This window comes from Monodelphis domestica, chromosome 8 (genome assembly GCF_027887165.1).
Source record: "Monodelphis domestica isolate mMonDom1 chromosome 8, mMonDom1.pri, whole genome shotgun sequence".
NCBI classification, from domain to species: domain Eukaryota; kingdom Metazoa; phylum Chordata; class Mammalia; order Didelphimorphia; family Didelphidae; genus Monodelphis; species Monodelphis domestica.
In genome coordinates, this window is record NC_077234.1 from 56474848 (window position 1) to 56593639 (window position 118792).

General features: G+C 38.0%; 1 protein-coding gene across 1 annotated transcript; it reads left to right on the top strand.

The window, feature by feature from the left end:
• The first annotated feature begins 15603 nt into the window (after positions 1 to 15603).
• On the top strand, positions 15604 to 112935 carry PCOLCE2 (procollagen C-endopeptidase enhancer 2). The gene is made up of 9 exons (XM_001372286.3): positions 15604 to 15953; positions 18149 to 18257; positions 66118 to 66373; positions 68761 to 68885; positions 87038 to 87174; positions 97551 to 97705; positions 107483 to 107566; positions 109338 to 109505; positions 112375 to 112935. The coding sequence occupies exons 1-9, from the start codon at positions 15868 to 15870 to the stop codon at positions 112503 to 112505; spliced, it is 1251 nt and encodes a 416-aa protein (XP_001372323.1). The 5' UTR covers positions 15604 to 15867; the 3' UTR covers positions 112506 to 112935.
• The last annotated feature ends 5857 nt before the right edge of the window (positions 112936 to 118792 follow it).

Below are 118792 nucleotides of genomic sequence, written 5' to 3' on the forward strand. Positions count from 1 at the left end.
ATCTTCCTCTGTATCATTTACTCTTTGTTCATTGCCTAGATAGAAACCGTCAATTGTAATTTCTTTTTTCTTTTTTCTGTTGCTTGCTCGTGTTTTTCCCTTCTTTCCCTCCCTGTAGTTACCTGTAGTTTTGTTCCTCTCATTATGTGCTGGATCTGTGGGGTTGGGCTATTCTGTCATGAAGGGGGATTCTTCTCTTCTCTGCTGATTGGTCAGGTTAAGCCCTGATGCCAGATCTTTCCCAGCTGTCAGCAGAAGCTGAAAAGGAGCTGGGCTTCCCACCTTGTTATTAAGATGTTCTATAATAACTGCAGCCTTCGCCCTTGGAGTTTAGTCAGCAGGTTCTCAGTGGAGTCAGTGAGGGAGGGGCATTGGAGCTTGAGATTCCCTATGGGCGGAGTTCATCTAGAAGAGCTGGATGTGCCCTGAGGTCAAAACTTCCTCAGGTAAGGGGGATGCAAGATGGAGTATCTTGGTTCAGTTGGGCTGCCTTCTCTGAGTTTCTCCTCCAACTGCCTTTCTGCAATTTGTGTTCAAAGCCCTGAGCCAGGCACAACTGTGCCCTCATGGTACTCCCTTGCTGGACCAGAGAATCCAGCCACTGGTGGAGGCTCAGTACTGTAGGTGGGGGAGGGGTCCTGTGACCTTCCTTCTTCCTTCCCATTAAACCTGAGCGTTCTAGAATTCAGACTTTTGGGGAGCATATGTTTTAAGTTGAGTCCAGCAGGAGGGTTCCTTAGCTCTACCCTGGTGTTAGAATTGGTTTCAGTCCCCTAGAAGCATTTTGTTTTTAATCAGTAAGGAAGAGTTTTCAGAGGTCTGAACTTTCACTGCCTCTATGCCACCATCTTGACTCAACCTCCTGTATTGCTTTTAGTAAGGGTCAATCACATTTGATCATCCCACAATGCTTCAGTTACTGTGTATGATGTCCTCTTGATTTGGCTTACTTTACTCCACATCAGTTCACATAGGTCTTTCCAATTCTTATAGAAATCAAGCAGTTCACCATTCCTCATAGCATAATGGTATTCCATCACCATCCTATACCACAATTTGTTCAGTCATTTTCCAATTGATGGGTAACCCCCTCATTTTCCAATTTTTGCCACCACAAAAAGCACAGCTATAAATATTTTGTACAAACAGAACTTTTCCCATTTTTTTATCTCTTTGGGATACAAACCTAGTAGTGCTATTGCCAAATCAAAGGATATGCATTCTTCTGAGGCCCTTTGAGCATAATCCCAAATTGCCTTCCAGAAAGGTTGGATCAATTCACAACTCCACCAGCAATGCATTAGTGGCTAAGAATTTTTAACATAGGTATTCATGTGATATGATTTTATCTGGCTATCTCATCTTTCTAATACCAATTAAATGTTATATTCTAACTAGGTTTCATAGCTATTAATCCAATTCTCTCTGATAGAATGATGACATTGGGGCACCCTACTGAAAACCAATCTAGTTTTAGGATTATGGGACTAAGATCTAGTAGATACCTTCAAAGACTGTTTAGTTCATTTCCATCTCTTTTCTAGATAATGAAATTGAGGCCCACAGAAATTAAATGTGATTTGCCAAACATCAAACAAATGCAAAAGCTTAAAATGGTGAACTCTCATCTTGCAATTCTAAATCCAATCCAGTGTGCTTTTGGCTACATCACAGTTTTTTAAACAAAATGTTTTATTTTTCCTAATTACATGTAAAAAGACAACTTTTAACACTCATTTTCTAAAATTTTGATTTCCAAATTCTCTGCATCCCTCTCTTCCCTTTGTTGTCCCTGAGTCGTAAGCAATTTGATATATGTGCAGTCATGGAGATATTTTCATATTGGAAATACTGTGGAAGAAGACATATATTAAAAAAAAAACATGAAGAAAATTAAGTGAAAAATAGTATGCTTCAATCTCCATTCAGGTTCCATAGTTCTTTCTCTGGAGATTGATGGCATTTTTTGCATTGAATCCTTTGAAATTGTCTTGGTTGCTGAGAATAGTGGTCACTCACAGTTGATCATCCTACAACATTGCTATTACTGTATACAATGTTCTCCTGGTTCTGCTCACTTTACTCTGTATCAGTTCATGTAAGTCTTCCTAAGTTTTTCTGAAATCATTCTCTCATCATTTCTTAAAGCACAATATTTCTGTTACCATTAAATGACACAACCTGGTCAACCATTCCCTAATTGATAGATACCACTTTCAATTTCCAATTCTTTGTCACCCCAAAAAGGTTAGTTATAAATTTTTTGTATAAGTAATCCCTTTTCCCCTTTTCAAAAAATCTATTTGAAATACATATCTAGTGGTAGGATTACTGAATAAAAGGGTATGAACAGTTTTATAGCCCTTTGGGCATAGTTCCAAATTGCTCTCCAGAATATTTGAATCAGTTTTCCACTACCCCAACAGAATGCTGGTATCCCAATATTCCCATTTCCCCTCCAACATTTATCATTTTCCTTTTCTGTTATATTAGCCAATTTGATAGTATGCCATGCTATCTTAATAAATCAAGTAAATTCTATCTATCATACAATCCCTTTGGTTCATTCTCTTTTCATGTTCTTCTGCCTTTTGGCCATCTCCACTCTACAAGAGGAAAGATAGAAATAGAGAAAGAAAGCAAATTCTAAATAGGTCAGTTTTGCTAAATCTATTCACGATGCTGTGAAAAGGACACATTGAAGAAGAGACCAAAGTTGTCATTTATCCATTTATTCACCACTGGTGATCTGAAATGAATTATTTCAATGCTGTTAGGATGATTTTTAAAACTTTAATTTCCTTTTTACTAATTCTTGTTATTCAGGGCTCAGGGCCATTCCTTCTACACTTTGTGGTTAGCTGAAAGTCTCTCTTCTGTTAATATTAACCAGATCTAACTAAGACTTGACTTATGAAATAATACTTTTAAGAGAAGATTTTTAACATTCCTGAGATTAAAAAAACCAAATGAGAAAAAGAAAGGCATACAGCATCTTTAAAACCTCCCCAAAAGAGTTTATCTGTGGAAGAATTTCCTAGAGGCCAAGTAAATCCCTTCTTCTCAATTAGCCCATTGTGACTTCTTTAAAATGTAGCCTTGTAGCTTTGTAAGTGTAGGATTTTGCAAACTCAGTGTTTAATCTGTAACCTGATTTATAACCCAATACAGTCTATGTAAGTAGGCTTGTTTTCTCAAAGGATGTATGAGATTATGATTCTACTTAATTAAGTTTGTTCAGCTTTGAAAGAAGCATGAGATTACAATTCTATCTTTAAAAACAACAACAACGTTTTATGGCCGAAAATCATGTCCGAGATTTCAATATGTCAAAGAATTAGTTTGTTGATATTCTGACATAACTTTATCTATATAGGTTTTGTTTGAATACATTCAGGTTTATTTTTTACTTTTATTTTTGTCTGACAACTGAACCTATATTTAAGCAAAATAAAATGTAGGGGTTTTTAAACCCCTATAATTTCTTTGTTGTGGTAGATATATTCAGCAATAGCTAGCTACCACACGAACTCTAAAAGGAGATATTTCTGCCATAGAGGTCTCTTTTGGTGGTATTCTGTGTTGGGACTCCAGGAAAAGCAAAATTAAAAAAAAAAACAACTCTTGAAACCCTTCAATTAAAGCAGCCTTCCAAATAACCACATACCTATTCTTAAAAAGTGGACCTTCTAGCCATTTGCTATAACTACATAGATTGGTAGCCTCCTCTGATAAAGTTGGGAAGAGCAGCAGGCAATTGAGATCTCTATCAATGGATCAACAAGTATGTATCAAGTGTTTACTGTGTGCCAAACTCCTAAGTCATGAATTGGTGAGATCACGGGGTGCCTCTATTGGAAACCGAAAGACTAGGGGTTGTAGTAAGGAAAAATGATGGATGAAAGCACTATGCAAAGGGTGGCAGAGATTTTTCCTTTAGGGTTAATGAACTGATACATTTTGTCATGGATTAGTAAATTCTTGGTGCCTATTTACAAGGATAAATAATAATGGAATGAATGTTAGTTACTTTTCCCATTTTGTTTGAGAAGAGAACACTTGGGCAGGATCCAGGAAAATCTGAGTTCAAATCCAGTCTCAGAAACATACTAGTTATGTGAGCCTTAGCAAGTCTCCTAACTTCCTTTTGTCTCAGTTTCCTCAACCGTAAAATGGGGATAATAAAGGCACCTTTCAGGGTTGTTGTGAGGATCAAATAAGATAATTGTAAAGCACTTAACATAGTGCCGATAAATGCTTGGTCCTTTCCTCTTCTCCCTGAAATAAAAAAAAAATACATAGGAAATGTCAACTCTCAAATGGCAGGAACAGTTTCATTTTTGCTTTCATTGCTCAGGTAGCTAGCAGAGGATCTTCCCTCTGATAGGTGTATAGTGAAAATGTACAGAATTGAATTGAATGAATGTATGTTGAAATGCCTCAAAATAAAGGAAGGACTCACCTTGTGTTTCTTTGCTTTCTTGACAGAATTAAATTTGCTTCCTTGTGAGAAACTTTGGGGGTTTTTGGGGGGGGGTGGGGTTGAGAGGATTAGCATTATACATTGTAAACATTTGGCAATTTTGATGTCAGGTTATAAAATACAACTAAATATCCATGAGAGTTCTAAGAATTATTCACACAGTTATTTTGATCACAGAATTGTATAAACTATCTGAATGTAAATATGTGTGTGGTTGGGTTTTTTTTTTTTGTCAATTTCAAACATTATTCCTTGGTTACAAGAATCATATTCTATTCCTCCTCCCCTTCCCCTGCCCTTCCCATAACCAACATGCAATTCCACTGGGTATTACGTGTGTCCTTGATCAGCATCTATTTCCATGTTGTTGATATTTGCACTAGGATGTTCATTCAGAGTCTACATCCCCAATCATATCCCCCTCGACCCTTGTGATCGAGCAGCTGTTTTTCTTTGGTGTTTTTGCTCCCACAGTTTTTCCTCTGAATGTGGATAGTGTTCTTTCTCATAGATCCCTCCAGGTTGTTCAGGATCACTGCATTGCCACTATGGAGAAGTCCATTACATTTGATTATACCACTGTGTATTGTCTCTGTGTAAAGTGTTCTCCTGGTTCTGCTCCTTTCACTCTGCTTCACTTCCTGGAAGTCGTTCCAGTTCCCATGGAGTTCCTCCATTTGGTGAATATATTTAGTATAATTTGTTGTCTATGGTAACTTTAGCAAGATATAGTTTCTGTGATTATTTCATTTAATTAGGTTTATTTTTGCCTTTGGCTTGTCAGATATCATATTTGCCACCTCTACCTTTTTTACTCCAGCTGAACAAAGTATAATAGATTCTGTTCCAGTTCCTTATTTTAATTCTCTATCTTCCTGACTTCTGATCTGGTACTCTATCTACTGCACTACCTACCTACCTACCTGCTCACAGTTATGACTACTTACTATATATATATTTCCCTCTATCCTCTTTCTTCTTTTTATCTTTCTTCTCTCTTTTTTAACTGTTTCTCCTCAAACACATTTTATGCCTCTGACTACTACCTCATTTATCCCACCCTCCCTCTACCACTGCACTTTCCTTTCTCTTATCCCTTTCCCCTCCTCAGTAAGTGTTACAGATAAAAGAGTGGTTGCCTTAAACTGTGACAGCAAAAATATGGTTTCAAATAAAAAATATAGTGGTCACCATGGGAAAATTCCCAAATATTAAATATACCCAAGTCAGCTGGGTTTTATAGAGGTTTTAATTAATACAAATTAAGGAATTAATGAAAGGGAGAGAAATAGAGTAAGAGGAAGTAATAGGAAAAAGCCTAGGCCAGCCTAGGCTTTAAGCCTTAAGAGAGACCAGTCAGTCTTTGATCCACTCACCACAAGATTTGTCCCAAGCAAGATTCTAGTGTTCAGAGAGACCCACTAGTTCACCTCCTCAACTCAACTAAGTTCAGCCACCGAGTCCTCTAATTCAGCTTTGGCAAGCTGACCTTCATCAGAGGCCTAAACCTCTTCCTTTTAAAGAAAATTTTCTCCTATGTCACCTCCCCTAAGTTTCTACATCTACCAATCAAGTAGACGTTTTCCAAAGGACTGGCCATTCTTAAATCACACCTTTTTTAGTTCTCAACTTCTCTGGGTAGACGAAAACTTCTGAGTAAGTTCACACCTCTTTGCCCCTTGCAAGTTTGCAAGTTGCCTGACCTTTATAGGTACTTAGCACCTTTTTGTATTAGATCTAAAAATAGACTTAGCTTAAGGCTTTTGCCTCACTATAAGTATGAGTCAAGTACTTTTTCATTGTTCAGTAAGGAGTTTTACAACTTTATCTTCCCCTAAAGTATGCTTAAGTATGGGTGGAGTAATGTTAGAGTTCTCACATTCCTGATCAAGTACCTTCATGGTTTAAAATGGAGAATGGTCTTAACCAAATGTTCTAAGGTAGAGTCTGAGAATTTTTAACATTCACAAGTCTGAGAAATTTTAAGATTCACATAAGTAAGATTAAGATTTTGGAAAAATAGTTTTTCTATGAACAAGATAGATTTTTATACCCAACTTAGTTCATATGTTCATTCTTCCCTCCTTGAACTAATTCAGATGATAATGAAAGTTCAAGCATTCCTCATTCACTCCCATTACCTCATCACTACTAAAAGTTCTTCCTAATATGCCTCTTTTATGTGAGATGATTTTTCTCCAGTCTACTTCATCCATATCCCTTTCACAGTGTATCCCTCTTTCATACACCTCCATTATTTGGAGATAATTCCAACATAATCAACATATACCTATACTTTCTGTCTGTGTAGACTCCTTCCACCTACCCTAATAATAATAAAGTTCTTAGAAGTCACATGTATCATCTTCCCACATAACAACATAAAAAGTTTAACTTTTTAAAGTCCTTTATAATTTCTCTTTCCTGTTTACATTTTTTTAACCCTTACCTTCTGCCTTGGAACCATGTGTTGGTTCCAAGGCAAAAGAGTGGTAAGAACTAGGCAATGGGGATTAAGTGACTTGCCCAAGGTCACTCATGTTTACATTTTTATGCCTTCTTTGAATCTAGTTCAGTTTTGCTAGATGGACTATTCTGGGTTTTAAGCTTAGCTCCTTTGCCTTCAAGAATATCATATAAAAAGTCTTCTGCCCCTTTAATATGGTAGCTACTAAATCTTATGTGATCCTGACTCTAGGTCCATGGTTGTCTCTTTCTGACTGCTTACAGTATTTTCTCCTTGACCTGGAAACACTGGAACTTGGCTATAATGTTGCTTGGAGTTTTCATCTGGGAATCTGAGGTGATCAGTCATTTCCTTCAGTTTCTTTTTTGCTGCCTGGTTCTAAGATATTAAGGGAGTTTTCCTTTATAATTTCTTGAAATGTAAGGTTTAGGCTCTTTTTTAAAGTCATGGATTTCCAATAATTCTTAAATTATCTATCCTAGATCTATTTTCCAATGTTTTTCCAATTAGACATTTGACATTGCTTCAATTTTTTCATTTTGTTGATTTTGTTTTATTGTTTCTTGATGTCTCGTGGAGTCAATAGGTTTTACTAGCTCAATTCTAATTTGTCTTTAGTATTTTTTCCCTCTTACCAAACTGTTAATTCTTTCTTCATAATTTACTTGTATCACTCTGATCCCCCCCCCATTTTTTCTCCTTTGCTATAAAGGATAATTTTAGCATTGTGACCTAAATTATATTAATTATTGGTTGCCATGGATATCCCAAATAATAAAATAAAAATACCCAAATCAGTCTGAAATTTTATGGTGATTTAATTAATATAGTGGAAAGAAATTAAGAAGAAAGGAAAAGGAAAAAGTGTAAGATTTTCTCCTGCCTGGCTTGTGGGGGTTTGGAGTATGAAGAAGGAAGGAATCAGCCTGAACTCCAAGAGGGCTCAACCAAGATGCCTGAACCTGAATTAGTTCAAGGGCAAACTCATCGCCAAAACCCAGACAGATAGCTGCCACCACTCCAAGATCTCAGAATACTTAGCATGCTGCCCACCAGAGCCACCTCTCTGGGGAAAGAGACCAAGAGAGGAAGTGATGTGCCCTATATAGATGGTTTTACATCACTTTCCTACATCTCATTTGTTTTTTTTTTTTTCAGAACCCTTACCTTCCGTCTTGGAGTCAATACTGTGTATTGGCTCCAAGGCAGAAGAGTGGTAAGGGCTAGGCAATGGGGGTCAAGTGATTTGCCCAGGGTAACATATCTAGGAAGTGGCTGAGGCCGGATTTGAACCTAGGACCTCCCGTCTCTAGGCCTGGTTCTCAATCCACTGAGCTACCCAGCTGCCCCCTCTACATCTCATTTGTACCAATGTTAGCTTAGCTTGATTTAGGACAGCCCAGGGGTCTGTCTGCTGTTTTTGCACATGTCTGTTGAAGGCCATTTCCTCAAATAATTAAATCTGTGAGTATGGTGCAGGCATTCTGGCCTTGTTAAACTGAGTAGGGTGGAGAAATGTATAGTTCCCAAGACTTGATTCTGTTAAACCAAATATCTCCATTGTTACTAATCAGGAGATAGCTAAATCAGATCTTCTAAAGTATGGTTTGAGTAGGGTGGAATAGTTTTAAAATTCACATTGCCCTCTTGTTTAATATATGAAATAATTTTTTTGCTCATTCTTTAGTTCTTCCAGAAATTTTTGCTGAACTTGGGTCCAATATGAATTTTTCTTTGAGGCTTTGCTTATAGCTATTTTCACATTGCCTTCTGAATTTGTATCTTGATCTTCCCCATTATTGCAGTAGCTTTTTATCGCCAGTCAATCTTTTTTTTTTCTGCTTGTTCATCTTATTCAGCCCATTTCTTGACTTTGAACTTTATGGTAAAGTTGGGCTATCCTCACTTTGGGGAGTTCAGGGAACAGGACATTGTCCCAAACTTTACACTTTTGGGCAATGCTGTTTTCACAGATAGTTCTTGTTTGTAAGTTTTTTGTGCTTCCAAAGTGGTGTGATCTGGGGAGAGGTGGAGTCTCTGATCTCCTGCTATGTGCTCTGATCCTTACTCTTGGAGGTCCCCTGATCCCTTGCAGCCACAGGTGCTATTGCTCCTTCTTTGCTAGTGCTTTTTAAGTGCTAGTGCTCTTCTTTGTCCTAGAGTTGTGACATGGACATGGAGATGGAAAATTCAATTTATAAAAACTTTTTTTTAATTCTTGTTTTTATCTTTTTCATGAATTCTAGTTAAATCTGTGTCCAATCTATGCTCTTCTTTGATACTTTTATTGTGAATTTTTTATAGTTATAGTCTTCTTTTGGGTTTGTGTCTTGGGTATCTCTGTTTGTTGTTTGTTGATTCTTTTAACTTACTTCCTGACTTCAGACTTGCCATTTTTGCCAATGATTTAGAAAAATGCTTTGCACAGTTATAGAGGGAATGTTTGGGCTGATTGGATAGTTATCTAGGGGATGCAGTATTGAGTGTTATGTTATTCTAGGATCTCAGAGACAGCTTACATTTGGGATCTACAAGCTTTTAATATTCCCAAAATGGTTTTTTATCTAGGACAAATTTTGATCAATGGCCCCCTGGTTTGAGTTTTGTAAACTTCTGACTTGGCTTAGGGTCTGAGCAACAATAGGTTGTTATTGGACTTAGTCACCATCAGTCAGCTAGGACATTCTGTTAATTCAGAGTATAGAACTATAGTCTCCCCCTTTGTTCTGGAATTCTTGCCCTGGTTATTCCTCTAAAGAGTTTAGACCAAGCTAGAAGATAGAAATGAGACTTTGTTCCATTCCTAGGGTTTGAGTCACACTGCCACTGCTAGGCTCTTAACTTGCTCCTCTCTCATTATATGGCTTAGGTTTATGATCACCCATTACCCCAGAACCTCGCCCCTGAGCACAGATTCCTCTCTTCAGTCTGCCTTGGATCTGGAAGCCAGAACTGGATCATACGTGACAAAGTTGTCAGATAGTACTTCTTCCCAGAAAAGCATCCAGTTATGAAACTAGGACTTCTTCTTGACCTACTGCCCAGTCTCTTCCTGTAATGCTCCTCAAGGCCACTCCTGTCCCCTAGGGTTTACAGATCTGTCTCCTTAGGCTGACATGACTTGGGAAAATAACATATGTTTTCTTGGATTTCCATATCAGGATTCAATCTATTTATTTCATAGGACTGTTTGAAGATGATTTTAAAAATTTAAAAATAAAACCTTTTACCTTCCATCTTAGAATTAATACTGTGTATTGATTCCAAGACAGAAGAGCATTAAAGGATAGGTGATGGAGGTTAAGTGACTTGCCCAGGCTCACACAGCTAGGAAGGATCTGAGGTCAGATTTGAATCCAGGACCTCCCATCTCCAAGTCTGACACTCAATCCACTGAACCACCTATCTTCCCCCTGTTTGGGGAAGATTTTGAAGGGCACTTGTACTGCTCTTACTATTCCACCATCTTGGCTCTACCCTTCAGGGCTGCAGTTTAGGAAAATCATTTTGTCAGTCAAGTAGAAGAGGGATTGGAATGTTAGGTGGGTAGGCAATTAGGTAGCTATTGTAATGGTCCAGACAAGGGCTTAAGACAATAAGGGTTTAAATGTGGGTGTGTCTATATGAGCAGAAAGGAGATATATAGTTATGAGTGATGCTATAAAGGCAGAAACAAGATTTTATAATACATTTGCTATATGGGATAAGGGAGAGTGAGCCCAAAAACCTAGGTGCCTTGAGAATAATAGAGGTCTGACAAAAGAAGAATGGGGACAGGCAGGAATTAGACGATAAGTTCTGTTTAGAATATGCTAAATTTGAGATGTTTTTGGAATTTCTTTTTCAAAATGTTCAACAGGAGGTTAGCGACATGAAGAAAGATTCGTCTCTCAGGAGCAAAATTGGAGCTAGATAAATAGATACAGGAATTATCTATACAGACATAATAATTGAGCCCTTGGGAGGTGATGAGATATGGTGAGAAAATAAAGAGGAAAAAACCTGAAGAAGGTCTAGGCCAGAGCCTTAGGGATAATCACAGTGAATGAAGAACCACCAAAAGAGTGGATAGAAGAAACAGTCAGACATGTTGGAAGAGAACCAAAAGAGAGGATTTTCAAGAAAACTCGGAAAAGAAAGTGTCCTGAAGAATAAAGTGGTATCAAATTTTTGCAGAGAAATCAAATATTTCAGAGAAAAAGAAGGATAAATACTGAAAGGAGTGCATTAGCAGAGATCACTGGTAACTTTGGAGAGAGCAAGGGTTTGGGGGAGAATTTTGGAATAAGTTTTTCTGTTGAATCACATTGGAATTGGTAAACAGTCTGCAGAAAGTTCAGAAAGACAGTGAGATGAGAAAGTGGAGGCAAGCAGAGAAGGATAGCTGGAGGGCATAGTAGTCTCTAATTAGTAGACTTGGATGTGCTTGTAAACATCATGGAAAGAACCATTAGATAGGAAAAGATAGAAGATCAGAGAAAGGGTAGGAATGATGGTGGAGATAATCTGCCAGAGAAGACAAGAGGGAAGATGCAGAACAAGGTTTGGCCTGGCCAAGTAGAAAAGCTATCTCATTATCAGAATGGAGTGAAGGTAGAAATAATAGGAGATGGTTTCAGAGAGATGTGAGATGAGGAAGAGGGGGAAAAGGAAGCTCTTGGCAAATGTACTCAGTTTTTTTTTCATTAAAGGATGAGATGTCATCCTCAATAAAAAGGGTAAGATGAAGGAGGGCAATGAGAGACTAAAGGAGAAAAGAAAAAGTTTGAGACAACTGATGAGCTGAGTGGGAAAGGGAATTGATTATGGAGGAATAGTAGGATTCTCTTGCTACAGTGAGGCCCCAGTTGAAGTTAGAGAGTATAAATATATACTAGACTTATTTATCATAGTTTCATTATCTCATCCAATCCTGTTCAGAAGAAGTTGCATAGAAGAGAAGTAAGACAGATGGCAAATTTAATACAGGGCTCCAGGTTAACTAGATGAGAATTTGAACGGATAAGGGAACAAGGGATTTGTTCCCAAAAACAGAATTACACTAATTCTCTCAGAAGGGCAGCTCAGTGGTATAATGGTATATAACACTAGAACTGGATTCAGGAAGACTGCTCTTCCTAAATTCAAATCCGGACTCAGATACTAGCTGTGGGACCTTGGACAAGTCACTTAACCCTGTTTGCTACAGTGGTTCCTCATCTGTAAAATGAACTGGAGAAGGGGGCAGCTGGGTAGCTCAGTGGATTTTAGATCTAGGCCTATAAGATGGAAGGTCCTAGGTTCAAATCTGGCCTTAGACACTTCCCAGCTGTGTGACCCTGGGCAAGTCACTTGACCCCCATTGCCTAACCCTTACCACTCTTCTGCCTTGGAGTCAATTGACTCCAAGATGGAAGGTAAGGGTTAAAAAAATAAAAAAAAAATTTTAAATGAGCTGGAGAAGAAATGGCAAACCACTTTAGTATCTTTGCCAAGTTAACCTCAAATGGGGTCAGAAAGAGTCAGATATAATTGAACAACAACAATATACAGTTATCTCAGAGCTTCCACAGGAATTCTTTTCCATATATGATTCATTCCCTTTTTTATTTATCCCCAGGACATGCTATTGTATAATACAAAAATTCCTTGGTATTCCTGATAACTGTAATAGAACCAGTTGTGCATATCCACGGACAGGAGTCTTTAAGTACATTCATGTTGGCCTCAGTTATGCTTCAGGAAAAGAAGTAGAAGCTCAGTAATAAATTCACTCCTCTACGGGATAAATGCTCAGCTTGCTGACAAGATCTCTGGCATACTATTTTAGAGATTGACAACTCAGAGCTGCCACTGATGCTACAGTCCCCTGAGTTTCTTCCTAGAATCTCTCCATTATAAGATTAAAGAAATTGCTGCAGAAGAGATCAGGAAGTTGACCAAAACATGCATCCTTTGAGGGCAGGAATGATGCCAGATAGTTGGAACTTAATTGGAATCAGAGTACTTAGTACAGAGTACCAACAAACATAGTGTATTGTCCCTACTTTTTTTTCCTTTCCAGAAAACTATGAAACCTCCAGGCTTGGAAGAGATGCCGGCCCTTCCAGTTCTCTTCTCTGATGCACTTTGAACTATAGCTGTAACTCATTTTCTTTTTTTTGTCTGTGTACCTGCCCAATCTAATGTAAGTGGACAAAAGACCATTCATTAAGCTGATGAAGCATCCTTTGATTTTCTTTTGTGCATTAAAAGTTTCACAGATTCCACTGCATGTTAAACATTATTTCATTTATTCACATTCCAGTTTTAACTGCATCATTTTAAAGACAGGGTTTTACAAGATATTTAGGGTTTATAATTTTGGTCAGAGTTGAGAGTCCAAGTAAAATATGTGTAACTAATAGCTAATAATATGGGTTTTAGCAAACTGCTCTTAAAAATATGTAGTGCATTTGGGGGTTTTCTTATGTCCCTTAATAGCAACAAAATGAGTAGTGTTGAGGACACTGTAAGACTAGGTATATTTTTTTTTAAATCATGTCTCATAACCTAATCTTGTAAATTAGTATATATGGAAATGTTTACTGTTATGTGATATTTATCCTAACTACATTTTTTCAATATTTTTTCTTGAATCTAAACTTGTCCTGAAACATTCATTCCAAATGAAATAAATTAGTATTTTTACTGGAAAAATAAATAGAACAATATCTTCAGTTTCTGACTTTAAGCCCTTTCACTGTTGTTATCTAAAATGATATAATCTCTCTTGATGTGTTGTACAAGATAAACAACCATGAATTTCTCCATTAAAAAAATATTTTTTGAGTTGGTCAAGGGAGTAAGTTTCAAAATGTAATTTGCCAAAGTTTGTAATACATTTTTTTAAAATGTCATGCGGGGTGTGGTTCTTTCAGAGGACTGAATAATTAGCCTTGTTTTTGCATTTACTTGTTCCTTTCTCTTTTATTTTTTAAAAAAAGTTAATATAAGCTAAATTCCATTGGGAAAATCTGCGACTTATTAGAAGCCCCTGCATATCCATGCCATTATAAATCATAATTTTTAGTCTCTAGAGCCAGTTGTCTATTTCCTTCCTTGCCAGGAGTCTCATTTATAACTTTAACATTGAGGCTTTAGTATTGAAAATAAATTTTTGATCAAGTATGATTTAAAAACTTAAGAAATAGCTTTAAAATGCGAAAATAAAGTTGTAAGAGTAATGTAAAGAATATTATTTCTCCAAATTTGGGGTGGTGATGGTGGTAAACAATTATTTATTGCACCAAGTCAGTATGTCATGAATGACAAACATTGGTATATAACTTTTCCAATAATCTATTTGAATGTTGATCCATTAAAAAAAGATTGTGAAGAAAAAAGCAAATTATGATAATGAGTCTCTGGTAGATTGTTCTTTACAACAGCAGTAGGGCAAAGCCAGGAATCTATATTAGCTACAACTTTTTATCACCCTTTCACCTAGTAAAAGACCCTTTTAACAGCAGAGGGCTCGATTTTAAAGTAAAAATGTGACCCCTCAAGCAAAGGAACATTATATTAGAAATGCCATATGAATGTCATAAGCAGTGGGGTGCTAGAGTCAGTGATAACCAACTTGGAAGAACCAGATTGTAAAATTTTAAGTTTGACTATTTAAACCTCAGAAATTTTCAGTCTTTACAAATCAGGACTTATTTGGTTGTTTTGCTAAGTGTCTAGGCTTAAGAAAGCATTCATGATTCAGACTAAGTTTCCCTTTTCCCCAACAACCTGGTTGTTAAACATTTACAGGCAAACTCTAATATGTTATCAATATTACTTGATCTCAGCAGGATTACAATAGAAAGTTTAGGGAATAAAGTCATCATCAGACTACAGGCCTGATGACAGAAGACTAATAATTAATGATGATCATAACAATAGCAACAACAACTGGTTTTTACAAAGCATTTTACATTTTGCAAAATGTTTACATCCATTATCTTATTTGAGCCTGATAACGAATCTTAAGGTTTGATGATTCTGATTTTGTCTTATTTGCTCCAAAGGCCTGCTTCTTCAGAACAGAATTCACTAAGAAACTAGATGCTTGAAAATGCAATTACAAATCCCCACCCAGAAATCATGTCTCCTCCTTAGTCACCCTCACACCCATTTAAAAAAAAAATAGGACTATTGAAATGAAACATTGGCTTAAAGTAACAAACTGGGCAGGATTCAAGTAAACTGGAACTGGAATCTCCCCCCTCCTCCCAGTAGGTGGATGACAGATAGTGATGGAAAACTGAGCCTTCAGTTGGGCAAAGTCAGGAGGTCCAAATACCTTCCTTTAATAAAATAGCATAAAAATACCCCTCCCCAAGAAAAACCCACCTAATTAAATTCCCACATATAAATACGCTGTTATGTGGTTTGCTGCCAGGCCCATCCTCTAGTCCCATTCAGTGGGATTTTCTTTTCCACACCCTATTCGGAAGTTTGAAATTCAGAATTGGAGAAGAGTTTTGAGTCACCAACATGGTGAGAGGAGGAGGAGGAGGAAGACGCCAACGAGGAGGAGGATCTGGTGAGGAAAGTCTCCTCCTCCTCCTCCTCCTCCTCCTTCTGCTTCAGCTGCTGTTGCTGCTGCTGCCCTGAGAACAAATGGTATATTCATCAGTAGCTTCTTGCTGCCAGAGAAAGTCCTCGAGGGAAATTCGGTGTACAGTCAGACTTCACGCCAACCCTCCCTTTAAAAGCCCTCCCCGCCAGCCCGAGACTCGTCTGCTCTATGTACACTTAGTGGCCTCCAGGGTGTGAGTGTGAGGAAGCGTGTGCGTGCGCGTGTGTGAGTGTTAGGTGAGTGTGTGCGTGCGTGTGTGTGTGTGTGTGTGTGTGTGTGTGTGTGTGTGTGTGTGTGTGTGTGTGTGTCCGCCTTGCGTCTCCAACAACCATGAGAGACGCCTCCTGCATCCGCTCCTGGCTCTGGCTGCTGCTGGCTGCCTCAGCTCAGGTCTCCGGGCAGCAACCACAGGAGAGGTAATGAGCCTGGGGCACAGGAGGCGCGTGGGGCGCAGCGGGAGGATGGGGCTGCTAGCTGCCACCACGGCCGCGGCTGCCGCTGTAGCTTCGTACTTGGGCTCAAGGGCGCACAGCTATCCCCCCACCTCCGGGATCCTGGCGCACCCACCCCATTCGAACTCTCTCCTCTTAGACGGTTTCCCTAGAGTCCCGCTGCAGGGACAGGCTCTCCCAGAGACAGCTCAGCTCTCAGCCTACCGCGTCCCTCCTCACCTCCCGCTGGTCCTCCACCTCTGGTTCCAGAGCCTCTTACTTAAGGCTAAGTTGCCTTTCTCTGCCAGTTTACCTGACCCTCGGCATGCTGGCAAATTCCCTCGTGCCTCAACTTCCCTGGCTGTCAGTTGCTCGGCCCTACATTCTCCCCCTTTCCCTTCCCATCCCCCTCCAGCCCCTATGAGCGCCGAGCTCTCTCTCACTGAGGAGCCCCTCTCCCTCCTTTCCATTCTAGACTAACTAATGCAGGGCAGGAGCTAGACACGCTCCTTCTCCGCCCCATTTCTTCTGGGGAGAGCCGCTGGTGATGTTATCTTGACTAGGGTCGTTAAACTTAATCCCCTCACCACTCTCGCCTTCCTCCCCTTTCTCCCTCCTCCAAGGTAAAAAAATCAGCAGGAATTCCCAGACCCATGAGGCCACTCTCTCTCTTTCATTTCCTTCTCTTCTGGGAACCTTCGCACAGTGAGTGGTTTAAGCCCAGGGAAACAACTGGAAGTCAGAAATCCTGGACACCATGCTGGGAGGTGAATGCATTTATCCCACCATCTCAATCGCATCTGCTCCCTTTAGCTAGCGCTGAGAGTCATGGTTTTGTCAAGTTTTACCTTCATCCCACTTCCACCTCCACCACTTTCCTCCTTTCCTCAGTGGAAACTCTGTTAATAGGCAAACCTGGGACGACGGGGTGGGGGTGGGGTGATGGAGAGACAGAGACAGAGAGAGACAGACGGAGAGAGAGACAGAGAGACAGAGAGCTTCTGTCAGTTACTAAGCAACTCAGTCTTTAAGTAACTGCTTGCTTTCCTATTCTAAAACCAAACTACTTTTCAGTCCCATCTTTTCGTCAGTATAAGTGAGGAGAGTTATTTTCTACCTCTGTGGAAATTAATTTCTCATTCTGAACTACTCCTTTGGGAGGGTTTATTACTCAGTTGTTTTTTTCTAGCTTTGCTTTATCATGATTATGGTTGAACTGAGTGTCCAGGAGTCAACCAAGGGCAGCTAGATGATTCAGTGGATAGAAAACCAGGACTGGTGTCAGGCGGTCAGAGGTTCAATTCTGGCCTCAGACATTTTCTAGCTGGGTGACCCTGGGCAAGTCACTTAACCCCAATTGCCTAAGCCCTTACCAAACCAATACTTGGTAACAATTTTAAGACAGAGGGTAAAGGGAAAGGAAAAAGGAAAGAAGGAAGGAAGGAAGGAAGGAAGGAAGGAAGGAAGGAAGGAAGGAAGGAAGGAAGGAAGGAAGGAAGGAAGGAAGGAAGGAAGGAAGGAAGGAAGGAAGGAAGGAAGGAAGGAAGGAAGGAAGGAAAGGAGGAAGGAAGGAAGGAAGGAAAGGAGGAAGGAAGGAAGGAAGGAAAGGAGGAAGGAAGGAAGGAAGGAAAGGAGGAAGGAAGGAAGGAAGGAAAGGAGGAAGGAAGGAAGGAAGGAAGGAAGGAAGGAAGGAAGGAAGGAAGGAAGGAAGGAAGGAAGGAAGGAAGGAAGGAAGGAAGGAAGGAAGGAAAGAAGGAAGGAAGGAAGGAAGGAAGGAAGGAAGGAAGGAAGGAAGGAAGGAAGGAAGGAAGGAAGGAAAGAAGGAAAGAAAGGAGGAAGGAAGGAAGAAAGGAAGGAAGGAAGAAAGGAAGGAAGGAAGGAAGGAAGGAAGGAAGGAAGGAAGGAAGGAAGGAAGGAAGGAAGGAAGGAAGGAAGGAAGGAAGGAAGGAAGGAAGGAAGGAAGGAAGGAAGGAAGGAAGGAAGGAAGGAAGGAAGGAAGGAAGGAAGAAAGGAAGGAAGGAAGGAAGGAAGGAAAATATTTGTGCATTCTCTAAACTTCCTTGTGTTGTTTGCATTTGCAGACTGGGAATAGCTACTGAATACTAGTAAAAAGACAATGTTGCAGGTTGTATTTCCAAGTGAACCTGTATGACTTTTTGCCATTGTTTTGATCTTCTCAGGCCTGTTTTCACATGCGGTGGCATTCTATCTGGAGAATCTGGACTTATTGGCAGTGAAGGGTTCCCTGGAGTCTACCCTCCAAACAGCAAATGTACTTGGAAAATCACAGTAAGCATTTTAAATACAGTATTTTCTGATACTGGGGTGTTTAAAACACTGAAGAGCTGTTTCATCTTTCCTCCATTGCCAGGATGTGTGCTAGAGTAGGGGGGTGGAGTGGGGAGCAGATACCTGGAATAGAAAATGGCTAAATTTGCCTCAACTCTTTGGAAGATTATTAATAGAAGTCCTGGCTTTCTCTTATCTTAGGAACTAAAGTGCTTTGATAAAATGTAGGTGATAGTGCTTGAGAATTACAGGATAAATCTTTAAAACTGAGGTGTGTCTCAAAACCTACCTCACATCCCTCAGTTTTCTGAGATACAAATTTAGAAAATGAGAACATTCAATTATTTGAAAACTAACAACACTGCTGGGTTTTCTATGTACAATAACCACTCAAATTCATTGTATTGACTTTGCTCTAAATAGATATAGAAGTGGGAAATAATAATAACTAATATTTTTATAGTACGTTTTACATAGATGATCTCATTTTATCCTTCTGGTTTAGTGAAAAGAACACTTTAGAGTCAAAGGATTCATGTTCAAATCCTTATTCTACCATTTACTATCTAGGTGATTTTAGGCAAGTCATTGCACTTCGTAGAGCCTTCATTTCCTCATTTAAAGAATAAGGGATGGGACTAGGTGGCCTCAGAGACCCCTTCCAGCTCTAGATCTATGAACTCATGACCATGGGCAAGGCATATGACCCTCCCTGGGCCTCAGCTGACTCATCTGTAAAATGAAGAAGTTGAACTAGTTGGCCTCCAGAATCCTTTAAAGCACTAAATCCTTTGATTAATCCCATGAGGCAGGTGCTATTATTATTCCCATTTTGTAGCTGAGGAAACTGAGCCTGACAGAGGTTAAGAGATTTATCCAAACTCATATAGATAACAAATATCTGAGGCAGGGTTTGAACCCAGTCAGTCAGTCAACAAGCGCTTATTAAGTTCCTACTAAGTACCAGACATTGTGATAAGCTATGGGAATACAAAGAAAATAAAAAGCAAAATACTCTGTGCCTTCAAGGAATGGGGATCTTCCTGATGCCACACTGAACATTCTGTCCACTATGCCACATGCTTCTGTATTAAGGAGAGAGGATAGTTCCTCACCTTAGCATCAATGAAAAGAATTTAAAATGTACTATTGAAATCACCAGAAAAGGCATGCTGCCAGAAAAAAGAAATTGGAAGGAGAAACAACCCCAGCCTGACACATTCATTTTTTAAAAATTAGGCATTGGTTGCCAGTGCCAAGGAAGCACAATGAATATAATGTTGAGTCATGGTCTGATTCTGAGAAAATAGAGACTGAGGCAATGTAAGAATGTCTCATCTTTAATATCAGACAAATAACAGGGATTTTTAGTCATTTCCCATTTGCTATGACAGTCACTGTCTGTGTGTTGTTGTTTTTTTTTAATCACAGAGATCCAGTCTAAGAGTTGTGCAATACAGCTTTACTGACGGTTTTCTTCATCCAGTGTGATTTTACCCACTAAGACAGGCTGGATCCTCCCTGAATTCAGGAATGTCCATAAGATAGACAGATTCGAGAACTCTTAACTCTTATAGAGTCCATAGCATGAAAAGAGGCTTCCCCACTGAAAAGGCTCCCTGGGCAAGCACCCTCCTATAAATAAACTTGTCTCTCATCTATATTGGGAAAGTTTTGCTAAGCCTAGGTAAATGTTCCTCTGTGGTTAAATCCTCAGCCTGACGGACTGGAAGAGAGTCCACAAGCTAGAAATATAAAATTTGAAGAAAGGACAATGGTTTCCTGGTATCAGAATGCCAGAAAATAACTTGGAAATAAACATGAACTAGAAATGTGATTCCGAGGTAGGCTTAAATGATGTAAGGTTTATCTTTGCCTTCTATTGTTAATAAATGTATTATATGTGAAGAAGTAACATTAAAAAGGCATCAAATGGTTAGGAGAAATTAAGTTGTGCTTTGAAGCTTTAGTGTGGTTAATAAAAGAACTCTTTTTTGGAATAATTATAGATATTAGTTATCTTAAAATTTGCAAAGTACCTTACAAACATTTAATTCCCATAGCAACGCAAGATAAGTATTACCATCTCTATGTCTCAGATGAGAAAACTGAGGCTCAAAAATATTCAAGTGATTTGCCTACAATCATAGAGCAAGCAAGTGTTAGAAAGATTTAAATATAGATCTCTTCTGACTCCAAGAAGAGACCTTTCCATTACACCACTGGTTCTTTTCTAGAGAAAGGAACTAGAATTCAATGTTGCATCAACATTTGAACATGCAAAATTCTGCTGGAAAAGGTTCTTCTTTGGGGGTGGGAGAGATAGAGGCTCTTTACTTTGTGAAGATGGTTTATTGCTTCACAGTCAGTGGGTGAGGTGGCATGGTGCTCTCCCCTCACAGTATGCTTCAGCCTCTGTAACTTGTTTGAAATGTTTTTAAAATATTTCCATTTGCTACTAAAACATTCATTGTAACTATGTCTGTACTTCTATATAAATTACTTGGATCATAGGGCAAATGGAAGAAAAAAGAAAGGGAAAGAAGGAAAAAAGGAAGGGAGGGAAGGAGGAAGGAAAGGAAATCTTTCTCATTATTGCCTTTCTTAACACTTAACACATTTAATAATAATGCAAGGCAAATATAAAACTTTCATCATTTAAGCCTGTCTCAGAATCATATTTCCAATTTATGCTTTTCAAAAAAACATTTTCTGGAAGAAGGAGGGAAGGAAAGAAAGAAGGGAGGGAAGAAGGAAGAAGGGAGAGAGGGAGGGAGGGAGGTTAATTAAGCACTTGCTATGTGCTGATAACTCTGAATATAAATCCAAAAGTAAAGACCATGCCTGCCCTGGTGGAATTTACCTTCTAATAGGGAAGCATTCTAAATGGCTGGGAGAGACTTGCCCAAGGTCACCCAGTGAGTTATTCGGGAAAGCCAGGATATGAATCCAGATTTTCTGAGTCTGAATCCAACATTCTTTCCACTTCATCTCACTATCACTCTGAAAAAATACAGTTGTGGTTGCCACAGTTCAGCCAAGGTCAGACCCACTTAGACTGACATTAGTTAAGGACACGAGGGAAACTGCCAAACAGGAATCCTCTTTCAAAGACAGCCGTTTTAGAATGCATGGGCCGGGCCGTGTAGTACAAATAACTACACCAACTACTTTTCAGAAGACAAAAAAGGGGCTTAGAAGTGAGTGCTTGATTTTAGCCAATGAAGTCCATGCTCTTTCGAGAGGTCGTCACTTTGATTTCTTGCTATAAAAACAGCTGCTCTATTCTGAGAACTTCAAGGAGAGTTCAGTGGCTGCTCTTGGTTACTGTTACAGCCTTGGCAAGACTGAGTCACGGGGGTCCTCACTAACACTGGCTCCCTTGGCTGCACTAGAGGACTCAGCTGAGCAGCTTTAATGTTCAGGATCACTCTTAATGTATTCGTAACCCTTGAGTTCAATTCAGCAGACATTTGTTAAGCCCCTCATCCAGGCAAGGCACTGTCCTTGGTGCTGTGGCTACAAACCCAAACCTAACCAAATGGGCAACAACAAATAATCTCTGCCCTTAAGGAACTCACATCCCACTGGAGGGTTACAGTGTGTACACAGAGAAGTAAACACAAGATAATTGGAGGAAGGACAATGTACTCTGGACTAGGTGGATTAGGAAAGATTTCTTGTAGGAGGAGGGCACCTGAGCTGAGCCTTGAAGGCAGTTAAGGCATCTGTGAGGGGGAGGTGAGAAGAGAGGGCATGCATGGTCCCTGTGCTCAGATGGGCAATGAACCACTGAGTTTAGGAATAAATCTGGTCATTTGGGCTGGGCCACAGAGTAGATGAAGGGGAACGCTATGAAAGAAGCCTGGAAAGGTAGAATAGAGGAAGAATGTGAAGCACTTTAAGTGGCAAGAGGACAAGCTTTTGTTTTATCCTAGAAGTCATCGAGAGCTCCTGAAGAATTTGGAGCAGTAGAATTATGTGGTTGGACCTGTGCCTTAGAAAGAGCGTTTTGAAGGATGATTGGATTGGAGAGAGAATTATTAGGAGACTAATTAGGAACTATTGCAGTATCCAAAAGAAAGGTAATAAGGGCTAGAGAGAAGGAGGTGACCCCCTAAGTGGAGGTAACGAGACAAATACACAGTATGCTGAGGAGGTAGAAGTAGCTAGACTTGACATTTGATTAGCTATTGAAGGGGAGACGAGGAAGAGAGAAGAGCCAAGGCTGACTCCATGATTGCAAATATGGGGATGTGAAGGAGAATAAAGTTCCATGAGTCTGGAAGTGGAGGCTAAGGTCATATGGGTATCTATCTAGTTCTCCCCTTCCAGCTCCTCAAGGTGTGTCTACATGTTCTCTAGTGCAGCAAAGGGAAAAAACTTTCTCTTTGTAGCTCCTCTAGATTCTGGGAGAATAAACTGGGCAGTAGATCCAGGTATAGCTTCTAACCCACAGGGACGTGGGCTAATTTTGTTTTCTTAGCATCTAGGAATGCAGCAAAAAATCTGTAGCACTAACTTGGAGACCTAGAAGATACTGGTATTTGTTCCCAGCAGTGGTCATGCCTTGAAACATGGCCAAATGCCCCTGTTGGCTGCCATACAAGTGATGTCGCTGTAGAGCAGGGTGGAGCATTAGGCTGCTCTTTCAGTTATGGTGATAATAATAACTCAATTACATAATGCTTAAAGGTTTACAAAATGTTTCCCTTAAAAAACATACACAATGACTACAACAGTGTGAGGACAACAAATAGAACTTAATGTTCTGTAATTATGAAGACAAAACTCAAACCCAAAGAAGCAAAGAGAAAGTGTACCTCCCTCCCTTCTTTGCAAAGATGGGCATTAAATACCTCTTCTACTGTCAGACTCAGTTGACATGTTGGTTAGTTTTGCTGAACTGCTTCCTTCCTGCCTACCTTTCTCTTTTAATTCTTTGTTACATGGCACAGTTCTCTGGAGATTAAGGGAAGGATTGGAAACAAAGATGGCACAAAAACAAAATATCAATATAATTTCTTAAATGAGAAAAAAATCACACAAAATATTTTCTTCATAACATCCATGTAAAGTGAAGTAGCATTTTATCACCCATTTTTATAGATCAGTAAACAGAGATTCAAAAGGCCACACAAAATAGAGAGAGAGTGAGCTGACCTTAGAGTCAAGGAGACACTAGTTGAAGTTTTGTCTCTGACACATACTAGTTGCATGACCAAGAGCAAACCAATTTTCCTCTCAGATCCCTAGATAATTGCCCAAGGAGTTGCTCCCTATCCTGATGCAATGAAAGGGCCAGACCAAAATAAACAAACAAAAAGACTTGAGCCTCAAGAGATGATCATATTTCATTTACATAGCAGGGTTGTTGTGTTGTTGTTTTAAATAAATTCTAGAGGTTTTACATCCTACAAAATCCTTTAGGTTTCCTTGGGATCTTGGTAGCCAGCATCAGTATCATTTAATGTTTTGTGCTTAGTTTGTGATGCTTACAGAGAAATGAATTGCACAGGGACAGGACTGGATCAGGAAATGGCACTCAGACTTGATGAATTGCCCAATGAACGCATCATTCTATCCTCTGGACTTGGATGGCCCTGGCTATCCTTAGCTATTACAGAATTATTATGCCAAATCTTTTTCAAAAAAGGATTGTTAGAGGCAAAAGACTGATCTTCAGGGTCAGGAAATATTCCATTGGTAGAACCATTATTAATTTATTGCAGATCTTGGGCAAATCCTTTCAGAGTTCTATGCATTGACTTTCCCACCTCTAAATTATTCATTTCCTGAGCATGTTGCTAAAATGGGTAGCATAATATTTGCTCCCTTTATATAAGAGGAACAATATGGTTTCTTTTTTAACAGAACCACAGAACACCGAGTAAACTAAAATCTGGCTGCTCCATGCTTGTCCAGTCACCTCTCTTCAAATAGACTTGCATGATAGTCAGGTCAGCTGAATCTTGTTTATAGCAACTGTGCAAATTAGATTGATACAGAGGCCTCTAGACTTCCTATTAATATGGCAACAGGCAAATAAGAATTTTAATAAAATAGATTATACAAGCTACAACTGAATCAAGTGGGGATCCTTGAACAGCTGTTGTTTTCAATGTCATTGGTGTGACTATGGCAATGATGGGCAAGACTAGTAAGATTATAGGATCATAAATTTAGAACTAGAAGGGAACCTTAGAGATTTTATTCATTCATTCTATTTTTTTAAACTTTTACCTTTTCTCTTAGAAGCTATACAAAGTATCATTTCTAAGGCAGAAGAGCAGCAAGGGCAAGGCAATTGGGGGCAAGTGACTTACACTAATGCTAGGAAGTTTCTTAGGTCAGATTTGAAACCAAGACCTCCCATCTCCAAACCTGGCTCTCTACCCATTGAACCACCAAGCTGCCCCTTATTCATTCTTTCTACAAATGTTTATTAAGTACTTATCAGAGGGGAGATATCCTGCTAGATGTTGGGGACACAAAGACAACATTTTAAAAAACTTTCCTCAAGGATCTTACTAAAGATATTATATACATATATACATTATGAGTCAAATGTATTTTATTGTATGAATTTTAAAAATATTCTGAGAAGGGATCCATAGGCTTCATCGGACTGCCAATGTGGTCAGTGAAAAAAAGAAAAGGCTAATGGGGTGTGAGGAAAGAATTCCTATAGGAAGTGGCTTCAGAGTTGAACTTTAGAGGAAGGAATATATGCCAGGCATCCTAGACAACCAAGGAAAATGCATGGTGGCCTGGACTATCTATTCCAACTGATGTTACAGATAAGGAAAATGGAATGAATTATTAAGCGACTCTCCCAAAGTACCCGTGGTAGTGAGTGGTAGAACCAAGATTTGAACCAAGATCCTCTGACTCCAAATCCAATGTTAATTCTACTTTTCCTACCTTTGGTAGCTGTTGATCTATGAGTAACTTATAAGTCAGTTTTAAAAATTAAGTACAGAGTTGGCTAGGTGGCACAGTGGATAGAGAACCAAGGGTAAGTCACTTAACCCCAAATTCCCTAGCCCTTGCTGCTCTTCAACCTTAGAAATGACACTTAGTATAACTTCTAAGAGAGAAAATAAGGGTTAAAAAATACTGGTTAGAGTTTCATCTCTGGCCTCAGATACTTCCTAGCTGAATGACTTTGGGCAAGTCACTTAACCTCCATTGCCTAGCCCTTACAGCTTTTCTGTCTTAGATTTAATACTAAGACAGAAGGTAGAAGTTGAAAAAAAATAACTCAGGTGATATCCCATCTAGCTCTTGCCCTTCTGTCTTAAGACAGTGTTTAAAAAAAAAGAAAGAGAAGGGAGGGATATACCCCCCAAAGGGAGGCTTGGGCTTTTGGTATGGAGAGAGAGGGGGAGAGAAGAAACCCCCCTTCCTCAAAAGCGGGGTTCAGAAAAGACAGCAGATGCAACAAGTTGGCTCAGAGAGAAGAGAGGGGGTTTGAAGATTTTCCCCCCTTCTGCCTTCCCTCCTTAGCTAAAGCTGCACTCTTGTCCCTCTTATCCCCCCTCCACTACTCGAGACCCAAAGGTCTCCCCTAGATCTGTTCACTCACACTCAGCTTGGGGAACAGATAACTTTTAATGTTAACTCAATCAGATAATACAAAGGGAATAGCAGACAGGGAAGAACTGGAAAAGGAAAGTGGGAAAAGGGGGTCCCTGTCCCTATCTAAACCCTTTTCCTCCCTCCTCAAGTTTGGGGGGAATTTAGGCCTTGGCAGCCTGAGCCCCCTGAGAGGGCAACAGGAGCTGAGTTAAAGTCTGTTCAAGTTTCTCTTCAGAAAGTCTCTTCAAATGGGAAGTGTTGGGGGAAAAGATTTCCAGTCACCAGCAGGGAAAATGGGTAACCCTCAGGAGAAAGTCTTTATCCACCTTCTCTCTTTGAAGTCTCAAGATGGAGAGACCCTCACTGCTCTCCTCACCAGAATCTTCTCTCTCAGGATTCCAGCCCTCGGGCCCTGTCCCCATTGAGGTGATCAATTTCACATATTCTTCAGTCTGGCACTTTTTCTCTAGTGCCAGCCTCTATCACAACAGAAAGGAAGAGTTTTTTTAATTAAAGATAAAAATGAAGTGTATCTGATAAATCTGGTGATGATAAGTGTTGTAATCAAATATTTGAAATTGCTCAGCAGCATTTGCTTATGAGTTCATTTAGTGTTTTCAGCTCCAGTATAGTTTGAGAAAGATTTGTAAGTAAACTATAAACATTTACTTGGTCTAAAACTTGGCATACAAGAGTTCTTCCCCTCAGCAACTCCTACCCCACCCTACAAACTTCAAAGTCAATAGTGTAGGAGGGCCAGAGTCACAGAATTGTTTTCTTTTCATCAGAAAGGGAAGGGAAGGCATACAGAAAATTTGTCTAGCTCAAAATACTCTATGAAGGAAAACTAGCAAAGGAAACAAGATGAATGTCTTTAAAATAAAATATAAATGAAATACTTGGGATTTAAATGGCAAGTAATCAGCAGGCACATAAAATAATGGGGAGGTCTAAGGTTTGATCCTCAGGTTGGTAGCTGAGGGAGGAGGGTTGAAGGTCATAGGAGCTATTGAGGATGGTGAACTGAGAAGCCTAGATGATAAATAGGAACCTAATAACATGGTAATGTCACCTCACCAAGAATAGAAACAGTAAGGGATTATATAGAAAGATGGCACCTTAAAGTTGGAGCCAGGGGAGATGTGGGCTTCCATCTTGCTTCTGATATTCACTAGCTGTGTGGCCCTGGGCAAACCATTTCCTCTCTGTGAGTATGCCTGTCCTTATCGATAAAATGAGGATTAGAATGACTCTAATATTTCCCACACAGGATTGGGATATTAAACTAAATATTATGTGTGAAGGGCTTTGGAAAAAATGGCAGGCTTTATGATTATTCCAATGTCACACTGATTTCCCTGGAATTCATCTTTCTAAAGATGCTTCATTAAACAGCTGTCCATTTGAGGTGTTTCTAATAACTTTTACTTTGGATGGTCTGGAGCTCTTGTCTGTTCAAATCCTCATTCTGATTCAGAAAGGCAGCTTGGGGCTCAAGTGGATCAGATGCAGTCCTGAGGGCTTCTCAGCAGCCATATTCCTGGGCTTCTGTCTGCCCAAGGTTTTCCCAGAGCATCACAATCAGACTTATGTTTCACTAAGTACCCTTACCCCCCACAAAACCACACAGACTAATACAATATTAAATCGGCAACTAGGGAGCATGGTGACTGAAGTGCTAGACCTGGAATCAAGAAGGCTTTGAGTTCAAATCCTGACTCAGACACTTACCAACTATGCCATTTCATCTAGCCATATGCTTCATTTTATTGTTTAGTCATTTCATTCATGTCACCTTTTTTGTCCTCTTATGTACTCTTTTTTATTCAAAGATATTTTGCTTTCCCAATTATATGTAATAATACTTTTCAACATATATTGTCCAAAATTATAAGATCCAAATCATCTCCCTTCCTCCCTTTCCTCCCCCAACTCAGAGATGGTAAGCAATTTGCTCTGGGCTATACATGTCAGACTCTTCATGACCCTATTTGGGGTTTTCTTGGCAAAGCTATTAGAGTGGCTTCCCATTTCCTTCTCCAGCTCTTTTTACACATGAGGAAACTGAGGCAAACAGGGTTAAGTGAAGTGACTAGCCTAGGGTCACCAAGCTAGTAAATGTCTGAGAGTAGATTTGACTTCCTGACTCCAAGCCAGGTGCTCTATCCACTACACCATCTAGCTGCCTACTATATACACCTTATTTGGTAAAAAGAGAGGGAAACAAATATCTGATCAAATAAGATGCAACCTTCTGCAGAATGTCTGGAATATAGGAGGTGCCCAATAAATGATTGTCTGGAAATAAGATCAGCTCTATATGCATATGGCAAAAGAAGACACAGTGAATTTAGCAGAAACTTGGCACTTAAGTCATTTGATTATACCTAAGGGCATAGTAATTGGGTCCAAGCTCTCATTGGTTATTCTTCCTTGCTTTCTGTGACCACAACAGAGGAGATAGAGAGGAGGAATGTTGGCCTTCATCACAGATTTCCTGGCCGCAATTGTGCTGGAGAATTTAGAACTATACAAAGATTGGAATTTCAGTCTTGACTGAGGGTTTTTGTTGTTGTTTTGTAACATGCATCTATTTTCATTATAAGAGGTAGAACTACTTTAGAAAATTAAATGGGACTTCACACTGCTTATCCCAATGTTATTAATTAATACCTGATTTGAAAACAAATAATCTAATTAGCAGAGAAATTCCGACTCTTTGATCCTGGAGATTGTTTACAGAAAAGGAACTGGGTGATCCCTGCTTCTCTTTTTTGAAAAACAGCATAAGTCAGAGATTTGATTGTGATGTATAGACAATCCTTAATTGACATTCATTGTATAGTCTGGGCAGATTAAGAGATGAGTTAAAGGCTGAAAAATAAGCTAGAAAGAAATGGAAGGTTTTTCTACCAAGAATCCAATCTTCATGTGTGCATGGACTTGTGCCTGCTGGCTTCTAAGAAGAGCCTGGTGGATTTTTTAAAAATCCAGTAAAGAATGGAAGGAATGAAGGAAAGAAATAAGCATTATTATGCAACTACTTTATGCCAGGCACTGTGTAAATGCTTTACAATCATTAACTTATTTGATGCTTGAAACTACCTCTAGGAGGTAGGTGCTACCTAGGAGATAGGTGTTTTTATTATCCCCATTTTACAGAGTAGGGAACCAAGGCAGACAGATTTGTCTGAAATTACACAGTTACTAAGTGTCTGAGGCCAGATTTGAACTCAGGGCTTCCTGACTCCAGCCCTGGCACTCAATCCATTGCATTAATTAATTGCCTCCAATTTTTTTAAAAAGTAGAAAAATAAAACCACAAATCTTTTTTTTTTTTAACTGAAGAGCACACTCCTTTGTTTATGCCACTTGTATATTCAATACTCTACTCAGGCAGATGTTCAGAAAATGATTCAATGGGCAGACAGACAGAAAGAATTGACCATAAAGTCTTCAATGGGTTTCTTTAAGTGAGAGTCTCTTTCTTTTTTTAATTTTTATTTAGAATATTTTTTCCATGATTATAGGATTCATGAGCCCCTTCCCCCACCACTTTCTCCTCCCCCCTCCCAAAGCCAACAAGCAGTTCCACTGGGTTATACATGTATCATTGTTCAAAACCTATTTCCATGTTATTCATATTTGCAGTAGAGCGATTCTTTAACATCCAAACCCTAATCACATCCCCATTGTACTACGTGGTCAATCATATATTTTTCTAATGCATTTCTGGTTCCACAGTTCTTTCTCTGGATGTGGAGAGCATTCTTTCTTCTAAGTTCCTCTGGATTGTTCTGGGTCATTGCTTTGCTGCTAGTAAAAAAAGTCCATTACATTTGATTGTGCCACAGTATCAGTCTCTATGTACAATGTTCTCCTGGTTCTGCTCCTTTCACTCTGCATCAGTTCCTGGAGGTTGTTCCAGTTCACATGGAATTCCTCCGCTTTATTATTCCTTTCAGTGCAATAATATTCCATCACCAACAGATACCACAATTTATTGAGCCATTTCCCAATCAATGGGTGAGTGTCTCTTTCTACACTTAATGAAACTAATCTCTTATCAAGAAAAGCAGCCTGAGCCAGGCTTTGGGTTTGAATCTTTCTCAGGCTCACTAGCTATATGATTATCCAAGGAATGAATCTCTCTGAGCTACAGATATTTGGAGATTATATTACCTGTGGGGTTGACTTCTCAGATTTGTGGTCGAGGATCACAGAACAGAACACACATTATCAAGAGGTTCAGTAGAAAGGGCAAAGGATTTGGAGTGAAGGAATGTGGATTCAAATCTCACCTCTGCCACTTACATACCTGAGTGATCTCAGGCAAGTCAGTTAACTTTGGCATCCCAGCAAGCATTCCTGATTCATTTCTTCCACTTGGTCCATCCTTAACTTCCTTATCTATAAAGCAACAGGAGTTTCATTCACTCGAGGACTATTTTACTTGGTCTTCTTAGCTTTAGTCTCTACCCACTCCATCCATCCTCCATGTGAGTATCCACTAAAGTGACTTTGTCAAAGCACAGGGCTGACCATGTCACCCCCTACTCTTTGCAGCATCAAGTATAAAATCCTCTGTTTGGCATTTGAAGCTCTCATAACCTGCCTCCTTTCTACCTTTCCGTTTTTCTCACCCTTGACTCCTCCCTTCAAACCTTCTGATCCAGCTACACAGACCTACCTATTGTTTGAATACCACCACCACAACCCCCTCCTGTCTTTGGACATAGTTGGGGAATCCCTCATGCTTATCAGTGCTCTCTCTCCTCACTTCTGCCCAATAATTAGTTTATCTGGTTCCTTCAAGACTCAGCCAAAGATGCAGCTCTGTAACACAAAGGATAGAGTGCCAGGCCTGTGATTGGAAGGACATGGGTTCAAATCTGACCTCGGACACTTTCTAGTTGTAAGGCCCTGGGCAAGTCATTTAACACTGATTGCCTTCCCCTTACTGATTTTCTGCCTTTGACTTAATACTAAGACAGAAGGTAAAGGTTAACACAAAAAGACAGCTGAAATCCTACTTATTCTGGAAGGCTCTTCTTTCCCAGTTCTCCCATATAGAAGTGCCTTCCCTCTATGATTACTTTTCATCTTCCCTGAATATTGCTTCTGTGTACCTTGTTATTTACAGCTTGTCTCTCCCATTAGTATATGAGCTCCCAGAGGGCAGGAATGTCTCCAATGCTTAGCATCGACTTGCCCAGGGTTGCACAGCTAGGAAGTGCCTGAAGCCAAGTTGGAACCAAAGACCACTTGACTCCAGGCTTGACTCTCTATCCACTGAGCAACCTAGTTGCTCCCAATAAGTAATTTATTCATGTTTATTGATGATTAAAGTTCCTGTCCAGTTCAGAAAATAGTCATTATTGTTGTCAATAGTACTGTAGTGGGTCAGTACAAAGAGAGCATCTTTTAAGCTCAATATGAAAGGCAATAGAAATGAACAAGCATTTAACAGACATTAAAATGCAATCAATCAATATTTAAATGCCTCAGGCATGTAGATCATTGTGCTAGGCACCCTGCAAAGTTTATATAAGATCCATTGTCTGCCTACACAGAACTTTCAGTCTAGAAATGGGAAGAGACAGACATAGGTAGGGAAATACACAAGATCAATTCAGATGAGGGTTAGAGGTAAGAGGTGAGGGAGATTTTCAAGAGTACACAATTAAAGGAGCATTCTAATTAATCCCTCTTTACATAGCAAGTCCCAAATGTTAAATTTATGATTGGTATGCCCATGACTAAATTTAAATGGCACCAGGGATTTGGACATGAGCCATGGTGCCTGGCCTGATGCTATATTAATATGTATTCCCTTCAAAGAGGTAGGGACTGGATCTTCATTTGTGTAAGAAGTTTCCAGAAGAGAAAACTCCCTTTATTGATGCAGGTTGGCACCTTCTCTGCAGCTTAAGAGGTTTAGAGAGTTTCCTAGAGTACCGAGCACATTGACTTGTCCTGGATCACACAGCAGTATGTGTCAAAGGCGAAACTTGAACTGAAAGTCTTCTTATCTTTAGGCTTAGCCTTTGTGTACCAGATTCTTCTTCCTCTTTCCTTCAGAACAATCAATTGTTAAAAATAAAAACACAGATATTTCCTTCGTTAATTTATGTAAATCCAAATCTAAGAGTTCTTCTCTCACCTCCTCTCCAAGAGTTTTGTGGAATCCCATATTGATGATCCTTCCATTCCATATTGCCCACTTTGGGAATTAGGGTCATGCTATGGTAGAAAGTAATTGAATAAGTGATCAATTCTTTACACAATGGTATTTTTCCTGCTTCCACTGAGATCATTTTTGTTGTCAATCAGTTGTATCTGACTTCATGACTCATGGACCATAGCATTCCAGGTCCTTCTGCCCTCCGCTATCTGAAAGTCTATCCATGTTCATGTTTGTTGATTCCATGACTTTATCTATCCATCACATCCTCTGCTGCCCCCTTTTACTTTTGCCTTCAATCTTTCCCAATATCAGAGTATTTTTAATAGGTCCTGTCTTTTTATTATGTGGCCAGAGTATTTAAGCTTCAGCTTCAAATCAATTCAGTTAAATTTAACAAGCATTTCTTAAATATTTATTATATATGAAGAACTGAACTAGGCTCTGGGAATACAAAGACAAGAACAAAACTTTCCTAGCCTTCAAGAAGTTTACATTCTACTGGAGGATATAGCATGATATTCATCAGTATGAAGATACAAGGATTATGTAAAGTCATACTTAATAATCTCAGGAGAGAGAAAAGGTAGTAATAACTAGAAGGATCAGAAAAGGTTTCATGGAGAAGGTGATATCTAAAATGTGTTTTGAAGAATGTGAGGGATTCTATCACAGAGGTGAGGAGGGAATGATGATGAAGAAGATTTGCTGAAAAAGTTATTTTCCCAGGTATGTTTTGAAAAGCCTTTTTATTCGACACAATAATGAGTAGGAGCCTCCTATATGTAGGACACAAAGCAAATAACTATTACAAGCATATGAAACATGATTTAGTGATGCTTTTCTACACAACCACCTACCAGACTCTACTATGTGGTTGGAAGAAGAGAGTTACTGATTCATTCAGTGTTTTCATCATTTATTGCATTGGCTAATTGTCAACTTGGCACCACATTCCTAAGGCACTGCTCTCCTTCTCAGAACTGTTCATACCAGTTGGTTACATCTTGTTGACCGAAAACATTTTCTTCATACACTTTAACAAGTTGAGCATGAATTTCTTTGGTGGAAACATTTCAGAACCTGAATCACAGCACACAGATTTTTTTGGAGGGGGGTGGGATGTTGTAAAGAGAAACCCTTCCCAACTAATGGGCAAGAATTTTCATCATAGCTACAGTACACAGTTCTACCTAGTTTTACTTGAACAGCATTACCACAAGCAAAAATATATATTAATATTTAGTGTTTCCCTGTCTCTTGGATTTTGTTGTGGACATTGATGTGGATACTCTCTTTCCTGGGGGAGGCTGAAAATCATCCATACCTTCTCCCTACACTGGATTCTCATACATGCATTCCTTTGCTTTTTTCCTTAGAGAACTGAACCAATACATAAGTGATCCTTCAATATTTTATGGATGCCGGTGCAATGCTTGAGCTATCCAACTGTTCTTCACACACACAACTGACTTATATAGCAAAACATTAGACTACCTATACAATAATGTTAGCAGGATGGAGTACATAGAGTTCTGCCTTTGATGCCATAAAGAACTGGGTTCAAATCCTACCTCCAACACCAGCATTTGTAATAGCAAGGGGGATTTAAAAAAGGAAGGGACCAGAGAGCAGCTATTTGGGGACTGAGTTCTGTGTGACATTTTCTCTCTCTTCCACTAATTTGAACAGCTTTAATGGAGTCAGTCAGTCAGACCAGAGGGTAAGTACTCCCCACAGCTTCCTTCTTTTGATGGATTGAAATTCCCCTTCTATTACATAGACTCTGAATCAATTTCTGTTGTGACTCAAAGTATCCAATTTATTTGATTTAAGTTTATAGAACGAATGAGGAAATGAAAAGGAAAGGAAGGAAAGAAGGGGACAGAGGGGAAAAAAGGAAGGCCCCTAACTATTTCTTTCCTACTACAACTTTTGAGGTTTTGATCAAAAAAATCTCTCCAGAGAATATGCTCTGAGGTCCCCTACAGGAAAAAAAAATAGAGTCTCTATTCCAAATGTTAGTTTCAGTTGGGCATTGAGATCTTCATTCAGTTCAAACAGAAAGGATTTGGAGATCAGTACTTTCTTCCACCCAGCTCCCCACAGAGTCCCAGATAAGAAGAAGAAATCTTTCTGGCTCAACTTTAGAATCTTCATGGAACTCTCTCGTCCCCTGCAGGTCCTGAAGGTTTCATTTGCTCCTTTTCTGAGGCATTCCTTCAAACTTCAGATTTTTCTTGCTCTTGGCCATTCCCTTATTCACACATTATATCAGCGGTTCTCAACCTTTCTAATACTGTGACCCTGCAATACAGTTCCTCATGTTGCGGTGACCCCAAACCAAAAAATTATTTTGGTGGCTACTTCAAAACTGTAATTTTGCTACAGTTATGATTCGGAATGTAAATACCTGATATGCACTATGCATTCTCATTGCTACAAATTGAGAGATTGAGAACCGCTACATTATATGTTTCCTCTGTGACCAGGGCAAGTAACTTAACCCCCCTGAAACACAACCAATTCTCTAAGACTTCTTTGCAAAATGTAAACTTATTGTAATCTGCACCCAAAAAAAATCCCAGATATTTCATGCATTGACATCACATGCCAGAAGCATAATTTACTAGTAATTAACTACGGCCATTTATTTTTCAGTGATCTCCCCCCTAAACTTTTTTAAACCATTACCTTTTATCTTAGAATCAATACTGTGTATCGTTTCCAAAACAGAAGAGCACTAAGGGCTAGGCAGTGGGGGTTAAGTGACTTTCCCAGAGTCACACAGCTAGTAAGTGTCTGAAGCCAGATTTGGACCTAGGATCTCCCATCTCCTGGCCTATCTGTCTATCCACTGTCTAGCTACCAGGATTGTTGTTTTTTTAGCCAAGATTGTTCCTTAGGAAGGAATGGTAGCTTCAAGCTGGAGTCCCTAGCTCCAATATTATTGCCTCAATCTCCTACCCCAAGCATTCAAACAAAAATAGGCAATTATGGTGAAGAAGTAAGAATATTACCTGGAGTCAGATGACCTGGGCTCAAGTCTCCTCTCTGCTATTTACTCCTCTTTAGTCTTCCATTTCTTTATCTGCAAAGATAAAAGATTGAGATCAATGGGAGATGCAGCATACTTCCAATCTGGAGTCAGAAGACCTAGGTTCAAATTCCTGCCTATAAGTGGCTCAGTAGATTGAGAACTAGGTCTAGAGATGGGTGGTCCTGGATTCAAATCTGACCTCAGATACTTCCTAGCTGTGTGACCCTAGACAAGTCACCTAACCCCCATTCACTAGGCCCTGACCACTCTTCTGCCTTGGAAACAATACACAATATTGATTCTAACACAGAAGGTAAAGGTTGTGATATTTTTTTTAATTAAAAAAAATCCTATCTCTGGGCTTCCTACCTATATAACCTTGGAAAAGTCTCTTCATCCCTCTGGACCTTCAGTTTCTTCAACTGTAAAATGAGAGGGTTGGACTGGGTGGGTCCTGATGTCTAGGTATGCAAACTAAAGTCTTATAAATCCCATGACCAACTGCATGTAGTAAAATAGTATTTTCTACAGCACAGAAGGAAATCATTGAAGAGTTGGCAGAAGAGGTCATGACCTAAGAGGCAAATGTGGATGGGCAGATAGACATAACAAAGCTATGAGGCACTCTGACCAGTAAAATTGAACAGCCTTTAGTCTCTTATTCACAGCTCTTTCAAGATTTCCATTGTGTTAACATAGCTCTAGTGAAATAGCTTTTTCAGGGTTACCTTGAGATTATTCTCAACCTGTCTTCCAAGATGGCCAACAACAGTGGTGGCACTGATTGCAAGAAGAACCACCATCTGGCTTTCCATATTTACCAGCCAGTAATGCTTTGGCCATAGCTGGCCTGTCTCTGGAAGGTTCAAAGCCAGACTTAATCACTAGGGTTTTCTTCATTTGAAAAATAGCCTTTGATAATGCCTTTCCCAAATTCAAACAAGTTGTCCTTTTATCATCACTTAAAAGAAAGCATTTCTAAATGAAATATGGAACTATGTTGAGTTAACAGTATTACAGTGCGTAAACCCAAGGAATGCTGGAAGTAATTTAAAGCCTGTATAAAAAAAGATCGAAAGCTCCATTCCCTTCTCCTTTCTCCCTTCTCCCACTACTCCCTTTGGGTTATTCTTAGGAAGGGAAAGGAGACTTCCCACTAAAATATACACTATAGGATTAGGGCATATATTTTGGCAGACCATTGATTATTTTTCACTGCCCAACAGTTGCACAAAAGCGTCCCACTTTGATTTCTGGATGCTTGTTTTTGATAATATTGCAGTAGATTTAATATTTGGCAACAGTCCATTGGTCCACAGGGATTTATTAAGAACTTACTCTGTGCTGAGCACTAAGAATGCCAGGAAAAGTGGAAACACTAAAGATAACAACTCCAAGATTCCAACTTTTAAGAATACAGAAGCATATTATAGGACAAAATTCAACTCAACAGACTTTTAAAAAGTCTTTGTGTATCTATTATGTACAGTTGACATCAAGATGTCATGAAAAGAGTCCCAAACTGAGAATCAGAAGATCTGGTTTCAAATCTCATCCCTTTCTCACCTCCTGGTTGAGGTCCATGGGTAGGTCACCTATATTTTCTTTTTTTTAAACATTATTTTATTTGGTCATTTCCGAGCATTATTCATTGGAGACAAAGATCATTTTCTCCCCCCCCCCGTCCCCCCTGTATCCCATAGCCCACACATGATTCCACTGGGTATCACATGTATTCTTGATTCGAACCCATTTCCATGTTGTTGGTGTTTGCACCAGAGTGTTCATTTAGAGTCTCTCCTCAGTCATATCCCCTCAACCCCTGTAGTCAAGCAGTTGCTTTTCTATAGTATTTTTACTCCCACAGTTTGTCCTCTACTTGTGGATAGTTTTTTCTCCTAGATCCCTGCAGATTGTTCAGGGACATTGCATTGCCACTAATGGAGAAGTCCATTACATTTGATTGTACCACAGTGTATCAGTCTCTGTGTACAAGGTTCTCCTGGTTCTGCTCCTTTCCCTCTGCATCACTTCGGTCACCTATATTTTCTGAACCTTCATTTCCTCAGCTTTAAAATGGGGATAATAGTTCCTGAAATACTGACCTCCCAGGGTTGATATGAGGACCCATCACAGGTTGACAACTGTGATTTCATTGATATAATAAAAAAGATTTGGAGAAATAACATTGTAGGATAATGGAGTGAGAGCTAGAAGTAACTGTGGAGACCAACTAATAGAATCCCATCTTTTTTTAATATGGGGAAATTGAGGCTCAGATAGTTTTAATGACTTGTCCAGAGTCCCATCATGAGTGTGTCTGAAATGGGATCTGAATCCAAGTTCCATAGTTAACACTCCATCCACTCCTTCATACTATGCAGATGACCAAGTCTTCTTCAGCTTCATCATGGAAGGCCCCCAGGGACACTGAAATGTGAAGTGAGTTGTCAGGAACTTGTAGCCAGTGTGAGCTCAAGATCATTCTTTTTTCTTTTTAAACCCTTTACTTGCTTTCTTAGCATTAATTCTAAGACAGAAGAAGGTGAGGGCTAGGCAATCAGAGTTAAGTGACTTGTCCAGGGTCATACAGTTAGGAAATATCTGAGGTTATATTTGAATCCAGGTCCTTCTGACTCCAGATCTGGCACTCTAACCACTGTGATATCCAGCTGCCCCTAAAGATAATTCTTGAAACCACATTGTACTGACTTTCTAGACATCATGCTAAGCTGCTTCTGTTGTAAAGTCAGCAGTTTGTAAACCTTAAAGACTATAGAAATGAAAGCTGTTATTATAGTAGTACATTGTGGGAAATACTAGGGAGAAACCAAAATGGAGAGAGAAGAGAGAGCAGGAGAGTTTGACTCACCTCATAGCAGATGTTGTAAATTTATTGGACTTATTTTCATAGAGGTAGGGGACCTGTTTTCTTGGCTTTAGCAGAGATGAGTACAATTCTTTGGGGACATTATAGGTTAGACTTTTATGGGCTAGCCTGGGAAATTAAGCACCGCCAACAATATTCCTATAGGGAAAATGTATTAACAAATTCCAAACGTTCAACTTTAAGGGGAACTTGGGAAATGAAGTTTAGGCATTCTTCCTGCCTCCTCTTCCGTTCTCGTGGGAGAGGGGGGATAGCTATTCATGAGGACGTCACAATTACTTACCATACTGATATCATTTATATTCACAGTGGCTGTTTTGAGTTTAGGGCAAAGGCAGTCAAAAAAAAAAGTAAGATTCTAAAAGAAAATGAACATGGTTAATATGTTATTAAAATATAGGATTTTGCGATAGACTTACAGCACATTACTTGATGTCATAATAATTCATCATTCAATTCCCTGTTCATTTTATTTTATTTTATTTTTTTTTTTAATATATTTTATTTGATCATTTCCAAGCATTATTCGTTAAAGACATAGATCATTTTCTTTTCCTCCCCCCCACCCCCCATAGCCGACGCGTAAGTCCACTGGGCATTAGATGTTTTCTTGATTTGAACCCATTGCTTTGTTGATAGTATTTGTATTAGAGTGTTCATTTAAAGTCTATCCTCTGTCATGTCCCCTCAACCTCTGTATTCAGGCAGTTGCTTTTTCTCGGTGTTTCCACTCCCATAGTTTATCCTTTGCTTATGAATGGTGTTTTTTTTTTCTCCTGGATCCCTGAAAGTTGTTCAGGGACATTACACCGCCCCTAATGGAGAAGTCCATTACGTTCGATTATACCACAGTGTATTAGTCTCTGTGTACAATGTTCTCCTGGTTCTGCTCCTCTCGCTCTGCATCACTTCCTGGAGGTTGTTCCAGTCTCCATGGAACTTCTCCACTTTATTATTCCTTTGAGCACAATAGTATTCCATCACCAACATATACCACAGTTTGTTCAGCCATTCCCCAATTGATGGGCATCCCCTCGTTTTCCAGTTTTGGGCCACCACAAAGAGCGCAGCTATGAATATTTTTGTACAAGTCTTTGTGTCCATTATCTCTTTGGGATACAGACCCAGCAGTGCTATGGCTGGGTCAAAGGGTAGATATTCTTTTGTCGCCCTTTGGGCATAGTTCCAAATTGCCCTCCAGAATGGTTGGATCAGTTCACAACTCCACCAGCAATGAATTAATGTCCCTACTTTGCCACATCCCCTCCAGCATTCATTACTTTCCTCTGCTGTTATGTTAGCCAATCTGCTAGGTGTGAGGTGATACCTCAGAGTTGTTTTGATTTGCATCTCTCTGATTATAAGAGATGTGGAACACTTCTTCATGTGCTTGTTAATAGTTTTGATTTCTTTATCTGAGAACTGCCTATCCATTTCCCTTGCCCATTTATCAATTGGAGAATGGCTTGATTTTTTGTACAATTGATTTAGCTCATTATAAATATGAGTAATTAAACCTTTGTCAGAGGTTTCTATGAAGATTTTTTCCCAATTTGTTGTTTCCCTTCTGATTTTAGTTATATTGGTTTTGTTTGTACAAAAGCTTTTTAGTTTGATGTAGTCAAAATTATTTATTTTACATTTTGTGATTCTTTCTATATCTTGCTTGGTTTTAAAGCCTTTCCCCTCCCAAAGGTCTGACATGTATACTATTCTGTGTTTACCCAATTTACTTATGGTTTCCTTCTTTATGTTTAAGTCACTCACCCATTTTGAATTTATCTTGGTGTAGGGTGTGAGGTGTTGATCTATTCCTAGTCTCTCCCACACTGTCTTCCAATTTTCCCAGCAGTTTTTATCGAATAGTGGATTTTTGTCCCAAAAGCTGGGATCTTTGGGTTTATCGTATACTGTCTTGCTGAGGTCGTTTTCCCCCAGTCTATTCCACTGATCTTCCTTTCTGTTTCTTAGCCAGTACCAAATTGTTTTGATGACTGCTGCTTTGTAATATAGTTTGAGGTCTGGGACTGCAAGGCCCCCATCATATGTGTTTTTTTTCATTATTTCCCTGGATATCCTTGATCTTTTGTTCTTCCAAATGAACTTTGTTATGGTTTTTTCTAAATCAGTGAAGAAGTATTTTGGTAGTTCAATGGGTATGGCACTAAATAGATAAATAAGTTTGGGTAGGATGGTCATTTTTATTATATTGGCTCGTCCTATCCATGAGCAGTTAATGTTTTTCCAATTGTTCAAGTCTAGTTTTAGTTGTGTGGCGAGTGTTTTGTAGTTGTGTTCATATAGTTCCTGTGTTTGTCTTGGGAGATAGATTCCTAGGTATTTTATTTTGTCTAAGGTGATTTTGAATGGGATTTCTCTTTCTAGTTCTTGCTGCTGAGCTGTGTTGGAGATATATATCCCTGTTCATTTTAAACTGATGTGTGAAATGGTGTTATGTCATACTTTGGTCCCAGCTTCTTATTACCATCTTTTCAAGTGGTTAGGTTTAAAGAGTAAGAATGTCTTGTCTTTTTTCATATTGCTAGTTACCACTAATCAGGCTCATTTTTCTTTTCTGGATTAAAAAAACAAACTAGTTTGCTATGGACAATTAGGTTGTACTAGATATTAATCTCATCCATTCGCAGCTCATTAAAATTCTCGAGTTAAGCCACTGAGCACAGAAAGCTGTTGGGAGAGTGGGGTTCCTTTGGGGAGGGCTTTTTGTTATTGGAAGCACTCTTTATATTTCAAATGATCTGAAAAGAGTGCAGGGAAGGAAATTCAGAAGACAGACAAGTAAGGCAATTTAGTTTGTGGTTCAGTTGTCTTGGTGATCCCATTTGAAGTTTTCTTGGCAAAGATATTGGAGTAGATTGCCGTTTCCTAATCCCACTCATTTTACAGATGTGGTAACTGAGGTAAACAGGGGCAAATGACTTCTCAGAGTCACACAGCTGGTTAAGTGTCTGAGATTAAATTTGAACTCAGAACTTCTTGCTTCCAGGTCCAGCACTCTATCCACTGTACCACCTCACTGCCCTCAAGCAGTTTAATATTGTCATCATAATAGATATTTTTAAAACACAATTAAAATATAAATAATATATTCATAATCTAAACATATACTCATTAATATTTAATAATTGATGTTTAATAATGACTATATAAGTAGTATGAATTAATAATAATAAATAATAAAGAGCTCATAGTTTCACCTACCAAAAAGTCAGAGGCAGCTAAGTGGCTCAATGAATTGAAAGCCAAGTCTTGAGGTCCTGAGTTCAAATTTGACCTCAGAAACTTTCTATCTGTGTAACCCTGGGCAAGTCACTTAAATCCAATTGCTTAGCCCTTATTGCTCTTCTGTCTTGGAAACAATTAGATAAAGATTTAATTAGGTAAAGATTTTTAAGCTGATCTCAACACATTTTTCTTTATATCTAAGAACTTTTACACCTTACTGTTCTCTTCCACTAACTGTGACTCATCATTTACCTTCTGTGTTCCTCGGTTTCCTCATCTATAAAATAAGGAGCCAGACTAGATAGCCTAGAAGTACCTCCTAATTCACCCAAGTAGGAAATATTACAAGCTTTATTTATATAATAAGAAAGATTATTTTTCAAAGCATCTTTGCCCTCGTTTCACCCTTATTAAGGATTCCATTCTACTGGTATTGGTCCCGCAGGTGAACAGTTCCCAGATCTGGATATCACTAGTTGTCTTTGAATGGTCTCAGAGATATCTGAAACCTTCTTATCCACGGATCTACTTAAAAGCAGAATTTCTGCTCTGCCTTCAGCTAAACATGGGTTTTATGAGACTTACCTGACACAGAGTGTCACTGACACTGAATTTTCCCTCTTGTTAGAAAGATTGGTGTTTGGTGGGTTTGGTTTGATTTGGTTTTAGTTTGTGCATTCATTGTTGGGGAGCACCCACCCCCTCTCCTACAGTAGGCTTTACACAAATGCTTATTCCCTTCCTCTACCCTCTCCCTCAGGGTCAGAGAGGCAGGATTTCAAGTTTTGAGTCCGCAGCCTTTTTCTCTCTTATAACTAAGGCATGACACCACTTGGAAAAGCCAGCAGAGCACTGAATTAAGTCATGAAAATGTAAAAAAAAAAATTTATTTAGGTTTTACACACACAAAAAGTTATGAGAGCCACAAAGATGGGAGAAGGGAAAGCTGACCTGATAAAGAAAGACAGAATTTCATCTAGCATTTCCCCATTTCTAAACACTTTTTTTCTCTTCATTCACTCTGGTAATCCTGATTATTGTTGGACACTTTGTTCAGCTTTTAATTTTAAACATTCTGTGTTCTATTTGATATTTTGGGGAATGTTTTACAGCTGTTTGAACATAATGATTACACTGTACTAGTGATGATCATAGGCAATTTGATAAAATTATAGTGTGTTGGAGAATTCACACTGTGTATCTCATCTTTTGCCTTGCAGAGAATTTATTCCCTTATGTTTTATCTCCTGGAGATGACATGAAAGCATTGATTTCCTCATGGATGTGCTATTGTTTCTTTTTAAAAACTTACAAAATAGGGGGAAGCTGGGTGGCTCAGTGGATTGAGAGCCAGACCTAGTGATGGGAGGTCCTAGGTTCAAATCTGGTCTCAGACACTTCCAGCCTGGGCAAGTCACTTGACCCCCATTGCTTAGCCCTTACCAATCTTCTGCCTTGGAGCCAATACACAGTACTGACTCTAAGATAGAAGGTCAGGTTTTTATTTTTTTTAAGTATTTTTTAAGTAAGTAAAAAAATAAATAAAAATAAAAAAATAAAAAAAAATAAAATCTTACAAATTAAGTTTGCTTGCAATAGACTGGAAAATGAAAAAAATAACTTGGATTCTTCACGCCAGGAAGCATTTTTATCAGTATGTATTTACCCTCCCTATCCCTTTTAATCAGGTCTCTTTTTACTTTGGCTTTGTCAGCTATCATGATTGCAACTCCTGCCTTCTTTCTGTCAGTTGAGGCCCAATAGGTCTTGTTCAATCCTTTAATTCTGACCTTGTGAGTATCTACCCGCCTCATGTGTGTTTATTGTAGACAACATATGGTAGGTTTCTGGATTCTAATCCACTCTGCTATTCATCTACATTTTATGGGTGAGTTCATCCCATTCACATTCAAAGTTATGATCGTCACTTGTGAATTTCCCAGCATTTTGATATCCTCTCCTAGTTCTGACCTTTCTTCTTTTGCTTATCCTTTTAAACCAGTGGTTTACTTTTAGTCAATCCCCCTATTCCCCTCCCTTGATACACTTCACTTTCTGACCCCTCCCTTTTTGTTCCCTTCTTGTTTCTTTTTAGGGTCTGTTAAGTTCCCTCCCCTCCTTCCCTCCCTTTTTTTGAACTCCCTCCCCCCTGCCCCCCTTAGTTTCCCCATCTTCCTTACCCTGTAGGGTAAGATAGACTTCACTATCCTAATGGATCTAGTTGCTCTTCCCTCTCAGAATTGATTTCACTGAGAGTGATATCCGAGTATTACCTATTAGCACTCTCTTCCTCTCCCTCCTATAAGAGTATTCTTCCCTTCCCCTTCCCATGTGTATCTTTGTGTGCTAAAGATTATTCTATTTATTTTATTTCTTCATGTATCTCTTAGTACCATCATCAATCCACCTCACCCCCCTTTTTTGCATTTTTATAGCCTTTAATGCCCCATTCTTTTCCTATGAATGATTCTTCTATTTACTCTAATGAAAACATTTTTTGTGAGTTACAAATAACATTTCCCCCATATATTAATATATATATATAGTTTGATCTAATTATAGCCTAAAAGAAGAGAGTTTGAATTAAAAAAACCATTTTTCTCCTTTTCTTTCTCTTTCATATTTACCTTTTCATGTTTCTCGATCTTTGTGTTTGGATGTCAGACTTTCCACTTAGTTCTGGTCTTTTCCTTACAAATACTTGGAAATCTTCTATTTTGTTGAATGCCCTTACTTTCCCCTGGAAGCAGGAAGCATTTTTTTTAAGCCTTTACTTTCTGTTTTAGTAAGACAGATTAAGTGATTTAAGTAAGAAAAAGATTAGGCAATTGGGAATAAATGACTTGCCCAGGGTCACACAGCTATAAAGTGTCTGAGACTAAATTTGAACCCAGCTCCTCTAGACTCCAAGTTTGGCATTCTACCCATTGTGCCATCTAGTGGCCCTGGAAGCATTTTGCCTTTTTTTTTAAATTCAAAGTTATTTTACCAGTTACTTGTAATAATAAAGCTATTTTCCCAATTACATGTAATAGCAATTTTCAACTTATATTTTCCTAAATTATAAGATCCAGATTGTCTCCCTCCTGCCCTTCCCTCCCCCACTCTCAGAGATGGTAAGCAATTTAATCTGGGTTATACATATACATGTATATCGTGACAAACATACTGGAAGCATTTTTCTTAATGAAAAAGCTTTGATCTCAACATGGTTCCTTTGCCTTCATGTCTAGAGAAAAGGGTTAACTGTCTTGTTCACAATCACTTAGAGTGTGTGTGTGTGTGTGTGTGTTTTTAATGGGGAAGAGTGGGTTCCTGAGGTGTTTTGTCTACCAAAGTTCTAGATTCCCTCCCCCTTCCCCACATTGGCCAGTTGGTCAATGAACATTTATTAGCTGCCAAAGACAGTCCCTACTGTCAAAGAGCTCACTTTTTGGTGATGACTCATCCTGCCAATGGCCCCATCAAAGGTTGAACTGCTTCTTATTTTTTATTGACCCTTGAAACACAAGGACTCATTTCAGGGTTATTAATGGTACGAGGAGATGAGTCTGGGATGAAAAAGGTTCAGGAGGTTTTGAGATAAAGGATAACCCCAAGACCTCGAGAAACTTTCGGTAAAATGTCGCTTGAGACCAGCAAGATTGTGGCAACTTTCGTTATAGGGGGCATGAGAACAATTTTAAGCATTAATACGCTTACTTGTTTAAGGTTACTACAGCGTAAAATTGTACTAAGACTTTAGGACTGTCCTACTGAGTCACCATTTGTGAGAGGGCTGCCTTCATTTCTGAGAACCACCCAAAAAAAGTATTAAGCTTATTCTGTACACAGGCATTGTGCCAGGATTGGGTCAATCAATTAATTATCCTACTCTACTTAAAATAACTTGGAAAATACTCTGGCCCGACACATTGATCGGGTGAGAACATTTCTGTTGCATCCCTCAATTAGAAGCATTAAACTAATGTGCATTCTGTGGGTTTTGTGTAAAGCAGCGAACTAGCTAGAGCCCAGGTATTTGAGTGTCTGGCAGCTTAGAGTGGAGAAGTTTCAGGCAAACTCTTGAGAGAGAACCATTTAGGGGAGGGGAAGTAGAGCCTCTGTAGTCCTCTGAATAATTTCTGACCCCAGGATGACCACTGAAAATTTTGGAGGGTTTGAGGATTTGTATGACCCGTGCAAGGGACAGCCATGACTGGGAACGATGTCTAAATTAGGAGCTGAGGACAGTCTAGGTGAGATGAGGAAAGGCGAATTCAAGGCTCTTCAAGGAGCTGATCATGAAGCTCCACCATACCTACGGGGAATATCTTGAGGACTTCCAGAGGCTGTGAGTTACCTCCTTTGCAATGTGTGCCCACTAAGCTTGAGCCCACTTTCTCTGGACTCTCTCTTTACTGGTGAGAGAGACTACTCCAAAATGGAAGAGATGTTTTGTGCCAAGTATGCTAGCAGAGTAAATATTCCTATCTAAAGGCTAATTAAGTCTAGCTAATTGTCGAATTGTCTCAACAAAAATTGCCACAATCTTGCTGATCTCAAGCAACATTTTACCAAAAGTTTCTTGAGGTCTTGGGCTTATCCTTTATCTCAGTCTAATTGATGTGGACTAATAATCCTGTGGTGTAGTACCCTGGTGGGGGCTTGTGAACTGTAGCATTAAGAAGATAAATACTCACACACACACACACTCAACCCCTTCAAGTGCCTTAGAACCTAGAGGGAAGATGTAGCCATTGAGTTCTGGGGGGAACCTGTGTATTATAAACATGTATGCACTAATGCATGTAGACACACATAGGCACGCATATTTTTAGTACAAATTCTTTCCTTATTACATGTAGGCACCTTGAGGGTAGGAACAATTTCATTTGTGTCTTTCTGTCTTCTTTTCTAGCATTGATCTGCCTGGCACATAGATGGCACTTAATAAATTTAATGCTTAACAAAGCGATTGATTGATTGATTCATTCCTTAGCAAAGCTCTCTATCACTGTGTGCTTCTCTTTTATTCTGAACACTTGACCAGGGCTGGCCTGAACACGTTAGACCTTTATATACTACTACCAGGACAAGGAAAACACATGGGCTGTGTGTCAGTGTCCAGAGAACATTTTGTACGACTCTTTGCTTTCCTGCCTTAGTGGCGTCTTCGTTTTGGGATTTTTGATTCCTCTTGCCGCTAGCCTGCCCTTTAAGATCAGGGTCACAACCCTTGAGCACAATGCTTCACTGTCTGCTTTAGGTCTGGTTCCTGCTGAATAAACTGGCCTTTGAGACTTGCTGTGGTTTCCCCTCGGTTGGGCTATTTTGGTAGCTTGTTGATGTGACCTTGTTTCTCTCATTTCTCTCAATTCCGTGGATGCTTAAAGAATGCTTTTCTTTGAAACTTCTGAGGCAAGATGGGATGCTTTCCCTTCACTCACTGACTTGAGAATGCAATTCAACTTATCAAGCATTTGCTGAAGTGTTTGATAAGCAGAAAGCATTCTGCTGGAGGAGAGTGAAGGGGAAGTTAGCATAAGGGCAGAAAGAAGCTCAGGAAGCTCATGCTTTCAGGATGGATACTGGTGTGGACATGATAAGTAAATGCAAGTATAGTCAGAATTCATGAGAAGCCATTTGAGGAGGTTGAGAGCATTAAGTACTTGAGGAGCAGGCCCCGCAGGAAGGAGATGGAGGGGAGAATTGGGAACAGCCAAATGCAGGAGACTACCTGAGCAGTACTTTATTGAAAGAAGCAGTCTGGGATTCCAAGAGGCTTTGCTGAGGAGCAGGCCAATGGCAGAAGATGGGAAGTTGGATCAACAGAACTGCTAGAAAGTTAATTGATAGACTGGATTGAAGAATATGTGAAAAGGAATGGTATGAAAAATGATTGGAAAGGAAGATGGGGACCAGATTGTGGAGGTGTTAAAATGCCCTTTAAATGTTTTTTCTGGACCTCATTCATGCAGTAGATGGAATGCTGGACCTTAAGTTAGAAAGACTCATCTTCCTGAGTTCAAGTCTAGCCTCAAACACTTATTAGCTGTGTGATCCTAGGCAAGTGGCTTAACTCGGTTTGCCTCAGTTTCCTCATCTGTAAAATGAGCTGGAGAAGGAAATGGCAAGTCATTCGAGCATCTTTGCTGAGAAAATCTCAAATGTGGTCATGAAGAGTCAGATATAATTGAAACAAATGAACAAATGCTTGCACAGAGGGGCCAACAGTAATAAAGCAAAGGGATCCTATGGGGGACAGAGTCACATCAAAATTTCCTTGTCTATGTAACAAAGTCCAGGAAACTTCTTCCTTTGATTTCCAAGGAGAGCATTACTAGCCTCAGGACCACATGGATACTGTGAGCATTTATTCTGCTCCCAGACCAATATAAGATGCTGTGTTCACGAAGGAGGGAAGAAACAGCAAATTAGCACACTATGAGTCCTTTGTCTTTTTCAGTATCTAAATATATATGAGACTATAAAACTGCTCTATATCCTATAAACTATTCATCAAAAAGATAGCTTCTATATAGTTTTCCTACATGGATGAAATAACAAACAAAAAATTAATCCTCCAACAATTTGAAGAAATGGGGTCTGTGTGAGAATAGCTGCCAGAACCCTTACAGAGGTAAATTCAACTATAATTAGAATATTTTCAGGCCAGGAGAAATTGGGGCTTTTTATTTGTGGTTTTTTAGGCTACAGTTTAGAAAGGAAACCTGTTAACCGCAAACTGAGAAAAAAAAAGTGACCTTTTAATTAAAGCAAAAAGTGGAGAAGTTAGAAACTCTAAATGAACAGAACAAATGGAACTTTTGAGATTAACCAGTCTGATCAGCCCATTATACAAATAACAAAATTTGCCCAAGATCACAGTTATTTGACGGCAGAACTAAGTCTAGAACCTATAAAGTGAGCTTTGCCACTCTACGAAGCCCTAGAATTAAGCTCATTTCCAGAGAAGGCAATATGGAAATCGAATTTTAAAACTGAATCAAGCATTTTTAATACTATAATCTATCTCTTTTGAAAAGCCTTCTTATTACAGGAAAGTGGTCCCTTCCTCTGGATTTCAGGAATTATTTCTTCTTGGGCTCACATTTTGGTTTCTATCCCTTTCATTGACCAACCCTGTATTATCACAAGCATAGGAATAATTTTCTGGCACTTTAGACATTCTTATAAAATGAGGCTAATGAGATGTCCCTCATTTATTTCACAGAGGATGCTATAGAAAAATGGTCCATGCCATCACTGTATTAAAGGAAAAGTACTAGATTAGATGGTAAGAGATCCAAAATTTAGTCTAGGTTCTGTTGTTCAACTTAGGTCAGCCACCTAGACTCATAAAAAACAACTCTTTGAGCCTTGGTTTCCTCAATTTTTAGATGGAGATTAAAAAAAAAACTACCATAACAACTTTATAGAATTGTGAAGATTAAATGAGATAATGAATGTAAAATGGCTTTAAAAACTGTAAATCCTGCCAGATGGTATTATTGGTATTTACAGAGGCTCTAATGTTTATTTCCTGTTGATGGGGATCTCAGACATGACCAGCATTTTACTTATCAGGCCTACTTGACAATAAGGAAAATAGTGGCCAAGCTCTGATGGAGAATCAGAGAAGACCTTCCCCAAGATGCTGATGATGATGACAGTAATAGTTCATGTTTATTTTAAGAATTTGGGGATTTATATGATGCTTTCCATTTTGAGGAAACCAAAGCCTGGAGGAGGAAAGCAAATTGTCCATAATCACAAAGTACCTAAAAGCTGACTTAGAATGGGTACAGACTGGGGGAATCTGTTTAATTCCAAGAAAATTATCTCAAAGGCTTTCATGAGTATCAAATATAGTTTCTGCCCAGTGCTCTGAATATCAAAGTAAAGAAACAAACTTCACAAGAGGCAGCTAAGTGGGGCAAGGAACAAAGTACTAGACTTGAGCTGAGATCCTGACACAGATGCTTACTAACCAAATGACCCTGGGCAAGTCACTATTTTTCAGCCTAAGTTCCTTACTCTGTAAAATGGGATTCTTGTGAGGATCAAATGAAGGAATATATGCAAAGCATTTTGCAAACTTTGAATGCCAATTAGTATTATTATTTGAATTTTGAATATTTTGAATAATTTTTTAATAATACCAAAGTCTTCCATGAATTTCTCAAACAAAAGAAATTCTATACACCAAGAACTGGTTCTGTCAATCCACCTGTTAGCTTTTTTCCTTCCCTGCGTAGCTTTGCAGTAGGCTAGATCTTTCAAAGGAATACTTATTGTGGGAGAGTGTTTGGATAAGAGTTTGTAAAGTTCTTACTTAGCCTTTGATTTTCTCTTCTTTTTAGGATTATAGCACAATATCTGTGTAGGAATGCAATTTTCTGGGTTGGATCTGAGCTACATAGAAGGGAGATGTTGAACCACAGGGCTCCTCAGGCTTTTGTGTAAACTATGATGTTAGCATTCAAAACATTTTTTTCTAAAAGGTTTGTTTGTGCAAGAGGAAAATCTCAGCCAATTCAAAGGACATTCAGTTTCACACAAGATTTTTCACAGCCACAATATAGCATAGTATAGCATAACATGATGTAGCATAACATGACATAACATAGCATGCTGTAATGTGATATAACATAACAAAATATAACATAGCATAACACCATAACATAACACCACTATATATCATAACAATAAAACATAACATTAAAGCATAATACCATAACATAACAACATAACACTATAATATAACATAACAAAAAATAACAACACAAGATAGCATAATGTAACATAATAATATAACAACATAACACTATAACATAACATATCACTACTATATAATATAACAATATAATATAATATAACAGCACTGTAATCTAATGTAGCATGACATAAAATAATATAACATAACAATAAGGCATAACATTATAGCATAATATCGTCATAACAACATAACACTATAACATAACAAAAAACAACAACATAATATAATATAGCATAATGTAACAATAAAACATATACTATAACATAACACTAAAATAATATCATATAACAATATAACAGAATATACTATAATACTATAAAATAATATAACAACATAAAATATGATGTAACATAACACTATAACATTATATGACATAACATAACACTATAACCTAACACTATAATATATGATATAGCACTATAACATTATATGACATAACACTATATCATGATATAACATAACACTATAATATATGACATAACATTATAACATTATAGACATAACACTATAACACTCTATGACATAACACTATAACATTATAGACACAACACTATAACATGATATGACATAACATTATAAAATGACATAACACTATAATATATGACATAACATTATAGACATAATACTATAACATTCTATGACATAACATTATAACATTCTATGATGTAACATTATAACATTCTATGACATAACACTATAAAATATGGCATAACACTATAAATATTACATAACATGATAACATCATATGACATAACATTATAACATAATATGACATAACACTATAACATATGACATAACATTATAACATTCTATGACATAACACTATAAAATATGACAGCATTATAACATTCTTGATATAACTTGATAACATCATATGACATAACACTATAAGATTATATGACATAACACTATAAAACATGACATAACATGATAGCACCATATGACATAACATTATAAAATTATATGACATAACACTATACCATTCTGACATAACACTATAAAATATGACAACATTATAACATTCTATGACATAACGTTATAATATTCTATGACATAACACCACAAAACATGACATGACATGATAATGTCATATGACATAACATTATACCATTCTATGACACAACACTATAACATATGACATAATACTGTAACATAATATGACATGACATTATACCATTCTATGACATAACACTATAACATATGACATAACATTATACCATTCTATGACATAACACTATTAAACATGACATAACATGATAACACCATATGACATAACATTATAACATTATATGACAACACTATAAAACATGACATAATGTGATAATGCCATATGATATAACATTATAACATTATATGGCATAACATTATACCATTCTATGACACAACACTATAACATATGACATAACACTGTAACATAATATGACATAACATTATACCATTCTATGACATAACACTATAAAATATGACAACACTATAACATTCTATGACATAACATTATAATATTCTATGACATAACACTATAAAACATGACATGACATGATAATGTCATATGACACAACATTATAACATTATATGACACAACACTATAACATATGACATAACACTGTAACATAATATGACATAACATTATACCATTATATGACATAACACTATAAAATATGACATAACAGCATAACATTCTATGAAATAACACTATAAAACATGATGTAACATGATAACACCACATGACATATCATTATAACATTATATGACACAACACTATAACATAATATGACATAACACTATAAAACATGACATAACATGATAACGCTATATGATATAACATTATGACATAACACTATAACATAATATGACATAACATTATACCATTCTATGACATAACACTATAAAATATGACATAACAGTATAACATTCTATGAAATAACACTATAAAACATGATATAACATGATAACACCATATGACATATCATTATAACATTATATGACATAACACTATAAAACATGACATAACATGATAACGCTATATGATATAACATTATGACATAACACTATAACATTATATGACATAACATTATACCATTCTATGACATAACACTATAAAATATGACATAACAGTATAACATTCTATGAAATAACACTATAAAACATGATATAACATGATAACACCATATGACATATCATTATAACATTATATGACATAACACTATCACATAATATGACATAACACTATAAAACATGACATAACATGATAACACCATATGATATAACATTATATGACATAACACTATAACATAATATGACATAGCACTGTAGCATAATATGACATAACATTATACCATTCTATGACATAATACTATAAAATATGACAACACTATAACATTCTATGACATAACAGTATAACATTATATGACAATACTATTAAACATGACATAACATGATAACACCATATGACATAACATGATAACACCATATGACATAACATTATCACATTATATGACACAACACTATAACATAATATGATATAGCACTGTAGCATAATATGACATAACATTATACCATTCTATGACATAACACTATAAAATATGACAACACTATAACATTCTATGACATAACATTATAATATTCTATGACATAACACCATAAAACATGACACGGCATGATAATGTCATATGACATGCCATTATACCATTCTATGACACAACACTATAACATATGACATAACACTGTAACATAATATGACATAACATTATACCATTCTATGACATAACACTATAAAATATGACAACACTATAACATTCTATGACATAACACTACAAAACATGACATGACATGATAATGTCATATGACATAACATTATGACATTATATGACATGACACTATAACATATGACATAACACTGTAACATAATATGACATAACATTATACCATTCTATGATATAACACTATAAAATATGACATAACAGCATAACATTCTATGAAATAACACTATAAAACATGATGTAACATGATAACACCATATGACATATCATTATAACATTATATGACATAACACTATAACATAATATGACATAACACTATGAAACATGACATAACATGATAACACCATATGATATAACATTATATGGCATAACACTATAACATAATATGACATAGCACTGTAGCATAATATGACATAACATTATACCATTCTATGACATAATACTATAAAACATGACACGACATGATAATGTCATATGACATAACATTATACCATTCTATGACATAACACTATAAAATATGACAACACTATAACATTCTATGACATAGCATTATAATATTCTATGACATAACACTATAAAACATGACATGATAATGTCATATGACATAACATTATACCATTCTATGATGCAACACTATAACATATGACATAACACTGTAACATAATATGACATAACATTATACCATTCTATGACATAACACTATAAAATATGACAACACTATAACATTCTATGACATAACATTATAATATTCTATGACATAACACTATAAAACATGACATGACATGATAGTGTCATATGACATAACATTATAACATTATATGACACAACACTATAACATATGACATAACACTGTAACATAATATGACATAACATTATACCATTCTATGACATAACACTATAAAATATGACATAACAGTATAACATTCTATGAAATAACACTATAAAACATGATGTAACATGATAACACCATATGACATATCATTATAACATTATATGACACAACACTATAGCATAATATGACATAACACTATAAAACATGATATAACATGATAATGCCATATGATATAACATTCTATGACATAACACTATAACATAATATGACATAGCACTGTAGCATAATATGACATATCATTATACCATTCTATGACATAACACTATAAAATATGATAACACTATAACATTCTATGACATGACACTATAAAACATGACATAATATGATAATATGACATAACACCATAACATAATATGATATAACATTATAACATTATATGACATAACACTATATCCACAAGTGTCCCAGCCCCTCCCTCACATTCCCATATCATGGAAGGCGTCATCCAAGAGTAGCCATGTACATATAAATTATGCCTTTCATATTTCCACCTTTTTCACTTTCGAAGATAACATTCACAATTTATTCTCAAGTATCAAATTTGTGTCTGCATATGATGTTCTCTTGTTTCTGCCCATTTTACTTTTTCTTACCCTGTGAGGTTCTTTCCAAGTTTAAAAAAAAATAAGTCTGCTCATCATTTTTTTTGGTGCAGTAGTATACCATTGTGATTACATTCCACAATTTGTTTAGCCATTCCTCAATTGATGGACATCTCAATTCTTTGTCACCACAAAAAGAACTGCTATAAATATTTTAGGACATTTAGGTTCTCTTCTTTTGTCCCTTATCTCCTTGGGAAATAGACTTAGTCACTTTAATGCTGGACCTCAGGATATACACAGTTTTATAACTCTGGGTGAAATTCCAAATTGCTTTCTAAAATAGTTGGATTGGCTCACAGTTCCACCAACAGTGTATTAGTGTCCCCATTTTCCCACATTCCCTCCAACATTTGTCGTTTTACCCTTTTATCATCTTAGCTAATCTAATGGGTGTGAGATGGTACCTCAGAATTGTTTTGTTTTGCATTTCTCTAATCAGGAATGATTTCTTGCATTTTTTCATATACGTATATATGGCTTTTATTTCTTCATCCGGAAACTGTTCATATCTTTTGCCAATTTATCAACTGAGTATGGATTTTATTCTTATAAATTTAATATAACTTCTTATATATAATGTTATAAATTAAAGTTTCCTATATATTTTAGATATGAAAGCTCTATCTGAGAGGCTTTCTAAATTTTTTCTCAATTTTCTGCTTTTCTTCTCATCTTGGCAACATTTGTTTTAGTTGTATGAAAACTTTTCAATTTAATGTACTCAAAGTTATCCATTTTACATTTCATGATGCTCTCCATCTCTTGTTGATCCATAAATTCCTTTCCTATCCATAAATCTGATAGGTAATATATATTCCTTGTTCTTCTAATTTTCATATATCACCTATTATGTCTACATTAGACCTGGGTTTAATACCAGCTCCAACACTGACTACCTGGTGGTACTTTGGACATATCATTAGTAAAATGATGGGATTATACTGAATCAGAGGTTCTTAATTCTAGGGTCTATGGAAGACTTTGGTTAGATTTTAGGGGGGCATGTACTTGGACAGGAATTATTTTCATTAAATTGTCACTTCCTTTATAATCTTATGTATTTTGTTTTATGTATTTAAGCACATGATTCTGAGAAGAGCTGCATTGACTTCACCAGATGGCTAAAGGGGTTCATGACTTTAAAATGGAGACCGATTCAGGACTACATGACCCCTAAGGACACTTCTATTTCCAGAATTCCATGAAACAATGGATCAGCAAGACAAGAAAGAATATATCTAGGAATCAAAGAGTAGAGTAGTCAGGAATTAAATCAAGGTAGTAACACTGGTGGGGATTTGAAAGGAAGAAATTGGCACAAGACACAGGCCAAGAGAGGTTAGAGTATCAGAACTGAAGGACTCTTAGAAGTCATTAAATCACCCCACCACCACCCTCATTTTACAATCTTTTACTGACTCCAAGATCAGATCAAGAAACTTGGCCAGAATTACACAGATGCAAAGTCTCAGAGCTGGGATTTGATCCCAGGCTCTCTGACTCTGTAGTTCCAAGCCATCCTCCCTATAGAGCTATGGGATGAAAGCAATGAAGTCCAGGAGCCTGGACCCGATCCTGTGCTGCCTAAATCACTTATATTCACTCATAGTTATCAAATATGTAGATGACACAAAGCCAGGAGAGAAAATTAAAACACCTTGGATGTTAGAGCAGGGATCCAAAGAAGTCTCAAGAGGCTACATGGGCTAAATCTAATATAATAAAATTAGAGATTAAATGCAAAGTTTCATAAAGGTTCAAAAAGTCAACTTTAAAATGGAAGTGGCATGACATGGGCAGCTAGGTGGTTCAATTGATAGATCTTCATGACCCCATTAGAGTTTGGGGAGCAAAGATCCCAGAATGGTTTGCCATTTCCTTCTCTAGCTCATTCAAATGCCAAGTTCAAAAAGAAATCCTTCTTATTTAGTTGAGTGACCATGAGCAAGTTCCTCCTACTGTATCAACCTCAGTTTCCTCACCTATAAAATAAGGAAAATAATAGCGCTACCCTACAAGGTAGTTTCAAATAGATAACATATGTTAAGTGCTTTTCAAACATTTAAAAATCTAGTCTGGACAGCCCTGGCATCTCTGAAATTCTGTGATTCTTTGCACTCAGTTGAGAAAATGATCTATTTACTCATCAAGCAGCAAATATAATCAATAGGACCTTAAGATTTGCTGTTCCCACAGCAAAACACTCCTTAAAAGAAAATAAACTGGAAAAATCACATTTGAATTATGCCCACATGATCCCATGAACCTAAAAATTCAGTGTGGGCTCAAAGTAGTCGTTTACTTCTCTTGGCATGCATCCCAGCGTTGAGTGATTTGGCACATTTACATGTGACAACAGCTAAACACTAGTCACCATGGGGTGAGCTGAGGATGAGGTTTTAGCCTCAGGCTTTGGCACAAATACAGATTTGGTTGTTAATATGAAGAAAACACGAACAGAGAATTGTGTCTCTATTGAAGCATAATAAATCCTCTAGTAAATACAGAACGAAAACATTCAGGGTTGCATAATTCCCAAATAAGATCTTCTTAACTGTGTTTCTACAACAAGTCTTAGGATTACAATTGGTCACAGGTATTAAATCAACTATTTTCAGAAAATATTTCTTTTCTCTTTGATAAATAATGGCTTAGCCAGAGAGAACCCTTTTTATCTGCTTTCAAACTAGGTACAACTCATTAGAAATTAAGAGATTTTGTTATCTGATACCTATTGAATGGTTTGTGGAAAGGAGCTAGTGAGTTCAATCTAATTCCCTGCAGAGGATCCATGTCCTGGTGATAACTTCTATTGCAGTACAGCATCTCCTGGAGCCATTTTCCCTACCCCTGGTCTGTTGTCAGGCCAGGTCCCCAGAGAGTAGCTGCTACTACTCTTTCAGGGTACAAGAGGTAACCGTGATCTAGTACTATCATTCACAAGCCCCAACCAGCATGTTTCCCATAGATTATTAGACAGTAACTTCTATTAGCTTTTTTATTTATAAAGGTATTATAGCAAAAACAGTTGACAAAAAAACTCTCCCTGGCATAATAACAAAATATAATAAAAAACGACTTCTTCTTGGTATGGTAAGAATAGTTGGCTTTAAAAAATTTTCTCCCAGAAGCCTGAAACAAACTCTACCACAAATATGCACAAGGTCCATGGAAAAAAATTGCCACAAATTTATAGTATAATGTTAGTGAGGAACATATAAAGAATATAGGTTGGCAGAATCTAGATATAGACCATTATCTCACACCCTATACCAAGATAAAGTCAAAATGGGAATATGATTTAGATATAAAGAGTGATACTATAAGTAAATTAGGGGAATATAGAATAGTTTATGTGGCAGACCTATGGAGAAGGGAAGAATTTATGGACAAACAAGAGATAGCATTATAAGATATAAAATGAATATTTTTGTTTATATTAGATTCAAAATCTTCTGTGCAAACAAAAACAATGGTCCCAACATTGGAAGTGAAACAACAAATTAGGGAAAAAATTTAAAAACAGATTTCTCAGATGAAGGTCTAATTTATCAAATTTATAGAGAACTAAGTTAAATTTATAAGAATATAAGTCATTCCCCCAATTGACAAGTGATCAAAAGATATGAACAAGCAATTTTCAGATGAAGATATTAAAGCTATCAATTATCATGTGAAAAAAATGTTCTAAATCACTTGATTAGAGAAACTCAAATTAAAACAACTCTGAGATGCTACCACACACCTATCAGATTGGCAGTAAAGTGATAAATGTTGGAGGGGATGTGGCAAAATTGGAACACTAATGCATGGTTGGTAGAGTTGTAAACTAATCAAACCATTCTGGAGGGCAATTTGGAATTATGCCCAAAGGGCCATAAAAGATCTTTGATCCTGTAATACCACTACTGGGTGTGTATACAAAAGAGAACATAAAACAGAGGAAAGGACCTATTTGTACAAAAATACTTATAGCAGTGCTTTTTGTGGTGGCAAAGATTTGGAAAATGAGGGAGTGTCCATTAATTGGGAAATGACTGAACAAGTTGTGGTGTTATGTTGGTGACAGAGGACATTGCACTATAAGAAATGATAAACAGGATGATTTCAGAAAAAGCAGGAAAGATTTTGTGTGAACTGATGCAGAGTGAAATAAGTAGAACTAGAAGAACATTGTATCCAGTAACAGCAATATTGTACAATGATCAACTCTGAAAGACAGTTACTTTCAGCAATACAATGATCCAGGACAATTGTGAAGACTTTTGACAAAGAATGCTATCCATCTCCAGAGAACTATTAGAGTCAGATGCAGATCGAAGCATACTATCTTCTACATTCATTTATTGACAGTTTTATTGGGGGGGGGTGTTATATGAGTATTCTCTTACAACAATGACCAAAATGGAAGTATGTTGTACATGGTAATAAATGTATAATCCAGATCAAATGCTTATTTTCTCCAAGATGGGGGAGGGAAGGGAGAGATCTTATGATTTCAGAAATCTTATGTTCAAAATTTAACAATTTAACATGTAATTGGGAAAATAAAGTATCTTCGAATAAAATAAAAAAGAATACATGTATGGTAAGAGTAACTCCCAATTCTTGTTGCTTTATACTTTGGCAGTTCTTTTTTGAGGCCATCATGACATTCTTATCTCAGGTAAAGAATCACCATCCTTGAAATTTCTTCCTTTCTCCGGCAGCTATCTTTCTGCATACGGGATTGTTCATGTTAGTGCTCAATGAATCCTCAGAGCATCTCTTTCGGGTGCAGTCAGTCTCACTGCCATTAATTACCTCTACTGGACACTCTTACTTTTCCCAGTCAGCTCCAATTACCCACAGTCTTCTGGATCTCATAAACTCACCAGTTCACCTAGGCACTCCCATCTCAGAATTCCCATTGGCCTAATATCAGGAAAAAATGAACAGAGTGAGACAGAAGTAGCCACGTGCTCAGTACCTGCTCTGGTGAAAGACAGAGCAGGCATTCTCCAAGCAGGCGCCTCTGTGGAAATAGAGCAATTTAGGGGTGGACTTCTCCTTTTGTATACCCATTCAGTCCTAATGCAACTAACATCAAGTAATCAGTTCTTCTATCCCTTCAGTCAATTAGATATTTCATCACGGAACAATATAATGACTCTCATTCACACATGGACAAAAACAGGCTCCCCAGAGTTCTGTGTGTTGCAGTAGAGCTCATGAGGAATATCTGTGTATGCTCTGTATAATCCAAATGAAAGGGCAAATCTGAGCATGACCCCTCTATTAAAACAGTTTTTGCTAATAGCATTAGCTGACTTATAATTTATGCTTTAATACATGACCTCATTGATGTGGTTATTCCTTCACTGATGCAGATGACAATTCATCCACCCCCACCCTATTTTATGAAACTGATGTCCATGCCCTTCCATAAATCCTCCATATAAGCTCTGTCCAATACGTTGGAAGCCTTCATCTACTCCTTTTAATATTTTAAAATGTCATTGTGTCCCTCCCCCCAAGACGTATATTGTCTCAATTTTTTAAACCCTTACTTTCTCCTAGTAACAATTCTAAGATAGAAGGGCAAGGTTAGACAAATGGGGATAAGCAATTTTCCTGGAGTCATACATCTAGGGAAGTGTTTGAAGCTAGATTGGAACCCAGGACTCCCATCTCTAGGCCTAGCTCTCTATCAAATGAGCTAACTGGATTTCTTTTTTATTGTCCCCCATTCTTTTTTTTATTGTCCCATTTTTTAAAAATACAATTTTATTGATGACTTCTCTTTTTATATTGCCTGTTTCCCACTATTTTTTCTTTCCTCACTCCCATAGAACCATCTCTTATAATAGTGAATTTTAAAAAGGAATTTTTGAAAGCTCAGCAAGACTAACCAAGATATAAAAAATGATTTGTGCATAGTTTGGCAATTTCCTCTATTAACAATCAAAGAATCTTAGTCTTGCAAAGCAATTGCTACCTGCTTTTCTCATTATAAATGTCCTTGACACTTGCTTTTTAAGTACCTCTTTAATATGCATAAAGCATTACTGGTGATATGGCAGAGTCAGCTTCTGTCTAATCTCTGTAGGTCCATTGCTCTGGGAGTTATTCGTAATTTTCAGTTTTGGTCATCTATAAGTCATAGTTACAATAGAAGAGTCACTAAAGGAAAATATGGGCTTTTGCCTCAGTGAGCAGCCTTTGAAGAATGCACAATTTCCCAAATTCAATGTAATCTAATCTCTTCCTATTCAATTCTGGGACAAACCCTTCAACTAGTTGCAGTGGTTGATTAAGAATATCTGTATGCATGTGTGTGCATACTCTGTATATGCGTGTGGGCATATATGTGTCTGAGACCCTGTACATTTGCATGCATATATGATCTAATTTATTAGAAGGAATATACAGTCTTTGAGGGCAGGAACTTTTATTCTGCACTTACTAGATCCTTATTGTTTGACTGATCATCACAGACACAGAGTTGGTAGGGACCTCCGAGGTCATCTATAGTACAAACCCCTCCATATACTGAGGAGTCAGAACTCAGAAAGGTTAAATGACTTGACCAAAATCACACAGTAAGTGGAATATGAACGTGGATCCCTTGGACTCAAAATCCATTTCTCTTTTCACCATGTTGTGGTTTGTCTATTCAAGTGTTATAACAATCCGGGAAATAAATATACTTTGCGCACTTAGAACTTCAAGTGTTTATGTCATAGGCAATTTATTTCCATTTACTTTGGACTTTTTCCTATTTCATAACTTTTATTTAGCAATAGGGATTGGTCTGTAATTTTATTTGTATTGGGAACTTCTAAGTGAGGAAACTCCCTCTATCCTTTCAGGCCAGCATCTTCTCAGCCAAGAGGGGAGGGAAAGGGAGTCATATTTTAGGGAAGTCAAAGAGCAACTAGAACAGGATTGGAGGAAAGTGAGCATACTTTTATACTACTACTAATGGGCAGTTATTTGGTGCAATCTTTCCAAAAAGCAAAACGACATTATACAATAAGAACTGCCAAATTGTTTATCCCCTTTGACCCAGTCATCCTACAAGTGGGAAGATGCCCGAGAATATTAACAGGAACAGATGGCCTATTTCTTTTTAAAAAATGGAAATAATTCATGTGTCCAAGAATTGGTGAACAGCCAAACAGAATGTAGTATATGACCATATTGGCATGTGATTGCCATAAGAAATAATGAAAGCTAAATAAACATGGAAATAAGGGAATTCCTGAAATGATACAGAGTGAAGAAAGCAGACCCCAAATAATAATATTTGCAGTGGCTAAGTAAATAGCAACATCAAAAACAAAACCCAGAAAATTAGTTCAAAAGAGAACACGACAAAAAGATGTGAACATATACCCAACTAAAGAGCCAAATTATAAACAACACAGTTTAGTTTTATATAGAATCTTTTTCTATAGATGGCTTCCATAGTTGTATTTGTTAATGAATGTTGATTTTATATTACAAGAAAAAGGGAGAGAAAGGGGGTACATGTCATTTACTGGTTTGGACACTGGCCAGGGAAGCTACAAATGGAACAGTGAAGAACCAGAGAAGATTCCTGTAGGACTGCTGATACCTAAGTGGGAGGAGAATAGAGAGAGAACGGTGGAGGCAGTGAGGGTGGCCTGGAGTAAATACAAATAAGTGATAAGAACATCTGGAGAAATTCTATCACATATGGTGAGTTTTTTGTGAAATACTTCAGATAATTTCCAAACTCGGGAAAGGAATCTCTATGGGTAGCACGGCTTAGTGGAGAAGAGTAAAGCTTCTGTCTCCTCCTTGATCAGAGGAAAACCTTGTGAATTTGGAACACCCGAGGATCTATGCTACTTCATGCAGTGTCCTTGGAACAGCTAGGACTGATGATAGTGTCTGCATTGAGAAGCCAAAACCATACTTGGAAAAAACTTCCAAAGGGGGGGAAATGCTCCCAAGAACCAGGAGCTGTGAGTTACTCCTTTGCCACACGTGCTCACGAAGCTCGAGCCCAGGTCTCCCTAAACTCTATCTCTGTACCAGAGAAAGATGTGCCCCATACGTTTGGTGTATGTTCTGAATACATTATTCTTACATGCTATAAGATATATACTTTCTACTGTCATTTTATAGCACAGCACCTTCCTAAATAACCCTTACAAAGAGCTAACTGAGTCTGGCTGACTGATATCAGCTAACAATCACAGGAGCAAACACACTGATTGGGGCTCATAACCTCTGACATTAAACAGCCACCATCACCACTCCCAGCCCACCAAGGTTAATTTGAGGGGCTTAGAAGAACATAAAAATCCATCTCTAGGGACCCAACCTGCCATTCAAGTGGGTATTGGGAGAATAGCTGTATGTTCTATCCAAATCATTAAGCTTGCACCCAGGTTTCCTGCTAGAAGATTGTCTGGCTGGGGTGGGGGGAGCATTGAGAAACCTAACAATTTAGAATCTGTGTAGGGCGCCCTCCATGACGTTTGTTCCCTTCCCTACTCTCCCAATTGAGGGGAATTGTAAGGCCCTTTTGTTGGGCTGGATACGTATCACGTTTTTGCCTCACTTGATGTTAATACACAGCAGATCATTGTACAAAGTTGTACATGTTTGATGAATAGTCTTAAAATATACATGAGAGACCTCTTGTTTAAGAGTGCATTTGGTTCTACTGAGCCAACGTGTGTGTGTATGCGTGCACGGATATAGAGGGTGTTCCCAAAGTCTTAGCACAGCTTGACACTTCAAAAATGGATTTCACTTATGCCTTTAATGTTGTCATGTTTTGACATATTTAAACATACATAGGTGCTTACAGTTATTTACTTACTGGTATCTAAGTACATAAGCACATGTAGTAATCCTATATACAAGCTATTTGCTTGTTCCAAAAGTCTTAGTGCAGTTTTAAGCTTTCATAGATTGTTTATTCAAGCCAAAAATAAAAGCTTGATTCAGTTTTCAACTTTTTTTTAAACCCTTGTTTTCTGTCCTAGTAACAACTCTAAGGCAAAAAAGGGCAAGAGGTAGGCAAATGAGGTTAAGGGACAGCTGGGAAGCGTCTGAGGCCAGGACTTAAAGCTTTAATAGTATACTTATTTATGCTTTAAATGAAGGCTTAAATAAATATTCTATAAAAGCTTAAAACTTCTGGGCCATCTTGTATATCTTTTATTGATACTTTTTAGCTTTATACTATATTCTGAAAAACTTTTTTAAAAAAATTAAAACCCTTACCTTCCATCTTGGAGTCAATATTGTATATTGGTTCCCAGGCAGAAGAGTGGTAAGGGCTAGGCAATGGGAGTCAAGTGACTTGCCCAGGGTCACACAGTTGGGAATCTGAGGCCAGATTTGAACCCAGGATCTTCCATCTCTATGCCTGGCTCTCAATCCACTGAGCTACCCAGCTGCCCCTGAAATACTTTTTTTTTATAAAAACAAAAGCAATAAATAAAGCAGGATCTTATATGTTATATGTGGTAGAAAGTTATCTGTGAAAGCTTACTTCTTCCCTTCTCAGATGTTCAAGAAGGATGCATAGGTCATTCTCATAAAAATTTTAGAGATCTTAATGAATCAGCAAACCTGTCCCAGGCACTGGTAGGTGCTGAGAGTACAAAAACGATCCCTGCCCTCAGGAATCGGGTAATATATGTATAATCTGGTAGAATTGCTCATCAGCTCTGAGAGGGGGGAGGGAAGAAGTGAGGGAGACAACATGAATGACTTAACTTTGGAAAGCATGTTGAAATTTGTTATTGGAATAAAATAAAGTTTTTTTTCTCAAAAAGAAGTTCTATTAGGGGAGTCATGATGTCAACGTGTACATCTCTGAGTCTATACAGAATAAGTGCAAAATAAACACAAGAGAGTTTGGACAGGAGGGCACTGAGCATTTGGAAGCATCAGGAAAGGCTTCCTGGAGGAAGTATTGCTTGAGTTATGTCTTGAAAGAAGAGAGGGATTGTCTGAAGCAGAGGTGAGAAGGGGGGTTGTTATATTCCAGCCATGGGAAACAACACAAAGACTGGGAGACGGAGTCAATTGTAATGATTAAGTATAATGAATTCTTGTGTTCTTGGGCAAATATAAACCACATTGGCTGTGATGGATTTCTTTTGCAGAGAAAGGGAGCCTATCGACATAATGCTTTTTCCTCAGCCATCTCCATTTACGGTCAAGTGTATCTATCTCCAAATGAACCTTCCTAACAAAGCAAATTCACTCATCTTAATTGTATGCATTATCTAATGAACAATAATATTTTGGGACCTATTTGCAAGTGGAAGACTGAGCTTGACTTCTTTCTTGAGCATCTCACACCCTGAACTAAAGGCATCTGTAATGTGAAACAAAGATTTTCTTTGGAGAGAAGAGTTTTTACTTTACTCAATGGGGACCCCATCTGGCTAACAGGTAGTAAAAATGAATCAACTAAAAGCTGACCAAGACTCCTTTCTTAATTAGTGATCTGAAAGTGGAATTTAAAAGGTGAAATAAACTCAGATGGAAATAAGAACTTTGCAGGTTTCTCTAGATCAAAAAGATCATATCTAGAGCTAATAATTTTTCACATGAGGGAAGAACAGAGAGACTCCTTTGAATGAGAAATCAAAGGGAAACGGACATAGAGAAAGACATAGAAAGAAGGAATGTGACAAGATTATGAGAATTTCACTTTCTGAAATGAAACTTTGCATCTCAGAGAAAAGTCACTTCAGCTATGATTTGGTAACTGAGCACTGTGGACAGCTCATCTGAACAATTCAGGTCCCCAAATGGATTTGCTTTGATCTGAAATCTCATTTTGGCCAAATTATCTGGACAATTGCCAGCTGTCCCCCTTGTTTTGTCATCTGTAGGTACAATCTTGAGGTAACGGGATGCTTGGGAAGTAGTCAGAAAGCCTGGGGTGGGGTCCTGATTCCACCACCTTCTGGTTGCCACTACTGTGACCTCAATTTTCTCATCTGTAAAATGGAGATAATACTTGCACCACTCCACAAGATTCTTTGGGAAGCTTCTATGACATAATATCTGTGAAAGCACTGGCTAACCTATTAGTGCTTTGAAAATGGAAACTATTATTAAATTTTGGGGTTTTCTTTTCTCTCTTTTAGAATGAAATGAAGACAAAGAACTTTTAATAGCCAGTTGTTTGTTGAGCACTTGACCCAACCTTTCACAAGTTATCTTTGCAGGTGCACTTGGATGCAGAAGCCTAAGCCATTCACTTTATAAACTGTGAATCATCAATTAATACATTTTTTCTAGCTACTTTGTTCAGAAAGACCCCCGAGGAAGGGTTTTCTATGTTAGGGAATGTGGAAATGTTTGTCAGTTAAGTGCTTAGATTTTCTTTTCAATTAGAAAGCTATTATCAATTTTGCTTGCTTCTCTTTTATGGACTTTATATTCCAGCCAAACTGGACAACTTGTTCATCCATACACATGTGTATCTACCACCTCCTTCCCTTTGCACAGGCTGCCTTCCACTCTCAAGCCTGGAATGCTTTCACTTCTTGCTTTTACCTTTTAGAATCCCTTCAAAGCTCAATTCAAGTACCACCTCCTTCAAAAAGCCTTTACTGATTCTCCCCCACCACCACCTCCCCAAAATTGCTTCATATTTACTTATCTGAGAACCTGTTATTTCCCCCTAGGTAAGTTCCTTCAGAGCAGGGTCTGTTCCCTTTTTTTTAGTTGAACCCCCCCTCCCCAGTTTCTAACACAGTTGCTGGCCCAAAGACATCTTCATTTATTGTACTTTTTCAGGTTAGGATGGGGAGAAGTTGCTCCTTAACTTAAAATTCACCCTCTAAGAAAAGCACAGTCATGGTCCTTATTCTCTTGGGAGATCATGTGCTTGACAATTCTCTTCTCTCCACAGGTACCTGAAGGGAAAGTTGTTGTTCTTTACTTCCGATTCCTAGACCTAGAAAGTGATAACTTGTGTCGCTATGACTTTGTGGATGTGTACAATGGCCACACCAATGGGCAACGCATTGGTCGCTTCTGTGGGACTTTCAGGCCCGGGGCCCTTGTGTCCAATAGCAACAAGATGCTGGTGCAGATGATCTCGGATGCTAACACAGCTGGAAATGGCTTTATTGCTATGTTTTCTGCAGCGGAACCAAATGAAAGAGGTATTTTCCACCATTGAAACTTGGAAGCCACTTCCTCATCCTTTGGGAAGTATTCATACAACCATGATCCTCTGATACCTTGTATCATCTTTGCACTGTATAGCAGACTGCTACTCAAGCAGGGCTCCTTCACTATGAAGTGTGGAGAATATTGCAGCACAGCTGAATCACGTGTTATCCTTTGGAGGAAAATGGACAGGGGAGTAGGAGGAAACTGTGGAGAGTTGGTAGTTTGAGATACTTCTTTTTCTTTTAGGTAACAGAATGGTTTGTAAAGAGCAGTATTTATTAGCAGAACAAAGCATTCACACCTGTGGACCACAGCAGGAATTAGTACATTTAAATGCAATTTGTTAATAGATAATAACATATTCTTAAGAACTTTTAAATTTTTTATTATTTTTTAACTTATAAAAATTTTTGAACTTGAGATTTCCCCTGCCATACCGACTGAGAAGGTAAGTTACGTGCTAACCATTATACATGTGAAATCATGCAAACTACATTTCTATATTAGCCATCACCAAAAAGCAAAAAAAGTTTAAGTGAGAAAATTATTCTTCAATTTCTACTCAGAATTCATCAAATCTCTCTCTGGAGGTGGGTGATAATTTTCACTGGAAGTCCTAAATTGTTTTGGATCATTGTATCGATCAGAGTAATTCTGTATTTCACAGTTGATCATCATCACAATATTGTTGTTCCTATGTACAATGGTCTCCCGTTTCTGTTCACTTACTTTGTATCAGTTCATATACATTTTCTCAGATTTTTCTGAAACCATCCCCCTTGTCATTTCTTATAGTGCAACAGTGTTCCACATGCTGAGCCTCTAAGAGAATTTTGATAGGCTAATTAGTTTTAGGTGGGATTATTTTTAATTGATTTGATTTGCTGATGAAACAAATGGTGCTACTTGGCCAGATTTTCAAAAGGGATTACTTTCTCTTCTTTTTCCAGGGGGAGGAAAGGAGGAAGTGAAAACATATTTTTGCCCATTAGGAAAAATATTAAATTCCGAAAAATGAAATGCAAGAAATATCATTTTCTAAAGGCAGACAGATGGTACAGTGGATAGAGTTCTGGACTTGGTGTCAGAAATGTCTGAACTCAAACCTGGCTTCAGACGCTTCCTAGCTGTGGCGTTCTGGGCAGGTCACTTGAATTCTATATGCTTCGGTTTCCTTTTCTGTAAAATTTCCTTCTCTGTATATAAAATGGAGATGATCATAGCACCTCTCTCCCAGGGTTATTGAGTCTGATGAGATGATATTTGTAAAGCTATAGAAATGCTAACTGGTATGAGGAGAGGTTAGGTACTCTTTCTACTCTGTATGACATATCTTATAATAATCACATTATCTAATATTTATATAATGTTTACAATGTGTCAGGCACTGTGCAAAGTGCTTTACAATTATTATAATCTTCACAACAACCTTGGGAGTTAGGTGCTGTTATTATCTCCATTTTGCAGATGAGAAAACCTAGATAGAGGTTAAGTGACTTGCCCAGGGTCACACAACTAGTAAGTGTATGAGATCAGGTTTGAAGTTAGATCTTCCTGACTCCAGGCAAAAAGAGCTTTACCACCTATCTGCCTGGAGAAAATAAAGCTTCTTTTATTTACTTTTTTTTAATTAAAATTTCTCCCAGTAAGCAGATGTCTATTTTCTCTCCTACCTTCTCTTGGAAAAAAAAATAAGGAAAAAGGAGAGAGCATGGATTGTAAAATATCAGAAAATGATGCCTGAAAATTGTATCGACATATAATCTGGAAAAAAAAAGAAAAATTAAGCTTTTTTGAGAATCTGGCCAACTAGCACCAATCATCATCACAAAATGAAATTAGTTAAAGAATAGCCTCAAAATAAGTAAGCCTGTCAAAACTCTCGTAACTGTTCAAAATAGCCTATCGTCAGTTAATGAATAACATGTAAACTTGTTAATTCCTGCTTTGGGTCACACCATTGGAAGTTTTGCCATGATAATAACTACTACTCTTCTCTGCTTAGTCTTCAGACCTTTTAGAGCTTTCACTGGGCTTTTTGTGAGTCAAAGCCTTACATGAACAAAAGGATGGGACAGCAGCAAAGTCAGTCAAATAGTGTCAAGCCAGTTTTGTTTTGTTTTTAATGGCAGCCTTCTTTGATGACCTTGAGTGATCAGGCTAGTCAGCCCATTAGATGGTATAATGTATATCAGCTCAGCCAGAAGTACATAAAGAATGATAAACAATAAATCTGGCACATCAGTCTCTTGCCTAAACTTTGTGATCTCACTTTTAGGGTATTCCAAGTTATTTACATTACTATGTATTTTGCTTCATCTAAACAACCTATCCCTTTGGAATTCATTATTTCTAATCTTTGTTTTTACAATTATAGGGGATCAATATTGTGGAGGACGACTACAAAGACCTACAGGTTCCTTTAAAACACCCAACTGGCCGGATCGTGATTATCCTGTAGGAGTCACTTGTTTATGGCATATTATAGCTCCAAAGAATCAGGTGAGATTTATTTTTCATAATGTGGAACTGTCTAATATTAGAAAAAAACCAAACTATAGATAAAAATGAAGAATCTTGACAATACCTCAATTATCATGAAATCATAGAATGTGGGATAAAAGGAATGCCCACTAGATCAGAGGAGTGGTCATCCAACTTCTGTTTGGAAACCTCCAAAGATGGAGAATCTATCATCTCTCAGGTCAGCCCATTTCAATTCTGGACAGTAATAATTATTGGGAAGTTTTCCCCAAAATTGGGCCTTAATTTATGTCTTAGAAAAATTCTCACATATAGTTCCCAGTTCTCCCTTTCTGGAGAATATTCCTTTAGGGACTGTGAACAGTCCTTTAATCAGCTGGGCTGCACAATAGAGCACTAAGTCTAGATTTAGGAATCCCTAATTCAAATCCAACTTCAGTCACTGACTATGTGACCCCAGATAAGTCATTTAATCTCTTGTGATCGCCTTTCCCCCTCTGTAAAATGAAGACAGAACTTCCTGAGATTGGTGTGAAGACCAAATAAGGTAATACAGCTCTCCCTTCCACATCTCAGGGATAAGGGGTGTGATACCCCAAGGATCAGGAAAACCACATAAAATTTTTTGGCCCTCCCTTTGTAGCAGAGAAAAGTCTGAATTTTTTCTTTTCTTTTTTGGAGTGTTTATAGTACTGTTACTGTAAAATTTCGGTTAAGTATTTGGTATAGGTTTTATGTTCATCGATGTTAACATTTCTAATCTTTGCCATCTGACAGCTTTCATATTCTTTTCTCAAACTTTAACTTTTAAAAAAAATTGTGCATACCTATGCTATTAAAAGATAAAATATGTTGATATTATACAACATTATACCCACATGTTATGCATTTCTGAGTTTCTAAACTTTTTCTGTATTGTCTTTTGGCTTTCACATGTCATCTGTGGCTTCCACAAAACTCCCTCAAAATTCCCATTTAATTTCTAATGCTGACCCACAATAAATTGCAATTGCAATGGGGAAAGTCACGATGTAGGAGGAATACCTATATTTGTAAAGCAATGAGCACAGAGCCTGGCATGTAGGAGGCACCTAAATGCTTGGCTCCTTCCTTCCTTCCTCCAGATACTTAAATGCAGCCATCATAGCTCCCCTGATTCTTTTCTTCTCCAGGCTAACCATGCCCAGTTGCTTCAGCTGGTCCTCTTATAACATGACCATAATAAGGCCCTTTACCATTCTTGTTGTCCTTCTCTCTACACTATTGAGCTGATCAATTTCCTTCTGAAACTATGGTACCCCAAACTGAATATTATTAATATTCCAGAAGAGACTTCATGAGGACAGGGACAGTTGTCTCCCTATTCCTAGAATTCATGCTGCTTTTAATGAAGTCCAAGATGATAACTTAAAAAAACAAACAAACTAATTTGAGTGATCCAGCTAATCAGAATCACACAACAGTTTTGGGTGTGTCCACACTGCCAGAAAACTATAAAGAATGATAATGATAAGTAGTGAACAGGACAAGCCAGCTTCATAAATTAGCTTTCTTCACAACAACAACTACTACTACTACCTAACTCTATCCATAACATTCCTTTCATTTTCAATGTTAGTAATTTTTTTTAAATCCTTACCTTCTGTCTTAGAATCAATACTAAATATTAGTTCCAAGGCAGAAGAGAAGTAAGGGCTAGACAATGGAGTTAAGTGACTTGCCCAGGACCATACAATTAGGAAGTGTCTGAGGCCATATTTGAATCCAGGACTCTCTATCCACTGAGTCACTTAGCTGCTCCTATAATTTTTTGTAACAAGGAAATTAGGGTAGTCTGGAATTACCTGTTGGGGGGGGGGGGGACACATTTAAATTAATTAATTAATTTATAATATTTTCCCATGGTCCCAAGATTCATGTTCTTTCCCTTACCTCACCCAAACCCCCTCCCGTAGCCAACGTGAAATTCCACTGGATTTTACATGTGTTGTTGATCAAGACCTATTTACATATTATTGATATTTGCACTAGGGTGATCATTTAGAGTCTATATCCCTAATCATATCCCCATCGAACCATGTGATCAAGCACTTGTTTTTCTTCTGTGTTTCTATTCCCACAGTTCTTCCTCTAAATGTAGATAGTTTTCTTTCTCATAAGGGAATGACCTGCTTTTAATGAAGCCATGATGCCTCTTTGAAATCACCATTTTTCTTTCTTGTTCATCAACTATATTCTTAATGATCTATTCTAGAATTTTCTTAGGAATTAGAAGCAAACTTACTTGTAAACCTGTTGTTTCTAGATTCTGTTCTCTTCTCCCTTTTAAAATTAAGACATTTGCCCTTTTCCAATCTTGTGGTGCCTCTCTTGTTTTTCACAAATTTTAAATATTGCCAACAGTGGCTTGACATGTACATCTTCTGCCTATTGTTTTAGGACTCAAAGATACAGTTCATCTAAGCCAGATGACTTGAATTCATCAAGGACAACTGGTTGCCTTTTTATCTCCTTACTCATGTTAAATATCAATTTCCTGTTAATTATTTTTGTTCTATCATTCATAGCACCAAGGACATTCTCCATTGCACTATAAAGTTGTGATTTATACTCAAATGGATCTGGGATAACACTGACTTAGCTATATTTTCTCCAATGAGGCAGACACAATTCTATCCATGTCTTCCTATCCTATATGGCTCATTCATTTTTATCCACAAATATGCCATGGTGGGGGGGCGGGGGTCCACCTAACACTCTAAGGAACTTCCTCACCTTCTCATGACAGCCAGAAAATACATGTGCATTTGTTTCCTTAAGAACTGTTTTGAACATAGAGTGGGGCAGTTTTATGTAATAGGAAATTAAATTTGTGAAATGTAAAGTTATTGTATGTGTCTCACGGGGGGGAAGAAGAGACAACTCCAGCCTCTTCTCACTAACCTTTCTTCAAGGGAGATTTTAATTATTGTCAAGAGAGAAATCAGAACCAGTGTAAGGGCCAGTGTAGGGCCACTTTGCTCTCCTCAAAGAGGGATAAAATATATTTGTTTTCTCTTTTAAATATTCTTAGTTTAAACGGAGTAACTCTAAGATTCATGCTAAAGTCCTGATAACTATTCATTAATGGGGAAAGGGGAGGCGCAAGCTTTATATTTAAGATTTGATCCCATTTCCCACCAAATACAAGTTCTACAATGAATGCACATGGAACAAATAGCAAAGAAACCCATTTATCAAAGTCAATGACAAAACAGAAATCAGGGAAAGTCTACTTATAAAAATATGCATCAAGAACAGATTGAATAGTAACTTTTGAGAGTGAGGTAACAACTCAATCAAAAGAGAGTCCTATATCTTACCCAAAGGGAAGTCCTGTGAAGTCTTTATTGTAGTAAATTATGAAATCGTTCTTACTTTCAGCGTAGAAGGCAACAACCTCCTGGTCCCCATCCTTACTTTCAGCATAGGAGGCAACAACCTCGTGGCCCCCAGTAGTCTTCAGCCCCTGAGGCTGATAAAAAAGATCCAGTCCCCACCCCCACCCCCAGCAGGTGGCCCTACCCATCAGGAGACCCCAGTGGAGGCAGTCAAGCCCATGGCACTCCCTGCGGACACAACTTCATAGCCCCGCTTGGAGCCATAGCACCAGCTTGTGGATACCTCAACCCCCATAACCAGTGGGGACTCCCCTACCACCTTACTGGAGTGATTTCAACTAGGGGGACAACTAAAGCAGCTATCTGGTATCTGCAGACTTTTTCCAAATGATCCTTCCCTCTCCCCTCCAAAAAAAAAAATCCATGACATTGAAACAATGGTCTTCAACCTGTCCCCTCCTTCCCAGGACCCAGGAGGGTAGAACAATTTTTTAATTTAGTTCAAACCCCCTAGCCCCAAGGGTGGAAGGAAGGGAGTACATCCTTTGTCCACTGGAGCCAGATCTTCCTCCCCCCACCCCATTTTATTTTTTAGGTCTTCTATCCCCACCCCAAACTCTGAAACCCTGTTGACTTTTCCCCAGAGTCTCTCTTTCCCATTTTTTGGCCTGAAAAGAGATTGGCATCTCAGATCTTTTCTCTCCAAACTAGAAGCCAGGAGATACCTGGATTCCTCTCCTCCCATGTTTTTACTCTCCCATCCTTTCATTCAGTTATGGGGCATTGATCTCCACCAGTTAGAGAGAATCCCATACTAATGATTTTCCTTTTCAGTTTCATCTATCCTGCTTTTCATGGCTTCCAGCAGGTCATTTCTGGTCTTCAATTTGCTTATTATTTCATTTGATTTCTGGGCTTCAATTTCCAAGTGGGAGATCCTGTCTTTTAAACTGTTATTTTCTTTTTGGACTATTTCCCACTTTTCTTGCCACATCTCTTCTATTTTTCTGACAATCTTGAATTTAAAGTCTTCAAGAACTTGTGACCAATTTCCATTTTTTCCCCCGCAGATTTGACTGTGTTTAATTGTTGGTCATCTTCTGCTGTCTCTTCTTTAGTCTGGGGTTTTTTCTGCATGAAAATTATCAAGGGTTAACATTTTCTTCTTGTTTTTTTTTTTGGTAGTTGTGGATTTTAGTTCCTGGGAGTAAGTGGCCATTGCCTTGTTCCTTCCTGGTCAGAAGTCTAAGTGAGGGATGTGGGTGATCTTTGTATTGGGCTCCAAAGAGGTTTTTGTCCTGAGGATATTTTTCCCCAGTCCTCAGCAGTGTCCAGCTCCAGCCCCCAGAACTTAAAGATTGCCTTGCAGAGGCCTGGGTGTGGAGTGTAGGCAGGTCTCTGTATTGAGCACTAGCGAGGTTTTTGTCCAGAGGCTATTTTTCGAGTCTCTGGCATTTTTGCAGTGAGCCGCCCTCTCTCCCCAAGCTCCTCAACCCCCCATCACCACATTTCCTCAGCCTCCCAGTGTTCTGAATCGTTTCTCTTAGGGGTAAGTCTGTGTTGATCTCAGCCAGCCTCCCTCCTACAACTTAGAAGTTTGTCCCGTTTTTGCTAGGACTCTGGAAAGGTAGGTGAAGTGGGGGAGGGGTGATGAGCTCACCCCTTTGTGGGGGAAATTTCTCCCCCTTTTAGTGCGGAAATGCCCTAACTTTGCCTACCTTCTGTGCTGTGTCCTACTGTGGAATTCCTTCACTCCTTTGATCTTGGTTTTGTCTTTTTGAGGCACTCTGTCTCGATTGGTGGAGAGGAGACATAGAGCTCTGCTTCTACTCTGGAGCCATCTTGACCAGAAGTTCCTCAGTCCCATACTAATGAGCTTTGGGTTTGGATTGCATTTGTAACTAGAAGGAGTCACAAAACACATGAGGAAAGGGGCTGACTGAACTGGCTTCTATTTGCCTTCAACGCTAACACTACTCATTGCCTCTCATTCGAGATGAGGCTCCTCAGCTACCAATCACCTTTACCACAGGGCTTTTCAATGTCGTTTGAGGGTTTTTTAAGCAGTCAATTCAGAGGTTGGAGTCCCCAAAGCCTCTTTGGACCCCATCATTGGGTGATTCTGTGATTATTTTAAGCATGTGTGAAAGAAAAAAAGTACCACGACATCTTGCTTCTTGTCTTATTTAATCTAACCTTGTCCTAGTTGTGGCCAAGCAAAGAGGGAAATGCAAATCTTCCATGGCAACAAAAAATAAAGCCTTTTGGGGTCAGAGTACAGAATGAAGTCATACAAAGGTGATAATAAGAACCATAATGATAATAATAATAGCATTTGCAGAGTACTTTGAGGTTTGAAAAACTCTTATTTATGTTAACTTATCTGATCCTTATAACAATCTAGACTAAATTTTCATCAGAAAGATCAAGAAAAGTCAGTCAAAGGCTTTGTTACATGGACTCTATGTACCAAGGGACTGGTAAGTGGGAAGCAATAAGATCTGAGAGTGGAGGCAGAAACCAAAAATAAGGGAAACCAATCTGGAAATAGAGAAATCAGTGAAGAAAAGCAATATAGTATCATGGGAAGAGGAATGAATTTGGAGTCAGAAGATGTGGGTTCAAATCCCAACTCTGCTATGTACTTACCTGTATGACATTAGACAAATCACTGAATCTCTCAGAGCCATATCTAGCTATAATTTCATCTATGCAGGAGGAAATTGGACTTGATTTGTAAGGGCTCTTTCTATTCTTGGAAATTATTACAGTCATTTTAATATTAATGTTCCTGTCAAAGTCAGCACATGTTCAAGAAGCCTATAATGATCTATCATACTCCTTGTACCTGTTGGTTTTTGACTAGCACTGACAGCCAGGGCTGTCTAACTCACCTCCAAATCTTCCTGAATGGGAGGGAAGGAGTTGTATTAGGGTTGGAGCAGGAGAAAAAATTAGCCTCTTTTGTTTCGTGAATCCTTACAGTTACAAATTTAACTTTCTATTTTACAAAGTTGATATATTCCGATATTCAAAACAATTCTTAAGAAAAGTAAAAGAAACTCAAAGCCGGGAGAGATCTTAGACAGCAGAACAAATACCATGTTTTATTTGTTAAAGACAATTAAAATCATCATCCTATGGATAAATTTGAGTTGACCATTTTCCCTATTTTTCGTAATAGTCATCATAGCCACCAGTCTCCAGTAATGTCCTGTTCCAATGCCTCATAATATCCTGGATGTGACCTTGAATATGGAAGGCATAAATTCAGGGAAGGCTTGAAAAAAGCCGTCTATTAGAAATGCTTCAAGTCTGAACCATTCTGGCCTTCATCCACTGTCCAAGGATTATTCCAGCTAAGTTTGGAAAGATTTATCACATGGGAGGGAATTGGCCACCCAAATAATGATATATTTTTGCCACAATTCATGAAGACAGTCTATTTAAGTGTAAAGCAATGATGATCTGCACCAAACGAGAGAATTCTTGCTCCAAGAACAGAATTTTGTCCCCCCCCCCAAATTACAGGTCCTTAAAGTCTTAAAGAATAACCATTAAATGATAAGTAATAAAGGGCAGCTAATTAAGCATCGACATCATAAAAAATCAAACTATGTCTGTTTCTCAAAAAAGAAATTGTAAGCTCAGATTGGTGTGAGAGAAGCCCCAGAGTTCTTTAAAAGTGTCTTTCATATACTAGATGTACAAATTCCACGCAGAAAGATTGATTCCTTGCACCTGAGAGTAAGGGCAGCTTGGATTTCTGACATTGATTAGTTCATTGATTATTTAAGTTTGTGTGCTTTCTGGGAATCTGTTTCCATATTTAACGTGGCAAAAAAGAGTCAAAGTATTCTAGCACCCAAATGTAGAGGCAGACAAAATTTAGCTTATAGCATTTGAAAATCTATGGGGACCATTGCTGTGTTGTTCAGGGAATTCTTCAAAACTAGTCTCTTGTTCACCTTATAGATAGAAGATGTAGCTTGAGATTAATATTGGGAAATATTTCCCAATATAAATCCCAATATTTTCATTAATGGATAAATTAAGTCAGAATAGCATTGATGCTGATCATTGGTTTTCAGAGTGTGGCCTGGGGACCTATGAGCCACTTTCAGGGGGCCCAGAAGATCAAAACAATTTCCATAATAATACTAAGACAAGTTAATTTTTATATGGTAGATATTAATAAATAATTCATATATGCAGAAGTTCTTTGGGAGGATCTTAATTATTTTTAAGGATCTGAAGACATCTCAAGTGCAAAAAAATTTGAGAATTAATATTAATGATAAGAAACAAAAACTTTGAACATGATCCTGAAATTCATTTTCATTTTAATAACAGAATTTGAGAATTTATTAACAAATGCTACTAGATTTTATAATCTACACTGAAACATTTTCTGCTTGCTATTATACTTTTATTAGTGAACACTGTAATATTTTATGAATTAAAATTAGGTTTTAGGAAATGTAATTTGAGTTATTATATGAATAATCCTTTGAAATTTAATGGGTCATTTTTGTCGCTCTGTTATAGGTTTAAATATCTTAGGATACCCAGGTTCTGAGCTATTTAATTGGACTCACACATTATCTAATTAGAAATCTTTTATTATTCTCTCAATGGCTAAATTCTAATTCTTGCGTCTTTGTATCCAATTTATAAACTCTTTTATTTTGTTAATGTAATTTTTGGCTAGGATCTCTTGAATTTTTAAACATGAGAGAAGCTTTTGAAATCACTGGGAACCCTCTTCAGAAGAGAATATATGAAGGAAAAACTGGGTCTTGAATAATTTAGGAGCCCTTTCTCATCCTACAAAATCTATGGGATATTTCCTGTGTTTAAGGCTCATTGAAAGAATGCCCCCTTTCCTTCTCTTTTCTTTTATCATTTCAAAAGCACTGCCCCCTATCCCCTCCACATGGGACTATATGGTGAATTTCCAAGCCTAAAGATAGGAACTTAATTTTTAACAGTCCATTGAACATTATTTTATTTGTAACTATTGAGAAGTCATAGCATACAGATAAACCCCAAACATTAATAATACACTATAAGGTAACCTTATAAATAAGTCATCCACCCTCTCTCTTCATTCCCTGCCACCCTCAGTCACACCCAGGGGTGGAGAAACAGAAGAACCTGGCTGCCTTTCAAGTCCAAACAGCTACAGAGAAGAACTTAATTTCAGTTTGTTGTTGTGTCTGATACTTCATGACTCCATTTGGGGTTTTCTTGGCAAAGATACCTGGAGTCAAGAAGATTCATCTTCATGAGTTCAAATTTAGCCTCAGACACTTAGTAAGTGTGTGACTCTAGGCAAGTCACTTAATCTTGATTTCCTCAGTTTCTTCATCTGTAATATGAGCCAAAGAAGGAAATGGCAAAGCATTCTGGTATCTTTGCCAAGAAAACTCTTAAAAAGGGGTCATGGAGAGTCAAACTTTACTGAACAAAACAACAAAAACTAGGGATAAATGCTCCTTCTCCCCCAAGCACATTCCAGTTGTCAGAATAGGTCAGTTAGCCTTTATTTAGCCTTTACTATGTGCCAAGAACTGGGCTAAACTTTACTGAAACAAAGCAAGTCCCTGCCCTCAAGGGAAGAGCTCCCATTCTAAAGAGGCAGACAACATACAAACAAGAAAGTACATACCAGCTATAAACAGGGTAAATGGAAAATAATCTCAGAAGAAAGGTCCTGAAGGAGTGGAGGAAAGAAGGAAAGAGAGAGGAAGACCAGGAAATAACTCCTGCAGAAATTATATGTAAGCTGAGTCTTGAAGGTGTCACAGCGAAAGGGTTCTAATGAGATTAGAGAGGGAGTTAGAACAGGAGAATGGGAGTGGGCAGCTAGAGCCTTTATGATGAGATTTAAGTAGGAAAGGTAGGTGTTCAAAGGGAGAGTGGTTTCATTGGCTGGACAAGTAGGTTTGGCATGAGAGAGTGAAAACCAGACTAACAATGCCCTGTAACATCAAAGTAAGGCATAAAGTAGTGAAAACAGTGGCAGGAGTCCAATGGGCATTGCACAGTGGGAAAGAGCTGCCATCTTTCATCTGGTTGCCATAATCTTTCCCTTATTCCATATATATATGTGTGTGTGTGTGTGTGTATATATATATATATATATACATATATATATCTACCATTATATAACATATACCATTGTATAATGAGCTATAAAATCAAATTATGTCCTGTACACCTTTTTAAGAGTTTATTATTTTTATTTATTTTATATGTTTATACATTCATATAATATATACTTATATGTATATTCCTTTTATATTTAATTATATTTATTTCTTTAGGTAACAAGTATTTTATTAATCTGACCTGTCCACTGCTTCTATTAATTAATTAAATTTTCTCAATTGAGCAAATTAAACAAAATAAACTTTCTTCCCCCTAAAATTCCTCAATATTTTGGCTGCATAATTAGGGATAAAAAATTCCCATATTATCCATGCCTGAAAATGTATGTCTTTCAACATATGTAAGTTCATCACCTTTTTGACAGGAGGTAAGTCATCCTATTTCATCTTCATCCTTTTGGATTCGGTGGCTTATCATTGCATCCATTAATTGTAATATCTTTCACATTGGTTTTGTTTCATAATGTTTTAGAATTGTCTAGATTGTCTTCCTCCTCCATTCTATTGTCTTGGCTTTGCATCAGTTCATGGGGGTCTTCCCAGTGTCCTCTGAAACAGCCTGTTTTGTCCCTTTCTTAGCATAGTAATATTGCATTACATTCAAACCACAACTAGCACAACATTTTGGAGTCCTGGGCTACTGAACTCCTCCTACTTCCTATTGGGAAGGAGAATGCCCCAGGGCAGTCCCTGGATAAACTCAGGCATTGGACATTGTGGCACTTATGCAAGATGCTATGTTGGGCTCTTGGAGGAAGAAAATAATGAATGAGATACAATCCTTGCCCTCCAGGGCCTTGCAGTTTATGTTCCTCCTCTCCCAACACACACACACACACACACACACACACACACACACACACACACACACACACACACGTACTTCTTCTTGATACCTGGCCCCTTTTTCTGTGTTCCTTCCACTTCATTTCTTTTTGAAGAAACTTGGCCTCTTACCACCTCCCACAGTGACTTCCTAGAATTCCAGGGAGCTTCTGATTTTGGATCCATCGCTTCATTTGCTTTCATTCTTTGTCCCTGACTGACCCAAGGGCTAACCCTCCCTTTTCTCGTAACTTCATATTGAGTAGTTTGAATGCAAACATCCTTGTAACCCACAGGGATTACATGTAAGCTTAAAATCGTTTATATAAAACATAGGTTAAATAAGCTACAAAAGACATTTTGCCTGAATCCAGTCCTGAAGTTTCCCAAACTACATTCTAGTAACGTTCTTTGCCTTCTACATCACAAATACTTACCAATTTATAAACTCCACTTAGCTGGAATGAGATAATATTTGTAAAATGCTTAGCACTGTTCCTGGCACATGGCAGGTGCTATAGAAATGCTTAATCCCTCCTTCTTCTCTTCCCTAGATGATCTCTTGAGTGACATCTGTTTGGTTATCTCTACATCAACTTAACTCTTCTCTCCCTTAGAATGAAAATCACTCCCCCATGGCACCCTTCTTTTGCCATTGGTTTATTTCATGCATATTATTTGCCCTGTCCATTCTCCAAAACAAGATGCCACTTTCCCTGAGACTATTAATGTATGGGCTTTACTGACAGCAGGGCTATGGAAGATTAATTTCAGCAAACACAGGTAGGGACAGCCTCTTCCTAATAAAAATAGACCATAGACTTCAGAACTCTGAGTATGCAAATTGAGCCAAAAACTATGATCAAAACATGCCTGATTTCCATGTGGTTAATCTCTCCTGGTTTGACTCTGAGGTCTATTGCCTTGTTAGGAATCCTGCATTTCTCTCCCTTGATTTTTCCTGGATGATCTCCTTACTACAATGACCAATAAATACCCTCCTACAAGCGATCCTGCCTTGGAAAAGTCAATGCCCCCAATCCACCACAAAATCCAACATGCTTCTATAGGTTATAATCTACAAAACCCTTCTTAATGAATGTGCCTTAACGGAGAGTATGAAATCCTCTCGCACTTTCCTTCCCTTTCTCATGCCCTTCCCATCCTGGCAATACAGCATCAATGAAGAGAGCTTCTATCCCTACCGTTCAGTTTCCTAAATGAAACCACCAGCCTCCAGTCTTAGATAACCTAACAAAAGAGGAAGGACAGCTAGGAGGTACAGTGAGTGGATCTAGAGTGCTGGGTCAAGAATCAGGAAGATTTAGGTCCCTAAGTTCGAATTTGGTCTCAAACACTGTAGTTGTAGGACCCTGGGCAAGTCACTTAACCCTATTCACCTCAATTTCCTCATCTGTAAAATGATCTGGAGAAGGAAATAGCAAACCACTCCAGTATCTTGGCCAATAAAACCCAAATGGGGTTGCAAAGTCAGCCACAACTGAAAAGAATGATCAATAATGACAACAAACGCAAAAGAGAAAGGTCTTGGCTGAAGTCCAGTTAAAATTCCTACACCACCACCCCCAACCCCTCAACCCTCAATCCATTTAGCTTAGAATACTGGAGACATTTTTTTCTCACTGACTAAAAAAATGTAGTTCAGATCCTGACTCAGATGACTCTACTCCTACAAAATGTCTAGTGACCACTATCAGCCAGTCTGGCATCTGGTGGCACAGATAGAGCACCAGGCTTGGAATCAGGAAGACTCATCTTCCTGAGTTCAAATCTGTCCTCAGACTCTGACTAGCTGTGTGACCCTGGACAAGTCATTTAACCTTATTTGTTCCAATTCCTCATCTATAAAATGAGATTGAGAAGAAGGTGGTAATAGAAACTCCAAATGGGGTCACAGAATCCTACACAACTGAACACCCAAAGTCCAACAATGTGTGACACTATTGATGATGGAAGAGACCCCCCTGCTGGATAACCTAAGATATGACAGACCTTTGAAGATGGAGTTCAGGAAAAAAAAAAAAGCTACCAGACAGACTGGGCTCCCTTAAGATAGATCAGAACTCAGTGATGAGTGACAACAAGAAGCAACATTTCCATAACACTTTATGGCTTATGAAACACTTTCCTCACAACAACCTTATGTAGGTAGTAGTACAGATATTGTTATCTCCATTTTCTGGATTGGGAAACAGAGGTTCAGAGATAGGAAGTGACTGTCCTCAGGTCACAAGCCAGTGACTGTCAGAGCTAGAATACAAGTTCAGTTCGGTGTGACTCTTACTCAACCATTTTTTCCCACTAGAGCACAACTAACTACTTCAATCCATTCCAAACAATGAGTCATGACAGCTTGGAACAGATGACTTTATGAATCAATTTGACAAGCAGCTTCTAGAATTAAGTATGGACTTAGGAAAGGAGACATTGGATTCATTCCTGCTCACTCTGATTGGGTAGTCACCTCACTACAGATAATGGGTTTTAGACGGGTCTCCCAGGAACTCTTCTAGTAGCTTTGTTCCGCCATTTTCCCCAAACAAATCTCACTCAGACCCCCTAGAGGATCTCGAGGAAGCAATTCACTAAGGAGGCATCTGGTCTCACAAAATCCTTTTGGAATGGGCCAGGAGGCTGCTGTACTTGTGCTGTGGGTGAGCAGGCTATGACCAGACCATCTACCCTTCTTGGGGATAGGAAGAAAACACAAGGGGGTAGGGGGAGTACAAATAGGTCACCTCTCTTGCGTTCCTTCTCACTAGGCAGAACTGGTTTGTGCTCTATTCTTGCTAGTGAATCTCAGCTTCTTTAACTGTCAAGTCCTTTGGATGTTGGACCAAGTGGACTCCAGTGATATTTTGAACTTCACATTGGTCTGACTTTGAATTGGGAAGAGGGATCAACCTTGTATCCCTCCTGTAACTATTGTAACAATTGATTGGTGACTCCTCTTCCTAGGCACAGTTGATGTATTTAATAAATGCTTGCCTGCTTGATTGTGTAAATCTCACTCTTGGGAAACTCCCCCCACTCAGCACCTTACAGCTTCTTCTTTTCCCCAGTGGTGCTAAGATGCAGTACTTGGTCCAATATGACCTGCAGATTGCTTGGGGGGACTCAGGTTATTGTCCAAGCAGATGCACATCTTCTTTCTCTAATATCAAATGAATCGGGAATTTTCCAATGTGTTCAGGACTTGGAAACCTAGCACTTAATCTTTATTAAAAATTCTGGTATTGGGACAGCTCCATTATTTGGTAATCTGGGGAAGTTAAGGGACAGATGAGGATATGCACATGTCCAAGTCCACCAAGAACCTCTGTGTTTCCCTTCTTGCTTGTTGTTCAGTCATTTCAGTCATGTCCAACTCTTTGTGACTCCATTTGCTGTCTTCTTGACAGAGATACTGGAGTGGTTTGCCATTTCTTTCTGTAGCTCATTTTACAGATGAGGAAAATGAGGCAAATAAGGTTAAATGGCTTGCCTAGGATCAACTGGTTGGTAGGTCTCTGAGGTGCGATTTGAATTCATCTTCCTTACTCCAGACCCAGTGCTCTATCCTTTACACCATGCAGCTGCCCCTCCTTATTTTGTACATTCCTTCTCCCTCCAGCATAATAACAATAATAGCTGACATTGATATAACACTTCCAAGTTTGTAAAGCTCTCACATGCGATCTTCACATTAGCCCTGTGAAGTAAGCACCTTATGTATTATTGTTGTGATTGTTGCTATTCCCCTCTTAGAGAAGAAGCCAACATTTAGAATGATTAAAAGGCTTTGTCCATGGGCACTCATCTGGTCAATATTGGGGAAAGGAATAAGCATTTGTTAAGCCTCTGCTCTGTTTCAGGCACCATGCTAAACATTTATATTATTTCACTTGATTCTCTTGGAAGGTATGTGATTATGATCTCCATTTTATAGTCGGGAAAACTGAGGCAGGCTGTTTAAGTGACTTGCCCAGGGTCACACAGCTAGTATCTGAAGTGAGATCTGAATTCAGATCTTCCTGACATCATACCTGGAACTCTAACCACATGCCACTAATTTGCCTTAAACACCTCACTCCCTTCCCTGTTGCCTACAAGTACTTTGTGATGGAGAGTCACCTAGTTGTTCCTCTCATTGACAATCCATCTCCAAATTCCATGTATTTTCACTGACTGCCTCCCACCCTCTTCTGTTCATCATTTCCTCCTGGCTTCCTTCAAGTCCCAACCAAAGTCGCACCTTCTTCAAGAAGCCCTTCTTTGTTCTCCATCATCATGCCTTTAGATCCAGAGCTCCATCTACCTTCCCCTTAGCTATCTCTAAGGCTATCAGCTGACTCCTTTGAAGTCATGTCCCTAATTCTAATTCTAAATCTGGTACTCATTTCACAATACCTTGGTGATTTGTAGTTAGAGCATCCCTAAGAAGACCCTTAGCCCTGAGAACAGGCGATGTCCCATTGGAGGGGGGGAATGACATCTGGATGTCACTGCCAGACAGCACAGCTGTGGAAGATTAACAAAGACACAGATGGCAGGCAATTCTACCTCCACAGAAGAACAGCCCTCAAGCCACAAAGCTTGGAGACTCTACAGCTAGCCCCTGGCTTGGAGAGCTCCAGAACTGACTCCCACAGAGTTGATCTCTGTATGTCTCCTGTTTCCTGGACCTTTTTTTGTCAGAAAAATCTAATCTAGTGTCCTCTTCTTTTCTCTTGGAGGAATTTTGTTGGTATAATTCAGTCCCTAGAATCATCCACCTCAGTGTGAGTTGTTGGCACCCTTCAAGACACCTTTAAGGTGCCTGATGAGACTGCACTCCCACCCCAACTGACCAACAGCTTATAATGGTATGGCCTGATCATGTCATCATGCCTTCTATAGGTACACTTCAAGAAAGCGAATGATTCTTTAGCTTTGGCCTTTGTAAGCAGACTCATCCCACAATTCTTTTATTCAACATGTTCTCTAAAATAAATGCAATCTCTCATCTGACTTAAACTCACATATAATTCCTCCCATCCAGGGATTTGAAGCATTGAAGTGTATATTCAGAGGCAGCATGACATAGTGGATGGATAGAGCACTGGACCTAGAGAGTATGGGTTCAGATCCTGCCTATGACACTTTCTGGATGTGGCCAAATTTCTTAAGTTCTCTGATCCCCTTCTTTTTCCTCTTCTGTAAAATGGGGATCATTGCGGTACTTACTTATCTCACCTTAAAGAGCTATATTATGAGAGTTAGTTACAGTCAGGAAGACTTGAATTTAAATCCTACCTCAGATATTTACTGTGTAAGTTACTTAAACTCCTTTTGTCTCAGTATCTTCATCAATAAAATGAGGATAGCAATAGCACCTAATTCCCAAGGTTATTGTGACTATCCAATAAGACAATATTTGTAAAGTGCTTTGCAGACCTTGAAGTACTATATAAATGCTATAATCACCACAATTATCATCATCTTTATCACCGTCATTCTCATCTTGATTGAAATATGAATCAGGATCCCTAATCACTAACTGTTCTTCCTCAGTGAAGCAAATCCTCATGGTGACTCTTCTCCTGAATTTAACTTCCTCCCCTCATGCAAGCTCCTTAGGCTGTCTTCATCACAGAGGACCTAATCACCTGGTGCTCTATCACTCCCAGTTTTCCAGCAGAGGTTGAGGAAGAATATCTTACATACAGTCTCAGCTCATATATGAATTAGACTAGATAGCCCCTGAGATGAATTCAATTTAATTCTTTACCTACTTACTGAGTACTTAAATATAAATCTCATCACTTCTGACTTTGCTATATCCTGAATCCACTGCTTTTGCTTCCTTTGTTCTAGAAACTGACTAGTATTCTCTTTGTATCTGCCATCTTGGTCTTGATCACCTTCAACACTGCTCCCCTTTCTCAGCATCCCTCCTCCACCACCCCCAGCAATTTTCAGAATTTCTAACTCTGGTTTTTAATTTTGCCACAGACTCATTTCATTAACTACGTTGGTCAGAGTGGAGAAATGCCCCAAGCAAAGAAACCTAGCTAGCCTCCATGCCTTGCCTCTATTCGCCTTCTATTGACCCCATTGGCTTCTTGACTCCTCTCCTGAGATTTTAACTCACTCTTATAGTACTGGGTACCCTCAGGTTATGATGGAGCAGACTTATTTGTCTCTCCAAAAGTCAGAAGATGGACCAAAGAGAGGAAGTTAGAAGGCAGAGTTCAGCTATGATTTAAGAAGTTTCTAGCAATTAGAGTTATCCAAAAAATGGAATGGATTCTCTTGCTAGTAGTGCCCTTTCTTGCCACTGGAAGTAATCAAAGGATGAATGACTATATTCCACAGAGTTTCCAGCAATTCAAGAAACATTTAAGTGTTTGTTATGTCCAAAGTTCTGTGTGTTGATGCTAGGAATTCAAAGATGAATATCAACACAACCTCTGCTTTCAAAGAACTTAAACTCTAATCAAATGTGTTCATGTATTCTGCAGATAGCAGCATTGGATTTAACCTCAAAGGCCCTTACCAACTCTGAGATCCTATAATTATCTGTTTCAGTCCATCAAAAAGCATTCATTAAGAGCTATTATCTGCCAGGCACTGTACTAAAGAAAGGGAAAAGACAAGCCCTGCCCTCAAGAAACTTACAGTCTAATAGGGGAGAGAACATGCATTTATGTACAAGCAAGATATATACATAAAAAATTGCTGATGATGTAATAGTGAAGATAGTAACATTTTTTTTAAACTCTTACCTTCCAATACCATAGTATTGGCTCCAAGACAGAAGAGTGGTAAGGGCTAGGCAATGGGGGTCAAGTGACTTGCTCAGGGTCACACAGGTGGGAAGTGTCAGAGGCCAGATTTGAACCTAGGACCTCCCATCTCTAGGCCTGGCTCTCAATTCACTGAGTTACCCAGCTGCCCCCTAAAGATACTAAGATTAAGGAGGAGTGACAACAGCTTTTTACAGAAGGTGAGACTTGAAGGTAGCCAGGTAATACAAGAGAAGACATAGATGAGAAAGTTGTAGGTATGGGGGACAGCCAGAGGAAATGGTCAGAATAGAGAGATGGAGGGTCAGGTGACAGGAACAAGGAGGCCAATGGACCTGAATGACCATAACACTTGGGAGTTTGGATGGAAGAAAGAAGAAGGGATAAAAAAGACTCAAAGGACCAGGGTACACATATAAATTTTAATTCTGAGTTCCCAATCCAAAAAAAAATGTTTAACTTGTCTCTGTGATTTGTCGAGCAAAATAAATCTACAGCCAATGTGGAAGAAAGGACACCATTTCTATCCTCTCTGTCCCTCATGTTTACAATGCAGGTGAATGACCTTGGACAATATTTTTATATGTATGATATTCCTTCAGGGAAAAACGAAGGTGAGATAGAATTGCATTTGCTCACTAGAATTACATTATTCAGTGCTTTTGCCAAACTGAACTAAATAAGATATATGAGCCTTATGCCACACTGAGAAGACAATGAATAGCTGTAGCTCCTGTTAACTGCAGCTGGAGTGACCTTCTGGAATGATTAAAAATTTAAGAGAATGAATACAATAAAGTTGTTAACCAAATCAAAGAGTTCATGAAATCTAAACAAGCATGACCAAAGGCAGAAAGATCTAAAGAGTACTAAAAGGAGTGTCAAAAATAACTGTATTTCAGAGGAATCTTAAGCTGATTCTAGAGAAGAGGAAAGGGAGAAATATGGGCTCATGGGAAGTGTCCAGCATCATTCATTTATCCAATGCTGTGCTTTATCTGTAGGTAATCGAGGTCAAGTTTGAGAAGTTTGATGTGGAACAAGATAACTATTGCAGATATGACTATGTGGCTGTATTCAATGGGGGAGAAATCAATGATGCTAAAAGAATTGGGAAGTATTGTGGAGACAGACCACCTGCGTAAGTGTTGTTGGTTTATTGTATCAGCTTCTTCGTGACCTGAAACTCATTTCTTCCTAGCTTGTCCAATGGTCTTTTACTTTTCATAAGATTTTTTTAAAAGATATTGAACTTAACTCTGGGATCTGTGCCAAAGCTCTACTAGAGAAATTATATTTTAAATAATTCTAAAAGAATTCTATGCAGAAAAACAAATCACAATATTATAATGTTTGAAAAACTGGTGTAATGGGAGCATGCTTCCCCAATGCAAGATCCCTTGTTACATTAGTTTATGTTAACAGTGTATATATACATACACACATTTACATATATTCATGTATGTTTTATGTATATACAAATATACACACACCTGTACCTATATCATTACATATATATCAGTACACAAGTTTGTATATACATATATACATATATACATATATCAGCAATGTGGATATATATACTTTATGTGTATAAAGTATATATATATACTTGGGAAAAATATATATATATATATTTAAAGTCTTTATGAGAATCAACTCTAGTTTCAGATACTTACTAGCTATGTGATCCCAGGCAAGTCACTTGACCCTCTTTGCCTCAGTTTCCTCATCTGTAAAATGAACTGGAGAAGGAAATGACTAACCACTCAAGTGTCTTTGTCAAGAAAACCCCAAATGGAGTCATGAAGAGTGGGGCATAACTGAAAAAACAATATATATTTGACTCAACTTATCTACCCTTCATTTACAAATAGCCTTCCACCACCTCCCAGAAAAAATGCATTGAACAGAATAAAAACAGAGTAGAAGGATATTAGCCTGAATTGGTCTGAATTCTTGCAGTGCCTCCAAATTTCCCATTTTTCAGGATGTCTTTGTTTCTTTTTTAAGGGAGGATTGGGCGCCATCTTAAATATTGGAGCTAATTAAACTGGCTGTGCTTTGATCCCCTCTGGTCACAAAGATGTTTCAGAGCCTCACACCAAACATTTTTTCAGCCCACAGATTCACACTGCTGTATTGAATCTGGAGGCTCAACCCCCAGCTTTATGACTTTCAAATACCCCTTCATTATCAGATCATTCCTAGCCAGAGTCCTGGGTATCCAAGAAGTTTGCTTCACTGACAAGATCAGAATCTTTTAAAATTATCATGTTAATTAATTCTACCTGAATGGCATTATTGAAGGTTTGGAGGATCCTAGAAAGTAGATGGTGACTTCAAGGAATTAACCTTTACTCTGAAATGTTATTTACAAAACTAATTTCCCTGAAAATCTTTCCTCTACCATTAATTAAAAGGTAAATGTCTGGATTAAATGAACATCTGTGAGCTCTTATAGAGGGATCCAGGTACCAGGAAGAGTTTCAATGGACTTGATGACATCTAAAGACCTTTCTAATGCCCCATCTAGAATTCTTTGTCCTTCTTCAGTACTAGTTTAAAGAAGTTTAAATTTCAAGCCCTTGGTTTAAGAGAAATAATATTTACATAGCACTTGAAGGTTTGCAAACTGTTATTTACAAACATGTTATCTCCTCTATCTAGCTCACTACAACCCTGTGAGGAAGGTGCTAGTAATATCTCTATTTTATAGATGAGGAAACCAAATCTAAGAGGTTCCATGATTTGTTCAGGCTTACACAACTAGTGAGTATCCAAGGCGTGATTCCAATTTAAGCCTTCCTGAGGCCAAGTCCAACATTCTACCCTTTGCACCACCTTATTATTCATTCAATTCAGTCATGTCCAATCCTTTGTGACTCCATTTAGGGTTTTCTTGGCAATGACACTAGAGTGGTTTGGCATTTTCCCTCTTCAACTCATTTTACAGATGAGAAACCGGAGGCAAACAGGGTTAAGTGACTTGCCCAGAGTTACAGGGCTAGTAAGTACTGGAGACCAGTTTTGAACTCAGTCTTCCTAAACTCCAGACCTGGAACTCTATCCATTGTGCCACCTAGCTGTCTTTGGTGTCACCTAGCTACATCTATTTAAATATTAGCAAGGTAGTTACGTGGCATAACAGAGAGGATGATCTGCCTAGATTCAGGAAGATATGAGTTCAAATCCAATCTCAAATACTTACAAATCCTGTCACCCTGAGACTCTATATGCCTCAGTTTCCTCAACCATAAAATAGGGACAATAACAGTTCATACCTCCCAGAGTTGTTGTGAGGATCAACTGAGATAATAATTGTAAAGTTGGCGTAGACTCACACATAGTAACCACTTAACAAATGCTAGCTATTATTGTCATCATCATCATTATTAATGGCTCACAGCTAAGTGTCACAGTGGATAGAGTGCTGGGCCTGGTGTCAGGAAAATATGAATTCAAATATGGCCTCAGACACTAGCTATGTGACCCTGGACATGTCACTTAATCCCTGTCTCATTTTCCTCCTCTGTAAAATAGGGATAATAAGAGACCTAACTCCCAAGGTCTTTGGAGGATCAAATGAGACCATAATTGAAAAGTGCTCAGGAAAGTACCTGGCACATAGTAAGTGTTATGTTGATGGTTGCTATTATTCTATAACAATTTAAGATTTGCAGAGGACTTTTCTCACAACCTCTCCATAAGGACAGGTAGGTGGTACAGTGAATAAAGCTCTGGACCTGGAGTCAGGAAGATGAGAAGCTGAGGAAGACCTGAGTTCAAATCAGGTCTCAGACACCAGCTGTGTGATCCTGGGCAAATCCCTTAACCTTGTTTGCCTCAGTTTTCTCACCTGTAAAATGTGATTGGTTGCAGAAAGATTATCTTCCTTTTTTTTATCATTGAGAGAGCTGAGCTCAGAGACATCAAATGATATACCCAGAGTCACACCACTGGTAAGTCTCATGACCAGGATGGAAAACCATGTCTTACAACTTGAGTCTAGCATTCTTCTGACCATTCCATGAATTCTCTTATGAATTTCCAACTCGTAGAGACAAAAGGATGAGCTTCTTCTACAGCATTTCTGCCTGGGGACTTTGACACAGAGTGATATCACTTTGTCTCTTGAGCTTTCCTCCAGCTAAATAGTTTTCCTGAATTCTCTCTCCATTCAAATGACCTCACAGTCATGGTGGTCCAAACCAGAGGGTAGCACATTTTTCTCCCTAGACTATTTCTACTCCTTAGCAATGCTTCCACAATAGCAAAGGACCAGCAAGGAGGACAGTTCATTTGGGTATTTTCCCTACTGGTAAATGTATCAGTAAAACATAGTCTTGACTCAAACCACTGTCAAGTTGTATCTTCCTCTCAAGTGGGAACCAGCTGTAATGGGCATTACGGTGACATGTGAAAAAATGACTTCCTGGCCCATGACCCCAATTTGTCTGTGCAAAAAGCCCAAGTCAAATTCAAACCTTCTTTCTTCCCTTGTTCAGACACTCAATCATGTCCTGCTCCCATGGGCTATCCATGAGGTTTTCTTGACAAGAATACTGGAGTGGTTTGCCATTTCCTTCCAATGGATCCAATGGATCCTTTCTTCCCTAAAGGCTGATAATAATCTGCAGGTGGAATCCTTGATCCCTACGAAATCTATGCCACTCTTATTAAGACTCTTCTAATTCCAAGACTCAGCAAACAGCAAGGGGTAGAAAAAAATCTTCCTTGTAGTGATAATTACAGTATTCCAGGAGAAGTTTAGCTTCAGCATATTGCCTCTAAAATTATAGTCCCAAGGCTGAAGGTGCCTTGGTGTATACGTCTGGGCTGAAAAGAGGGCCATGAAGAATCATTGTAATTACACCATCATGCAGAGGATGCTGGCTGAGAAAGGGCATAAGTTTGCCTTGTGCATAGCATGTCTTTTCAGCTGTTCTCTCATTTAAACAAAGGAACTCTATTTATACTCTTAGGAAAGGACTGTTGCTAGATGGATGAGGATCAAATTATATCATGTAAGTAAGAGCGTACTGGAACCCCAAAGCCTTGTGGAGTGATTATGATGACCAGCCCAGATCTAATAACCAAAGCAGGATAGTATCACTTTATTTCCCACAAAACTTTGGTAGTTTAAATTTTCAGAGGAACCATCATCATAATCCTAACCAGCTTTTTTCTATAGCAGCTAGGTTGGCACCTTTGTGCACAGAATCCAAGACTTATGTTCCTGAGTTCAAATCTAGCCTCAGACACTTCCTAGTTATGTGACCCTGGACAAGTCACTTAGTCCTTCATTTGCCTTCGTTTCCTTATCTTGTCAGATGAGCTGGAGAAGGCAATGGCAAACCACTCTGGTATCTTTGCCAAGAAAATCCCAAATGGGGTCATGAAAAGCATGATTGAACATTAACAATAATATAGTGCTTAAAGTTGGCAAAATTCTTTACATGTATTATCTCATCTGGTCCTCACAACACCCCTGAGAGATTGTTGCTATTATTATCACCGTTTTCAGATGAGGAAACTGAGGCAAACAGGATTAAGTGACTTGCCCAGGATCACATAGCTGGGAAGTGTCTGAGGCTCAGAAAATGAGTCTTCCAGCCTCTAGGCACAATATTCTATCCACTGTACCACCTAATTGCCCATCATCATCATATTAGTTAGCATTTATATAGCCCTTAAAGTTGGCCACGCTCTTTACAAATAATATTGCATTTGATCCTCACAGCAATTCGGGGAGGCAATTATTATTCTCATTTTATGTATGAGGAAATGGAAACTGAGTGAGAGATTTAGCAACTTGTTGAGAGGTCACACAGCTAGCAAAGAGCTAAGAATGAATTTGAACTCTGGTCTTCCAGATTCCAAGTAGAAGAAGCTATCAACTGTGCCATCTAGCTGCTTTTTTATATTTTATTTCACCACGATGCCTTTTGTGACCAGAACTTTATAGTACACATACATATATTATATAAACACATGTGGCATGTACATATCCGTGCCTATATTAAATAGTAAACATTTATAAACAATTGCTTTTTTTTAAACATGTTCCTCCTCTTTTGCTCAGAAGGAACACTCAGATGAGGAATTCAGATGAGGCAGCACCTTGCCAAATGATTGAGTTTGGGAGCACTTCAAAACAACCTGTAGTTTTAAATCCCCTCTAAAGTCTTGTTTGTACATGATTCATTTACTCTGTAAACCCTTTCAGCTTCCATCTTCTGCCAAAGTATTCCAAATTCTGAATTAGTAGAACCCAAATTAATAAAGGTCTTCAAGAATTTACATTTATATATTTTTCCAACTCATCTGAATATTTCAAGCAAGAAGTTGTTTGGTTTACGTGATGCCAAACAGCTGTTTTAATGTATATTTTTTTCACTGTGTTAATGGGATATATATTAATTCAATTCTATTAATACTTACCTACTTACTATGGTAAAGATTAAAATTTAGGGGAGACTGAGGCAGGTAGAAATTAGTTTCTCTCTGCAAGGAGCATTATATTTTTTAGAGGTTTATTAAGGATTAAGGATTAAAGAAAATACAGGATAAGGAAAACGTGCCTAGGCCAGAGATCTAGACAAGACCTCACCTACATTATGGAAAGAGCCAAGTCTGCTCCAAAACGGAAGTCCAAAAAGAGAGAGGCTCAAAAGCCTTTGCAATCAGCTTAAGTACCTTCTCGATCTCGCCCACCTCAGAATTCCGTGAGATTACAAAGCATTTTGGGGAAGTGGAGCAAGGACTTGTGGGGATTGAAGTCCAGAGTTCAAATCTCAGTTTTACACTATGTGCCATTCACTCTGCTAAGGGTTGGTGATACAAATAAGAAAAAGAAAGCTAACAATCTAATGAGGGAAGACAATGCTCCAAGGAAACTGAAAAGCTGGGTCAGGGCTGAGGTGTTCAGCATGGAGGCATGATGTTCCACAGAGATTAAAACCTCATGGAAAATGGAGAGTTGCCATTTTAAATATTCTGGCTGATGGCACAAGTCAGTTCAGAAGAACAACAAAGATGATGGTGGTCATTAGAATGATCATAACTTCATTTATATGGTGCTTTAAAGTTTGCAAAGAACTTGATAAGCATATTATCCCATAGAACAGCTGGCCAATTCTATTAAGTGACTTGTTTGACTGATAGCTTTTCAATTAACTGACCAGATTTAGACAGGGAAAAGAAAGTTCTCACTGCAAATTCCTTTGATACTGTCAATTGTTCAATAGCAGAAACAGATGGCTTTCTCTACAGAAATTATATGAAAGCAGGCGCATTTCTATCTGTTTTGCTGCTGCCAAAGGACCATGGGATTTTATCATCTGACCTAGAGCTGAAACCTTCTATATGTCTTGCCATAACCTTTTAGAATGTGAGTTTCTTGATAGCAAGGATGCTCTTATTTTTTTTATCTGTATCCCTACCTTTTAGCACAGTGCTATACACATAATAAGTACTTAATACTTATTTACCCATTCATTACCCTCCCTACTTCTGGCCCACATTTGCCCATTTGTTTTATTACATATATTTATGTGTATGAATATGTATATATATATAATATGTGTAAATGTATAGTGTGTATACATATTTTCCTCTTATTTACACCATTTCCCACTTAAAATTTTTATATAAAAAGTTATAGATGCATATAGATGTGCCAGCAACCAAACACCTTGGTTTTTTCTCTATATCCTGGCTAACATAAAGTCTCTTTGCCTCTCTACATTCTCAAAGAGTATTACATTGACCACTTCACTATCAGGCATGATGTGATTGACCAGGATCTAACATCACCGCCTACCCACATACACACTCCCATTACCCTATCTGCTTAAGCAGGTTCTATTCCTATAAGCCAAGGAAATTCTTCCTAAGAGGCAATTGATTTAGGAAGCAAAGCCTGGATGTTGATGCCAAAGGAAATTGGACATCAGAGGAGGAATATGGTGGAAAGAAAAGAAGAGGGAGACAAACAGTGATAGAGTAGATAGAATTGCACAGCTAGTAACTATGACACTGAGTGTAAATAGGATGAATTCACCCATGAGAAGAAAATGGGCAGCAGAAAAGATAAAAAAAAAACCAGGACCTGGCGCACTGAAATTGAGAAACACATAGAGTGAAGGTGAGAGACTGGAGCAGAATATACTAAACCTCAGTTGATCTAGAGAAGGCAAAGATATTAGTCATGATTTCTGAGTTAGGACAAAAATTGATATAATTAAAAGGGATGAACAGAGTAACTGTATTATGTTGTGAGGTACTGTGGATAATGAAACATTATCAATATTAGACCTGTATTCACTAAGAGTCAGAACATCCAGATTTTTTAAGGGAAAACTAAATAATATACAGATAGAAATAGATAACAAAATAATAATAGTGAGGGTGTTTCATTTTCTCCTCTCAGAACTAGATAAATCTAACCAAAAAGTAAATAAGAAAGAAGTAAAGGAGATGAATAGAACCTTAGATAAGTCAAATATGATAGATATTTGGAAAGCCCCTACACATCTGGAAAGCACCTACATATTTGTATGAGGCTTGTAGTAGATCTAAGTCTGTGAATTTTAAAATTACTCCACCCTACTCAGACATGCTTTAGGGGAAGATAAAAGCTGTAAACTCCTGATTGAACAATGAAGGTACTTAACTCATACCTCATAGTAAAGCTAGAACCTTAAGCTAGGTCTATTTTTAGATCTAAGACAAAAAGGTGTTAAGTACCTGTAAAGGTTAAATTAGTACACAAAAAGGTCAAGTAACTTACCAAAGGCAAGCTTAACAAAGAGGTGTGAAGTACTCAGAAGATTTAATCTAACCAGAGAAGATGAAAACCAAAGAAAGTGAAAACTAAGAATGGGCAGTCCTAGAAAAAAGCATCTACTGTGATTGGTAGAAGTGAAAATTTAGGGGAGGTGACATAAGAGAAAATTTCTTTAAAAGGAAGGGGTAAAAAGTCAGGAGACAATTGAATTCAGTTTGGAGGCTAATTTCAGTTTGAAGTGGTAGAACCCAGCTTGGAGATGGTCTTATGGTGAATGATAAAGACTGACCTGCTCTCCCTTAGGCTCAGGCCTAGGCCATTTTGGCCTAGGCCTTTTTCTACTGCTTGGCTCAGCCTGAGCCAGAGCAGTTTAAATTAATTCTCTCTCTCTCTCTCTCTCTCTCTCTCTCTCTCTCTCTCTCTCTCTCTCTCTCTCTCTCTCTCTCTCTCTCTCTCTCTTATTCATTAAAATCTCCAGAAATCCCAGCTGACTTGGGTATTTTCATATTTGGGAATTTCCCATGGCGACCACTTATTTTAGATTTTTAAGTCAAACCACTGAAATTATCCTTACAAGGAAGTTTTGATGTTTACAAGTCTCAACATACACATAATCCAAATATAGTTTCTGGTGGGACAACAATGGTTTAGAGAGCATAAATATTCTGAAAAAAGCCTTATTTGAACACTCATCATACTATGGAGGCAACCCTGCATTCCTGAGGGGTTGTGGCATTGGAACACAAGTTCCACTGAGTATGACCAAGCTGGAAAGACTTGGTTTTGGAAAGAGTATGGTCCTGTCAAAAGGCTATATCTATTGCCTAAGTATCATCTTAGATAAAAATGGCTCTGGTAGTGTATGTTAATTAAGAACATGGAGAAATAGGCCCAATACTACACTGCTTGAGTAGCTCTGTGAATTGTTTTTTGGAAAACAAGATAGAAATATTTATTAAGAGCTGTAAAGCTGTTCATGCTTATTGAACTATGGACCACATAACTAGGATTAGTACCTAAGGGTATTATTGAAAGGGTAAAAAGCTGGGTATGTATCAAAACATCCATTGAAGTTTTGTTTGTAATGACAAAATAACTGGAAATAACATGAATGTGATGTTTGGGAGAAATGGCTAAATAGATTATGATATTGGAATGTAATGGATTGTATTATGTTATTAGAAATGACAAATATTAGAAATACTAATAAATGGAATTATATGAAGAAATGAAAAGAGAATGAGAATATATGACTACATGAGAATAATAAAATAATACATTCAAAAAACAACCATAAAATCAAGAGAAAAAAGTATCAGAATAAAACAAATCCAAAGAGAATTCAAAAGCAGAGGATTAGCATACATATATAATTTATATACTTATATACAAAATTTAAACATTTTGGAGTGTCTGGTTTTCCACATAACTTTTAATGTATTTATTTAAATATTTGGGTGGTGTTAGTGGTTGCTAAGCATATAGTTTTAAAAATTGAAAAAAATTCTTGTTCATGTAAGCATCAAAAGGTTCACCCACATGGATTTTCCTCCCTCCAAAGTTGCTTCAGGAATTGCCATACCATCCTGCTGATGAGATTGATTTCCATAAGGAGGTAAAGGGGTGCTATTTTAGAAGAGATGAGTGCTTAACATGTGTTGAGTATCTTTTCTTTGCTCTATGAAAACCTCCTTTTGTGAGCTGTTGAATGACTTATGAGCATCTCTTTTCATTCCATTATTAGACCTGAATTCCCAGGAGATCACTCTGGGTCAGGCCCAGCTCACTACACATGGATACCAAAAAATCTGTCCACCACCTGACTACAGGAATGATTCCTCCTGAAATGACCTTGCTGGTCATCCCTAAGAGGCAATAATAAGGCAGGAGCTATGTGGGAGTCCTGTAAAGATCCTATTTTAGCAAGAAGCTAAAGAAAACTAGTTCCTAGAAAATAGAAACCTAAATATAAAAGCAAAACTTAATATGTGCAGCTTGTATCTTCCATAGAGAAGACAGAATTAATACAGTTTGGAAACCTTTCCTGCCAATTCAGAAGGCAATAATACACCTTCTGTCCTCTACAGGTAAGTGGGTGGGGGAAGGAACTAGAAAGGTCTCCTGCAAAAAGTGAAATGTTTGCTATTTCAAAGCAAATCAGGGATGCCAGGAGAGAAAGGTAATGATGGAGGAAGAGCATTTGAACTACCCCCATACATTTGAAAAATCCTTATCTTCCATCGTAGAATCAATCCTGTGTATTGGTTCCAAGGCAAAAGAGCCAGGCATTGGGGGATTGTGACTTGCCCAGGGTCACACACCTAGGAAGTGTCTGGGGCTACATTTGAACTCAGGACTTCTCCTCTTGAGACCTGACTTTCCATCCACTGAGCCACCTAGCTGCCCTACCCCCCCCCCAGTACATTTTCATAACTGATCCTTCTGCAGTTTATAGCTGATTATGCTCTCAATTTTAAAGTCAACATTTCCTTTTCTAGGAGGACAATTTCTGTTTTGTGGCAGTTCTAGAATTTTAACTTTTAGGATTTGCAAATTAAATGAAAATCTGTTATGTACCTCCCTTACAGAATGGGTACAACTGAACCAGTTAAGTGAAAGGAGAGTAAAGATGAGAAATTGTGATGTTTTGTTTTGTTCTGCTTTTTGCAGGGACACTGCTTAAACCTGAGTTTACATTACCAGAATGCATCTTTTTCATCTTTCAGGCCCATTGTGTCAGAGCGGAATGAGCTCCTCATTCAATTCTTATCGGACTTGAGTTTAACTGCTGATGGCTTTATTGGCCACTACAAATTCAGACCAAAAAAGTTACCTACAACCACAGTCCTACCTATTACAACGACATCTCCTGCACCCACAAGTAAGTTTTCTGTAGGGGATTATAGGATTTAGTAGGGCAGAAGAAATTCTCTTGGGGTTACAGAAATTTTAAGAAAAAGAACATTCTTACTCAGAGAAAACAATTTCTATCCCTTCCTTCAAAGTGTTTAAAACAATAAGAAGAGAGTGCTTAGAATATGATGAATTTATTAAGTACTTATTATGTGCCAGATATATAGAGGCTGAGTGACTCAGTGAATAGAACATGGGACCTGGAGTCAGGAAGATCTGAGTTCAAAGCAAGCCTCAGACACTTAACCCTGGGCAAGTCACTTAACCTCCATTCGCCTTAATCCATTGGAGAAGGAAATGGCAAAACGCTCCAGTGTCTTTGTCAAGAAAACCCCATGGATAGATAGTATTGGTGTGCTGTGGTCCACAGGGTCCCAAAGAGTTGGACATAACTGCACAGCTAAAGAACAACAATGTGTCAGGCTCTCTACTTAGTACTAAATATACAAAAAAGGCAAAAGACCATCCTAGCCCTTAAAGAGCTTACAATCTAATGGAGAAGACAACAATTGTGTGCAAACAAGCTGTATACATCCTTAGAGGAAATAATTAAAAGAGGGAAGGCACTAGATTTAAAAGAGATTTAGAAAGGTTTCCTGAGGAACATGAGATTTCGGTTGGGACTTAAAGGAAGCCAGGGAAGGCCAGTACTTGGAACAAAGGAGGAGGAATATTCTATGCATGGAGGTGGGGGATAGCCAAGGAAAATACCCAAAGCTGAGAAATGAAATGTCTTCTTCATGGAATAGCCAGGAAACCAGTGTCACCAGTTTGCAGAGTAGGTGCCAGGAAGCAAAGTATACGAAGACTGGAAAGGTCAGATGGGGCTAGGTTATGAAGAGCTTTGAATGCCAAACAGAGCACTTGATATTTAATCTTGGAAGTAATAAAAAACCACTAGAGTTTATTGAATACAGGGGTAACATGATTCGACCTTACTTTAAAAAAAATCACTTTGGTGGGTGAATGGAGGATGAATTGGAGTAGGGAGAGACTTGAGTCAGGCAGACCCACCAGGAGGTTGTTGCCATAATCAAGGCATAAGGTGATGAAAGCTTGGCAGTTTTAGAGGAGAGAAGGGAGTATATTTGAGAAATATTGCCAACGTAAAATCAACAGACCTTATTAAATGTTTGTTGATGAGGAGGATGAACAACCATTTAGAAGAATAAGTCAAATTCATTTCCTTAAAGTAAGGTGCCATAGAGAAAAGACAGTCTTTGATACGTTGTCTATGGATATTATTCAAAAATGTTACTGGAGAAAATCACGACCACTATTTGTTTCCACTCATCATCCTCTTAACACTTCATCAAGGTGTGGAAGTGATCCTGGGTTTTTGCAGTGAAGTAAAACATCAGCTAAGCTTTATCCATCTGCAAAAGCTTTGAGTCTCAGTCCTGAGCATCTCTCATGTAGGAACCAACCTGTCAGTTCACAGAGCCTCATCTCATCATGAGGATGATGATATTTTCAACCTGTACTTCTTAAAGACCATTTTAGAGGACTTTCAGTATGTATCCAGAGAGGGAACATTTAGAGTGTGGCAAGTTTCATACTATTGAAGTGTGGATGCATTAATTCCTTTTTTAAAAAATCCTTACCAATACTATTGGTTCCAAGGCAGAAGAGCAGCACTAAGGGCTAAGCAATGGGGGTTAAGTGATTTTCCCAGGGTCACATAGCTGGGAAGTGTCTGAGGACAGATTTGAACCCAGGACCTCCCATCTCCAGGCCTAGCTCTCAATCCACTGAGCATCCGAGTTGCCCCTGATGCATTGACTTTTAGCACTGCTACATCCTTTTTGATGCATTTGTCATCACTGGGGGACATCCCAACTGGAAGAAACTTCACACATACACACACACAAAATCATATGACTATTTCTAGAGCCCATTCATGCAGAATTCCTACATATGGATCAAACTTCTGATAAATCTATTCAATATTTTATCCTGAATTTATTCTAAGCTTGATTATTTTTCTAGATGTGGAGTTGTAGTCTCTGGGGTTAATGTGCTAGCTCAAGAAAATCTTAACCTTTTTTTGCGTCATAGACCCCTGTGGCTGTCCATTGAAGGCTATGGATGCCTCAGAATAATGGCTTAAAAAAATAAAACAAAACCTTACCTTCTGTCTTAGAATAGATAGTATGCATGGCTTCCAAGACAGAAGAATGGGGGGTGGGGAGGAGGAAGGGGTGCAGCTGGGTGGCTCAGTGAATTAAGAACCTGTGGAAAGGAAATAAGACCAACAGTTTGTGGGGGAAAGGGCAACTGGGAGTGGCAGTTGGGTCTTGTGACAAGCACTTCCTTCCTGCTGGGTGGGTCTTCCTTCCTGGAGTTGGAGGAGAGAGGAGCTTGTTCAGCCCAGTCTGGTGTAGTGTGCCTCTTCTTGGTTCAGCCCGAAGATTTTGGCCCAATCTCTTCTGAAGGTCAGAAATGTTCTTGTTTGCTTTCTGTCTACTGCTAAGATTCTGAATTAGACTAAGCAGGACTGATATAGAGTAGATGGGAGTGGGAGAAAACCTCTGCCAGCCTCGGGGCCTGGCCTCAACTCTGAAGCTGAGGAAAAAAACTCCAATCCCAGCTAGATATTAAACTTTATATTATTTGAATTTGCAGTCAGATAAGTGGATTATCTTTCTGGTCATAGGGGGAGCTGAACTTCAGTTCAGTCATTCCAGGACAAACAGTCCTTATTGGATCCCCGCTGCTTTCTCTCAGCAGGGGGCATCTCTCTCCTTTGCTTCACCGAGCAATATTCCCTCTCTCCCCTCAACTCCTCCATACCCCCATACAAACCTCATGCTTTATCCCCAGTTTTTCCAATCCTCCCCATCATTTCCCAATAAATATAACAAACTACACCTATAAACAGGAGGTCCTAGGTTCAAATCTGACCTCAGACACTTCCTAGTTGTGTGACCCTGGTCAAAGCACTTAACCCCCATTGCCTAGCCCTTACCACTCTTCTTCTGCCTTAGAACCAATACAGAATAATGGTTCCAAGGTACAAGGTAAAGGTTTAAAAGGGGAGAAAAAGACAGAAGAATGGTAAGAGTTTGGGGGATTAAGTGACTTTCCCAGGATCACAAATCTAGGAAATATCTAAGACCAGGTTTGAATCTAGGACTTCCCATTTCCAGACCTGGCTTTCTATCCACTGAGCCAACTAGCTGTCCCTAGAATAATGTTTTTAAATTCATAAAGTAAAATACATAAGAATAGAAAAGAAGTCAGTTATACTGAGATAGTTATTAAAATATATGTAATTTTAAAAAACAGTTTATGCACTCCAGGTTCAGAACTTCCACTCCAAATCCTGATTCCAAATCCTTTGGATAAGTGCAATATCTGATGACTCTTAAGTTTATTTTGGAGAGCTTTATTCAAAAAAAGTGCAATATGGCATATTGTTAAAATTATCTCAGCTTGGAGGTATTCATTATAATTACTGGCAACTCTGTAGGCAGAGAGAGCTTTTATTCCTCTAAAATCACTTTGTTAGGGCAAAAGCCCACTTCTTGTTCATCTGCTCTATCCCCTTTACTTGTCGCTACAAAAAAAGACTTCACCAGAATTTAAGGGATTATTGGTGCTCTTCTGATAAAATGTCAGCTAAAGATAACTGCAGCAAAAGATTCATTAATGCTCTAAGAAAGCCTCAAAGGTTTGGATCTGTTCCCCACTTTCAGCTATCAGGGAGGTACTAAGAATGACCATGGCAAAACCCAAGAGGCTGGAAGATATAGACCTAATACACTTTGGTCCACCTTTTCATGGGTCAATCAATGTCCTGGAAGAAACACCAAAAAATTTTTGTGTCTGATAGGAAAGCCTTCAAAGGATGCAGTCACCCCTTTTCTATGCTCTGGAAGCTAACATAATTGCTCAGGACCAAAAAAATCTACCAAAGAGCTCAACAGAGTCCAATCCAGTTCAATAAACTGCACAACCCTTCTTAGGTAACAGCATGCAGACTTTCCCTAGTCATGGTACTGACTAAATGATGTGTACTCACTTTATTGCTCATCTAAGGATGTCACTGGCATCATCATACCACAGTAGAGTTGGAAGAACTTAAAAGTCATCTTGTCTAAACTCTTTATTTTTACTAATGAGGTAACTGAGGCACAAAAAGGATAAGGAGGTCTTCAGTGAAATACTGCTTGTTAATCACCTAGTTGGGACAACAAAAGTCTCCTGATTTCCATTTTAGGTCTCTTTACCTTTTTTTTTCCTGCCTCACCTTGGCCTTCTTGTCAATGCTATTCAACAGATTTTCTAAATATGTTGAAACTATCTTTCATGAAGACACAGGCCAAAAAGGAATCATAGATGAGCAAATAAGCCTGGGAAGTTGAATTTATTATATGCTTTAAAAAGAGGGGCAAGCTGAATGTGTTAGGGATTCATAGTTTCATATACAATTCTTTTTCTGGAAATTCTCATTTTATTTGATGTTTGTCAAGTTGAAAACAGAAAAATTTAAACTGGATAAAAAAAGAAACAGGTATCCCTTTCATTCTTTTGATCCCTGTTCCCCTTCTGTACAAAGCCTTGGAGGATTATACTACAGTAAGAACTTCTAGGAGTGTGAGGAATTTGCTGGGGATGGAAGGTTGATTCTGATTGGACTGATATGTGTATGGATCTCAGAGGATGGCATAAAATAGTAGCATCTTCGTTAAATACATTATATTGGAAAAGCCTCATGAATAAGGCTGTCTTCAATACAAAGATGTTTCTGTGTTGAAATACATAAAAACAATTTCAGTAAATAAAGATGGAATCAGTTGGGTTAGATAGGGCCAACCCAGCTTGCTAAAACAGTAAATATAGCATGCTGTCTTTTGTGAGAGGAAGAAATACTACTCACCTTCAGAAAGTAAGCCTTGAATTATTTTTTTTTCCAAAATCAAGTTAAAACAAATTCACAGTCAGTTATTGAATTCCTGTTGTGTGTACTCAACACTAAGAAGATTTGGGGGTATAGAATATATATATGTACAAAATAAGGTTTGGGTTTTCAAAGAAACAAGATATAAAAAACATGATCTGAAATAACAAAAGAAGATTTAAATAACAGTTAATGACAAGCAATTAAAGAGCCATTAAAAAAAAGAATATGATTAATAGATGAATGAATTGCAGAGAGCACTATGGGAGCCCAGGAGAGGGAGGGCTGACTTCAAACTGAATTTCAGTTGATTTTTGAAGAATGAGGATTTAGAGAACTGCTCTATAACTTATAAATTCACACTATTGCTGGGCACTTGAAAAGTGAAGTGACTTTCCAAGGGCTTACCCAGTAAGTATAATTTTTAATTTAGGTCTTTCTTACTTCAAGACCAACTCTCTACTGTACTATCCTGATACCATGGCAGCAAGGTGGCAAAGTGGCACTGGACCAGGAGTCAGGAAGACTTAAGTTCAAATCCATCCTCAGATACTTACTGGCAAATGTGATCCTATGCAAGTCACTTAGCCTTTCTCTGCCTTAGTTTCTTCAACTATAAAATGAGGATATTAATAGCACTTACCTCACCGGATCAAATGGAGATAATATTTGTAAAGTGCCTAGTATTTAGTAGGCACTTAACAATTTTTGTTTCCTTCCTTTTGTAAGTCTTTAATGCTGTTTCTTTAAGCTAAGGAAATTGTCAGGATTCCAGGTTTAATTGAATACCTCGCACTCTTTTTAGAGACTATTGGAGTTTTTATTTAGTTTCTCCTTTAATCCCCAAAGATCCTAGACCAGTTTAACAAGAATACAAGATTTCCTGCTTCACTGTATAAAATGCTGATTATAAAGCCTATTCACTAATCCTTCAATAACTCTGCTTTAGTGAAGGTAGATTAAATATTTCAGTTTAAATGAGTACATCTAATACACTGAGGGGACACGTGCTTTGCATTCAGATGGTGACTACATTCAAGGAGCCCTAAGCCCTTCAAAAGCTGCTTCTGTATCCAACATAGAATGAAATCCTGCAATCATTCTGAGAAGGAGCTGGTACCAGAGTGAGGCAGAGTTGTGAATTTTTGGCCGCAGACATAGGATTGGCCCTTTCTCTCAGGAAAAATATCATCAATTACGTATAATTTTCAAAGAGCAAGATAGGGCCATGGTGGGTGGAATTTTTTTTCTAAAAGCTGTCTATGTAGGGTATGAATTGGTCAGTCATTCTAGAAAGCAATGTGGAACTACACTCAAAAAAAAGTTACAAAAATATGCCTACCATTTGACCCAGAAATATCACTTCCTGGGCCTCTTCCCCAAAAGAATCAAAGAAGGAAAAGTACCTATATGTACAAAAAGATTTACAGCAGCTCTTTTTGAGTTGGCAAAGAATTAGAAACCAAGATTATGTCCACAATTTGGAAACAATTGGTCAAATTATGTCTCTTGAATATAAGAGAATATTATTGACCTTTAAGAAATAATAACAAGGATAGTTTCATAGAAACTAGAGAAGACTTGTATGAACTGCTGAGAAATGAAGTGAATGGAACCAAGGGAACATTTGGTTGTATAACAACAATATTGGATATTATAACAACAATAGTATTTTTAAAAAAAACTTTTGAAAGATAAGTATTTTGAACAGTACAGTGGTCAACCATGGTTGATCCAAAGACTGATGATAAAAAAGAATGTTGCCCACTTCCTGAATAGAAAAGTGTTATACTAAATAAATATACAAAATGAGACAGTTTTTGGACATGGTTAACTTAAACAAGAGTTTGTTTTCCATTGATTATGTCTATCTAACACAAAGTTTTTACTTTTCTTTTTTTTCCATTGGAAGAGGGATAGGAAGGAAGAAAAAATGTTTCATGATGGAAAATTTTTAATTAAAAATGAGACCAAAACTAAAGGCATTAATGGAGCTAAATTGGAATTTTTTTCACTGTGGGGAGATTAGGAAATAAGTTCATGCTGACAGAATTTGAATTTATAATTCCTAAAAGCTTTAATGTCACCATAGTGTTTTTTCTAAGCTTTCAAAATCCCATGGCAAGTATCCATGGATTCTCAAAAACAATGCCAGGGGAGTATGAATTCTAGCAGATCTTATGGTTGGGGTCAATGATCCTAAAGATCACACCTATCTCTAAATCTTATAAGACTAAGAAAGAAAGACTTCAGATTCAAGCGTGAAGATATTTTGAATATATTTTGTTTAAGAGGTTTATCACCAGAAAGATGGTCACCAGATATGCATTTTTTAAATTATATCATCTCATGAAGACCACTCTATTGGTGAGAGACAATATCCAGACCAATGAAATAAAAGATTTGCTTTTTTTAAACCCTTACCTTCCATCTTGCCCAGTGACTTGCCCAGGGTTGGTCACATAGCTAGGAAGTGTCAGAGGCCAGAGTTGAACCCAGGATCTCCAGTCTCCAGGTCTGGCTTTCTAGCCACTGAGCCACCTAGTTGCCCACACTATGATCTTTCAAAGTAGAAGTTGAGTATCAGAATTTAAGTCAAGTTCAAGTTTAAAGGAAATCACTTTCAAAAGATAACATATAGTCACAAAGGTTACAGTTCTTCATAGTAGAAAGACTATTAGTAACAACATAGCTAGCATTTATATGATAATAATAATAATAGCAGCTCACATTTACGTAGCACCTACTATGTTCAAATCCTATCTCACTTACTATCTGTTTGACCCTGGACAACTCACTTAACCTCTACCTCAGTTTCCTCAACTGTAATATGTTAATAAAAGCACCTACCTAATCAGTTATTGTGAGAATAAAATGAAATAATATTTTCAATGCACTTAGCATAGTGCTTGGAACATAGTAGGACTCTATATCCTTTCCACTTCCCTTCCCCATATGCCAGACACTATGGCATCTGAATTTCAGAAATATCATTTCATTTGATCCTCACAGCAGCTCTTTGAGGTAGGTGTTATTATTATTCTCATTTTATAGTTGAGCAAACAGAGGTACACAGAAGTTAAGTTACTTGCCTAGAATCACACCATTTGTGTCTGAGGTCATATATGAACTCAGATTTCATAACTCCAGGCTCAGCACTCTCTCCTTTAAGCCACCATAGTCCAGAAGGACCAGTCTGTTTAAATCGATTTATTTAGTTGAATCTTATAAGCTCCATGCTGTAATCCACAAAGGAGTACCTGCTGAATTAATTGTTGAACATTTTGTGAAGATGATGATTAAATGTCCTTATTTTGTCTACTTGTTTTTAAAATGTATTTAATAACTACTTCTTTTGTTTCCTCATAGCCTAGAAGCATAGCTGCTCGACATTACAGCATTATCATAGATAATTAAATAAATATATCTACCTTGCTGTATACATGACATAGACTAGGGAAATGGACCTATATTTGATAAGAATAGGGAACTCTCAGGAGAAGATATTCCCTTTAACAATACACATGTCAGCATCTTCTCTACAATTTATATTCTCAGAAGATTTCCTAGTGCACCAAAAAGTTAAGGGATTTTCCTAGCTTCACTCAAAAGAGATATGTTTATAAAAACTTGTTTGTAAACCAAATTTAGTGAGCCATTATTACAGCAATCATGGCCAAGTAAATGCTATATTAAAGGCTCTAGACTAGTGTTAGTGAACCTTTTAGAGACTGAGTGCCAAAACTACAACACTCATGCCACATGTGAGCCCCCCACTTTACCCTAGTCAGGGGAGAGAGAGGAAGCACTCCCACTGGGCTACTGAGCAGAGGGGTGGGTGATGTGAGAAATGTGCCCAGGCAATCATGGCCAAGTAAATGCTCTATTAAAGGCTCTAGACCAGTGTTAGTGAACCTTTTAGAGACTGAGTGCCCAAACCTCATGCCACATGTGAGCCCCCCACTTTACCCTAGTCAGGGGAGGGAGGAAGCACTCCCACTGGGCTACTGAGCAGAGGGGTGGTGATGTGAGAAATGTGCCCAGGAACACATGAAGAGGGGGAAGGGAGCAGCCCCCTCCAGCATACTCTGATACATGAGCCATAGGTTCACCAACAGGGCTCTAGACCCTAGCTCTGGGCTAGGAATAAGAAGATGTAAGTTCTGGTCCAGCTATTCGACTTAATAGCCATTTAGCCCTAAACAAATAACTTTCTGAGCCCCGTTTTCTTTTATCTGTAAAATGGGAACAAGAACAATCCCTGTTGGGCTACTTCAGAAAACTGTAAGAATCAAATAAGAAGATGTATCTCAGTTTTCAAGGGGCTTTGAAAACTACAAAACATTATGCAAATGTGAAGTATTTCTGTTATTTAAATCTTCAATCACCCTTGTTATTGATGCCTTTAATTAACCTGCCTATTGTGATATTCAAAAGTTAATAATTCAGATTTTTATATATTTGGCTTTCTTAAAGCAGGGCACATCTTCATAATAAATTCTTTTTTGAAAGTTATTTTAGGAAAGCATTAGTTGAAATAATTAAGAAAACAATGAAGTTGTTTGGATCATTTTTGATCTTAAAAATTGCAAGCAACCTATTGAGTTCCCCCAGGGAAATTAGAGAAGTAGTTCATAACAATGAAAAATTATGAAAAGAAGTAATGTCTTTGGTGTGTTACTCTTGAATTACATTGTTGAGGCTTAGACCTAGCTATGTATGCAGATTGGTGCCAGGGGGAATAACTGAGAAAGTCAGATCTACAGATTTAGATGCAACACTAATTATGTTTCCATGCATGCATTTTGGTGAACTGTATGACTTTCTTTTTTTAAAATGAAGGTTCAAGACCTACTGTGGCCCTATGTCAACAAAAATGTAGAAGAATTGGGACTCTGGAGAGCAATTACTGTTCAAGTAACTTTGGTAAGGGAAAAAAACACAGCCTTTTCTTTGTAATGGGAAACTTGGGGAACTGCATGATTATTGTCAAAGGAATTACTGAAAATTTAATTGTAAATGGTCAGTAGCATAATTCACATAGGGAGATATTTGCATGCCACATTAACTGTTATTTATATCTCCTTAGAAAACAGACTGTTTCTCTTTGGTCTACATTTCAGTTGGCCTTAAACTGGGTCAGAAATGGAAGCACTAGGCAATCTTATGGTTGAGATGGTATGTAGGAACAGGTGAATGCTAAGAAATCCAGGGTCTAGATCACAGAGAGATTTATAGTGATGTTTACTAGCAGGAAGTAAAGTTGAAAGCAAATTAGAGTGTAGGAAAGACTGAATGGTGGGAGTGGAGTAGAGTCTATGGACCACTGTGGGGATGTGCTTCCTGAGAACTCTGCTACATTCAGTTTGGGGGGTGTCCAGCACCCCAAATGTTTTCTGACCCATCCACATTAGAACCTTTAGGGTAACAAATTTGCTCTCAAAAATGGCAAGCATCATCAAATGAATGATTTATCATGTGATATCACTAGAATAGTGGCTTTTAAAAGGATTTCAACTCAATGGTTTTGAGACATTTCAGTATTAGCATTTTGTCAATTGTGGTTTTGTTTACAGTCCATGAACTGATCACCAAACAAGGACCCGCACAATCCTAGTTATAAGAGAAAGACTAATTTTCAATGTGATTTCATTTACATCACATCATTTTGTACTAAATTCGTTAGTACTAGGAATGAATGGCTCAACAGAAGCAGAGCTTTTCCTAGTTTAGTGCATCTTAATCATGAATTGCCACCTTGTCTTGCCAAGACCATCCCACACCCTCAACAAATTTCAGTCCTTTCAGTAGAACCATGCCACTATTAAATAGTAGCAATGCTAATTCAAACAGAATTTGGTGGCCCGTGGGAATATACTGCTATCTTTTATCCATTGAACCAGGGATGGAAAACTTTTTTCTCTACTAAGGATCATCAATTTTCCATGAGGGGGAAAAAATAGAATTATATAAATAAAAAGAGAATTCATTTGAGTTTGTCCTTATTTTTGAGATCAATGTAAAGCTTTCCATTCACCAGCTTTTAATATAAGGAACAAAGAACATAGATTTTAAAATAAAAATAATAAAAATTAAATATTTTATTTTTCATTATGAGGGAAAGAATTGATAAGGTACTAAAGGCTGAGTGAACATTATACAGCTAGAAGAGAGAATGAGAAATGTATAGATAAGTAAAACAATAAAGACAAAATGAAAGAAACAGTAACAAAGATGAGGAACAAAAAAGCAGAAAAAGAAAAAAGAGAGAAAGATAGACAAAAATGGATGCACTTTCAGAAACACTAAAAAAAAAGACATAACCTGCTTCAACATAGCCATATCCCCCTCTTGTGACTTTAGGATAGCGTTACTATGCCGTGGTGTGTTTTCACAACATGAGAAGGGCTATTGTTTGTCTAAAGGCAAGCCTGTGCCCAGAAACTCCCTACATCTGTAGTCGGTCATTGAACTCTTGGTTTTAGTCTAGTATGAATTTATATTTCATACACAATCAAATGGTTGTTATCAAAGAAATCATGGACCCTTTTTAATACAGCTCTGGTAAGATTAAACATTAGGCTTCTATCCAGCCATTCCTTTAGGCTTCCAAAATTTATTTCTGAAATAAGGAAAAAATAGTCCTGCTCCCTCAACTCTTTGATTTTCACATTTTAAAAATTGCTTTCTTTTCTAGTGCTAGCTGGTACTGTTATCACCACAATGACAAAGGGTGGAAGCTTGCTTGCAACAGTGTCAATCATCAATGTATACAAGGAGGGAAACCTGGCGATTCAGCAAGCTGGCAAGAACATGAGTACCAAGATTACTGTTGTTTGTAAGCAATGTCCTCTCATCAGAAGAGGTGGGTTAAGTAAGAAACTAAGATGGTTCTAAAGCAGGTGAGGGATGGACTGAACTAACCTGACCAACAAAGTGGCACAGTGGATAGAGTGCTGGAAGTCCTGAGTTCAAATCCAGATTCAGATACTTACTTAGCTGTGTGACCCAGGGTAAGATATTTTACCTTCGTTCATCTCAGTTTCCTCACCTGTAAAATGGGAATAATAATAGAGGATCAAACAATATAATAGTTGTAAAGTACTTAGCACAGTGCCTGGCATATAGTAAGTGTTGTATGTTAGCTATTAATAATATTTGTAAAGTATTTTGGCAACTTCCAAGTTCTCTAAATGCACTAGCTATAATCAGGTATAACACCACCTGCTTCTGACAATTTTAAATATATTTTAGGAGAATAATAGAACTAGATTGAACTCCTACTGCATGGCAAATTAAAAATCCCAAATGACTTTCTGATGATGTCTGACAAGCCTATGAATTATCCTCACACTTGATGTTATGGCCAGCCCTTCAATCAACCAATCAATAAGCATTCATTAGCATAATGTTTATTGACCAACATCTTTTAGGTGCCAGGTGCTGGAGATTAAAATACAAAAAACTTGACGCCATCTCTACTAGCAAGCAGGTTACATTCAAATGCAGGTGACAAGAAGTGCATACCTAATTATTAAAGTTAATAAATACAAATACATTCAAAATAGCTTGAGAAGGAAGTCACCAGCTGTTTGGGGTTAGAAGAAGAAAGATCAAGAAAAGCTTCATGCAAATGATGGTTCTTGAGTTGCAGCTTAAAGGAAAAGAGGGATTCCATGAGGCAGAGAGGTAAGGAGGAAGTGCATTCCAACCAGGGAATGGCCAAATAGAAAACAGAGTGCTGCATATCAAGAACAGTTATTCTGTAAACATTTGAGTGCCTACTGTAGGCCAGGAACTATGCTACATTCTGAAGATATGAAGACAATCTACTGGGGGAAACAACATGCCAAAAAGGTCAGATCTCAGAGTGCAAAAGGGTATATATCCAATGAGTCTGGAATAAGTTGGAGCCAAGTTGTAAGGGATTTTCCAAACCAAAAAGAATGTACAATAATATGTGCACAATCTACATCATATTATCTGCCATCTTGGAGAGGAGAAGAACATGGATTGCAAAATGTCAAAAAGCAATTACTAAAAATTATGTCAACGTGTGATCTGGGGAAAAAAAATTAATGTCATTTTTTTAATGTAAAAAAATTAACTCCTCCCAAGGTGTTTGGGGGCTGACTGGTGGAGGAGAGGGGTGGGAAGGCAGAGAAACCAAACAGAAGAGTTTAATTATTTTATCTCAAAGGTACCCAAGTAGGTAGAGTAAACACTGTGTTTAAAAATTGCTTTCTTTTCTAGTGCTAGCTGGTACAGTTATCACAACAATGACAAAGGGTGGAAGCGTGCTTACAAGCTTCTGTGTTAAATAAAGTAGCAGTTTGAATGATGGAGTGGGGAAACCATTTGAATAAGGAGGACATTTAGGATGCTGTTGCAATAATTAGGGAAGAGATGATCCACAGATAAGCCATGCCCAGTACTGGAATCCACAAAATGTAAAGAAAAGTCAAGGAAGTGCCCCAGCACATTGACTGAGGAGGAAATGAATGAAGGAATAAGCATAATTGTTTGTCTTTACATTATTGTTGTTATTGGATATTTTGTTTTCCTGGTTCCGCCCATTTCATTCTGGATCAGTTCATGGCAACTTTCCAAGGTTTCTCTGAAACCATCTCTTTTTTATATTTCTTGGCAAGCACCACACACTATCCTCAAGCAGAGGACAAACTGGGGGAGTAAAAACACCGAGGAAAAGCAACTGCTTGACTACAGAGGTTGAGGGGACATGATCGAGGAGAGAATCTAATTGAGCGCCCTAATGCAAATACCAACAACAAGGAAATGGGTTCAGAGAAAGGACATATGTGATACCCAGACGAATCCCGAGTCGGCTAGGGAAGGGGTGGGGGGGGGGGGCACACACACACACACACACACACACACACACACACACACCCTTATGTATAGCAATAACTAACACTTATACAGAGCTTTAAGATTTGCAAATCACTTTCCTCAGAAAGACTCTGTGAAGTAAATAATAAATACAGTATTTAGCAGATGAGAAAACTGAGCCTCAGACAGGTTAAATGACTTGCCCACAAAATCACAGCTACAGTGAGAGGAGAGATTCAAACCTAGATCTTCTGAATCCACAATCAGCACTCATTCCACAATGCCATGGAGCTACCTTCTCAATATATTCTGTTATCAACTTATTTTAGCTCCAAAAGGAAATTTTAAAAGTCTTAATGTGATAGACTTAAACTTCTCCAATTCTTGTCTATCTTTAAAATCTGTTTGTTGTCAACCCTTATAGACAAAAGGAAAGAGAGATTAATGATTTGCCCAGAGCAAACACAGATACTGATCTGTGATGACAGTGATGACAGTCCTAGAAATTGAGAGGCAGCATATTATAGGGTCAATAACACAGTATGAAGAAGACAAATTCAAATCCCATCTCATTGCCCAGAGGACCCTTGGCAAATCACTTAAGCTCTCTTGGCCTCAGTTCCTCATCTGTCAAATGAGGAGGTTGGTTGGACTAGATGGTTATTCATCTAAATCTAAATAGAGGTATTTATTTAGATAGCTCTAAAACTAGGCGCCTGTATGTGTTGACTGAATGATGAATTCAGATTTTCAGAGGTCATAGTCTTAAAATAGATTTATTCTGAACAATGGTTAACAAAGGGCATACAATAACTATCCAAAGAAATCAATGTTATAATGTTTTCAGAAACAAAATCTCATGATTTCATTTTTGTGCCCCGCAGGTCTAAATTACATCATCATGGGTCAGGTAGATGAAGATGGACGAGGAAAGATCACACCAAACAGCTTTATCATGAATTTCAAGATGAAGAATCAAAAGATCCTGAATGCCTTGAAAAATAAACGCTGTTAAAGAAGAAAGACATCAAATAAAGCTGCATTTCAATATGTCTTTTGAAAGATCTATTTTCATTAAGTAGGAAAAAGAAGTCTTTAAAATTAAATACTGAGTATTCCCAAAAGATCGATAGCACATGACCTCACTTAATGGTGATGGAAATTATGTTCACAGTCCTTGAGGTAGAGATCTGATTGTCAACCTTAAGACATGTTGCAGTAATTGTGTGAACTGAAATGTACTAAGTTCTAATGACTTGGAAGCTATTAATTTATACATCTTGGTAAGAGTTCTTTTAGAAATGAATTTTGTAAGGATGTGAAAAGGAAATTTATAAGTGCAATATTTATAGTGATACAATTTTTAACTTTTAGCTTTTGCTCTGAATTTTTATATTGTCTTCCTGCATTTTTATCTATGCTTAATAAAATATTTTAAAATTAAATGTAGCAGTCATTCTGCTTGCTCTACAGCAACTGGGGAATGCTAAGAGTAAACACAATAATTTCCTCTACAACTGATACTAAGACAGAAGGTGAGGAGTTTTTAAAATTCCACAAATAATATTTTATTTTATTTTTTCCAACTGGACCTGTGATTTCATTGAGGGTATGGTGATCCCAGAGTGGAAACATTTTCTACCAATGCAAATAAAGCAATTATTGTAAGACTTGTCTTAGAGGATCAGCTGGGACACTGAGTGGTTATATGACTCACCTATGGTCATACAGTCTTCCCAAGTCTGAGGCAGTCTTTCTTTCTACTACCTGCTACCCCAGGAGCTCTTAACCTTTCTTTGTGTCATGGATGCCTTTTGGCAAATGAATACTAAGGCAAAAGATCAAGCCTGTGGACCTTTTCTCAGTATAATTAATGTTAAATACATATAAAACACAAGATTAGAAAAGAAGTTAATTATATTGAAATATAGTTATCAAAACAACAACAAAAATTCACAGATGTAGGGATAAGAGCCCTACACTGCATCACGTTTTTTCATTCAAGTTCAACTGTGGCACCTAAATGTACCTGACTCAGTTCCATTGCATAGAGCCTTGAGATTACCTAATCTAGCCATCTTTCTCTGCCCTTCCCACCCCAACATTTTACAGATGAGATGCCTGAAGCCCAGAGAAAACAGGTAGTAGAACCAGAACTAGAAATCTGTTCTCCCAGGCAGGGGTTCTTTCTATGATATTTAATCGGTTTGAATTAGATTTCTAAAGTAAGATAGTAACCACCCCTTACAAATAAGTGGAGATAAAAGCTAGTTGGTGTAGGGAAACCACCCCACCCAATCCATCTCTGACTTAATAGATAGATAGATAAATCCTGGGGAGTTGCTTAAGGTACATAGAGGGTCAATCCATTCCCAGGGTTATCTAGAGGCAAATTAGAACCTTGGTCTGTAGGATCCCAAGTTCAGCATTTGGTTTACTAAGGCCATTTTGGATTTCCAGGATGGAACTGAGACATAGTTATTCATAGCCATCAAAACCCTTTAACTCTTTGCTAACTACCTCTGTTCCAGTTCTGATTCATCTCTTCTCTCACCTCTGCTTCTAGTACCAATATTGCCCTCCTATTTTTCTTTTGCAGACTTATTGATTTCCAACTTTGATTCTGCTTTCACTTCTCTTTTTCTGGATCTAAAATTAAGTCTTGGGTAATAGTGGTCTCATCTAGATGTGGGGATCAGAAATGTATCTACATCAAGGTGAGTCTTAAGGCAGCTCAATATGGTTTGTTTTTTATTTTGGAGAAAAGACTATCCTACATGAGGCATCCACAAACTAAAGTAAATAGCCTCTTGAGAGCACCAGGATAATATAAGTGTTCAGGTGGCTGGGGAGTCCCATCTGGAGTTATTACAAATGAGTTGGTCAGCTTCAATAATAATCTAGCCTGTTCTCTATTGTGTTTCAAATTTTCATTTTTCAAAGATACATTTTTCCCAATGAATTCTGATCCATGTATCCAAAAATGATGTTCACGAATAAAAAACACAATCAAATTCAGTGGAGATGGCTCAGATTCAACTAAGAAAGGATGAGGAATACCTATTGATAAATTAAGAACTGTTATATAAATAATACAGTGACTAGTTTGGTGTTGTCATTCCAATTCAACTTGAGTAGAACAGAATTCAACTAAGAACAGGAAAGAGGAAATAATTTAAACTACAGCATAAGGCAATTTAGGTTAAAGAATTTTTATTAATAAGATTCTTAAATATCAAAATTGTTTTCAAAAGAGTTCAGGTGGAGGAACTAGATCTCCTTGTTTAGTTTTGGTAGATCCAGGAAGGTTTTCATGTGCTTTTTCCTCTAGGGGGATGGACTAAGTGACTTTCTGAAAGCTAAAACATATACTGTAAAGAATGCATATGGCAGGGGTGGGGAAAACAAGCCTACCTGTCAAATATGTGATTAACTGAGACAGTTCTTTTTTTAAACCCACATTTACCTCCTACACAAGCCTGCTGTTTTGCTGCTTGTACTACTGTAATTTGATTTACATCAGAAATAATGAATCCTGTGAAGATAGTTATTTTTAAAACATGTAACTACCATAGTTTAAAATTTACCCTCAAATTCTCTTTGTGTCACTCATTTTGGGTATTTCTTCCAAATCAGAGTTCTTTCAACATGCATAGGAGTTGGCAAAATTATAAAGTTGCCCAACTAATGAAGTCAGTGTCATGACCAAAGTTATTTGCTATTCACCCTAAACATTTAGGTCTCAACTGTACATCAATTCCTGACTTACAGACTGCTTCCAAATGACAGACAATGCTAACAGCAACCAGGCAAGTTCATTTGAAAACAAGAAATGTGAAATACACTCTCTTTATGGGACACTGAGTCTTTAAACCAAGTGTTTTCTTTGGCATGGAAAGACAAGGCTTGAGTTAAAAATGGGGAAAAACTAATGGAGCCCCTGAAAAACCCCTAAAGTTCAAGCAAGACTGAGAGGGTTGTACAAATATATCTATATTTGCTCTACAAATGATTGCAAAAAACTGTAAAGAACATAAATGTTCCATAATTGAAATGTAAGTTTGAAACAGACCACAGCAACCTGCTGCTTTTGAGAATTTTCTGGTAGAGTGAAAGGCAAACAGCTAGATCAACTACAGCTATAGCTGCCCCTAATTTACTGGTGTATTGACCCATCAAGACCACCATTAGAAGTAGAACTGATATGTTTAAGCTACCCATTCCCTTGGGCATTTCAAGTATTATGAAAATACTTAATTTAATTATACAATAATCAACAATGAATTGACAATGAATAAATAAGTATTTAAGTGCCTACTATGTCCCAAGCAAGGCATTAGAAACACAAAGAAAAATGAAATCATCCCTGCCCTCAAGAAGCTTATGTACTATTAGGCAAATAATACAAACATAAGCAAGTATATGCAAAATATATTCAAAATGAAGACAAGAAAAATGTTAGGAGACAACATCAGTATCTAGGGCAGTGATGGTTTAAGTATTGGCATGTGTGCCGACCTGGCACAGGGGAGCTGCTCCATTCCCCCTCTTCCCTGAGCCCAAGGACATTTTTTTTTGCATGCCTTGCCTCTCTGTCCAGCCACCCAAAGCGAATGTTTCCTCCCTCTGCTCTTGGGTAATGCAGGGTGCTTACAGAGCTTGAAGTTGCAGTTTGGGCACACGAACTTGAAAACCTTTGCCAACACTGGTCTAGGGGAATCAGGAAAGGGGAAAGTGGTACTTAAGAAGAATTTTGAACAAAACAAGGGATTCTAAAAGGTGGACATGAAGGAGTGTATTCCAGGCATAGGGAATGATGTACAAAGACCAAAAGGTACAGTGATGAACACTGTGTGTGAGGAAAAACAAGGCTATATTGGTTACACCACAAAATGCAAAAAGATTAATGTATATTAACGTTGGAGGACATTTTGAAGTCATGTTGTGATAAACTTTAAAAGCCAAAGAGGATACTAATACACCATTGGAAGAACTGTGAATTGATCCAACCACTGTAGGGAGCAATCCAGAATTATGCTCAAAGAGTTATAAAATTGCATATACATTTTGATACAAAACTACCACTAATAGGTGGTATCCTAAGATGATCAGGAAAGAAGGGAAAGAATTTATATGTTCTCAAATATTTTTAGTAGCTCTCTTTGTGGTGGGAAAGAATTGGAAATTAAGGGCTGTCCATCAATAAAGGAATGGCTGAACAAATTGTGATATATGATTGTAATGGAATACTATCTCACTGTAAGAAATGGCAGATAGGTTTTTATAAACCTTATAAAGTCTACATGAAATTGTAAAGAATGAAATTAGCAAAACCAATTGAACATTTTATCTAGCATCAGATATATTGTTTGCACAATGACCTGTGTATGTCTATCTCCAGAGAAAGAACTGGTAAATAGAAATAAGACATAGTTTATATATACATATTTTTTGTCAAATGTTGCTTCCTTTAGTGTAGGAAGGAAAGGAATGAAGAGAGTTACCTGGAAATTTTAATGTAAGAAACAAATTAATGAATTAAAAAATTTTAAAGGCCAAAAAAATAAGTTATCTTTGTTTCTTGTGGTCAAAGGTCGGAGTTTCCTGGATAAAGAAGTGACACAATCAGACCTACATTTGAAGAAAATCACTTTGGCACAACTGTGTAGAGGAGTGGGGAAAGATGAAGCAGGAAGACCAATGAGGAGGGTTTTCAATAGTCCAGACAAATGGTGATGAAAGTTTGAACCAGGGTGGTTGTCCTTTATTATTATTAGAGGTGAGAGAGAGGTAGAAATGGAGGATTTAATAATTGATTGGATATTTAGGGTGAGGGAGAGTGAGGAGTCTAACAATAAAGCCAAGATTGCAGACCAAGGTGACTAGAGGAATAGTACTAAAATAAATAGAAATAGGAATGTTTTGAAGGTGGGGAGATTTGGCAGGAATGATTTGTTTTAGAGATGATGAGTTTGAGATGCCAATAGGACGAACAGGTGGAAAATGTAATAGGCAGTTAAAGATAAATGAAGGATGTGTGGGGTGTTCAGGGAAGATTATTATCTCTGGCATAAGGGCTTGCTTTTAAAGGCTGTTCTCTTCCTTTGGTGTTCACCTGCTACCCACCTCTCACCTGTGGCTCCAAGAAGCTATAGCATACACAGCAGCTACACTCTGGTAAACTGCCTTGGCAGATGGGCTAAATTATGTTGAAAATAACCAATGGGCCACAAACCCATAGGTGAGTTAAGGGGTGTTTATCCCAAGCATGTGAAAACTTCCTCTGGCAGAAGTAGCTGATGAGAGCAATTTGTTCCAGCAGCCATGAAGGCAACTGCTATGGAGTATTTAGAGATTGGTCAAACACTAAAGACCCCAAAGTCACCCACTGCATCCCAAGCAATCACCAGTAGTCTTGACTTTTGTCTTGCCACTGGATGTCGATGGCTCTGGAGGAGAGTGAGACTAACAACTCGATGGGACTCTGCCTCACTAAAATCCAATTCACGCATAAGTACCAACATCACCCTAGGATGACACTGATCCTCTCTGAAAACAAAGGACAAAAAACAAGAGATATATGACAAGAGCTCAGGATAATCCCATAGGATAGCAATGTATTTAACAAAGTATTACAATTAGGGTGGGAGACTTTTTGGGGAAATGATGAGATTGTCATTTATATTGAGTAGCAGGGCATGTTGCATATTTGAATAGTCAGAATTCTTCTTCTACCTTTAGAAGTATGCCTGAAAGGGCAGAACTAAACTTTTTTTTATATACAGGCATACCACAATGGATAGCAGCTGGTTTCATGAAAACAAAATGTTGGCAAAATGACACTATGGAGCTATTTAGTTCAATGAGAACAATGTTACAATGGACAGTTAGTTAATGTTTTAGTAGAATCTCAGAATTAGAAGCGACTTTACAGTCCAAAAATATCCTCTACAACATGGTCTTGAAGAATATCGTCTTTCCAATAAGAGGCAACTGACACTTTCCAGCAGTCTGTTCTAGCTCTGTTAGAAAGTGTCTATATCAAGCATCTCAAATCTAATTCCTCTTCCACTCAAAAGCCTTTTTGATTCAGCTAAATAAATTTGGACACAGTTAAATCTTAAGTCATCACCTTCCTTGTTTTCCTTCTCTGAATAATCTCCAGCCTTATTAATGGCCTTTAAAAGGTGTATGGCAGCAGAGTGGGGGGTGGGGGCTTTGGGGGATGGCGGCTAGGTGGCTCAGTGAATTAAGAACCAGGCCTAGAGATGGAAGATCCTGGGTTCAAATGTGACCTCAGAC

Coding starts and splice junctions, on each gene's coding strand:
- PCOLCE2 (XM_001372286.3), top strand. CDS start 15,868: ATGAGAGACGCCTCCTGCATCCGCTCCTGGCTCTGGCTGCTGCTGGCT. Junction 15,954..18,148: donor GGGCAGCAACCACAGGAGAG/GTAATGAGCCTG, acceptor TGATCTTCTCAG/GCCTGTTTTCACATGCGGTG. Junction 107,567..109,337: donor TTACTGTTCAAGTAACTTTG/GTAAGGGAAAAA, acceptor TTTCTTTTCTAG/TGCTAGCTGGTACTGTTATC.